The 140,305-nt window shown below is 54.2% G+C and overlaps 3 protein-coding genes across 14 annotated transcripts; all 3 read right to left on the reverse strand.

Annotated features, from left to right (window-relative positions):
- Nucleotides 1–4,642: 4,642 nt before the first annotated feature.
- On the reverse strand, nucleotides 4,643–7,156 carry LOC118618413 (extensin-like). The gene is made up of 3 exons (XM_036244660.1): nucleotides 7,124–7,156; nucleotides 5,008–5,596; nucleotides 4,643–4,902 (listed from the first exon to the last, which is right to left on the reverse strand). Exons 1-3 carry the CDS (start codon nucleotides 7,154–7,156, stop codon nucleotides 4,643–4,645), a joined length of 882 nt encoding a protein of 293 aa, XP_036100553.1.
- A 27,108-nt stretch (nucleotides 7,157–34,264) lies between these two features.
- On the reverse strand, nucleotides 34,265–92,620 carry GNAS (GNAS complex locus). 12 transcript variants are annotated; one of them, XM_036244488.1, is made up of 14 exons: nucleotides 77,848–79,806; nucleotides 77,516–77,630; nucleotides 46,243–46,315; nucleotides 43,315–43,359; nucleotides 39,463–39,517; nucleotides 39,254–39,373; nucleotides 38,473–38,570; nucleotides 36,277–36,331; nucleotides 36,098–36,171; nucleotides 35,920–35,978; nucleotides 35,691–35,811; nucleotides 35,374–35,504; nucleotides 35,023–35,090; nucleotides 34,265–34,785 (listed from the first exon to the last, which is right to left on the reverse strand). In XM_036244488.1, the coding sequence occupies exons 1-14, from the start codon at nucleotides 79,804–79,806 to the stop codon at nucleotides 34,639–34,641; spliced, it is 3,120 nt and encodes a 1,039-aa protein (XP_036100381.1). In that variant the 3' UTR covers nucleotides 34,265–34,638. The 12 variants fall into 12 exon arrangements, with proteins under 12 accessions (XP_036100381.1, XP_036100382.1, XP_036100391.1 ...); XM_036244489.1 differs by lacking the exon at nucleotides 77,516–77,630 and having other exon boundaries at nucleotides 77,853–79,806; XM_036244498.1 differs by lacking the exons at nucleotides 77,516–77,630; nucleotides 77,848–79,806 and adding an exon at nucleotides 52,494–52,670.
- Nucleotides 91,502–92,637, reverse strand: LOC118618304 (neuroendocrine secretory protein 55-like). Its single transcript, XM_036244501.1, has one exon. It carries the CDS (start codon nucleotides 92,234–92,236, stop codon nucleotides 91,502–91,504), a length of 735 nt encoding a protein of 244 aa, XP_036100394.1. The 5' UTR covers nucleotides 92,237–92,637.
- Nucleotides 92,638–140,305: the final 47,668 nt, after the last annotated feature.

Raw genomic sequence — 140,305 nt, forward strand, 5'->3', positions numbered from 1 at the left:
TGTCTGATTAATCCTGCTGGGTGGGCTGCGGTCAAGTGGTTTCTCCTAAGGCAGGCCTCGTTGAGAGCACAGCACGTAGAAATGTGACTGCCTCTCCCCGGCTGGGTAGCCAGGGGCAACTTCTTGGGAAGACCTGGTAAAGCTCTTGGAGGCCAAACCACAAAAGTGTGGGGGTCTCCTACCACCGAGTCCCCCCGAGAGTTTGTAACTCTCAGACTTGTCTGCACTGAGCCTCCAGCCAGTTGGCAATTGGAGGCAGGTGTTTCTGCCCCGAGCGGGTTCCGGGGAGGTATCTGTGCCTGAGTTTGTGATTCTACCAAGCTGTGTGTCTCTCTAACGTGGGGGTCAGCGGTTTTCCCTGTGAGCTCACAGCTGTTGATATTTGAGTTTGTTCAGTTTTGTCCCTGTTTGGATGGAGTGGTGACTTTTTTTTTTTTTTTTTTTTTAATCCTCACCAGAGGACATTTTTCCATTTTTTGTTCAGGTAGAGTGGGAGGGAGAGAGAGGAACAGAGGAGAGAGAGAAACATCGACGTGAAAGGGACACATCGAGTGGTCACCACCCACACGACCCAATCAGGGCCGGGGACAAACTGCAACCGAGGTACATGCCCTTAGCAGGAACCGAACCTGGGTCTCTCAGGACCGCAGGCTGACACTCTAACCGCTGAGCCAAACCGGCCAGGGCGGAGTGGTGACTTTTAAGATCCTTCCATGCTAGACTGGACCGCGGGAGACCCGTTTTTTCTTTTAAACAGTATTTTCTGCTTAGAGGTGGTGGTGGTGGTTTTTTGCCTTTTCGTATGAATGTTAGAATCAGCTTGTACACTCCTATAAAAACTTTTCCAGGATTTTGGTGGGTGTTTTACTGAATTTATAGTTCAATCTCGGCGGAATTTACATCTGAATAATATTGAGTGTCCCAACCCATGAAGGCAGGCTCCACTTCCTCAGGCCTTGTGCGGCTCTTCTCATTGCCGTTTGCGATTTGCGGCTGGTTCTGCGCGTGTTTTGTTGGACCAGGGCCCAGCAGTGTGCCGGTTTCTAGGGCCCTTGACTACCGTCCTTTAAAACGGTTCCTTCTGTAGCTGTTCATGGCTAATGGACAGAGATTCAATTGATCGGATTGACCTGGTGTGCCGTGACCTTGCTGAAGGCACGTATCAGTTTCAGAAGCCTTTGAAAGTGGAGTCTTTTGTATTTTCTTCATAGACAATCATATCACCCGTGAGTCAAGACTTATTGCTCACCCCTGAGCTGTATGATTTCCCCTGGTTCTCACACTGGCGAGGGAGGGTCTGGTCCACTAGAAGTGGCGAGAATGGGCCGCATTGTTCTTTTTGTTTTGTTTTTTCTGTATCATGAATGTGTTGATATTTTTAGAAAAATTCTATATTTACATTTGAAAGTAAACTTTTATCAAATGCTAAAAAATATATTTTTTTATTTCATTCTTGAGAAGAAAGCCTTGTTTTTCAGTTAAATATAGTGTTAGTTGTCAGTTTTTTGTTAATTGCCCTGATATTCCTAGTTTGTGGAAAGTTTTTTTTGTTTTATCATAAGTTAATGTTGAATTTTGTTGAATGCTTTTTAAATTTTTCTTTTTTGCTTGTATCGAGAGGTTCCTACTGGTTTTCTTCTTTGCTCTATGGAATTGTGTTCATTGATTCTTGGACTTTGGACCAATTTTGCATCCCTAGGTTAATCTCTGCTCTGTCGTGATGTCTTCTTTTCATGCTGAATTCAGTTTGCTGCTATTTTATTTTGTATCGTTTGTATCTGTGTTCATGAGGAGCAAAGGTCTGAAGACCCTTTCTTCTTGTAATCTCTCTCTCAGGTTTTGGTATTGGGTGATGGCCTCAAAAACAAGTTAAGGCCCTGGTCGGTTTATCTCAGTGGTTAGAGTGTCGGCCTGCAGTCTGGAGAGACCCGGGTTCGGTTCCCGCTAAGGGCATGTACCTTGGTTGCAGTTTGTCCCCGGCCCTGATTGGGTCGTGTGGGTGGTGACCACTCGATGTGTCCCTTTCACATCGATGTTTCTCTCTCTCTCTCTCCCTCCCACTCTATCTGAATAAAATATCAAAAAATGTCCTCGGGTGAGGATAAAAAAAAAAAGTTAAGAAGCAATTTTTTCTCTTCCATTTTCTGGAAGAGTTTGTGAGAATTTGAATTATTTCTCCTTTCCGTGTTCACCCCTGCAGCATCTAGGCCTGGACTTCTGGGTTTTCTGTTTTGGTTCAGTGTGTTCCCTCCTGCCCCACCCACTGTGGTGGCATCGACTTGTGTGGTGGCACCGAATTGCATGGTGGCACCGACTTGCATGGTGGCACCGACTTCTGTGGTGGCACTGACTTGCGTGGTGGCACTGACTTGCGTGGTGGCACTGACTTGCGTGGTGGCACTGACTTGCGTGCTTGGTCAGCGATGGAGGGTTCCACCTGCTGATGAGAAGATCCAGCCCAACTGTTCACGCCTGAACAGAAAACAGCCTCAGGAAGGGCTTGCCACAGGTGCGCCGGATCGTGACGCCATCACTCCCTTTATCTCTGGATCCACCCTCCGCCATCCCAATATCACGTGATGGAGATGTCACGGTGCATAAGACCCCAGTGATGAGCGTGGACTTGGAGTGAACATCCCACAGACCGAAGATCTGTCCAGTCTCCAAAGTTTCTCTTTGGAAAATGTGAGGAAAGGACTTATCATCAGCCTGGTGCTTGGTCTCAGGGCTACCTGACGTCTATGTTAGTCCAGACTCGAGACTGAGTCAGTGGAGTGACCCACTGTTAAAAATTAGATGAAAGGCCTTGGCTTTCTGTGTCTTGACTTTGTTGGTTTTCCTGAAGTGTAGCTATTGCCATTAGACCTGGAATTATTTTATTTTTTAAAAAGGGGGTCATTCTCACTTTAATTCCAGAGAACTCTATAATTAATTAACCACAGCGCATGATCTCTGGGCATCACACAGCTTTGTGAAATTAAATGAACAGCTGCCCTGTTGCTTGATATGACAATTAGGTCCACTTCCCAGGTAACAGCAGCCACCTGGACCAAGCAACCAATGCCCCCCATCCCCACCCGATCACAGCTGATCAGTGGGGCCCGTTGCAGCCCCAACCGGCAGCACCCCCCGTCAGAGAGGACAGGCAGTAAAAGCCCCCCCCTTATTTTTGCCATTCTTCAGTCTTCATTTATTTATTTTATTTTATTTTTGTTACAGATGTCCCTCCTTTTTCCTCCCTACTCCCATCCCCCACCCCCAGCACTGTTGTCTGTGTCCACTGGTTGTGCATATATGCATGTAAGTTCCTTCCCACCCCCCATCCCTCTGAGGTTTGTCAGTCCGTTCCCTACTTTCATGTCTCTGGGTCTATTCTGTTCATCAGCTTATTTTGTTCCTTGTATTCCACAAATAATGAGATCATGTGGTACTTGTCTTTCTCTGACTGGCTTATTTTGCTTAGCATAATACTCTCCAGGTCCCTCCGTGTCGTCTCAAAGGGTCAGAGATCTTTCTTCCTTGCAGGTGCATAGTGTCCCATTGTGTATATGTACCACAGGTAATAAAAGCCCATTTTAAAAAATATTTTTTTTAATTGATTTTTTAGAGAGAGAGAGAAACATCCATCCGCTCCATCCTGCACGCCCCCTACTGGGGATCGAGCCCACAACCCGGAATCAACGCCTGTCTTTAAACAGTGACATCTTCCTCATCAACCCATCCTCAAGGCAAAGGTAAAGGCCGTCTTTCCAGGCCTAATGGAGACACAGTGGTAGGGTGCAGAGGTCCTGGGTGAGTGGGAGGCACAGCCAAATCCAGCTCAGCATCCTTGTCTCCTGAAGTCTTTGAATTTTTCTCTCCAGCGTCCCTGGCCTCTCGTATCGGCTACGACAGAGCTACGCTCAGAACATCTGCCAAGACAGCGAACCATGAGCAGCTGCCTGTCCTGGGAGAACCCACTCAGACGAGGAACTCCCTCCCAGTGGCAAAGGGAAGCTCACCCTACGTGCCCACCGACCCCCGGGCCCATGCTCACAGAGGGACCCAACACATAGCGGAGACACAGCGGCCAGGCCCGCTTCCCTTTCAAGGTGTCCGTTTCTGTCCTAGTTCTGGGGGTCACTCCCAGCCACATGGACTTGCTTCTGGTTACGTCTGCGGTGGGAGGGCACGAGAGACAGGGTCGCCTTCCCCAGGAGGGGACGATCTTCCTGAGGAGGAGAGGCAGAGGAAGGGGTGTTTCAGAACGGTGGAGTTGGGGCATCTTGGACTGTTTCTGGACATTTCTATTCCGTCTCCAGCTTGTCTGGCTTTCTTCTCGGCCGCAGCTGGGACTTTCGGTTAAGAGTACGGCCAAGCCCTGGCTGGTTTGCTCAGTGGTTAGAGCATCCGCCTGTGGTCGAGAGAGACCTGGGTTCGGTTCCCGCTAAGGGCACGTACCACGGTTGCAGTGTGTCCCCAGCCCTGGTTGGGTCGTGTGGGTGGCAGCCACCCGATGTGTCCCTTTCACGTCAATGTTTCTCTCTCTCTCTTCCTCTCTCTCCCTCTATCTGAACAAGAAATGGAAAAATGCCCTCGGGTGAGGATAAAAATTAATTAAAAAATAATATAAAGAGTACGTTTGACAGTGAACTCGCTGGTGCTAACTCAGCAAGCTGGAGGCCGGGATCGGGGGTTGGTCCAGCGGTCTCGGGGGTTTGGTCCAGCGGTCTCGGGGGTTGGTCCAGCGGTCTCGGGGGTTGGTCCAGAGGTCTCGGGGGTTGGTCCAGAGGTCTCGGGGGTTTGGTCCAGAGGTCTCGGGGGTTTGGTCCAGAGGTCTCGGGGTTTGGTCCAGAGGTCTCGGGGGTTTGGTCCAGCGGTCTCGGGGTTTGGTCCAGCGGTCTCGGGGTTTGGTCCAGCGGTCTCGGGGTTTGGTCCAGAGGTCTCAGGGGTTTGGTCCAGAGGTCTCGGGGGTTTGGTCCAGAGGTCTCGGGGTTTGGTCCAGCGGTCTCGGGGGTTTGGTCCAGCGGTCTCGGGGTTTGGTCCAGCGGTCTCGGGGGTTTGGTCCAGAGGTCTCGGGGGTTTGGTCCAGCGGTCTCGGGAGTTTGGTCCAGCGGTCTCGGGGGTTGGTCAGCGGTCTCGGGGGTTGGTCCAGAGGTCTCGGGGGTTTGGTCCAGCGGTCTCGGGGGTTTTGGTCCAGAGGTCTCGGGGGTTGGTCCAGCGGTCTCGGGGGTTGGTCCAGAGGTCTCGGGAGTTTGGTCCAGCGGTCTCGGGGGTTTGGTCCAGAGGTCTCGGGGGTTTGGTCCAGAGGTCTCGGGGGTTTGGTCCAGCGGTCTCGGGGGTTGGTCCAGCGGTCTCGGGGGTTGGTCCAGCGGTCTCGGGAGTTTGGTCCAGCGGTCTCGGGGGTTGGTCCAGCGGTCTCGGGGGTTGGTCCAGCGGTCTCGGGGGTTTGGTCCAGCGGTCTCGGGGGTTGGTCCAGCGGTCTCGGGGGTTGGTCCAGCGGTCTCGGGGATTGGTCCAGCGGTCTCGGGGGTTTGGTCCAGCGGTCTCGGGGGTTGGTCCAGCGGTCTCGGGGGTTGGTCCAGCGGTCTCGGGCCTCCTTGTGACCAGTTGGAGTCTTCGGTCACAGCGGTAGAGAGGCTCAGACTCCCTCCTGCCAGGTCAGCACTTGACCCGCGGGCCCCTGCGCTGTGGTCCAGTGAGCACCCTGGTAGGCAAGGTGTACGCGTAGTATACTACTTCTTACTGAGAAACAGTGCTCACACCACAGACTTCATCTTCTTCAAGTGTAAAACTCAGTGACTTTTTTAGTGTATTCACAAGGTTGTACAACCATCGCCACTATCCAGTTCTGTAACATTTCCATCACCAGCCCCCGAGAAAACCCTGTCCCCATGGGCAGTCAGTCACCTCCGTTCCTCGCTCCCCGCCCCTGGCAACCACGAGTTTACTTTCTGACTCGCCCCTGGACACGTCCTAGACGGGAGTCACTCGCGAGTGGCCTTCTGTGCGGCTCCCTTCGCTCAGCGGCGTGTTTTCAAGGCCCCCACGTTGCGGCAGGTCAGAGCCCCACTCCCCTGCTGATCAAAGGACACTCCGCGTGTGGCTGGACATCTCGTCTGCCGGGTCACTGGATGGACATCTGCGCTGTCTCCCCTTCGTGGCCGCGTTAACTAGCGCTCCGCCTCGAACGTCCGTGTGCAGGTGGTTGTGCGACTGTTCCTGGTTCCCACGGGCGCACACGCGTGGGAGGAAGCCGGCTGCCGGCCGCCGGCCGGAGCAGTCCGCGTTCACGGTCGGAGGACACCCACCTGTCTCCCCTCGAGGACGCCCACCTGTCTCCGCTCGAGGACGCCCACCTGTCTCCCCTCGAGGACGCCCACCTGTCTCCCCTCGGGGACGCCCACCTGTCTCCCCTCGGGGACGCCCACCTGTCTCCCTGCGCACGCGGCTGCTCCGGTTTGCAGCCCCGACAGCAGGTGAGGCTGCCCTCTGCCCCGTCCTTGCCAGCGCCCGTTACTGTCCCTCTGTGGGCAGAGCCCTGTCAGTGGGTCTGGCGCGGACTGCTGCCACCCTGAGGTAGCCAGGAAGAGAGAGGGAACGTGTGCTCGCTGGGACCGTACAGAACAGCCCTGGGACAGGACACCAGACACGGCTACACGCGCTGCCTCCAGGCAGGGCAGCTGGGAGCCCGTGCCGGCGTGGGAGGGAGGTTTCGCATGATCCCCACTTCTCCACATCATTCTATTTAGGATCACGTGGAAGCATGACCTAGAAAACTAACAAAGTTAGTTTGGACTTAAAACGAGAAGGAAAAATTACACCTATCGCCGGATAGCCAGAGTTGGTGCCCACGGCCGTGGACCGACTCTGACCTGCCACCCGTTTTGGTGTGGCCCCTGGGCTAGGCCGTGTTTGCATTTTTTTAACCACCTGAGAGTCAACAACAAAACGAGACGGTTTAGTAGCACGTGAAAATTATTCGAGATTCAAATTTCAGTTCCGCTAATAAACTTTCGTTGGGACTCAGGCGGACTCGTTGGTTGGCGTGATCTCCACGGCTGTTGTCCTGCTACTGTGGCGAAGCGAGCGAGTGCGACAGGGCTGTGTCCGGCCTGCTCGGGACAGCGGGAAGTGCACCTACGCAGGCGTCACGGGCGTTTCGAGTGTCACACATGTTGCCACACTGTGACTTTAAAAAAAGAAGATTCCAACCCTGGCCGGTGTCTCCATGGTTAGAGCGTCGGCCCGGGGACCGAAGCGTCTCCGGTTCAGTTCCGCTCAAGAGCACATACCTGGGTTGCCGGTTCGATCCCTGGCCATGATTGGAGTCGTGTGGGAGGCAACCGATCGATGTCTCTCTTTCTCTCCCCCTCCCTGCCACTCTCTCTAAAAATCAATGGAAAAACATCCTCTGGTGAGGATTAAAAAATAAATTAATAGCCCTGGCCCGTTTGGCTCAGCAGTTAGAGCGTTGGCCTGCGGTCCGGAGAGACCCGGGTTCAGTTCCCACTAAGGGCATGTACCTCGGTTGCAGTTTGTCCCCGGCCCTGGTTGGTCATGTGGGTGGCAGCCACTCGATGTGTCCCTTTCACGTCGATGTTTCTCTCTCTCTCTCTTCCTCTCTCTCCCTCCCACTCTACCTGTACAAAGATGGAAAAATTTCCTCGGGTGAGGATAAAATAAATAAATAAAATAAATTAATAAATAATAACTCCAGTGCGTGTCCTTGACATCAAACAAGGAAGGAAGACCCCAGGGGAGCGTGGCTGACCGGTCCCTGGCGCACAGTGCGTTCAGGGCCACGCGCGCCGCAGGACCACAGAGCTCTCACCAAACACCCCGCCCTTGTCACAGAAAGCGAGGGCCAGAGACATGAGCACATTTCAAATACTCTCTTAGGACGGGCGTTCTTCACACGAATAGAGAATGAGAAAGAATCGGCCACCAGGAAAAGTTATCAAGTGGCCCATTGCTTCGCCAAGCAAGCCGTTCGCAAGTGGCAGGTTGATGACATGGCGTTTGATTGCAACAGCTGAATACGTATGTCCAGGAAAATAAAAACATTTGTGTAAGAACATCAGCTTTGCCTTGAGAAGCATTGCTGGAAGAATTTGGGACGTTGGGAGCAACCACGATTTATAAACAGGGCGGATGTCACTGTTCAGTTGTTCGTTAGAGGGGACATATGTTAGCAGTGACCAAGAATTAACCTCTATGACCAGTCTGGTGAGACTGTTTCCAAAGTTGATATCTCCTTGCAGAATGAAGTCTTTCATTCCTTTGAAAAATGTTAACATAAAACTAAGTAGATTAGAATTGATGATGATGGTGATGGTGGTGGTGATGATGGTGGTGATGATGGTGGTGGTGATGATGATGATGGTGATGATGATTATGGTGATGATGATGATGGTGATGATGGTGATGGTGATGATGGTGATGGTGGTGATGATGATGGTGATGATGGTGATGGTGGTGATGGTGATGGTGGTGATGATGATGATGGTGATGATGATTATGGTGGTGGTGATGGTGGTGATGATGGTGCTGATGATGGTGATGATGGTGATGGTGGTGATGATGATGGTGATGATGGTGATGGTGGTGATGGTGATGGTGGTGATGGTGGTGATGATGATGATGATGATGATGGCAGAAACCTAGCTGGTCACAGTTGGAGGATACCTGAGGCTGCACCTGGTATTCTGAAAAGTAGTGAATAAAAAGAGAGGCGCAAGCACTGTCTCCTCCTGTGCTGGACGCTGTGTGTTTGGGTAGCAAATGGTGGCTGAGAGGATGTCTCCCTTTAAAGAAGCAGCCCAGGCCCGCGGTGTGGCTCAGTGGACTGAGAGGTCGTGGTTCAATTCCCGGCCAGGGCACATATCTGGGTTGTGGGCTCGATCCCCAGTGGGGGGCATGCAGGAGGCAGCCGATTGATGTTTCTCTCTCACATTGATGTTTCTATCTCTCTCTCCCTTCCTCTCTCTCAAAAAAAAAATCAATAAAATTATTAAAAAATAAGAATAAAGTAGCATTCCAGCTCATCTGAGCTGCTATTAGTTTCCGAGCAGTTTCACCCCTGCTGAGTTGATGAGCATAGACATTGGACTTCTCTCCTGCCTTGAACAGAGAGAGAAAACGAGACATCACGTTTTGCCCGATGGAAGTAAAAGAGCACCGCCTACGAAGTCATCTCCCGAACAGAATCAGCCCTGAGCCTGATGAGGCCTCTGGGGCCAAGAACACGTTCACAAGAAGCACGGAGGACGGAGGCGCCTGTTCGACGGCGCCTGAGGAATTCAGGCAGCAGAATCCAGATGGGGCGGAAATACACTTTCATGCAAGCAAAAAGGGAGATGGGGGGGGCCACAAACTCAACGGGACTTGAACATTCTGTCCAGGAACCTTATTTTTTGATTGATTGATGATTGACTTTTGTTACAGATGTTCCTTCATTTCCCCCATTGACAGCCTATTTTTTGGATCTTTGTTATTTTTTAAGGCAGTTTTAGGTTTACAGTAAAACTGAGTGGAGGGTACAGAGATTTCAAGTTAAACTCCCCGCCTCCCCCCCCCCCATGCACTGTCCCCAGAGTTAGCATCATCGCCCGCCGGACGGTAAGTTCCTTACAACGGACGAACCTGCACCGACTGGTCATTGTCACCCAGAGCCCGTGCTCCACAGCTCCCCTTGGCGGTGCAGGCGGTATGAGTTTGGACAGATGTGTGATCACAGGTATCCGTCCTTACAGCCTCCTACAGGGTCGTTCCACTGCCCTGGACACCCTCTGTGCCCCACAAATTGATCCCCCCAGCCCCAGTGCCTGGCAACCGCTGAGTTTCCATTGTCTCCGCAGTTCTGCCTTTTCCAGACCGCCACCGAGTTGGAATCACGCAGTGTGAGGCCTTTTTACTTCGTAATGTCCACTTAAGGTTCCTCCGGGTCTTCTCACGCCTTAATGGCTCTTCTTTTTTAATCCTCACCTGAGGATATTTTTTAAATTGATTTTAGAGAGAGGAAGGGAGAGAGAGAGAGAGAGAAAGAGAAACGTAGATGTGAGAGAAACAGCAGTCGGTCACCTCCCATACATGCACCACTGGGAATCGAACTCGCAACCTTTTGGTGCACGGGCCAACGCTCCAACCAACCGAGTGAGCCACCGGACCAGGACGATGGCTCGTTTCTTTCTAGCACTAAATCATATTCCACTGCCTGGATGGACCGTGAGTTATGTACAAGTTCGCCTGCTGAAGGACACCTTGGTCGCTTCCAACACTTGTGGATTAAGTACGGAGCTGCCATACACATCTGTGTGGTCCTGAGTTTTCGGCTCCTTCGGGCAAAGAGCAAGGACTGGCATTTACCACGGAGCGGTGGGCTGATAGGAAGAATATGTTTTGTTTGGGAAGAAACCCACACACCGTCTTCCCAAGGGTCCCTACCACGTGTTCCCACCGGCCGCGGATGCGCGCTCCGGCTGCTCGGGTCCTCGCGGGCGGTCCTGTCCGTTCCGGGTGCTCTCCGTTCTAACCGGTGTGCCCTGGCATCTTCTTGTTGCCATTCGCATTTCCCTGGGGACGTACGAGACCGGGTGTCTTTCCACCTGCTTATTTGCCATCTGTATATCTTCTTTGCTGAGTTCTCTGTTAAGGTCTTTTGGCCCATTTTTTAATCGTTTTGTTTGTTTGATTCCTTATTGTTAAGAGGGTTTTTTTGTGTTTTTTTTTTAAATATGTATTTTGGATAGCAGTCCATTAGCGGATGTGTTTTTTGAAAATACTTTATCAGCCGGTGTGGCTCAGTGGTTGAGCGTTGTCCCATGCACCAAGAGGTCACTGGTTCGATTCCCGGTCAGGACACATGCCCGGGTTGTGGGCCTGATCCCCAGTGGGGGGCGTGCAGGAGGCGGCCAGTTGATGTTCTCTCTCATCCATGTTTCTATCTCTCTCTCCCTCTCCCTTCCTCTCTCTCTAAAATCAATAAAGGAAAATAAATAAATAAAATGTAAAAGTGGCTTTCAAAAAAAGGAAGTATTTTCTCTCATTCTGTGCCTTGTCTTCTCATTCTGTTGACACTGCCTTATGCAGAACAGACATTTCTGTCTTAATGAAGTCCAGCTTATCCGTTATTTCCTTTATGGATCATGTCTTTGGTGTTTTTGTTTTTGTTTTTCTGAAAGGCCATCACCACACCCAAGGCCACCTTGTTTTCTCCTGTGTCATCTCCTAGGAGTTTTATAGTGGTGAGTATTACACTTCGATTTATGATCCCTTTTGGGCTCATTTTGGCGGAGGACTTAAGGTCTGTGTCCAGATGCATTTCTATGCGCGGGGACATCCAGGTGTTTCTGCAGCCTTTGTGGACGGGCTGTATTCCCTCCACTGGATTGCCCTTGCGCCTTGTCAGAGGTCCGTTGACCAGCTGCGTGTGGGCCTATTTCTGAGCGCTCTGCGTGGGTCCTGGGACCCAGGAGTCTGTCCTTGCCGGAAGCACCTGTCTGGACGACTGTAAGCTTATAGGAGTCTTGAGGGGAGCAGCCCCCCAACTGTGTTCTCCTTCGACACAGTGTCGGCTCTTCTGGCTGTTGCCTCTCCATCTGAACTTCAGAATTGGTTTGTTGATCTCAACAAGATCATTGCGGGGGCTTTGGTTGGAATTGCAACAAATCTATAGATCAGTTTGGGGGAAACTGACGACCTGACAATGCAGAGTCTTCCTATTCGTGAGCAGGGACGGACTCTCCATGTATTTCGTTCTTCTTGGGTCTCAGTCACCAGAGTTTTGTCCTTCCCTCAAATGGTTCTGTGTATTTTGTAGGATTTATAACTAAGTATGTCATTGTTGGGGTACTGTTGTAAACAGTATTGTGTGTGTGTGTGTGTGTTTAAAACCAGATTTCACTTGTCATAGCTGGTACACAGAAGAGCAATTTACTTTTGTATTTTACTTTTGTATTTTAAAATTTAGCTTGTAAACTTGCTGTAAATGCTTATTAGCTCTAGAAGTTTTTTGGGGGGTGTTTGTCAATTCTTTGTATTTCCTACATACATGATCATATCATCTACAAAGACAGATGTCGAGGAGCAGTGGTGAGAGGGACATCCTTCCCTCGTACCTGGTCTTCGTGGGAGAGCTTTGCGTTTCTTACCATCACGTCTGATGTCAGGCTGTGGGGTTTTTGTAGATAGTATTATTTTTTTAATTCTCACCCAAGGATATGTTTTACTGATTTGAGAAGGAAGTGGTGGGGGGGGGGGGAGAGAAAGAGAGAGAAACAGCAATCGGTTGCCTCCTGTACACTTCCCCACCAGGGATCAACCTGCAACCTAGGTATGTGCCCTGACTAGGAATCGAACCTGCAGCCTTCCAGCTCCAACCAGGGACAATGCTCCAACCAACTGAGACACTGGCCAGGGCTATAGATACCCTTTTTTTTTTCTTTTCTTTCTTTTATCTTTAGATAGAGTGAGAGGGAGAGAGGGAGGAAGAGAGAGAGAGAGACATTGGCTGGCTGCCACCACACAACCCCAACCAGGGCCAGGGACGAACTGCAACTGAGGTACGTGCTCTTAGAGGGAACTGAACCCGGGCCTCTCTGGTCCACAGGCCGACGCTCTAACTGCTGAGCCAAACAGGGCACGTACCTTGGTGGCAGCTTGTCCCCGCTCCAATTAGGGTGGTGTGGGTGGCAACCACTCGATGTGTCTCTCTCACATCGATGTTTCTCTCTCTCTTCCTTCCTTTCTCCTTCCCACTCTAGCTGAAGATAAATGCAAAAATGTCCTCGAGTGAGGATAAAAAACAAAAATGATGTACCAACCTCCCTTGCATACCTGGGATAAATACCACAGGGATGTGGTGTATAATTCTTTTTATACATCATTGAGTTCAATGTGCTAATTTTGTTGAAGATTTTTATATCTATGTCCATGAGAGATATTAATCTGTAGGGTGTTTTTGTTTGTTTTTGTAACATCTCTGATTTTGTTATTACAGTAACGTCGGCCTCACAGAATGAATTTGGAACTGTTTCCTCTGCATCTGTCCTTAAAACACTTCAGAGAATCAGTATAATGTCTTCCTTAACGGTTTAGTAGAATTTGCCAGTGAACCTCTCTCAGCTATTGCTTCTGATTTGGAAAGTTGTTAATTATTGATTCAATTTCTTTAGTAAATGTATGTAGGCCCATTCAGATTGTCTACTTCCTCTTGTGTGTGTTTTGGTAGATTATATCTTTCTGGGAACTGATCCATTTCACATAGGTTATCAAATTTCTGGGCATAGAGTTTGTACTATTCCTTCATTATCTTTTCAATGTCCATAGGTCCATAGTGATGGACCCTCTTTGATGTCTAATATCAGTAATCTGTGTCCTCTCTCTTTTTCTTAATTATCCTGGCCAAATAAAGGCTTATCAATTTTATTGATTTTTTCAAAAAATCAGCGTTGGTTTCATGATTTTCTCTACTGCTTTCTTTTCCTGTTTTCAATTTTATTGATATCTTTTCAAATTTTTATTATTTTCTTTGACTCACTTTTAATTTTTTTTTTCTTTTTTAATGTTTCTAATGTGGGAGCTAAGGTGATGGATTTTAGATCTGTCCTCTTTTCTAATGTATGCATCTGGGCTATAAATTTCCCTCTGAGCTCTGCTTTTGCTGCATCCCAGACATTTTTATAAGTTGTACTCATTTTCTTGTATTCAAAATAGTATACATTTTTCTTGAGATTTTTTTCTTAGACCCATGTGTCCTTTAGAAGTGTTTTGGTTAGGCCCTGGCCAGGTAGCTCAGTTGTTTAGAGCATCGTTCCAGTGCACCAAGGTTGTGGGTTTGATCCCCGGTCAGAATCAACCAATGACTGCATAAATAAATGGAACAACTCAATGTCTCTCCTTCTCTTTCTCTCAAAATCAATAAATCAAATTTATTTTTTAATAAGTGTGCTGTTTAATCTGTATGTATTTTGGGATTTTCCAGCTACCTTTCTGTTTTTGATTTGGAGTCTAATTCCACTGGGCTCTGAGAGAAGACATTGTGTGGTTTCTATTCTTTTACATTTGTGAAGGTGTATTTTATGGCCCAGAAAGTGGTTTATATTAGCGAATGTTTCCCGTGAACTTGGGAAGAATGTCTATTCCACTGTTGTTGGGTCATAGAGTCCATACATATCAACTGTATCCAGTTGACTGATGGTGTTAAGTTCAACTATGTCCTTTCTGATTTTCTGCCTGCTCATCTGTCCAGTCTGATACATGGGTGTTGAAGTCTCCAACTTTGACAGTAGATTCATCTGTTGCTCTCTGCATTTCTATCAGTGTTTGCCTCACATCATTTGACATTCTGTTTGGTGCCTGTACATTAAGATCATTATGTCTCCTTGGGTAACTGACCCCTTTGTCATTATGTAATGCCCTTCATTGTCCTTGGTAACTTTTCTTACTTTGAAGCCTGCTGTGTCTGAAATGAATATAGCTCCTCCTGCTTTGTTTTGACTAGTGTTAAGGTGGTATACTTTTTTCCGTCCATTTACTTGTAATCTATATTGTCTTTTTTTTTCTTTATTGACTTTAGAGAGGAAAGAAGGGAGAGGGAGAGAGAGATGGAAACATCAATGAGAGAGAAATCTATTGGCCGCCTCCTGCATGCCCCCCACTGGGAATTTGGCCCACAACCTGGGCATGTGCCCTGATTGGGAATCGAACCGGCAACCTCTTGGTGCATGGGTTGATGCTAACCATTGAGCGAAACTGGCTGGGTGATATATTTTCTTTATATTTAAAGTGGGTTTCTTGTAAATAATGTGTAGCTAGGTCTTTTTAATTCACTCTGACAACATCTGTTGTTTTCTATTTAATTGTTGCACTTAGACCACTGGCGTTCAAAGTACTTATTGATGTAGTTGGAATAATATTTACTGTATTTCTTACTTTTTAACTTATTGCCCTTGTTCTTTGTTCCTATGTTTGTCGTTTACTCTTTCTGCCCTTTATTGTTTTAATTGAGCATTTGATAGGATTCATTTTCTTTTTTCTTAGCATCATCGGTTGTTTTTTTTTATTTTTTACTGTTTTTAGTAGTTATCCTAGAGTTTGAAATACAGTTACGACTAACCCCAATCCACTTCCAAATAACGCGCACCACTTCCCAAGTAGTGCAATAGGAGACCGTTCCGAATTCCTCCCTCCCATCCCTTGTCAAATGTCATTCATTTGATTTACACATAAGCACATATAAGCCCATGTATGTACACAATCAAATACATTGTTGCTGTTTTGAACAGAACGTCCGTTAGATCTATTAAGAATATGAAAAATACAACTTGTATTCCATCTGCACTACCTCACATCGGTTCTTCCTTCGTGCAGGTCTGCGTTCCTAACCCGCATCATTTTCCTTCTCTGTCCAGAGCTGCTTGTAACATTCCTTGCGAGTCTCGTGGCAACACATTTCCTCAGTTTATACTTGTCCAAGAAGATCTTTATTTCTCTTTCACGTTTGAAAAATAACTTCACGGGTTCAGAATTATAGGTTGGTGGGGTTTTGTCTCTCAACACTTTAAATAATTCATTTCACTTTCTTCTTCTTTTTTTAAAAACTTATTTATTTTTAGAGAGAGAGGAAGGGAGAGGGAGAAACTTCCGCATGAGAAACACCCATCGGCTGCCTCCTGCACGCCCCCTGCGGGGGATTGAACCTGCGACCCGGGCCTGTGCCCCGACCAGGAACACAATGGGACGAGGCCCAGCCACCCGAGCCAGACAGGCCAGCGCTCACTCTCTTCTCGGCTGCGTGACTTCTGAGGAGAGTGGAGTGTAATCCTTACCTTTGTTCCTCTACAGGTAACATTTTTTTTTTCACTCTGGCTTTTTCCCCCCAGGATTTTTATTCGTCTTTGATTCTCCGCAGTTTGAAAACGATACGCCCGGGTGTAGCTTTTTATGTTTCTTTTTGTTTTGCATTCGTCCTCTGGGTGTTCTCCCAGCCTCTTCGATGTGTGGTTTTCCATCTGACACCAGCAGGGGAATTCTCAGTTGTTACTGTTTCCAGTGTGTCTTCTGTTCCCTTCTCTCTCCTTCTGGGTCCCCCTCGCACATATGTTACCCTTTGGGTAGTCCCACAGTCCTCGGATATTCCGGGGGGTTCCGTCTTTGTTCTCTTTGCTTTTCCGGTCTCAGGGATTCTGTTCACACCGCCTCTAGCTCAGAACTCCTTTCCTCAGTGAGGTCCCGTCTACAGATACGCCCATCAAAGGCGCCCGCCCTTCTGTTACCGTGTCGTGTTCTGTTTCGTTTGAATTTTCTTAGGGTTTCCGTCTGCTCACAGCCCCATCTGCTCCGCATGCTGTCTGCTCTCCCAGCAGGCCCCTCAGCACACTCTCCAGTTGGGTTAAATCCCTGGTCTGGCCGTTCCATCCAGCCTCCTGGCCACGTCTGGTTCTGCCGCTGGCTCTGTCTCTTCCCGTTGTTCGCTCTTCCTTTCGGCGTGTCTTGTATTTTTTTTCTTGGTAGCTAGACATGATGTACTGGGTAAAAGGCACTGCTGTAAATAGTCATTTAGTAACCTGGCGGTGAGGCGCGGGGAGGGGACGCATTCTGTGGCCCTGAGATCAGCTCAAAGGCTCTGTGAGCCTCAGGCTGTGACGCCACCAGGGCAGCCCAGCCTTTTCTCCCTCCGGGTGCACGGGATGGGAGAGGGGAGGGAGACAGGTCAGTGAGGCTCTGATAACCCAGCAGGCCAGGCTCTGGGGCACTGGTGGCCCCGGCACGCCTAGCTAAGAGCAGAGTGCTCTGGGGGGTTCAGACTGGCTCCTTTCTCCTTCTGCTGGAAGCCTGAGGGGAGTGACTCACGTGCACTGTGGAAACCTGCGGCGCTCCTGCGGGGCAATTCTCACACTATTGTGGGGGCCCTCTAGGCCTGGGCTTTTACCTCTCCCCATGGAGCTTCCTGCAATTGGCTACTGCAGCCCAGCTTTCCCCCCCACCCTGGTCTTTACTTCGACCCCCTCCACTGTTGTCACTGGAGTCTCTGCTCTAATGGTGGGTCCTTGCATTTGCTTGCTCGTCTCAGCTGTCTCTCTCTCTTTTTTAACTTAGTGTGTGTGTGTGTACACAGAGGCGATGGAATACTACTCAGCCATGAAAAAGATGAAATACTGCCATTTGCAATCACATGGATGGATCTGGAAGGTGTCAAGGTGACATAGGTCAGCCAGTCCCTCCAGTCCTGAGGCAGCAGTTTGCCTGTGTTCTCCTCTCTTCTCCGGCTCCAAAGAAGTTGCTGATTTCTCAGTCTGCTTAGCTTTCTACTTGCTGTTAAGATGGAGTGGCGACTTCTTACCTCCTTACAGCCGGAAGTCAGAATAGGTCCCCACAGCGCTCCTGCTCAGAGAGATTCTGAGAAGTAGAAACGCTGAGCCAAAACGTATGCATCAGCCCTGCCGGGTAGCTCAGCTGGTTGGAGCGTTGTCCTAACGCGCCAAGGTTGCCGGTTCGGTCCCCAGATGGGGCGTGTGCAAGAATCAACCAGTGAATGCGTAACCAAGTGGGACCACAAACCAATGTTTCTCTCTCAAAACTAAAATTATATTAAAAAAAGTTTTAAATAAAATAAATCTATGTATCAGTTCCCCCAACCACGAGCTCTCCCTCCTCCAGCATCACTTTCCTGGTCCACCAAGTAATCTCGTTCTCTCTAAAATGCCCGGCTCCTTTGCCCTGTTGCCCTGTCTTCACGCATGCGTGCAGAACCTCCATCCTGGCTGGATCTAAGTATGCGTCATGCCTGGGTGGCTCAGGCCTGCAGAGAGAAAAGCCACAACTGGGTCACCTAACTTCCTAGAAATTCCTGATCACCGCTATCAACTAAACCATCTGAGGGTCCTGCTGCTGCCTTCTAGGCAACACGATCTTCCTCTTTCTGCAAAGATCTCGAACTTGCTATTTCTCTCCCCAAGCCTCCCGTTTCACTGCCACCTCCACCCTAGTCACCTTCTACGGCGGGGAGAATACAGAGGCTGTCACCCAAGCGTCCACCCCTAAGGCGATGTCCTTGTGGACATCTGGTCCCCTGCCCGTGGCTTCTCCTTCCTGAACAGGGAAGGGACCCCTCCCCACACATGGGCCGGATTCCCACCTGTGCTTTGGATTCTCTCCACTCTGCCTCCTCGGATCCATGCTCTGTCACCTTATATTCAACACCTCCTTCTCCAATGGACATTCCTTCCTCCTCGTCGTTTAGACACACTCGGAGGGCTTCCGCCTTTAGCTGGGACGGCGAAGTGCCGACACGCGCGCTTGGCTGTCGGAGGTCACCCGAGGCAGCGGACTGGAGAGACGGAGGCACACGTGGAGGTCTGAGGACACCATCGGAGAGCCTGGACCCAGCTCTCCTACCCACTGGGCTTTTGAATTACTTGAACCAATACATTCCTTTTTAAAAAAAAAAAAAAAAATTAGTTTCAACGGAGTTTCTGCCACTCGCAATCAAATAACCCTGATGGAGACAGGACCTTATTTTTGGTGTCGGATGCTAAGCCAGACCCCATCTACTGCTTTGTCCAGAAAAAGGACATCCTCCCTCCCTGCAGTCTCCCCTTCCAGTCACCTGGGGAAGATTTCCTTCTGGCCCAGACTTGGGTTGTCAACAGCAGCTGTCGTCTGTGGGCCTCGCCTTCCCTGTCGCCGGCAGCTGGCCCAGCAACGGCTCCTGACTCGAGTCTGGCCTAGGATCCTGGTTTGAGATGTTTGCCCCCCAAAGAACTAGGAAAGGAGATAGAATCCATTCAAATAATGTATTACTTTCTTATTTTTGTTTTTATCCTCACCGGAGGACATTGTTTTGTTTTTTGTTCAGAGAGAGAGAGAGAGAGAGAAACATCGACGTGAAAGGGACACATCGAGTGGCTGCCACCCGCACGACCCAACCAGGGCCGGGGACAAACTACAACCGAGGTACGTGCCCTTAGCGGGAACCGAACCCGGGTCTCTCTGGACCGCAGGCTGATGCTCTAACCGCTGAGCCAAGCCGGCCAGGGCTAAATAACATATTACTTTCAGAGAGAACAGGAACACATTCATATTGTTTCACATACTGTGAAAATCTCTTCAAGGAACGCTTGAAATTCAACAGGAATATTATAGGAATTCTAGTAGAAAAACTAAGAGAAAGAGGCGAACAGCTCTCCAGAGGAACACGGGAAAGTCAACAAGCATGTGAAGAGATCCCTAAATGTATGAGAAACCAGAGAACGACGATTTAGAACAATAAAACTATCATCTTACACCTACTTGATGGGCAAAATTTAAAAAGCTGGTTATCACCAAGCGTTGGCAAGATGTGGGGGTGGGCACAGCTTCCTGCCTGCTCGTGGCGGGGACCGGCGCAGCCGTGCGGGAGGGGAGGGGACCCGCCTGGAATCCCCCTCCTGGAATCCCCCTCCTGGGGGTGTGTCCAAAGCCGTGGCCACACGGGCCTGTAAAGATCACGTGCCAGTGTGCCCCTCACACCACCACGCGGGGTCGCAGGGAGTCGAAGGCAACCTGGGGGGCAGTGGTAGCCGTTAAGTCTGCCCACATATATTCCAGCTCTTTCTCTTTCCACAGTCACACGGTAGCCCTGAATTTCCCTGCCATTGAAAGTTAGGTGGAGTCCGGCCGGTGTGGCTCAGTGGCTGAGCGTCGACCCTGCACCAAGAGGTCGCCAGTTCGATTCCTGGTCAGGGCACATGCCCAGGTTGTGGGCCTGATCCCTAGTGGGGGGCGTGCAGGGGGCAGCCAATCGATGTTCTCTCTCATCGATGTTTCCATCTCTCTCTTCTTCTCCCTTCCTCTCTTTCTAAAATCAATAAAAGGGAAAAAATTTTGTTTTAATAATAAAAAAAATAATAAAGTTAGGTAGAACCATGTGACGCACTTTGGCCATCACAGGTTTCAAACCATCATAACTTGGGCCATGTTTGTTACTGCAGCATAACCCACTCTCCCTGACGGATACGGCGGCCACATGTAGACACGGAGCAATGAACTAGGCATGTACACAACCTTGTGACTGGGTCTTGAAAACAGTGCTGGGTGGCGGAAGAACCGATTGAGGTCTCGAGTATAATACCATCTATGTCCATCTAAAGTCATGTGCCCCATACTTGTCCACATTTTTCCAAGTTCACATCACACAAACAAAGATACGTGTCAAGCGTATGGGAACTGCTGCCAGTGGTGGAAATGGAAATACAGTAAAAAGGGATAAGTAAATCAATAAAACAAGAGGCACCTTGCACAGACCAGCGATAGTCTGGCGGAGAACTGAAGAACATAATTAACTCTCTTCTCCTGAGGTCCAAGGAGGGGAAAAAGATTCCCCCCTTAAATGTCCTCCTTGGAGACATCCAATAATACCTGTTCACTGTGTATCCTGCTAGGGGAGTTAAGCATATGTAAACAAACATATATGCCCTCCCCACATACACACAGCCTTTAATACAGGTGGAAGCACACCAAAGGGTACACTCTTTGTTGCTTGTTTCTCAGGCTGTTTGTTGTTGTTGTTGTTTGTTTGTTTTCTTCTTTCTTCAGATAGAGTGGAGGGAGGGAGAGAGAGAGAAACATCAATGTGAGAGGGACACATTGACTGGTTGCACAACCCCGACCAGGGCTGGGGACGAACCACAACTGAGGTACGTGTCCCTGACCAGAATCAAACCCTCAACTCATTGGTCCCAGGGCAGCTCTAACCACTGAGCAAACCGGCCAGGGCCTTAGGCAGTTTCTGATGGTGAAGTATAAGGAGATTCAATACAGCTTCCCATTATCTTCCCCATTTTCTTACGATATTTTACATTGAGTTTCAATTACACGTAACCAAATGAATTCTGACCAGTGTATTCAAATGCCACTTTGTTTATTACATTTCCATGTACTTGGGCCTGTTTCTGGACTCCCTGTTTTGTTTCAGCGCTCTGTCTATATTAGAGTCCGTTTCATTTTTCATGTTCAGAATTTCATTCGCTGATCTTTTATATGGCGGTTTCTTCCTTTGGGTGACGTATGACATAATCTTGCCACATTAAAAAAAATCAGGGTGGTCTGAGGTTGCATCAAGTTTAGAGGTTAGAGAGGGTCAGCCTCTTTAATGCGGGGCCCTCCTAACCAGAATTTCATCATTTTTTAAATCGTGGGTTCGCATCACAATTCCAAATAGGTCTATATTTTGAAGGATGCGATCAGAAACATCTAACATGCTCCGAGGACAAACACCCAGTTCCTTCAGCAGCTGAGCCGTAAGGGAGATTTCTGAAACACAGACGGGGAGAAGCATACCAGTTAAACACGAACGAGAGACACAGAAACCAGCGGCGACAAGTGGGCCCCCTCCAGCTCGTGTCTCCGAGGTTTTCTTCCAAAAGCCTTGTCTGCCTCTCACAGGCGATCGACTCCCCCCGTCTTCATTGAGGTATGATTGGCCACTTACAAAATGAATATATTTAAGTCGTGCAACTCGATGCTTTGATATATGTATCCACTGTGAAACAATGAGCAGAGCCGGGCTAATGATCACACTCCATCAACCTCACATGGTTGCGATACTTTTTGCTTGTTTTTTTCCTTGCTGTCTGGCAAGAACACTTTAAGGTCTACTCTTAGCAGGTTTCAGGTGTATGCTATAGGAACTGTGGCCACGTAGCTGTACGCTAGGTCTCCAGGACTTACGCGTTTGCATGACTGAAACTTCACCTCTTGAATGACATCTCCCCTCCCCCCTACCCCCAGCCCCTGGCAACCACCACGGTGACATTGCTTCTATGGGGTCACCTGGCTCAGAGTCCACACATACAAAAGCTCAGGCAGTATTTGTTTTTCTCTGTCTGGCTTATTTCATTTAGCACAGTGTCATCATGCTCATACATATTATCATACACAGCAGGATTTCCTACTTTTTAAGCAATATCCCATTGTATGTATGTGCAGCATTCTAAACCTCCATTGCTTCATGGACAGACTGAGGTTGTTTGCATAGCTTAGCTATTGTGAATAAGATGCAATGAACATATGAGTGCAGATGTCTCTACAAAATACTGATTACAGCCTGGCCTGTGTGCCTCAGTGGATTAAGCATCGTCCTATGGACTAAGAGGTCCCGGTTCGATTCCCGGTCATGGCACATGCTGGGGGTGGGGGGGTTGAGGGCTGGATCCCCAGTAAGGGCATGCAAGAGGCAGCCGATCGATGTCTCTTTCTCATATGGTTGTTTCTCTCTCTCTCTAAAAAAAAAGGAATAAAAAATATTTTTAAAAATACTGATTATATTTCCTTTTTTTTTTTTATCCTCACCCGAGGACATTTTTTTTCCATTTTTTGTTCAGATAGGATGGGAGGGGGAGAGAGAGAGAGAAACTTCGATGTAAAAGGGACACATCGAGTGGCTGCCACCCGCACGACCCAATCAGGGCCAGCGACAAACTGCAATCGAGGTACGTGCCTTAGCAGGTCTCCCTGGACCGCAGGCCGACGCTCTAACCGCTGAGCCCGACCGGCCAGGGCCTGATTACATTGCCTTTGGACACCTAACCAGAAGTGGGACTGCCGGATCACGTGGCACTTTGATCCTTGATTTTTCGAGGAACCTCCGCACTGCTTTCCATAGAGACGGCACCGGTTTACATTCCCGCTGACCACGTACAAGGGTTTCCTGCTCTCTGCATCCTTACCGTTTGGATGACAGCCGTTCTGACAGGTGTGAGGTGCTGTCTCACTGTGGGTTTGATTTGCATTTCCCTGGTGATTAAGTGATGTTGAGCATCTTTTCATGTACCTGTTGACCTTTTGTATGTCTTCTCATCTTCACCCAAGGATATATTTTTATTTATTTTTTTAGAGAGAGAGAGAGAGAGAGACATCAATTGGTTGCCTCCTGTGCACACCCCCACCAGGGATTGAACCAAAACCTAGGTATGTGACCTGACCGGGAATCGAACCGTCAACCTTTTTGGTGTGGAGGATGACACTCCAACCAACTGAGCCACCCAGCCAGGACCTGTATGTCTTTTTTTGAGAAATACCTATCCAGGTCCTTTGCACATTTTACAATCAGGTTATTTAGTTTGGGCTGTTAAGTTGTGTGTATTCCTTCTATAGGCTTCTATCGTTTATTGTGCTTTGCTTCATTGTGCTTCACAGATATCGTGCTTTTTGCAAACTGGAGGTTTGTGCCACCTCTGCGTCGAGCGAGTCTATGGGCGCCATTTTCCCAGCAGCACTTGCTCAGTTTGTGTCTTTCTGTCACATTGTGGTCATTGTCACGGGTAACTTTTCATTATCATTATAGTTGTTCCAGTGACCCGTGATCAGCGATCTCTTCTGAAACATCATTCGTGAAAGCGAGAATCAGTGGACGTGGCAAACTTCATTCTTGTCCTATTTGAAGAAACTGCCCCAGCCACCCCATTAGTCAGCCGCCATCGACATCGAGGCAAGACCCCCCACCAGCATGAAGATACAACTTGCTCAAGTCTCAGATGATGGTTTGCATTTTTAGCAATAAAGCATTTTAAAATTAAGGTATGCAGCCCAGTTGGTGTGGCTCAGTGGATTGAGCGTAGTCCCATGGACTGAGAGGTCCTGGTTCGATTCCCGGTCAGGGCACATGCCCAGTTGTGGGCTTGATCCCCAGTAGGGGGCACTGTAGGAGGCAGCCGATCGATACTTCTCTCCCTCTCTCTCTCTGAAATCAATAAGAACATTTTTGAAAAATTGAGGTATGTATATTGTTTTATTTTAGATGTAATGCTATTGAACATTTAATAGACTATAGTGTAGTATAACGTAACTTTTATATGCACAGGGACCTCCAAAATTTGTGTGACTTGCTTTATTGCTGACCACTTTATTTACTTATTTATTTATTTATTTTTGGTACGTGCCCCTAGCGGGAACCGAACCCAGGACTCTCTGGTCTGCAGGCCGACGCTCCAACCACTGAGACAAACCAGCCAGGGCTGCTGATCACTTCATTGCAATGGCCTGGAACCAATCCTAGAATAGCTCTAAGGTCTGCCTGTATTTTTTTTTTTTTTTCCTTTTTTTTTTTGTACAGATAGAGTGGGAGGGAGAGAGAGGGAGAGAGAAACATCGACGTGAAGGGACACATCGAGTGGCTGCCACCCGCACGACCAACCAGGGCCGGGGACAAACTGCAACCGAAGTACATGCCCTTAGCGGGAACCGAACCCGGGTCTCTCCGGACTGCAGGCCGACGCTCTAACCGCTGAGCCAAACCGGCCAGGGTCTGCCTGTATATTTTGAATAATAACCCTTTATCAGATGTATAATTTGCACATACATTCTCCCATTCCACAGTCTACCGTTTCGCTCTGTTGATGGCTTCTGCTCTGCAGAAGCTTCCTCTTGCATGCAATCTCACTTGTCAATTTTTGTCAGTATTATACTCTTTTGATTATTGTAACTTTGTAATATATTTTTAAATCAAAATGTGTGATGCCTCCAGCTTTGTTCTTCTTGTTCAAGATTGCTTTGGCTATTTGGAGTCTTTTGTCATTCCATATTAAGTTTAGGATTTTTTTTTCTGTAAACTTTGGGATTTTTATAGAGGTTGCATTGAATCTATAGATTGTGTTGGGTAGACTTCACATTTTTTAAACAATATAAATTATTCCAATTTCTTGAACATGGGATGTCTTTCCATTTCTCAGAGTCATCTTTAACTTCCTTCATCAGTGTTCAATAATTTTCAGTGTGCCAGTTTTGCACCTCTTTGGTTTAGTTTATTTCAAAGCATTTTATACTTTTTGTTGCTATATGAATGGGATTATTTTTTTAAATTTCTTTTTGGATAGTTTGTTGTTTGTGTATAGAAATGTGACTGACGGCCTGCGGTCCGGAGAGACCCGGGTTTGGTTCCCGCTAAGGGCACGTACTTCGGTTGCAGTTTGTCCCCGGCCCTGGTTGGTCGTGCGGGTGGCAGCCACTCGATGTGTCCCTTCACGTCGATGTTTCTCTCTCTCTCTCTCTCTGTCTCTCCCCCGCTCTATCTGAACAAAAAATGGGAAAATGTCCTCGGGCGAGGATAAAAAAAAAAAAAAGAAAAGAAATGTGACTGATTTTTGTATATTGATTTTTTTTTATCCTGCAACTTTATTGAATTCATTTATTAGTTCTAACAATGTTTTTGTTGTTGATTCTTTAAAGCTTTCTACATATATGATGTCATGTGCAAATAGAGGTTATTTTAGTTATTCCATTCTAATTTGAATACCTTGTATTTCTTTTTCTTGTCTAATTGCTCTGGCTACAACTTGCAGTAAAACAAAAGTGGCAAGAGTGAGTATGTTTGCCTTGTACCAGATCTTAGAGGAAAAACTTTTAGTTTCATCCCAATTGGTTATGGTGTTAGCTTTGCCTTTTCATATATGGCCTTTTTTGTGTGTTGAGGTAACTTCCTTCTATACCTATTTTGTTGAGAGTTCTTTTCTATCATGAGTGGCTATTATACTTTGTCAAATGCTTTTCTGCATCAGGTGAGATAATCATAAGATTTTTATCTTTCATTCTGTTAATGAGGTATATCACATTGACTCATTTACATATGTTGAACTATGCCTGCATTCCAGAGATAAATCTCAGTGGGTCACGGTGTAAGGTCCTTTTAATGTGCTATAAAATTTGGTTTGTTGGTATTTTATTGAGAAGTTTTGCATCTATGTTCATCAGGAATATTGGCCTATACTTCTCTTTTTTTATGGTATCTTTGTCTGGTTTTAGAATCAGAGTTATGCTGGCCTCGTACAATAAGTTTGGAATTGTTCCCTCTTCTATTATTTTGGAAGATTCATTTATCTTTGAATGTTTGTTATATTTGACCCATGAAGACATCTGGTCCTAAACTTTTCTTTGTTGGGGAGATTTTGGTTACTAGTTTAATCTGCTTATTTGTCATTGGTCAGTTTAGGCTTTCTATTTCTTCTTCATCTTTTTTCTTTAAATCTTCACTTGAGGATATTTTTTAATTTATCTTCAGATAGAGTGGGAGTGGGGGGAGCGAGAGAGAGAGAAAGAGAGACATCGATGTGCGAGAGAAACATCAGTTGGTTGCCTTCCATAAGCTCCCTGACCAGGGATTAAACCTGCAACCTTTGTATGAGCCCTGACTGGGAATTGAACCCTCATCCTTTTGGTGTATGGGACAACATGCCAACCAACTGAACCACCTGGCCACGGCTCTATTTCTTCTTGATTCAGTTTTGGTAGGTTGTATGTTAATAGGAATTTAACTATTTCTTCCAGGCTGTCCCATTTGTTGGCATATAATTGTTCATAATAATCTCTTGTGATCCTTTTTTTTTCTGAGTCATCTATTGTAAGGTCTCCTCTTTCATTTCTGATATTTGAAATTTGAGCATTCCTTTTTTTCTTAGGCTAGCTAAGGTTTGTTGATATTGTTTATCTTTTTCGAAAAATCAACTCCTGCTTTTTCCCTATTGTTTTTCTTTTCTCTATTTGATTTATTTCTACTCTATCTTTATTATTTTTTTTCCTTTTGCTGACTTTAGGCTTGGTTTGTTCTTTTCCTAGGTTTTTGAGGTGTAAAGTTAGGTTGTTTATTTGCGATCTTTCCTCTTGTGTAATGAGGGTGTTTATCACTAGAAGCTAATCTCTCAGTATTGCTTTTGCTGCATCCTGTAAGTTTTGGTATATTGTATTGAATTTTTGTTTATCGTAAGATATATTTTAAAATTTCCTTTTAATTTCCTCTTTGACCAAATAGTTATTCAAGAATGTGTTGTTGAGTTTCCACGTGTTCCTGAATGATCTCATTTTCTTACTGTTATTGATTTCTAGTTTCATTCCATTTTGGATGGGAAAGATACTTGAAATGATTTTGGTCTTCTTAAATGTGTTAAGACTTGTTTTGTGATCTAACATGTGATTTATCCTGGAGAGTGTTTCCTGTGCACCTGACAAGCTTGTCTGTTCTACTACTGGGTAGAAAGTTCTGTATATCTGTTAGGTCTATTTGCTCTGTAGTGTTGTTCAAGTCAGATGTTTATTGATTTTCTTTCTGAATGTTCTATCCATTATTGAAAGGCTATTGATTTTTTTCTCCTTTATTGATTTTAGAGAGAGAGGAAGTGAGAGGGAGAAAGAGATAGAAACATTGATGAGAGAGAACATCAATTGGCCGCCTCCTGCATGCCTCCTACTAGGGATCAGGCCCACAACCTGGGCATGTGCCCTGACCGGGAATCAAACCAGCGACCTCTTGGTGCAGGGGTCAATGCTCAACCACTGAGCCACACCAGCCAAATGAAAGGCTATTGATTTTAGTATGTTGATCTTATAAACCTGTTCTTTACTAAATTCTCATATTTTAGTAGTTATTTTTCTGTGAATATTTTGGGGAAGATATGATATTTCATTATATTATTTGCAGTAAAGGATAGTTCTACTTCTTCCTTTCCAATTCTCAGTCCACTAATTGCTTTCTTTTGTCTAACTGAATATGTTTAATACAATGATAAATAGTATGGTGATATGAGGCATCTTTGTCTTCTTTGTTTCTTATTTCTAACCTTAGTGGAAAAGGTTTTAGCCCGGCCAGTGTGGCTCAGTGGATTGAGCCTATGGACTGAGAGGTCCTGGTTCAATTTCTGGTCAGGGCATATGCCTGGGTTTTGTGTTTGATTCTCAGTAGGGGGCATGCAGGAGGCAGTGGATTAATGTTTCTCTCTAACATTGATGTTTCTCTCTCTCCCTCCCTCTCTCTAAAAAAATCAATAAAAACTTTTTATATTTTTATCCTCACCCGAGGACATTTTTCCATTTATCTTGAGATAGAGCAGGAGGGAGAGAGGGAAGACAGAGAGAGAAACATCGAGAAACATCGATGTGAGAGACACACATCGAGTGGTTGCCACCCACACGACCCCAACTGGGGCCGGGGACAAACTGCAACCGAGATAGTGCCCTTAGCGGGAACCAAACCCGGGCCTCTCTGGTCCATGGACTGATGCTCTAACCACTGAGCAACCTGGCCAGGGCAATAAAAATACATTTTTTAAAAAAGAAAAGCTTGGCCCGGCTGGTGTGGCTCAATGGTTGAGTGTCCACCCATGCACTCAGAAGTCGCCGGTTTGATTCCTGGTCGAGTCACATGCCCAGGTTATGGGCCTGATCCCCAGTGGGGGAGCATGCAGGAGGCGGCCAGTTGATGTTCTCTCTCATTGATGTTTCTATCTCTCTCTCCCTCTCCCTTCCTCTCTCTCTAAAATCAATAAAGAAAAAATTTTTTTATAAAAAAGGTTTTAGAGGTTCCTCATTAAGTAAAATTTTTTGGTCATTGGAGAAAAAGATATATTTTGTGTACATGCATTATATATGTATATGCTTTGTACTAGACAAATTATATATAGATGTATGTTATATGTAGTATACATGTGTGTTATGTAGTCATTATATTAAAGTTTCATTATTATTTTATTGATTTCTTAAAATATAAATAGATATTAAATTTTTGCAAAATTTAATTTTGCTAATATTGAACCAAACTTGAATTCATATAATAACTTCATCTAGGCATGCTATATTATTTCTTAAATCTAATATTATATTCTGCTTGGTTATATTTTAAGATTTTCATAAGTGAGGTTGGTCTATAATTTTACTTTTAGATGTAACCTTTGACATGCTTGAGAATCAATGTTATACTTGCTTCATTAAAATAATTTTAAAGTTTTCCTTTGGTTCTACTCTGGAATAATTTAAGTAGTATTGGAATTATTTGATCTTTAATGATTTAGTAGAATCCCCTGTAAAACTATGTGGGCCTGGTGCCTTTTTCCTTTTTCTCATTGAAAAAAAAATTAAATATAATATACATATTGAAAACCGCACAAATCAGTCCAGCCGGTGTGGCTCAGTGGTTGAGCATCAACCCATGCACCAAGAGGTCACCGGTTCGATTCCTGGTCAAGACACATGCCCACACTGTGGGCCTGATCCTCAGTCGGGGACATGCAGGAGGCAGCGAGTTGATGTTCTCTCTCATCAATGTTTCTATCTCTCTCTCTCCTTTCCTCTGTCTCTAAAATCAATAAAGAAAAAACAATTAAAAAAAAGAAAGAAAGAAAACAAAACTGCACAAATCGTAGGTGTGTTCTCCAATGGAATACATTAATCTCATAATCTGAATGCTGGTTACAGACACAGCACCCCAGGAGCCCCCTCATGCTTCTTTGCAGCTCCCCACTTCAAAACAGCCACTTGACCTCGCTGCTCTCCAACTCAGCTCTGTACTGTTTTCTACAGTGACTGGTCTGCTTAGATTGTTTTTGTCTCCACTGAAATCAAATTTTTTTTTTTTAAATCCTCATCCGAGGATTATTTTTTTCCATTTTTATTCGGATAGAGTGGGAGGGAGGGAGACAGACAGACAGACAGACATTGACGTGAGAGAGACACATTACTGGCTGCCTCTTGCATGACCTCCACCAGGGCTAGGAACCGAACCGCAACCGAGGTACGTGCCCTTGACCGGAATCTAACCTGTGCCTCTTTTGTCCGCAGGCCCAGGCTCTAACCACTGGGCAAAGCGGCCAAGGCGCCACTGGATTCAATTTTGATAAACTATTTCTCTGGACAATGATCTATTTTCATCTAGGCTTTCAAACTGATTTACATAGAAGTACACAAATCAATTTCTTATTATTTGAAAGGTGTTTTTTTTTTTTACCTGTTATCTTCCCTGATCCTTACAAACTACAGGCACTGCACATATCTTTATAGATGTTCTTTCAAGAGCCAAATTATGGCCCTGGCTGGTTTTGCTCAGTGGTTAGAGCATCGGCCCGGGGACCAAGGAGTCGCGGGTTCGATTCCCATCAAGGGCACCCACCTCAGCTGCAGTTCGTCCTCCTCCCTGGCTGGGGACGTGTGGGAGGCAGCCACTCAATGTGTCCCTTTCACGTCAATGTTTCTCTCTCTCTCTCTCTTCCTCTCTCTCCCTCCCGCTCTGTCTGAACAAGAAATGGAAAAGTGTCCTCAGGTGAGGATACAAATAATAATAATAAAGATCCAAATTATGAATCCCTGTGTGTGTCATCGTGCTATGGAACAGACGTGTTTCTGTCTGTCTAGCTAGCTGTGCATCTGCCCATCTGCCCAGTTCTCTCCATCCAGGTGTGTATTCCTCGGGGGGAGGGCAGGGACAGCTGACATCGCGTTCCTGATACAGGAGAGAGTTGGCCGGGCTGTCCAGCTCCTTATCTTCTGCCTTGGGCTAGCAGCATGATACCATCTTACAGCCTGCAGAGAGGCGCCAGAGACTCCAGGAGACGTGGGTCCTCCTGCCATTGGCAGCGGCAGAGTCACACCAGGAGCCGCCCACCCGCGGAATGCTCCTTACGTGAGGCAGCAGCCTGTTCGCGGCGAGGCGCCAAGTCGAGGTTGTGTTACTGCAGCTGACCACATTCCTAGCTGACAGGGAAAAGAGGCAAAACCCGAAAAGTGTCCTTGTTCCTCGTATATGAATGTCTAAACCCAGGGACATTATGGTGGAGCCACCAAACTACCCAACTCCAGAACAGGAGCCTGGGGAGCAATTACTCAGGTGAAGTGCTTATGGCAACGGCCTTTCAGTGTGGCCATTGTGAAAAGAGTAATTTGCCTGAACGATTCACAGGGTTGCCGATGTAATTTACCTTTTTCGTTGCTGTAGGTGGGATACAGGTTGAATACATCTTGCACAGATAATATGGTACATCCTCATAGGGTTTCAAAATGATTCAATGAGTCTGGCTGGTGTGGCTCAGTGGTTGAGCATCGACCCACGCACCAAGAGGTGGCCGGTTCGATTCCTAGTCAGGGCACGGGCCCTGGTTGTGGGCCAAATCCCCAGTGGGGGGCGTGCAGGAGGCAGCCAATCGATATCCGCTCTCATTGATGTTTCTCTCTCCCTAAAAAATCAACAAAAAAAATTTTTTTAATATAGAAAATAATTTAAAAAATGATAAAATAAGACAGTCCATATCAAGGGCCTAGGACAGTTCTTGGCACATCGCAAAGTGCCATGTTAACTACAGTTAATAATAATATGTTATAATAATAATATATATATATAATTATACATAATAATAAATGTTAACTACAGTATAATGCTTTAATAATTGATATTAGTTGGAAATAGTGCCAGCTAACTGTACTTGGACAGCTAGCCCTTTCTCATCTTTGGACTCCCATAAGAAAAGTCACCTCCTCCCAGAGGCCCTCCTGGCTACTCTATCTCAAGTGGCATCCCTCCCCAGGTATCTCCCATTCCCCACGATCCCCATCTCATTTATGAGCTTGGGCACCGTGTCACCATCTGTAGTTCTTTGGATTATTTATGTGGTTAAAACATGTCTCCCTCAACAGTATAAACGCCACGAAAGCAGAACTCCCAGTGGGTCCCTCTTCTCTCTACATTTGTTGAATTATAAGATAACCAAAAGTGCAAAAACATACACATTATGGTAAAACAATGTTACTTCACATAGAAGCGGCATTTTTAAATGTAATTTTGCTCATATTTAAATAAAACCGAAGGTGGTTAAAATTCTGCCCAATTCTAGGCCCTCATCACGTCAGGCCTCATCGGGGAACTTAGTGGTTTACTACTACTATTATTATTATTACTATTATTATTATTTCTCTAAAAGGTCAATGAATAGTTATTTATCATAGTTGGCCTGCACACCTTTATAAACTGTGGCAAGCATTGTTACCTTTAGAAAAATATGTTGTTTTGCATTTGGAAAAAGATAAAAAATTCTGCTAAAAACCATGGAAACCAATGTCTGCTTGCAGTCAAAGATTTAGATGTAATTCTAAATCATTTTTTGACTTTCTGAAGATCCTAAAATGTGAATTTGAACGTAGCCCTATGAAAGTTTGGTCTACATAAAAATAAATAAATAAATAAAGAGAGGATAGAAGATAGGAAAAAAAAAGGAAGGGGAAATGAACATGGCAATGTTTTAGAGAGAAGGGATGGATGTAAGGAACGGAAGGGACCCTCAGTCACCCCTGAGGGGCTGGAGGTGGCCCCTTGGCAGCCCTCTGATTGGCCGGAAGGCAGGGGTAGCTCCAAGGCCAAGCTCTGGGAGAAGGGGGCCGCTCCCCCCTCTGACACCTACCCACCTACCCCATCATCGCCTCGGAATATGGAACCCGAGGAGCCCTGTGGGACTGCCGCTTGGGGTCACAGGTCATGACTGCTAACAACGGGCCTCCCGGCGGGAACACCAGGAGCCTTTTCCTCCTCTCTTCTGTCTCTGCTAAAACGAGTTTGCAGGCCATGTCCCTGCTCACCAGCCACGTCTCCGGGAGCAAGTTCCTCGGGTCTCGCTCGGCCCCCCCTTCCTCGTCGGGGAAGTGGCAGTCACAGCTGAAGCCACGCCGCTGGCCGCTGGGCCCCTAGTGGGTGACTTTATTCTCTCCTAGAATTTCTCACAAAGTTTTGACTAGTGCTGGGGGTGGGGAGGAGGTTCTGGGGTGTCATTTTCTTGTTACAACTGCCTGGGACTTTGTTTTCTGATTGTGGTGGATATGTGGTAGTGCTGTGGAAATCTTATGTAGATTATGCAGAGAAGGTTCCAGAATTTCTCTGTAGAAGTGGTACAGGCGGCCATATTGAAAGGGGCTAGACGGTGTGGAGCCTGTTTTGGGGTAGCACAGCCCTCCCTCGGGTGGGGGTTTGTAGGGGGGGGCCGGTTACACTTCATAGCCTGTCCCAGGTGTTAATGAACTCTGTTTATTTGGAGTACTTTATGGGACTGCGGGAATTCATGGGCTGGCTTCTGGCTATATTTGCATAGTAAGCACTTATGCGGACTATGTGTTAATTTGAGGGAGATTTTGAGGGTTGTTTCGTAACTAGGTCTCTCCAGTGAGCACATAATTTTTATGTGGACTGACTGTTACATAGGAAGCTTTGGGGAGGTTTATGGAGATGGTGTATTTAGTACTTTTTCTGCCTTCCGTGGGGCTCATTTCACTCTATGTTTAAGTTAGCTGGGATCCGTTTGATTTGGAAAACAGGAAGTGGATTTTTGGCCTGAGTTATAGAATCAACTGGGTCAACATTCCATCAGGCGGGTTTCAGAGGTGCACTGGTGGACGCTGGGGGGTTTCAGAAGGTGCAGTGGTTGATGCTGTGGCTCCCATCCGTCCGGGAAGCCATGCCATGGGTGACCACGTGCTGAAGGGATGACCCTGGGGATGAAGGACCAGGGAGCCCAAGTGGACCTCAGGTCCAAGCAGCAACCCATCACGGCTTCACAGGGCCCATGCGTGCTGACATCCACCCCCTCCCAACAATGGCATGTTCTATTTGTATTTTATTTGTGACTGGGGTCCCATGTTTCCCCCAATGTTACTTGTTTTTATTTATTTATTCTTTAGGTACATGCCCCTAGCGGGAACCAAACCCGAGACTCTCCGGTCCGCAGGCCAACGCTCCAACCGCTGAGCCGAAATGGCCAGGGCTGTTACTTTTTTTAAAAAGTAAATTGCTTGTTCATGTACTCTGCCCATTTTTGCGATGGGTTTGCTTATTAATTCTTAAGAGCTTCTTGCTTATTCGAGAAATTACCCCTTTGTTACAGATCTTTACCCAGTCCCCAGCCCCATTCCTATTTTGTTTTGTGTGATTTTAATTTTTGTATGGTCTTCCCAACCTCCCCCCTTAGGGCTTTTGGATCTTGGGTCTCCTTAAGAGTCATAATCTTTAAACCAAGGTTTTAATTGTAAAAATAGTCATTTTTGAAGGACCTTTTTCTATTTAAACCTGTGACTGGTTCACGTGTGTATGGATCAGGTGGGAACCCACCTTAAAAATGTCCCCCAATAGCTAGCTAGTTGTTTCAACGCCACTCCGGTTTATTGGCTAGCTCTTGGTACTCTGCCTGTTTGGGGGAGACTCTGGGTCAACGGAGACACTGGAGTGTAAGCTGGTACACTCTTTGGATAGGGCAGCCAAGATGAAGTGTAGAATTCTTGAGGGGCCCCCTGGTTTTTGTGGGGCGTGGATTTTGAGGAGGATGGGGTGGGTCTTGTCTGCAAACTGCCTTCAGAAACGCAAAATTAGGTCAAGAAAGTGGCGAGGTTTTTATACCCACTTATATAACCGTGGGGTCTTGTCACCTGAACTCGGACCCTCCCAACTCTTCACGCCCTCGCCGCCGTGAGCCGCGGTGTTGGCTCGAGACCGCAAGCAAGCCAAAGGAGTTGAAAACTTTGCTCACATTTAATTTTTATTGATTTTTTTAAATGCTGCACAAGACAATATTGAATTCATTTAATTCATTTAATTCTTTTATTTCTTTATTTCTGTTTGCTGCTGTTATTTTAATTACTGAAAGAGAGAGGGAACCATTTTGGCCTTTTTTCTTTATCTTTATCTGTATCTGAAGGCCGCCTTAAGCTTTCTAAATTTGGAATATTTAAGCAAGCTGAGAGGGAAGAGGGGTTTCGCAAAATCACTCAAAGGGGAAGGATAGGTTGCCTTGTCAATCATGCCCTATGGTGGGTGATTAACTGCGTGTACAATTACATTTTGCTTTTAATTAATTGTGCTTAAGGCTTTAATTAAATTTGGGGGTTCCCTTCTTAGAGCAGCTCATACTGACGGAGGTGCATGCGCTGGATGATGTCGCGGCAGTCATTGAACACGCGGCGGATGTTCTCGGTGTCCACGGCGCAGGTGAAGTGGGGGTAGCAGTAGTGACGCCCATCTCCACTGGCAGTGCTGATTCTCTGCACAGACAGAGAAACGAGGTCAGTGCCTCCTCTCTGGAAACTTCCCCCCGAGGACCCTTGACCAGCTACGGATGTTACGTCAGAACCGAACTTAAAGGGGCACAAAAGCTAACATCCCCACGGGTGACCCATGAAACGAAACTGAAATACTGGCTCGTTTAATCCCCAAATACAGAATTCGGTCAATTTCCATCCCTGAAAATAAAAGCAATCATAGAGAGAGTCTTTCCTCACCAGAAACTCGTCGCGGATGAAGTACTTGGCCCGAGTCACGCGTGGGTCCTCTCCAGGCTCGGGAGTAGCTGAGGAGAATAGGAATTACTTGGTTACTTAAGGTAACTGAAAGAATAGAACTTACATTGCTGCCCCCTAACCTCTGGGGTTTCTCCAAATGCAAATGACTGCAAATAAGAATTTCTTGCTTCCCCAACAGATCCTTTATAGTGGGGGGTGGGGGGGCAAGTTTTGCTCTTAGAAGTTGTTCATGTAGGTGATTTTTAAAATTTAGAAATTCACATATTTGCGACTGTATATATAGAACTAACGAGCTGGAATGTGTGCCAATTAACTGCAGGTCATACATACCATCCTCAGGAGTAGTGTAGCGAGCAAATTCTGGAAAGTAGTCCTCAATTTTCGATTTTCCAGCAAGGACTTTCTCAGCGAGCAGGTCTTGCTTGTTGAGGAACAGAATCACAGAGATGGTGCGCAGCCATCTAACAAAGAGGGAAGCAGAGTTAAAGGCCAAGAAAAGAGTATTTCTTCTGCAGGGGGCTTGAGATGCTTGCACAAGGACTTGGATAAGATTCTGTTCTATAACAGGGCAAATACAGAGGCTGGACATTATTCCTAGGCCTCCTGGGCCAGTGGCCTGGAGAGAACCTGAGGGTCACTCCACCAACCTGTTGTTCCAGATGCTCTTGAAGAGGTTCAGGGCCTCCTGCAGACGGTTGGTCTGGTTGTCCTCCCGAATGACCATGTTGTAGCTGCTGCTGGCAACCACGAAGATGATGGCAGTCACATCTTCAGCACAAGAAAGCAAAGGCAACGTGTGTTAGAAACAAAAACGATCTTTCACAGTTAAAAAAGCACAATGTCCTAAAGCAAGAGAGACGCCCACGGCTTCCATACCATTGAAGCATTGGATCCATTTGCGGCGTTCGTCGCGCTGGCCACCAACATCAAACATGCTGCGGGAGAAAGGACACCTGGTCACTCCAAAGGGCGACCACGGATCCACCACGCTAATTGCCAGAGGGAACATCAAGATACCATTATCTGTGTTTCAGAAAGGGAACCATTCACTTACTGGAAGTTGACTTTGTCCACCTGGAACTTGGTCTCAAAGATTCCAGAAGTCAGGACGCGGCAGCGAAGCAGGTCCTAAAACAAAACCAAGGTCAGTGGATGTTCACCGAAACCAACCGAAATATGAGCAACCGCCCATCTAGGGCAAACGTCTCGACAAGCCCGAGAGCTTCTGCGTACCTGATCGCTGGGGACGTAGTCGGCCTGCTTGATGACGTCAATCTTGTCCAGAAAGCTGGGAGGGAATGAAAGACACACGGGGGTGTTCAGTATCGTGCCCGTTTGCCCAATACTCCCGCCCTTCTACCAAGTCCAGTGAATGGAAAGGGTCACGCCACAGGAGCAACGAGAATTCCGCTCGTGTTGGTTACCCCTGTGACTTGAAGCTTGTGCCTCAGAGCGTTTAGGCCCCACAGAATTTAAGATAAATATACGTGACCTACAGTAGATCTAGGAACCAGGACTGGGCTCCCAGGACCCCTGGCCAACAGGTACCATCCGAAGTCGGGCCTATCAGATTTAGTGCCATCGATAATGACTAAGGAAAACATTTTAAATGTGAAATCTATGGCTTCTACTGAAATGGCGGGCAGTCTGCGAACTGTATGCTTTGAGTCTCTGCGTTTGGATTTCCCCCGCGAGGGACGAACAGAAGGAGGTGTCTGAGCGAGGTAGAGGGATTCCTTCCTTCTGCCTTTGAAGAATCTCCCTCATCAAAGAGAACGAGAGCCCGGCCCTCAGGGGCCCCCTGTGCCCTGAGCACCCGAACAGGAAGCACACGCAGCGTTCCCTTCCTGCCTGTTGGGTCCATGAAACAGAACAGCCCAGATACGAAATGTGTCATTTCAAAAACACCTCGGGGCCGCCCAGGTTGCGGGTGCTGACATGGAACAGGCCCGGGGGGCTGGGGTCTCGGGGACTCCCACTGATGGCCCCAAGGCCTGACCCGGAAAACTCCTACCTCCTCTCTTCCGGGTTGAACTTTTGTGTTGCTCGACTAGACACACCATCAGGAGGAGTAACTTTTGGGAGACAGGGGTAAGTTAACATAGGAAATCAACGTGGAACCCAGCTTTGGGGGCGGGGAGGGGCGGGGAGGGGCGGGTGGAAGGCTTTGAGTGGGCAATCAGAAAATACTAAAAGAAGTTCTGTAAGTTTCCCCCTTCCTTGTCACCAGTTCGAGTGAGTCTGGCTGGGAGGATACACTAACTTGCCCAATCAGTCTTACATTACAGCACCAGTCCAGAAATAGCTCCCCAGCCGCCCTGGCCTCCAGCGCGTTGCCATGGCAACAGAACCACAGTGCTATAAATAGCTCATCAGCACCAAATCTTGTGAGAGAGACAGCTGGAGCCAGGCCAGCCAAACCCCAGCTCAACAAATAAAAATAGGCAGCTTAAGAAATGGGCAAGGTACCAATATCTCAACTTTAACATAAAGGCAGTGAAGCCAGAGAGAGGCTGGGCAGTGCCAAGGCAGGGCTGGGATCCTCTGGCCGGGAAGACATTTTACAAGCCCGGTCCTCTTTTTCCTGAGTTTCTTAAAAGTTTCCATAAACTGTGGGGATGGTGCCACTTCCAGATGAAGTTGGAGTAATTTAATGTTGCATTAAAAAAAGAAAAACTTTCAGATGGCGGAAGATTAAAACACACACACACACACACATAAAAAAAACAAAACACCAAACCAGCCCCAACTGCTATTAATGAAACTGCCCCGCCCTCACCCTCTGGAGCCTCCAAATCCTGTACCTGTCCCCTGACTTGGATCCAGGACACAAACGCAAACAATTCCAGGATTTCCATTTGTTTTGCCTTACTATAATTAGCACTTCCAGCTTTTAGTTCGGACTTTTGAGAAAATCAGGGACTTTGTTGAAGAAGGGGTGGAGGTGGGGGGTCGCAGGGACCGGCCAAGATGGGGCTGTTTTTCTGTCCCTTGTGAAAATATACAAACTTGCTGGTCTCTTAAACACTCTGCACCAGCAAAGCAAGGACCGGTACCCAGGAGGGGCGAGGCATCTGTCATGCTTTCAAATGAGAGCAATGAAATAAAATAGTTTTACATTATCCGAAGTGTGAGAGCTGCCCTGTCTCCCTAAATGCCCGGAGGTCAGGTCCCTTCATTACCTCCAGCGAATCAAGCATGAATACCACCTCATGGCCAGGAGTGATGTTCTGGCCACCAGGCATGAACTGTTTCTATGAAATAATGTCACCCACTGCCAAGTGCAGGAGGCTCTAAGGCAAGGGCTGCGGGCAGGCGGGGCAGCTGGCTGGCCCTGGACAAGGAGGCCTAGGCACGTGACTTGGTCCGGGCTGTGAACGTTTCCTCCCTGCGTGCCCGTGCGGTGTGCTGAGGTGGCAGGTCACTTACTACTGGGCACAGTCGATCAGCTGGTACTCGTTGGAGCGCTCGTAGCAGGCGCGGACTCCCTCGTCCTCCCACAGAGCCTTGGCGTGCTCGTAGAACTCCTGCGGGGCACGAGAAAGCCGTCAGTCGGGGGGCCCTGCGCCCCGCGGCGCCCCGGGGTCTTGGGGGCCCACTGTTCAGCGTGAGTGAGGGTGTCACCCGGGCACAAGGCTCCGAGCCTGCACTACTGCCGGAACCCCGGGAGCATGGGCGTTGGTCGCCAGGTGGGTACGAGAGAAGGATTAAGGGGACCACAACTCGCGACTTGCCACCCCCCCCCCCGTGGAAATGTAGTCTATCCAGTGAGAGGTGTGGTGTTCCAGTGTGACATGCCCCTGGGATGGGGGGGGTGGTCCAGTGTGACATGCCCCTGGGATGGGGGGGGTGTTCCAGTGTGACATGCCCCTGGGATGGGGGGGTGGTCCAGTGTGACATGCCTCTGGTTTGGGGGGTGGTGTTCCAGTGTGACATGCCCCTGGGATGGGGGGTGGTGTTCCAGTGTGACATGCCCCTGGGATGGGGGGTGGTGGTCCAGTGTGACATGCTCCTGGGATGGGGGCCAAGAGTGACAAGGGCAGGCGACGCTCAGCCACCTTGGGCCCTAATGATGATCGGTCGGGTGTGAACTCTCCGGAGAGCCACCGCGGTGCCCCTGCCCCCCAGGTGAGCCTGTGGACGCCCCCGCCTAGCTGGGGGCGGGGGGCGGGGCGGGGGGCACGCTGGGGGCGGGGCGGGCGAAGCTTACGGGAGGGAAATCGAAGTCGGGCACGTTCATCACGCTCAGAATGTAGTCCACGCGGAACTGGTTCTCGGGGTTGGCCAGCTCCACGGGTGGCACCAGGTTGCTCATGGCGGCCACGATGGTCTGAAAGGGAGTCAGCAAGCGGTCAGGGGGGGCACTGCCTGCGGGGGGGGGGGGGCTAACAGACCGACAGAAAGAACCCGAGCACGTACTTCAATGGCCTCCTTCAGGTTGTTTTTGATGTCCTGCACTTTGGTGGCCTTCTCACTACAGTGGAATGGAAAAGAAAACACAATCATATTGCATCCCGCGGACGGGCAGGGCCACTCGAGTCCAGAACTTCCGAGTAAGCATAGTATTCTGTTCCCGGGGTGCCGAAATAAAGGCGGGCTCAAGCGACCACCGCCCAGCTGCGCCCCGAGGACGCGCGCCATGGGCTGACCAGCAAACGGGCATCTCGACAGTGACAGGCCTACTGTACCAGAGGTTGGGCTCTGCCCGGCGCCCCCGCGGCCGTGGGCTCCTCCGCCAGGCCCTCGCTGCACACTAACGCTTCCTGAGAGGGGGGGAGAAAGCGGCGTGGTTCCGCTTGGGGGCTTCCTGGGTCGCTGGATTGGTGGGCTGAATGGGGTGGTGTGTCCATTAGATCTCAGGGCTTTGTGGCCCTGGCTGTCCACCTATCTAATCATTGTGTGTTTGTCGCCGCGGCCAGCAGCGATGATTGACATGTCTAGTGGTGATGGCAGCGGACACGGACCCCCCAGGGTGGACAGGGAGAGTTAAGATTCTACCCCCAGAAGTCTTTTACGACCTGGGACTTTTGCATTGAGGGGGAGGGAAGGGCAGTGTCCCCCTCTTTAAGCAGAGGTTAAAGGTCTTTAAAATTCTGATTTTAACTTGCACCTATAGAATGGCCTATGTGGGGTGACCCATATCAGTCACTGGTAAAGGCCACCCCCTCCCCGCCACCCCCTGCATAATGTCTGTGTGTCTTTCTAAAACCGTCCTTCATTGTTGGCAGGGCCAGGGCAGATTCTTGAGTCTGTGAATTTTAGGGAAAAGGACCTCTAGCTTGGGGCACACATCATGCCATGCCCACTGCCCAGCCCCGCCCCCGGGGCTTTGTGGGGGCGGTGCTATAAAACCAACACCTGTGGACTAGGCCCTGGGACATGTCCAAGGGGGAAACTGAGGCTGGCAGAGCTTATCTTTCTCTTGCTGGAATTTTTTTTTTTTTTAAATCTCAAGATCCCCCATTTAAAGGCTTCACCTAGTCAGAGTGGTGACCCCTCGGGAGAAGGTGACAGAACATTAACACAGAGGAAACGCAAGGGGTTAAGAACAGCCAGTCTACCTGGGTATTAGTGCAGGTGGGGAAGGAACTGGGGTCAGAGGGCTGGGGCGGGGACACGTGCTCACCTGCCCACAGCCTGCCCCCCAAGAACCTGGTCTTCACGGTTTTAAATCATATTCCCTGGACATGTGCATATTTGAGGGGTGGGCCCTCCTATTCTTAATGAGCTCATATCTCCCCCTTTCAGAACTGACCCTCCTTCCTGTCCAGCTGGCCTTGGAGACCCTGCTTTTATCAGAAGGAACTTGCTCTCATCAGTGGTGGGGTAGCATTTGGGAGTAGGGCAGGACAGATGGGACCAGGAGCCCCCCATAGCTACTTAAGACTGCTGCCCTCTGGGGATCCTGAGCTGTGTCAGTGAGGGGCGGGCTGCACCCCAGGGGGAGTGCCCAGCCTGAGCTGAAGTCTGCTGCTCGCCCCCAGACTCCTAAGGACCCCCTGCGCTGAAGGGACCGGGGTCCTGAGCCACGTGTGCCTCTCCTGCATTGTGGTGTCACTTAAAGCCCCTTCTTGAAATCAGGGTGCCCAGACTCAGGCTCTGCTCTGACGTCATTATGCAGACATCAACATTTTAACAGGCAGTGCTTGATCGCCCCTCATGTTGACTTAGGGATTCAAGCTCGCCTGAGACCCCCATGGGACAAACCCACTCCTGTTCATTAAAAAGAGGCTCCATTTCCAGTCACGAGAGCCGGGAACCTTCCTTTGGTTTTTAGGTCCCACGACAATTACGAGCCACGTCTGGGTACTGAGTTCCCGAATGTACACACAACTGGAGAGAATGATCTCTGGAGACAGGTTCCCTCATTCAGCTCGATTTGGGCCCCAAGTAGTAGTATGATAATTGGAAAAGTTCCCGTCTTAGATATTTTGAGAACGTGTTCAGCACTCATCTACGTATGTGAGTAGATGTGGGAGTGTATCAAGTATAAAACCACCAAAATAGGAACCCGAAATCTAATTCGGGTGTGTAATACTCCAACATAAAATCCTGCCATTGAAGCAATTACTATGCAGATGGAGATTACCCTGGGGGCTGGCAGGTTTAGCATCACCCTCACTATCACTTAATGAACTGAAGGCTGATCATAAAACTCTTAAATTCCTCAGCTGTCTCTAAGGCCAAACTAGGTATCAGATTGTGATGGACTCAAAAATGGGGGCTGGAAGATCTTTGGGATGTTACAGCTCTCCCTCCCCCTAAGCGCCGCTCCCACCCCCCTCGGGAGGGAAGGCTGTGTACTAGGTTTCATTCAGGAATCCATCCCTGTGCTCTTATGGGGACAGACAGACAAAAGAAGAAAGACAGAAGACAGACAGGGACTGCTGAGACATGCAGAGTAGTTTTATTTATCACACGTTAATGCTTGTATTACTGCGGTCAGAGGAGCAGGCAGGTATTAGTAGGGGAGGGGGTCAGACTAGCATCTCACACACAGTTGTTCAGTGAGGACTGGTCACTACTCAATGCCAACTTTTGGTACAGTACACAGACAGTCACTTGTTACACAGATGCCTATTTGGGATGTCACACTACATTTCGAACAATTAAGGATTTTATTTCATTTGTGGTTTAGGGGGATTTTTTTTTTTTTTTGGTTTTGTTGTTTTTAATTTTTTTTGTTGTTTTTTGTTTTTTTTTTTCAGTTATCTTTAGGTTAGGTGGTAGGGCCCCTCCCCCCTCCCCCTCCCCCCCAACAGAATAGTATTCTTATTAGAAGTTCCCAAGAAGGGCAATCCCAGCATGCAAAGGGTGACGGGACATGGCCAGGAAGGAGAGAAACGGGAAGAGAACGGGAACCATCATCTAGGGATAATATACTCTAAAAAAAAAAGATGAACAAACATGTGTCAGTCACTCTGTCCCAACCCCAATCTCCTTTGCCCCTCCCCTCCCAGCCACAGAAGCGATTTCTTGCCCTCGGCTTGGTCAATGGCCCCGCACGGTCTCATGAGAAACTGCCACCCGGTGATGGCTCGCTGAGTGTGTGGGCACAGCGCGAGCGGGTTACCTGGCATGCATGCATGTGTGTTGGCGTGTGATGGGTAGTGGGGATGCAGGAAGCGAAGGAAAAAAACTGATAATGTGTGGAAAAAGATGGATGCCATCGCTCACTTCCTGTCCTGTCCACCAGCTGACACACAGAGCCTCGGATCAAAGTTCCTTCGACAACTTTTAAAAGACCAGAGGCTTTTAGAGATCATTGCTGACAATGCCCCCCCATCAGGTGCTGAGCACTTCCCCCCCAAATTAAAGACTGTGCGGCACCACATATTCTAATGGAGGAACTTTTTCCCAGGGAGGTCTGAAATTTTAAAATCAGACCAACAAGTGGGTGCTGGAATTTAGTCATTTTAAAAACAAGGAGCAGATTCAAATGGGAGGGGTGGGGGGTTTGGGGAACCAAAAGGGAAAACAGCAATTCTCGAAACCCGATCGTCTAACGCTGGGATCTATAGCTTTTCCCCAGCTGGATCTAATTATACTTTAAGGATGGCCAAAAAAATGAAAAAAGAGAAAGGGCTCGCGTCCCCTCCCCGTGCTGTGAGAGGTAATGAAGTGGTTCGTGTGCTGTTGGCAGATGTAAACCGAGATGGATGATGGCCCTTCAATGATTTTTGCTTTCTTCCCGGGGCTCTGCCCTCAGTTTCCCAGTATGATCTTCATGTTTGTGTGTGGAAAAGTTTTTCTGTTTTTGAATGTGCCTACCCATCGCTGTTGCTCCTGGCAGCCTGCGGGTCCTCTTCGCCGCCCCTTTTAAAGAGAGATTGAAAGCTCACCTAATCTGCAAGGCACCGCGTTCCACCGAATCCCCCCCAGCCTGTCTACATCGCTCACAAAGGGCCGTCCCGTGGGCTCTGAGGTCGCCGTTTTGGCTAACTTGGAACCTCTCCTGGGGCTTGGGCCGTGGAGGGGAGAATTCCACACCTTAGCTGCCGCATTAGCAGAGCCCTCTGGAGACGCTGGTCGGGGACAGAAGGGACTGGTAATTATTTTCTTGTGCCTTCACTAAGTGCACCAGGGAGCGGGAGCAGCGCGTGGTCGCGGTTCTTCTGAGAACACGCAGCACCCACGGAGGCTCCTGCTCCCAGACCCACGCCCCAGGGCCGTGTCTGAGCAGGGACACCGCCGGCTTCTGCTCTAACAGTGAGACCTCCCTTCCTGCAGCCCGGCAACTACCTAGACAGCGTTTTTATTTATGAACAGTTGTTCCCCATAAATTGTCATCAATTAAAACCATACCTGGACTTCGAAAACAAAAAAATAAATAAAAATAAAAACATCTCTCAAAAAACTCAGTCTTCACCGCCGGTGGGCACCCCACCCTGAAGGTCGGAGGGGCAGCTCGGCTAAGCGTCTCTGGTTTTGTCATCAATTAGCTCATTAGCTCAGCCAGTGTTAATGGTGCTGTGGTTTCTGGCACCCAATGTAAGGAAGAGTTAGCTAGGCGTTAGGAAAATCCAAATTTGACCTCTATTTCTGAAAGTCAGATGAGAATTACAAGTTACTCTACACAGGGAACCGCCACACAGCAGTGAAGCTGAGCTCAGCCCGGCACTAACAAAGCGCACACTTAGGGGAGGAGGGGGAGACCCCATGCCCCACGCCCCAGTTTCACAGGGAATTCCTGGCCAGGGAGGAAACCGTTTTTGTTGCAATACCACAGTGAGGAGAAAGAAAAAGGAGGCTCCTTGGACAAGATAAAAATAAGGTTTCTAGACTCACACTAAGAATTCCCTGTGTGTCACTTTTGCTAAATTTACCATCCTTGGAGATTACCTAGGGCTTCCTCCACAAAACAGGCACACTGGGCACCTCGCTTCTACTTTTTTTAAAAAAGAAAACAGAAAAGAGCAATTCTGCTTTAAATGCCTGGCCTGCATTATAGACGGGCTCTTTTAGGGAGGAGAAGCCTTTCCCCCAAAATTAAAAAAAAAAATTAGGGCTATCAGCAGAATTAATAAAACTTCGAAGTGAATGATTTCAAGGATGTCCTATATTCTGTCGGACTCGAATTAAGGTAAACATTTTAAAAATGCTAGCCATGTCCAGTTTCAATCAAAATATTTATCTAGGGTCCACGGTCGGGTTCGTTTTGGTTAACTGGCCTTGTGAAGAAGGTCTCCGTTCGGTTGCAGGGGGGACATTATGCAAGAGGTTTTCTTTAAGTGACAAATGTACAGAGCTGGACGGCTGGCTCCGGTTCCTGTTTATTGACTGATGGCCATCTCTGGTGGTGGGACTTTACTGAAGGGTGTAAGGAATTAAGAACTTCGGAACCGGTTTTTGCCACGAGAAGGCGACTTGTTTGATTAACGGCATGTATGGGGCGTATGGACAACTCAGCGGGTGTCAGCCATAAAGCTGGCAGAATAGCCCACCTTTCTGAATTCACGGTTCGAGCCTAAAAATCACTCTAAACTAAAATGTCCATTTGTATGATGCCCCCCTCCACTGTTTGATCTAAGAAATTCTAGAATTTTCCATAAAGAGCTACAGGTCTTTAACCTCTGAAAGGTGATAAAATTCACCTTTGTTTCCCTGATACTGGGAGCGTGGTGCGGGGGGATAGTAGGGCTTTTTTACTGAATTGTGTGTGTGTGTGTAACAATGAATCTACACCACCTTGACTCGGTCTCCCCTTCCAAAACTAACGGGAATGTAACTGAGGGATAATTTTCTCTAGAATCCAGCTTTAGGAAGGGGATGAAATCACTAACCAGCTAGTAATGGCAAACCAGTGCCCTCATACCAGGAAGACAAAGGCTGGTCAACTTAGCTGGGGTCTGGGGGGTGGGAGGGGGTGGCAAATCCCCAACTGGAGGGAGGACTGGCCGGCTGAGTCCCATGTGGAAGGCTGGACCCTAGGTTTATCTCTCCATCCCTAACAGATTCTCTTTTCCTCTTTATTCTCACTGCGGTATCGTCACAATATACCAAGACGCCTGGAAGGACGTTTCAAAGGCAAAAGTGCCCCCTCGATCTGGCCAAAAGCACCTCATTCCCAGCCTTTCCATCATGTGAATGTCTCTTTTCCGTTTCTTCAGGCAAGACTATTGATTTTTTAAAAGGGAAACAATGATTTGCCCGTAATATTAATTCCGGGGGGGGGGTAGGGGGGAGATGAGTAATTATTAACAAGGGCTGCCTCTTCCAACTTTGTGTTGTGAGACGGTGATTGAAACACTGTTTCCCTAATAGTTTAAAACATCCTGCCGGGTGCACTGCACTGCGCTGAAATCTGCTGGGGGGGCTCCCTGCAGTGGTCAAGTGTCGCCTGACTCCGGGGGTGGCTTCAACCCGTGTCAGCCATGTTGGGGACCCACTGCACCAAAGCCCGCAGCAGACCTGTCCTGGGACCAGCCAGGCACTATGTCCCCCCGGGGGGAGGGGAGATGTTTTCTTTACAAGAAGACTGGTGCTTTCCTGTTATGACTTATTATTTGTTGCTGCACCAAATATTAAAAGGAGGGTGAAAAAAAAAATCCCTCAAGAGCTCTCCCCAGAGTTTGCTCATCTGTAGGCTGAAAAATGAAGTGAAAATTGGCTGCCCCGTGCCCCAAACTACCTAAACTTCCTAAAGGTTAGTAGCAAGTGCGCTCCTGTCCCTGGGCCTGGCCCGGCTTTGACACTTACTCTCCATTAAACCCATTAACATGCAGGATCCTCATCTGCTTCACAATGGTGCTTTTACCAGACTCTCCAGCGCCTAGAAAATGAAAGCAAGTCTCAGGTTATGAAGGAGGCATTTTGCACACTTTGGGCAGCGGGAGGGCTGCTGTGTTTTCCACAGAAGCAACACGCAAGGGAAACACACAAACAAAGAACAGACTTGCAATTTTCCTTGACATGTCGACGCATCAAAAACGAAAGACATGTCCCACACGGTGTCCCCGCAGTATTTCACCATTAGAATAACAAACAAGAATTAAAGGTTTTTGCTGTGTTCAGGTTTTGTTTTGTCTTTAGGCGGTTTTAACATGTGAGGGGTGGGGAAGCAAAGAGGGGGGGGAGAAGAAATGATGCGATTTTGTCATGGGGGGGGGGTGTTGAAGTTCCAACTGTGAAACTGAAGCCCTGAAACCTGGGGATTGCCTGGTAAATTACACGTGAATGCATGGGGCCACGAAATTCATTGTTTGTCAGCTGTTTCATGGTTAAAATACCCAGGATCCACCAACAATGCCCCACACTGCAGCCTGCAGACCACGTTCTGACGCAGCGCTCACCTCCCAAACACTTTCTGGGCAGGTTTCTCTCCCCTCGGGCTACTGCAAAGTCAGCCCCTCAAACTGCAACATGGCATTTTACCCAATCACCCACCCTCCTGCCCCTGCAAATTCTCTCTGGATTCAACAACCGGGTTATGGGGGTGGAGGAGAGGACCACCAATTTTGTCATCTTCTGGAAAAACGTATTTGAATTATCAAATCTAGTGCTTGAGAACAACCTCATTAACATGCAGCAACTGGAAGAGTTAAAAAGGACCAGACTTTAATCATAAGGAAAAATATTCCTGGAAACCACTGTATTTTCAAAGATGTCAAGCCCTCCCCAACTACAAGAAAGGGGCATATGCCTCCATTTTAAATCACCTTACATTTGTAAAAACATTTCCAAGCTAGGAGGAGGATTGCTGTTTTTTTACTTTATTTTTGGAAATGCATGTTCTCCCACAAATAATGCTTGTGGGAACTATTTTTTGCCCTCCTCTCATACAAACTTGTTTGGTTTTTTTGTTTGTTTGTTTTTTTTTTACCCCCGCCCCACTTTTAATTTTCTTAATTGTTTTGTTTTACTTCCCAGAGAGCAAAGCTTTTCCTCCTTCTCTTGCCTTTTCACAAGGCTGTAATCAATACCTGCAAAAGTTAAAATTGGTTTCCACAGAAACATTGATTTCAAAGCAAACACTCTATCTTCATGAGCCAAACTCTCATAAATTAAAATATGAAAGGCAGTATTAGGAGATTCCATGAGGAGAAAACATATTAATCAGAATCTCTAATAGGCTTATTTCAGGGGTCAGGGGGTGCAATACTTCCTTTCAGAGGCAAACAGATCTGTGCCTCAGTTTCCACATACATGAAAATCGGAGAACTGGGCTGAAAAATTGCTGCCAAGATATTTTGTGGCACTGTAATCTGCTCAATTTTTATGCATTAAATTAGGGTGGATTGAAAAGAACCTGGGGCATCATTTTTCCTTTCTTTGGGGGGGGGTGCAGCATTATTTGGCAAGAGTCACCATTTAAAAATGGAAATGTATTACACTGGTTTGGGCTGCACACACCTGTGCCAGAGGCTATCCATAAATTGTGATAAAATGTAGCCATCTAGACTGGGACACCTGGGGAAGGTTAGCCCAGAGTGATGCAAGGTGTGCTCAGAGTAACAGTCTCAAATTAGTGGAGACTGTGATTACTGCACAAAGGTGTTTGAAATTTAAGGTACCATTAGCATCACCCTTGTTTTAAATTAGTATTCCGCTAACAAGATAGCATTCCAAGGAAAAGATTCTAGACTTTTCCAGGCTCATACTTTGAAATCAAATTATATGCATATTATTATTCATATAATACAATTCCACCTTTAGACGTTTTAGATAAGACCTCCACGTATATATCGTTTAATTACTGAAATTGGAAATGAATAAATACCAAAGAGACTTATTTTCACTTAGTAATTTTCTGCTTTTACATAAACCTGGACCCAGAAGAACAAAGACATACCCCATCCAAACAAGCAAAGCAAACGCCACAAAGAAAAGCATCCTTTACACTTTATTCTTTATAACTAAGCCGTTTTGTTGAAGTGTGACCACAAACTAGGTCTTAACCTAGCAAATTCACCAATTAACTCAGACAGCCAAATGACTGAGGAAGTGGAAGACTTCCATACTAATTAATGCTTGTATAATTCTTCTGGTCATTTCAATAATTTCTTTTATGCTTTTGTTTTATTTTACTTTTTCTCCCCCAAAGCAGCACCTTTAAGAAAAAGGGAGGAAAGGTCATCCTCTTGTAGTTAATCACGCCCCCCCCCCCTTTTTGGCCAAAGTAAAAACCGCAATCAAAAGAGAAAACCCAGACCCAAACAACTAAATGTCACTTGACAAACAACTAATTAACGTCTTTTCATCTCCTTCCACCTGGAAAAAAGGGCTTCTCCTTAGAGCGCATTCGATCCCCCATCCCACCTTGAAAAGGACAAAAAACGCCATTTCCAGACCAAGAAGCCATTTACAGACAAATGTCATTTTCCAGTTCTGATTTGTGAATGTCTTTTTTTCCCCCCATTTTTTTTCACAAAGCGCTCTCAATGTGGCCGACTAACAGGAAAATGTGTGTGTTAAATGGTTTATTGGGAGGGGGGCGCTGCTGCGGGGTGGGGGGTGAGGGCAGCTGCTACAATTAATTCTCTTCTTTGCTTTTCAAAAAGCCTGCATGTCTGGAAGGGGAAAAAAAGGTCATACTGTAAAAATGACGTGTCATTTGGCTTCACTGGGCACTTAGCGTACTAACTCCATTTTTTTTTTTTTTTTTTTTGCTCTTATTTTATTTGATTCTCCTTCCCTTCCACCGCCGGCCCGGCCCGGGACACGTCTGTTCCGCGCACACAGTGTGTCCTGCCCGAAACGCACTAAGTCGCGCCCAGCGGCCGCCGCGCTCCCTCCTCCCCCACCCCCTACTCCGGCGCCACGACTCGCCCGCGCCCCCTCCCCCTCACTGCACCACCTTTGCCACTCCGATCCCTTCCGAGGGGCTGATGTCACCCGCCCCCCCCCTCGGCCACTTCCCCCGCCAAAGTCTCTCCTAGGCGAAGGCCCCTCAGCCACCGCGGCGCCCCCCCGACCCCCTCCCCTTCTGGCCCCTCTTTTTTCTCCCCTTCCCTCTCTGAACAAATCACACACCCCACGGAGGCGGGTCCCCTCCCTCTGCCCGCCACCCCATTTCCTGTCCCCGAAACCCTCTTTTTGTCGCAGTCTCCCGAGCCCGATGGGGCTCCCCTTCCCCCTCCCCAACAAGCACCCAAGCCCCTGGCGTCGTGTAGGCCTCGCGGAAAAACAGAGAGGCGAGAGCGAGGGGGAAGGGCAGAGAAAGAGAGAGGGAGAGCGCCGGCCAAGGGAGGAGGACCCGCGCCCACGTCGCCACGGCCCCCTGCCCCATTTTGAGTCCCCGCCCGGTCGAATCTGCGCCCTGGGGTCCCCCTTCCGGCCTCGCCCCCCAGAGACAGAGCCCGCGAGCGGGCAGCGGGCTCGGGAGCGCGCGCCCGGGGCGGGGGGCGGGCTCGGCGCGCGCGGCCTGCGGGGCGCCCCGAGGGGCCCCGAGCCGGGCCGGGGCCGGCGCCCCCCGCCCCGCCCTTACCCAGCAGCAGCAGGCGGTGCGTGGCCCGGTAGACCTGCTTGTCCTTCTGCAGCTGCTTCTCGATCTTTTTGTTGGCCTCGCGCTGCGCCTTCTCCTCGTTGCGCTGGTCCTCGGTCTTACTGTTTCCGAGACAGCCCATGGCGGCGGCGGCGGGGCACGGGGCGCGGCCGGGCTGCGGCGGCGGCGGGTCGGGCGCGGGCGGCCTCAAACGGGCCGGGAGGGCCGGGGCAGCGCCGGGCGGGCGGGCCGGGCGCGGGCTCGGCTCCTCGGGGAGGAGCGCGCGGGGCGGACTGCGAGCCGCACGGGGAGGGTGGTGTCGGTCGGACCGAGGGGAGCGCGCCGTTCCCCGCCCCTTGAGCCGGAGCCGAAGGGGCTGATGGCCGCTCCGGGCCGAGGCGACCAGAGCAGGAGCTGCGGGAGCTGCTGCCGCCGCTGCCGCCGCTGCCGCTCTTATTGCCTCGGCCCGGGCCCGCCGCCCCTACCCAAAAGGGCCCCGGCGGGCGGGGGGAGGCGGGGGGGAGGAGGAGGCGGCGGCGGCGAGGGGGGTGGAAGAAGGAGGAGGAGGGATGAGGAGCAGCCGCGGCAGCGGCCGCGGCGGCGGGGAGGGCGGGAGCTGGCGGAGGGAGGCGCCCCCCGGGTGCCCGGGAAGGGGGGTCCCTCCGCCGGCGCCCGGCCCGGAACGGGACAGGGACAGGCCGGGGAGCCGCCCCCTCGCCCCCCCTGGCTCGGGCCCCAGCCGGGCCGGCTGCGGGGGGAGAGGGGGCGGCTCCGAGCCAGTGACGACCCCTCGCACGACGCCAACGCTCCACCCCCCAGGCCGCCGCCCCCCTCCTCCCGCGGGCGCCGCCGAGGGGCCGGGGTGGGCGGAAGGGGAGGGAGCGCGAGCCCGAGCCCGGACTTCGGAAAATTTTCGAAAAGAAGAGAGAGTCACAGAGAGAGCCAGAGAGCAGGGAGTGTGGAAAAAGCGAGGCTAGCACGAACCAAAGGACAGAGCAACCGAAAAGGAAAATGTGTCCACATACACACACAAAGACTTAATAAAACTCCACACTACACAGCGATGGTGGTGTCTGGTGGTGGTGGGGGGCTGGGGGGCAAGGGGGGCGGACTAGATGAGCCTCTCATCGCGCCCCCGGCGTCGGGCGCCATGGCCCGAGCCGAAGGCCCCCGAGGCCCCAGAGCGCCCGCGGCCTCTGCGCTTGGCGCGGCCGCCCCAGTAGGAGAAGAAGGCGCAGCCCAGGAACATTCTGAAGCAGCAGGTCGCCCCGAACACGAAGCCACAGCCACGGCCCTGCTCCGTGCGCTTCTGCAGCAGGAAGTTGAGCACCCACGAGGGGCTGCGCACCGAGAACACCAGGAAGACCACGAGGGGCAGGTGGGCGCTTAGCGCGCCTGCCTTCAGTGGCCCTGGCCGCCACACGACGCCCCCCACGCGGGGCACTGTGTAGTAGGCGTCGTCCTCGTCCCCCCAGTCTGAATCCCACTCGGCCCTGGCCCTACTCGTGCCCCCGACGCCGGCGCCCGCGGCGCCCTCGCCGGCGCCCTCCGCGGCGCCCTCTTCGGCGGCGGCGGCGGCGGCAGCGTCGGCGGCCTCCGGGTCGCGGGCCGCCTCCTGGGCCGCCACCTGGGCTTCTGGCCCCTTCTTCTTCTTCTTCTTCTTCTTCTTCGTCTTCTGTATCTTCTCCAACTTCTTCCTCTCCTTCTCCTTCTTCTTCTCCTCCTTTCGCTTCTGCTCCAGCAGCTTCTTCTCGAGCTTTTTCCGCTCCTTCTCGGTCAGGAACTTCTCCGGGGGCAACTCGCGCGGCAGGTTCTTGGGGTTCTTCGAGGTTTTCTTGGGGTCCCAGCTCTTCCGCGGGGCGGGCGGCTCTCTCGGCTCGACCAGCGCTGCAGCCGCCGCCGCAGCTTCGGCAGCCACTTCGGCTGCAGCCGCCGCTGTCTTCTTCTCGCTGTCCAATGCCCTGGCTTTGATCTTCATGGCCATCTTCAGCATGGTTGCTCGGCCACCTCAGGGTGCCCGGCTCCCGCCTGGCCCGGGCGCCTTCCTTGCCCCTGGCCTCGGCCTTACCGAACCCCGTGCGCCCCGTGTCGGGGGTCTCCGCTGCAATGCCCGATGCACTGTCCCGGGGCCGCGGAGCGCGGCTGCCCGGCTTCGGGCTGCTGGGTTGGTTGCCTAAGAGTTAGCGCCAAAAAGAATGAGCGAACGAAAAAGCGGTGAGAACACACCAAAAAGCACCCAACAACAGTGAAAAACCAAAAAGCACCAAGAAATGTCAAACAACTCAAAAAAGAAACGTGCAAGGCGCAATGGCACGAGTTTGCTGTTACCCTTAGGCACTCCTTGGCTTGGCTCTTGGGCGCGCCAATGGAGAGAAGAAAAGAGAAAAGAGAGAATTTGGGGGTGCCCGGGAGGCGCGGGTCAGGGCGGCAGCGCTGGGGCGCCCCTGCCCTGTCCCGGTCCCGGTGGCTCTTGCCCGCGCCGGGCCACCCGCACTTCGCGGGAAGCCACGGGGGCACCCGGACTTACATGTGAGTGAGGTGCACTCACACGCAAGGCAGTGCCTGCCGGCTGCCCGCCGCCGCCCCGCGCCGGGACAGGGGTTCGCTCCAGCCGCGGCGCCGCAGCCCGGAGCCAGAGAGCCGGCGAGCCAGCAAGCACCGCGAAGGGCCAGCCACCTGACGCAGCCCGCTCCGCGGTGCCGACGCGACTGAGTGTCCCAGCCGAAGACCAGTGCTCCTAACCAGCCCGATGACGCCCCAGCCTCTTCAGAGGACGGACCCACAGCGGCGGCCCCTATAAACCGAAGGGGAAGCCGAAAAATCGGCCCAGCGAGGACGTACCCAAATGGGCCGCCACGCACCCTGGGGGTGCAGGCCGGTGTGGGGACGTCTCAGGAGTGGGCAGGGGGCACGGGGGGCGCAGCAGTGGGGGGCGCGGGGGCGCCCAAGTTGGTGGGCGCCGGACCCCGCCTCCCAGACCTGCCTCCCAATTTTCGGTGAGTGGTGTAGCCCTGGGCGGCGTGCAAAGTGTGCGACGGCGGCGCTTACCCCTGCTGCGCGCCTCCTTACCTCTAGCTTCCCGGTTAGCGCACGCAGGACCGCCACCCACCCCGCCCTCCCGGCGGCGCGCGCCCGCGGAGGTAGGTGTCGGCAGCCTAACTACTTGCGACGCCTAGGAAGGGTTTCGGGTCTGACGAGAGGTGCTACGTGAGCGCAAAACTAGCAGCGCTAGAAGCAGCAGGCTGTAGGCAGCGGCCGGTGACGCGCGAGCCCAGCAGTGCCGGCCGAGGAGGCTGCAGAGTCGGTGCACCCGGCGTCTTCGCGGGCGGGAGCGTGGTGGACCAGGGCGTCCCGGTTCTCCGAGGCTGGCTCGGGCGCCGCTCTGGAACAGACGGAAAAGTAGTTTATTAAACACGAAATTGTTTGCAGATTGTTTAAAATTGTTTAAACACTAAAGTGCCCCCACCCCCTCTTGCCCCCACACTCGCACGAGGCAGGGAGCACTGGGTTAGGGGCAGTGCCACCAAGTTTTCAAGCGCTGGGCCGCGCCTCACTCGCCCTGAAACCGTAGTTGAGTCCCTCGCTGTTGCTCTGGGGTCTGCGGAGGTACAATTCATTCATTCATTCAATAACGCTGGGTCCATGTGGCCCACCTTGTGGGCCGGAGTTGCCAGGTGCTCAGACCAAGACATGGCGATAGCCTCTGCAGCCCAGCGGGCCCACCTGCCAATAAACTCCCATGGACAAAGTAACAGTAAACTTTCTCCCACCTCTAAACTTTTTTTTTTGACTTCTAAAGAGTCAGTAAAACTTCAGATGTTTGGGGAAAAAGAAAGGACAGAAGCCTACCTGTAACGGTAAACACACCAAACACACCTAACACACCTAGGGGCCTGGGGCGATTGTTTGACACTTCCAGAGGTCTTGGGACACACTGTCGTGAATAGTTTTAACTTTTCTTTGAAAATAGAAAGACACTATTAACGTTCAACAGGACTATTGAAATTACCCCCTTGCCCCTGTCTGCTCAAACCAAAGTAAGAAAAGGGATGACAGCAAGATGTCACATAGTATTTTGTTTGGCTCCTTCAGGCAGACCTCCACGCCATTCTACAAGGCCTCTTTTTTTTGTCTTTTTCTTTGCCTGGATCCGAACAGACAACAAAGAACAATTCAAAGTCACCAAAGAACACTTGGGATCCCAAACAGGCCAGACCCCATCACCCCCCCAGGCTGCCTCTGACTTTTCCAACTCAGCTGCAAGGCGGTGCTTGCCCTCCCCCCAAATCCAAATTGAACTAAGCGGGACTTTATCACACTTTGGATTTTGGCCTCTCTTCCACACAAAAATATACCTTCTTGAGAAAAAAGCTCAAAGGCACGACTGTTCTGGGCGACTGGGGGGTGCTTTAAACGTAAACAACATCAGAGAAAAATACCGAGCCTGGCTTTGCTGGGAAGCCAAGACACAGCGGGGCCTCCCAATCAGTGATTACAGGACTCTGAGGTCAAGACTCACAATCACCCATCAGCCAGCTCAGAAACCACTGAAAACTGCACTTGTGTTTTACATCTTTATCTACTACATAAAAACTTCTTGATTGAATTTCATTAATTGATTGGGTTTTTTGTTTTTTTCAATTGGTCAAGACCTATTAGGAGGAGGAAGAGATCAGAATTTCTTGTTATGCTCCATTTGTTCAAAAGCATCTTCCTGCTTCTAATGTGTCAAAGCACAAATACATTGTATGTAAGAGGGACAAGGTAAATAGTAACCAATACAACCCTGATATTTCTGCCAGTGGCTACACATTACTACAAGGAATGTAATGGACAGTCTCCTTATTTGGAAATCCCTGAGCGGGTCACTGCTCCCCAGCTCCCCTTTTAGAGGAAAATCATACCTAAACTTTGAAGGGAGTGAATCTGTGCCATGTCACATACTGACACATATTCCAGGCAAAGCACATTCAGGACGGGACTATTGTCCTAGAAATGTATAAAGCAAGGTCAGACTTTAGTCATTTCAACTTCTAACCTAGCAGGCCATCCTTGAAAAAAATTTTTTTTTCTTTTTAAATGTAGGTTTCACCTATATTTTATTATGACCAACAACTGATGGACAAATAAAGCATTTACTTTGTAAATCAATGACAGCAGGTGGGATCCAGGGTTTAGAGGTAAGCAAACGATACTAAGAACTCAGGAACACAAGCCCATTTGTGGTCTGCTCGGCTTTCTGTTTTCACCCCACACAAAGGGAAAGATGAGATTGTACTTCATTGGCGTGGTGAGCTGGGACTGCTACAGTTTTCAATCTTGCATTTGACCTACCCAGGCTTTAAAAGTTTTAATTTTTTTTTAAGTCTTTCCAATTTGAAGGCCACCATGTGTGACCTTTTCATATGAATTAGTAATTTATTTTACTAGGCCATTACCATTTTAAGTACCTGGTTTATGCTTTAAGAGTAGAACAATGCATTAGCATAATTCTTGGAACAGTCCAGGCTAGAGACTTTTGCAATGGAAGGGGCCTCTCATTTGGCTCGGGGGAGATGGGAGTGGTGGAAATTTCAGGCTCCAGAGAGGGGCAAAGGGCCAGAATGTTCTGGGTATGAAATGGCAGGGAGGGCACAGGTCCCTGGCTCAGGTGACTTGCTTCATGCCAAAGCCAGTAAGTTGGGATAATAACACACCCCAACCTAAAACACTGGGTCACTCAGTGATACAACCTGGTCAAACAGATGGTGTCACATGCCACACAGAAGGACAGCCTAGCAGTTATACTTTCCAACACCGCATGCTTTACAGCAGAGGATGAATTCACATGTCAGAGTTTGAGTTCTAAGGTCCCAGAAGCTTCATGTTTATAGGTGGATGTGTTCATGGGCTCTTTTGCATCTTCCTGTCTGGGAGGAATGCCTTGACTGCTTTTAGAAGCAACAGACTTGCCACGGCTTAGAATCTTGAAAATGTTATTACAGTTGATGAAATTCAATTTTTGGACAAGAGCGTCCTTGGCCTTCTATTAGTTTGGATTTTTTTAAGAGCCCAGAGAGAATATAACCATGGTAGTATTTTAATAGCATAGGAAATAATAGGTTTCTGCTTCTTACTTAGCTGTAAGGTTTTCATAGTGTTTAGTGCTTCCACTGTGCTTTTTGTCTTTAAAGCACTTTCTGCACTTTTATTTAACTAGAATGACTGCAAGTGGGGTTTGCAAATGACTGTGACTTGAAACCTGTGCTGTATAGATCATAAGAGCAAGCACTGTAAACAACAACAAAACTTCTTCCTAGGCCCATGCAAGTTCTTCAAACGTGAAGGTAGTGACTACCTAGAGCTCTTATTTTCTTGTAATATTCACTAGGCAAGTAACTCCAACCACAAGTACCCTGAACTAAACACAATAAGTTAGCCAACACTTCATTTCAGAAGACTTAAAATCAAGGTATTAACTACATGGCCATATGAAACTTCCTTATTTAATATAGATCAACTACTGTTAAGATGATTTTTTAAAAAAATTTAGAATGTAGTCTCATGCAAACCAAGTGTAGAGGCACATTGCCCAATGTATTTGAACCTGATTTCTGGAGCCAGTAGCTTTGAGATACTGCAGAAGCATCTACTTAAAACCATGGCGTCGCTGATGTTTATGCACCTTTCCCGACCGTGAAAGGTGGGCCCCCTCTATAAGAGGAGCTTATATGGCCAGTTTCCAAGGCCATTAGCGCCTTTTCTACAACATTCCCAGGAGCCAGCCCTAGAGTGAGTGAGAATAACTCTGAACAAAGCCAAGCTCTACCTTAAAAGGGGGAAACAATAAAAAAGGGACCTAGTACACTACTCTGTTCCTTTTAAGAATTGAACCGAAATGCTATGAAGCCTAGATGGACAATTTGGATTTGAGGCATAATGACACCAACCATAGACCAATGGACCCACTTACTAGAGATCTTAATTGGACAAAAAGAAGGAGAAGGAGAAGAAGAAAGTATCACTGATCTATAGCAGGAAAGTCAATTTTCCTAAAGTAAAATATTTTTAACTTTCCTTGGGCGAAGTTTTTCTCATGAGGATGAAAGAATGGGAAACCTGTGCTTAGAACACATAGCTTGGCCTTGAAGATGGGGAATGTTCAGGGAGGACCAGTTAAAAATAGGTAGAGGCCAGCTAACTTCTGCTTTTATTTACAGGTGCCTTATTTATATCACATTTTGATCTAACATCCTACCAGACAAGTAACAACAGAAAGCTAGCGGCCACCATCCACAGAAGGCCAAAATCCTGCCAGATCTCCCCAGTTCAAAGAAGCCCTTTCATTGCTGTTATTTTAAAGACTTTGGTTGTTTCTTTGTATCTAATTCTTCAAATTTAGCCCCACAAGAGGGAAGAGTTGAGAGAGTTAAACACTGTAGCTCAATCAGGTAATAAATGTCCTGTCCTTAGAGCTGCTCTGTGTATACATATATACAAATGAAACAGTGACTACATACAAATTTTACTTCTTGGGTTTTTACTTTATTTACCTACCAACCAGAGTGGTTGATCATTTTCAAACAGCCTGGCAATTAGTTACAGCCTCGGTTCGGGACAACAGGGACCGGGACGAGGTTGTGGTGCCATTTGCCTTGGTAACTGAAAACCCCTCTCCTTCTGCTGTTGGTAAACCCTGAATTAAGCAATTAATGTGACAATTAGTCACACGTTTAATTCATCTACAAACGTAGGTACCTTTTCATCTTTGTGTTTTGCCCACACACATTTAAATGGAAATAGAAAATGTGTCACTGAAGTTTGGCCTCGCCTACTTTCCTGGGTTTTATTTTGGAGGGAATAGCCCGGGGCACAGAGGCCAGGCTCCCAGATGAGGGGCACGGCCTCCTTCGAAGGTGTCAAGCCCCATCTCTCCTCCCATGTGGCCTGTTTGGTCACAGTGCCGTGTTTGCTGGGGAGCCCAGAGGCTGCGCCCCCCGCCCCCACTGCGCACTTCTCGAGGGCTTGGCAGCGCTCACAGCGTGCCCCTGGCCTGTTAGCAGCCCACACGGCACTGTGACCTTCTAGTCTTTGCTGACCTCTGAAGTCAGGAGGAGGGCAAAGTTATCAGCCGAAGCATCAAGCATTTGCAGCCAGTCTGGGGAGCAGATGAAAAGGAGATGTTTTTATGAGCTGCGGGCTTCAGCCCTACCCACAGCCGCCCGGCTCCCTGCACCCGCCCAGGGCTGGGAAAGCTGCCTCTGCCCACTTTCCTGAACATTCCTGTCTTTCGGTGGCTTTAGTCTCTGCTACCTTCTCAGATTACGGCTCCTTTTGTGCTAATTACACCAAAAAAATGGAAAGAATGTCACTGACTTTACAAAGAGCACCAAGTAGGCTTGCTTTAACACTAAACATAGCCTGTTTCTTTCAGAAGAGAGACAGCTGGGCCTTCCGACCCCGTGCCGGTGGCCGAGTCCCTCGTTCAGACCCAGGCGACCCAGGGCTCAGCTCCTGGGAGGGCAAATTAGAAAGGTGTGTTGCTTTAGTAAATTAAGAGTCTCCAACAAACACAACAAAACAGAAAACACAACAACTGCAAAGTCTTGCCGACGACGGCAGGCTATTCCCACCGCGTGAACACGGGAAAGAAACAGAAGCGGGACCAGGAGCAGTCGGAACGGGGTGCAGGTGGAGATGCACACGCCCCAACGAGAAGGGCTGCCGTCCACCCCCAGGCTGCTCTCCACCAGGTGAGAAACAGTCCCCCAAAACACTGACCCGGCCCATAGGGCCACCCTCCCGCCTTCCGGGAGACCCTCAGGGTTAACAGGTGAACAGCAGCAGCTTGGAATGACCGCCTTTCCTAAGGAACTAGAAACACTGAGTTGTTCGAGCTGAAATAATGCTACAGCTGTGACCGTCAGAGCTGAATTTGGGACACCTGCTCAAGTGACAGGTGTGCCTGATGGATGCCCAGCTTGGCTGAAATGGCCAAGGATAAGTCAAGTTTTCCCTCCCGACCAATTGGTAGGGACGCTGGAGCCAGCCAGGGAAGGGCCTTTGCCACACAGAAGGACCATGTGTGCTCAGCCGTCAACAGCACACGGCAGCCCTGGGGGGAAGGGAGCCTCAGATCCTGAACAGAAACCCAGAAAATCCAGACCGACCGGGAGGGCAGGGGCGAGGGAGAGCGCGAGCCACGGCAGCTGAGCGGGACCCGGCCCTTCTAGGTCTGGAAGCAAACAGGTCTATTCCGTAATCGGCTTTTGGAGGATTTGAGCAATCCAAGCAAGTCCGGGATTCTAGGAAATGTGTCACCAAAATTGGTCTTATTAGAGGAAGTGGTACACAGCGAGAAACGAAGAGTCTGATCCGTAACGTACTAATTACACCTATTTTTATCCGGGGTTGCAGGGACCTAACACTGGGAACTGAGACCTCTGGAAAATGAGTCCTCCACAGAATCAAGAAGGAGCATCTGGGGACCGGGCCCCGGGGCAATGGTGGCGCTGAGTTCCCCGGGCCTGACCACGTGCGAGAAGCCAGGTGCTATCTGAGGGGCTTAGGCAGGCGCCAGAAGGCCAGAGGGCCCGAGAGCAAAGCTCGGAGTTCTGGTCTGAAAGGTCAAAGGCCAGCCTGAGCAAACTGCCCAGGGCCCACAGGGGGTCCTGGCCTGCAGAGGGGCCCAGAGGCTGGGCTGCTGGGTCGCGCCAAGATGGGTCCTAGAAGAAGATTTCCTGGTCTTTCCCATCGACCACGAAGGCCCTGGCTCCCTATCTTCGGGAATGATGGTGACAGATGGCTGATGGATAGAGAACCAGCCCCAGCGGCTGCCAAATGCCCTGCTTTGGAGACTGGTCCCAGGAAGATGATGGTGAAGGGATCACCAACTTCAAGCACCGCTGGGTTTCTGCTTCCGTATTCTGAGATCAACTCTGCCTTCTGAGTTCCAGGACTGTAATAACGGGACTCCCTCCACGGCTTCTGAAAGCCTAGCTGTGTAAGGAGGTGGATATAAAACATAGTTGGGACTCAAAGCGTCTAATCTGCAAGTTAAATGAGCACCACTGACCTGACCCACAACCATTAAAAGCATCCCGAGGTGGAGAAAATCCTGACCCCAAATTCCTATCATGATGTTGTTATTAACCCATGCCTCAGGGGGGCACCCCAGAGCAGGGGAACTTGAAGCCCTTCTCAGCTTTAAGAGTGAGTTTCTTAAATGATTTTCTTTTAATGAAATCAGTCATGATTCCGAACACATCATTTCACTGAGCTGCCATGAGGTAGCCGAATGCAAAATGTGAAAACCAAACCAAACCACAAACAAATGGTTGACTTGCGTGATCCCTGAGGATACTTCATGTTTTCATCTTAGAAAATGCCTGTGTATTTCATTACCCTGCCCACTTTAAAACGTGTTGAAGAAATGGGTTTCCCTCCACCTGGCATAACCACCTATCTGTTAGATGGACGGGGGGTGCAGAAGGCAGAGGGGTGAACTTGGTTAAAAAGAGAGGAGGAGGATGACTGGGACGGAAAACCAGAACTGCACGGCCACAGTTTCTAAAACAAGCCGAAGGTAGAAGGGATTTCGAGAGGAAGACACGTGTGTCGTTTCTAGAACGCGTCACGCGGCGCAGCCTGTCTACAGATGGAGGAGTGAAAAGCTACCCGCGCGCAAAGCCGGGGAGACCAAGTTCCCGCGTAGGCATCACACTGGCGCTCCGCCTCCCTCCCCAAGCCTGACCGATCTGGGATGTCACCCAGCTGTTGCTCTTCTAGAAAGGTGACATTGATGTGTCCAGCAAAGCCCTGCAATTAGAATTCCGGGGTCTGCTTAATGGGGCTACTAGTAAATCTAAGTCATCAATTTTTTACCTTTTCTTCCCCCTGAAGTTCTCAGTATGTAGTGAGCTGCTGGAAACACCTTGTCAAGGCTCTGTGGCCGCCAGGTGAAAACCAAGGGTCCAGGCTGGGCGGCTGGAGGTCCGCACACCTCTGGGCTCTGCCCTGCCTGCACCCCAGAGGGAGAGGAGTAAGATGGATTGAAGCGCACCATCAATGCTCTGCTGTGGGCCGACTTTGCGAACAGGAATGAACAAGGCGAGAGGGCAGTATGGCGGGGCGGGGCCTTCACCCCTTCTCCCACTTCTCTTTGAAGCCCCGTGCCCCCTATTATGAAAGACCAGGAGAGAGAAAAAGAGGGCGCTCTAGTCCCAGTGTGGGTGACTTGGAGATAAAAGGATGGCTGGGGGTAGGGGCGGTGTAGACTTTTTCAAGACGCTTTCCCTAGAACAACACTTCTTCCTCACTGGCTGGACTGAGCGGGTCGTAACCTTGGACCGAATGAAGATCAGTGGCCTTGGCTTCCTCTGAACTCTGAGATGGCTGCACACCCCGACACACCCGGACCCTGCTGCTGCCCAGGGCCCAGTGGGAGAGGGCTCCCGCCCCGCACCTGCCCACGGGAACAGCTGGCGGCTGCCTAGGATTCAGTGGCCACTGCAGAGCAAGCAAGGCCCAACCTCGGGTCCACGCCCTGCCTTCCTCGCCCCCCAGCACAGACCAGCTCCCGGGCCTGCAAACACGCTCATCTGGGCATCTGGGCTGCTGCTGGGGCAGGAATTCGGACAGGCTGACCTCTCACACACAGGCAAACTGGCCATCTGTAGGCAAAACAGCCCGGTGCTTTGCAAGAGTGAACTTTTGACTAAATCGATGGATGCTTTGGGTCAAGGAGACAAAAACTCAAGTCAAAAAGGTCCCTGGAACAGGAGATTCCGGGGCCCATCCAAAGCCCTGCAATAGGGGAAGCATTACATCTTCCCGGCAGCAGAGATCCGAGTTTCAGGTGCCCCCCCCCCCCCCCCCGTACGAACCCGCCCCAGTGAGGCCACAGCAGAAGGAATGGTTTGGTTTTTCCTAAGGTTCTATTTCTCCTATTGGATTCGTCTTCGCTGCTACCAGAAGCCCCCTTTCTAACTCGCCATAAAGCATGAACGGTCTAACTTGGGGAGCCGTCTGATCTCTACCCATCTCAGTCCTGATGTGAAAAATGAGGCCAGTTCTTCAGGCGGGATTATGATCGCCACCCCCCTGCCATTCACCAGTCACCTGCTGTGCTCCTCAGGGAACAGGACAGTGTCCCGTCCAAAGTGCCCCTCGCTCCCTAAGACGGGCAGAACCCCCACACTGCTCCCTGGGCCGACAGGACGAGTGTCCCAAAGTGGGTGTCTGGGACCCCACCCTCTTCCAGCTTTTGTCTGTTTTTCGCCCTCCAAACTAAAATCACCCTCACATAAAATATCTCAGCACCCCAGGGCCAGAAGCGGGGGTGCTGCCCCGGGGAAGCCTTCTGCCCGCCCCCAGCACTGCTTTCCAAGGCGGAAAAGGGGAAACCGGTTTAAGCCTAGATTCCGAGTGTTTTCCCTCCGCCGTCCCCTGGCCGCCTGGCCCGACCAGCGTCCTGCGCCCTGGCGGCGGTGGCTCGGGCGCCCTGCCAAGGGGAGCCCCCCAAGTGCAAGGGGGAGGGAAGCCAAGCCTGGACACTCTGTGCAACAAGCCAGTCCCGTCCCCTGGGAGCCCCTCCTCTTGTCCACCTATCACTGTGTGCACACGTTTCCAGGGAACTTTGTGAAGGCCGAGCGGCCAGGCTGAGCACCACAGGAGGCCGGAGAGGACGTGCCATTCCAAGGGTCAGGGACAGACAACTTGAAAGTATTTGTGAAAGGGGGGCTGGAGATTAAAGTGTTTTTCTTTCCACAGTGACCGGGAATTAACTGTGCTACCTGACCACGGAATCTCTATTTGCATGAGGGGTCAGGAAGAAGAAAGTCTAAGATGGGGGGCAGCCCAGGGGTCCGAGATGGAGACCCCAGGCTAAGAGGAAGGCACCCCACAGTGGATCCCCACCTCTGGCTCGACCTGACCTGCAGACGTTCTCATCCCGCCCCCTGCGCACAAACCCCAAGCCCTGAAGAAGGGGGCCGCGCCCCAGAGCGCTGTCACCCCCAGAAGATCCTGGAAGGCGTGTGCAGATAGAGCAACGAGAGGGGGCGGCGGGAGGTTCCCTTTGGGTGGCTGCCCTGGGTCACCCATCGGTAGCAGCACCCACACCTGCTCACCGCCAGGCCCAGCTGGGTGCAGGGACGGCCCCATGCCGCTGTCCTGTACAAAGTCCCGCCTCGCACGGACAAGGGACCCTCAGTTGTGCCTGTGCAGTGTCTACGCGGGGATCTTTCTACAGTGGAAGTCCCAGGGCTGACTGTCCTTTTCTGCTAGCACTGGCCTGGCGGCTCCCTGGCCGGGGACGTGCAGAATGCTGACGACCCGTGGACCCCCTCTCTGTCTTCACTGCACCCCACCACTCACCGCCTGGCTCCTTAGCTCGCAGGACCCCCAGGCTGCAGCGCTGTCCTAGCCGGCTGTCTCCCCCACGGGGAGGGCCCCCGTCGGGCGCTCCGCACATGCGTACTGAATGAACGAATGAATGAACGGATGGATGGAAAGGCCCCGGTGGAGGCAACCTCACCCGCCCCGGGCAGGAGGTCGTCCTTCTGATTGGCAGACACGGCGGCAGCTGCGCGCTAAGAGGGTCCTGGAAAGCCGGAGAGACCAGGCTACTTGTCGTCCGAGCCCTGAGAGAGAACTTACCCGTAAGGGAAATGGGTCTATGCACCCAGACCTGGGCAGCATTCCATGCTCTTGGCCAACATGGACCCCAATCCACATGAGGCGAACCTCAGATCTGCCAATAGTCAAACATTCGAAAAATTAATCCATGACGACTGTCTCACCGGGGGCACAGCCCCCTCAATTAGGCTGTTTTAGGCTAAATTCCCACGAAACCCGTCCCAACATCTTTCTCTGCTCTGCTCTGAAGAAACCACCCAGCCCCTCTCCCCCCAGCAACGCTGACATGTCCCAGGAGGCCCGTTTCGTAGACAGACGCGTAGGGAGTCCCTTTTCATGACTCGCAGGATGGCAGCCGCCCTCCCCACACCCCGCTGGCCTCTTCTTGGTCACTGTGCCAGTCCCAAAGCAACACACATGTAGCTCGAATCAATTAGCAACACATTTCTAACTCCGGGCGCTGGGGAGAGGGCCCTCTTTCTGGAGGAGACGCTAACCCTTGAGAACAAATGGAAGTGTGGCCACCCAGCCAGCCGCCCTGCCTCTGGGGGCCACGTTTCGTTCTGGGAGTTTCAAAAGGCGAACATTTGGGAGAAGGGGGTCGTACCCCGGCAAGTCAGGACAGGACTTGGACTTTCTTTTGTCCCTGGAGCTAATGAATCAACACAGGACACATGGGGCAGCTGATGGAACATTCTCCCCACTGACGCCAGGAAGCTGAAGGTCGGCCCCGTGTGACTGGAGTGTTTTCCAACCTGAGAGGTTTGCATCGGGGTGCGATGTGCTCTCAGGCCCCCGGCACGGGGCAATCCGTGCTGACCCAGAATCTCCCGCCCACGTCCCCTCCCTTCCTCGCTGAATAGAATTGTCTCCCCTCTCTAATGAACATACCCAGGAGAATAAAACTTGTTTTTCCAAAGTGGGGGGAAGGAAGAAAGGAAGGAAGGGAGGAAGGAAGGAAAGGAAAAAAAACAACAATGCCTATCTACTGGGCCCGGCTGGGGCCAAACGCTGGGGCCATCAACCTGTCACCCCCGAGACTTCCTCCGCACGGGAGAGGTGCTGGGGGGGTGCTCGGGGCTCGAGCCTTCGCTGCGTTTGGTTCGGAGTCATGATCGAATCAAAGAACCCATGAAAGACTGGACTTTTTCTTTTTAAGGACAAAATGTCCACCGTGTGCCAAAGTTCTTTACACCAAACCAAACCCCTGAGTGGGGTGAGGCATGTGAAAACACTTGGGAAATCAGGCTGTGCCGGAGGGGGGCTTAGTACTAATTTAAACAAAAAACAAAATGGACCGATCAGGTGAGGAACACTGGCGGAAACGGTGGGAGGGAGGGCAAGGGTCAGGGCTCAGCAAACAATGGTGCAGGGAGGCAGGGGCCTCTTCCCTGGCAAACACGCCCGCCTCCTCGTCCCTGTCCTACCCAGTGGGCTCCTGGAACCAACACGGGGCCTGGGGGGCCGTGGGCCGGGGGCGACACCCCCGGCCTGCACTCCTCCGGTCAAGCTCAGCCTGGCCCTCCGCTGTGCCAGCCATGCCAGCCGTGCCGCAGGGCACCGGCAGCCCCCAGCCCTGCCCCGCGCGTGTCCGCGACGTGCACCCGTCCTTCCGTCCAGACTAGAAGTTCCTAGAGGGCAGGAACCCCAGCTGGTGTTTACAGCTGAGTTTAGCAAAGATACTCATTCTCTCTCTTTCCTTCCTTCCAAAAAATGTAGCTTAGTTCTTTGTCCCTTAGAGAGAAATGCACCTCTTCTCTCTTGACAGTGAAGACCTGGCTAAGGGGAGTTGGTTTCTAACTTCTCAGCTGCTCACAAGGATGCTGGGATTTCAAATGTTCAGAGAAGGAAAAGGGAAAGGAAGGAATCGGGTTCTAGCCCTTTCCCGCCCGGGTCTGAGCAGGCGGGAGCGCGGGGAACGGAGAGCACGCGGACCGCGAGGAAATCGGTGTGGGGCCAGCCGCAGACACCTCCGCACGCCGCGGTCTGTGCCTTCTTAGAAACATCCACGCATCTGGGTGAGAGGAGGGGACCAGGAGAAAGACAGTCACGGAAGGACAGAGGTGGGGCAGGGGATGAACAGTATCATGTCCTTTAAACAATAAACACGACTTTGGAAGACAAAGGGACAGGGGCAGGAGAAGGGGACACAGACGCTCAGCCCCATGGCGAGCAAAAGGGGGCAGTTTGGCCCCAAGTGGAGACCCTGAGTTCTAAAGGGGTGTGGTTCCCTATAAAGAAAAGGGGGTGATTACTGGCAGAGAAACCCACCAAATGAACAGAACGAAAATCTCTGTCTGCCCCCAAAGCACAGAACAGCAGGACTGGTGTTCAATTAACCCCCCAAAGGCCCAGGACAGGATGAGACCCCAACCTAAGATGTAAGATACAACCCCCCCCCCCCAAAAAAAAACATGGGCCCTTTTTCCTTTTGGGCTTCCTACATTTCATCTAGAGAATTCTAAGTGAGCCCACTTCCTGTGAGCAGCTCAGCTCTCTGCTGACCTCTGGTGGGAAAGGTCTTCTGGCCCAGAAAAGGTGTTGGAAACAGGGGTGGCCCACCTGCCCTGCTTCCCCGGCGACCCCAAAAGCCAGAGGGGGTGCTGTGGTAACGGGCCTTGGCCAGGGTCAGGGCCACGGACGGGAGGGTGGAGAGGGAGAGGAGCGAGGGGGCACTGGGCTTGAGAAGGATGCTGGGAAGGAGTTGGTCAGCTAAAGAGAAGCGTTTCAGCAGCCAGGCTGGGGGAAGCTTTGGCCTGAAGTTAATGTTTATTCGGTTCCTCTGACCTTTCAGCTAGCAGGTGGGGAGAAGGTATCTGAGGATGCTGTGCAGATGGGAATACGCTACCGTCCCGGGGCTCGGAAGGCCCTTCTCAAAGAGACGATGTCACCCTCCACAGGGGCCGCAGAGGGGAGTGCAGGGGTAGAGACGGCGAGGGGCCTGTTCTGGCAGGAAGGACCCTGGCCCTGCCCTCAGATCCAACTCGCGCTAAAAGAGGCCTAAGCGACTGGCCCCAGGCTCGGGGTGGCCTGAGAGGGAGGGCAGGGTCCGTTCCTAGCCAGGGAAGACCCCTCCCTGGAAACACTGTAGGTTTGCAGCACTGAGAGGTGCAGAGATGCTGAGAAGAGAAAAATGAAAACGACCCTTGAATCTCAGAGACCCTGAAAAACTCAGCGATGCTCTCAGAAACGAGAGAACAGAAGGGTTCGTCCTCAGCCAGTACCTTCTCTGTGCGAAAAGCACCGAGAACCGCCCCCTCGCTTCCCTGCATCTTCCCATATTGTCTCAAATGCTGTCTCCTCCAGGAAGGTGCCTTGGGTTTCCCTGCCCACCTCTGAATCTCTTTCCCACCCCTCAACTGGGGTGGAAAGGGCACCGCTGACGTCTGCTTCCTGCCAAAATTTCCCCCGTGACGGGCACCCACAAATTATTAATCATTTACCAAAGGACAGAAGCTCAGCCTAAAATTGTCGTTTCTGAAAGGGTGGTTTAAACCAGGGCGGGGGCCAGCACACCTGTCCTCCGCTAACTTTTCACCCACAAACGAGAGCCGTTTTAAAGGGAGACGGCCATTGCTCTCATTTTCCGGACGAGGAAACCTGGGACCCAAGGATGAAGCCACTGCCCCAGGTCCCCGAGCCGGTTCCCAGCTGAAGCGGGGTCCCTGGGCTGGAATTTGGAGGTCACCGGCCACGTGTTGTCCTGCACTGGCTAAGGTCTACAGAGCCAATAAAGTGACAGGGATTTGCCCCAGAGATCAATTGCTCAGCTGAAAACCCCGTCAAACTCTCTCTGGGCCTGGGGAGGGGGTCTGTGTCCCCAGGGCGGGATTAGAGGAGGGGACGCTGCCGCAGGTGCCAGCCTGCAGTGGAACAGCCAGCTCTCAACAGTGAGAGCAGAGCGCCATCTGCCAGCCAACTCTGGGCAGCTTGCGTACTTCATTCTTTTCCTTCCCAGCCCTAAATAGTTCGTGTTCTCATCTCTTTCCCTAAAAAAAAGGGTATTTTCTGCTCAGAAACGACCCCCAAATAAGAATCTTATTATTATTTTTTAATCTCAAGAGAGAGAAAAAAGGGGGAAGCAAGAAAGAAATGAGGGAATTCCTTAGGAGGCTGGTTCTGCTCCTGAGCTGGGGGGCCCTCCAGGGAGGGCGGGCGCGGCCCCTCTTCTCCCTGACAGGGACCCAGATGGGTGGTCTTCCTCCTGACCCTTCTTCCTAGCAGAATGAAAGCGAGGCCCCCCATTGGAGCCTGTCTTAACACCTGAGGTCAGACCCCACCTCTGGGGAATCAAGGTTTTAGGGTGCGACAGGGCGGGGGCGGGAGGGCTCTGCCACCTAAGTGTTAGGATAAGATGCCTGGATGCGTCCCTGCCAATCACGGGTTCTCTATCTAGAATCCTCTTTTTCGAGCCTGGCCGCCTGCTCACCTGGGGTCATTACCTCTTTATGCAAAACGCTGAACACAAACCTAACGCATTTACGTCCCTGCACGGAGCATCGCAGAAGCACCACAAAACAGAGCTTCGTCAACACGTTTAGGAACCAACTGGTCTTTTCTGGATGTCACTTGGCAAATTCATGGAACCGAAGACAGGGCTAGCCTTGACCAGGGTCCCAGGGTCGCGGCTAAGCCAGTGCTCTCTTCCCACTAACCGAGGACCCTGCGGAACAGTTGGGGCTCCCCACCCCATCCCCCATCAGGACAACATGGAAGACATGGAGGAATAGTTGCCGTAAGCTTGCCCCAAGCCAAACAGCCCTGACAAGTGATTTCCTAAGACCGTGCCAGAACACCTGGGTCCCATCAGGAAAACCTCCCAAGGCTCCCATTTGGAAAGGGTACCCCTCTTTCAAGTGTCCATCTTAAAACCTGTCCTGGCCACTGGTATGCAAAGCAAAACTGGCCTAATAGGCTTCCCTCTTAGCAGCTGGAAAGGCAGAAATGAAGTCACATACGTGTTTGATGACAAAGCGATTCGTTTTCTGACAGTCCAACTTGAAAAATCTTCCCCTAATGTTTGGCATTTGTTTTTGGGGATCGGCCCGGAGCCTTCTAAACATTTCCTTGGAAGGATACTGCAAAATGTCGAAATTAACCTTCAGAAAACACGCCTTGGGCAATTTCGAGGATTCTGCAGTGAGTAGTCATTAGTTAGGGGAACTTCACTTAGCTGAACTTGGAACATTAAAAAAGTGATACTTTTGCCCTGGCCGGTTTGGCTCAGCGGTTAGAGCGTCGACCTGCAGACCAAAGGGTCTCAGGTTCGATTCCGGTCAAGGGCACCTACCTTGGTTGTGGTTTGGTCTCCGGGTTGGGGTTGTGCAGGAGGCAGCTAATCAATGTGTCTCTCTCACATCAATGTTTCTTTCTCTCTCTCTCTCTTTCTCTCCCTTCCTCTCACTCTATCTGAAGATAAGTGGAAAAATATCCTCGGGTGAGGATTAAAAAAAACAAAAGTGATACTTTTAATTTCACATGTCCAATACCTAACTTATCAAACTACCAAATGGTTTCTACTCCTTACCCTAAAGTAACCTCCATGCAGTGGGCTGGCTCCCTGAGGGCCTGGGACCACGGCGTCCCAGATGGCGGGCCCACACCCTTGTCCCTGGTGTGCACACACTGCCACTGCAAGGCCCTGTCAACATCTGTGGGACACTCTCCAGGTGCGGCCCCAGCCACGGGGAGCGGACTTATCACCAGCAGCCACCTCCCCATGCCTGCTCTGGGCACCCCCTCCACGATGCAGGGTGGATGAAGTCAGTGCACAGCGTGGGAACCCCTGTCTGCTACAGACAAGCTCTCTGAAGAAGCCTGAAATGGTCAATGTGATCACCTCCGAGCAAAAACCTATTTCGGCCCTGGTTTATCCCAGCCCGCTGATTAGCTCCGGGACGGACTCTCGTAGCTCACCAGAATCTTAGACCCGTTCTTTCCCTGGAATAATTTCCTTTTCTGTTCTATTTTAGCTGGGTCACCTCCTTTCTGAGATTTCTGGAAATTACTTCTACCCGGGAACACAGGATCACCGTCATTGGCATAAACACTTCACAGTGGTCATTGTAACCAACGTCAACAACCTTTCCTCTGAAGATGCCTTTCCTTTGTAAGGAGCTCAAGGTATGACATATATGACTTCTTCCTTCCCCAGAATTTGACATTGATAATGTTAGGGCGGTGGTTCTCAACTGCAGATGACTTTGACCCCCTGGGGACATTTCACAATGACTAGAGACAGTTTTATTGGTCACACTGTGCCTATGTGGTTTCACGTGTGTGTAACGGGTGTGCTGTGTGTACGGTGTTGCTTATGCGTACCATGTGGGCGTGTGTGCATGCATGTACCACGTGTGCACATCATGTGTGTGCATGTGCACTGTGTGCGGTGTGCCTGCATGTACCACGTGTGTGCATGCAAGTGTGCCGTGTGTGTGCATGTGCGCTGTGTGTGCAGTGTGCCTGCATGTGCCATGTGTGTGCATGCAAGTGTACCGTGTGTACCTGCATGTACCACGTGTGTGCATGCAAGTGTACCATGTGTGTGTGCCAGGTGTGTGTGCATGTGACTGGCATCTGGTGGGTGGAGGTCAGGGATGTTGCTACACATCCTACATGCACAGGTCGGCTCCCACGACCGACTCAGTACAGCCACGTGGAGGACCGCTCCACAATGCTCCTAAAATGCCAGCACGGAGCTGACGGGTGGAAATCACAGCTTAAGAAGTACAGGCTGGGTCTGACGAATGCTTTGGGGCTATGAAAGCCGGGGTGTCCCGGGTCGTGAGGGCGAAAGGAAGTGGGACCCTCCCTGCCTTGCTGGCCCTCGCCTTCCCTCTTATGCCTCCAGTGCACACGGCAGCTGTCTCTGCCTTATACTGCCCCACCATCTAGTGGCCACCTGCAACATCAACTCACCTTCCCCATCTCTGGGCCTTTCTAGAGCAGTCACTAAAACCCACCCAAGGGGGGCAGCGGCTGGAGGGCCCCTGGCTGCTGTGGATAATTCATAAATGAGCTCATTAATACCTATCCAGACAGCAGCTGCCAGGAATTAAGATGGACACTTTCTGTGACTCCGAAGCCCACGGAGGCCAAAAAGCTGAGGGTGCTGGCGACAAATGAACTATGACTTTTGGACCCCACGGGGCTTCTGCCTACGTCCTTCGGACACTCGGGAGCTAGCACCTAGAGCACAGGTAAGAAAATGGCATCCATTTAATAGCACGTGTTCAGGTGATGAAGTAATTTAAGTACCAGTATGCTTCCTAAGGAATTCTGTCTACTCTTGATAGATTGGTGGTTTTGGCTCTCTTGTTTTTAATTGGACCCATCAGCTACTTTTACAGCTAGAGAAGCCGAGCCCCAGGCATGTGGCCCCAGAGGGCAGGGCGCAGGGGTGCACACCAGCTCGGACGAGGTCGGCCCCGGTCCCTTCCTGTGGCAGAGCCCTGGCTAGCGGCCCTTCCTGGTCCCCGGCCGATCACCACTCCCGACTTCTGTTCCTGCTCATCAGTCCAGCCTCAGCCCCAGTCTTTTTGGAAACTGCCCAACTGCAGACTTACCTGAGCTGAGGTGCCCTGCAAAAAAAACCCTTCACAGTCGTTTTGCACACCAGAGTGAGTGTGATAACAAGCAGAAGTGTGCAGGTAGGACAGAGGAGAGAGGTGACACGGTCTTTCCACTCGGGGCAGAAGCAAGGGCTGGATGAACCACCGAGGCCCCTGCTGCCCAGGCCCGAACTCCCCGCTAAGGGTCCCGGCCAGCGCGCACCGGCCGCGAAGCCCGGCTGGCGCTCCGTAGGGGGCCAGACGTCTCCTTTCCGGTACCGACTCATTAAGGGGAGTTTAAGGTACCGACTCTGCCCCACACACGGATTGTGTGTGACAACGTCGGAAACGCTGACTGACTCATCACAAATTTGGGATCAGATGACAATGGTACCTTTTTAACCTCTCTCCTCGCCCCAACTTGAATCATTAGGAAACGTTTAGCGAGAGCTGATGCTCAAGGTCTGTGGGCAGAATTCCACGCGTGGAGACGCTCAGGAACTCCCCTGAGGTTTCACTAATTACCCTGCGATGCAATTTGGGATTTTCACTCCGAGTGAGTACAACAGAGCCACACTCCCTTGTCATTGCTGTCACGGATCGGTTACCTGACACCCCTTCCTTATTACAACCCCCAGTCGCTGCCTCTGCAAGATGGCTCCGACGGCTAACCTAGCCGGGAAGGCGCGCACCGCGGGGGCGGCCGGCCGTGGCGGGGACCAGAGCATCCTCTCTCGCTGAGCATGTGATGACCAACCGCACGTAAAGGGCCCATGGTGCGTTTTCATGTTGCTCCCTACCTTATGCTTGGAGGCTTCGTCTTCTGTTCCCACGGGCTGGCCACCAGCTGTCAGGAAGGAAACTGAAGACAATCTTTTTAATTTTTTTCCACATGTGTAGTCACCACGGAACCACCTGCCCTCGAGGTCCCTGGGCCTGACCCCAGGGTCGAGTCGCTTTACAGACAGGGTCTAATAAAGAGGTGGCGGGCGGCGGGGGGCAGGGGACACTTTCAGGACGAGTCCAGAAAGTTGTCTCGTCCTCTCTTGGCCAAGCCGCTCACCCGAGTGGCTCCGAGCAGTCATCAGTTTGGCCAGGTGTCCTCTGTCTGCTGCTGGGCTGACCTTTGTTTACAAAGGGTGTCCCAAGAGTGTGTTCTGAAACTGGGAGACAGAAAGAGTGGGTGCCTGGGGCTTTCAGACTGGGAAGCAGGCGCTCTCGTGGGGAATACAGAAGAGAAAAGGAGGAAGCAAGGAGCTGGCACTGCTCACCGCACCTGCGGTGCCAGGCCCAGGGGGCACCCTCTGGGGGTTCCTCACCCTCAGAGGGTAATTGCACTTTTAGTCTCCGGCCTTTACTTTAGAAGAAGGATGGGAAATAGCGTCTCCTCTTGATTCTTCTGGAAATCCCCCTCCCGTGTCCAGAGGCTGCCTGGCCCGTGGTAGCTGGGGCTTCTCCCTCCTCTTCCTGACTTTTCTAACAGCCCCTTAGGACTATGCATCTCCAACAGGACTCCCACAGAAAAGACCAAGATCTCGTGCCCAGGGTGCCCGCAGGCCAGAACAGGACTCTGGTAGGACAAAGCCCTTTAATCTAATGCAGTGAAATCCGTTCAGGTGGGTGTCAGCAGGGCCAGAGCCTCAGAGTCACTATGACCAGGGTCCCTGGGGCTGGAGAGGGTCACTGGGCTGACGAATGCATTCAGCTCCCTGCTCCTCTGCTCCCGTGGATGGTGGGGACCCTGTGTATCAACTGACCCTGTCCTGTGTTTTGCAAACTGCTGCTCCTCCTGAGAAATCTGATTTAAAAATGGACACCTCACATTCCACTGGGAACCCAGGAGCCACGGGGTGGGTTTGGGAAGAACCCCACTTTCACTGGCTGCTTCCAGGCCTCCTAAAGGTGACTTCAGGCGGTTTTTCTGGGGGTGAGGGGCCTGCTTTATCTGGTGGAGAAGCCAGCTCCAAAGAGAAGAGGCAAGGCTGGAGTGGGGAATTTCCAATCTGGCCAATCAGGTTCTCTTCCTGAAAAGAAATTCATTTTTTTTTTTTTTTTTTTTTTGCTTAGTACCAACCTTCCTGCAGTAAACTCAGAGGTGATTTCCAAGAGCAGGCTCTGATGCGCACTGAGCAGGAATTAGCCCGGACTGAAGGAAGAAATACTTTCCTAAAAAAGTCGCTCTGAAGGGTTCTGAGCAACGGTTATTTTAATAGGGTCATTAGCTCCAAGGCGGACCTGTAAATAGTCTATTACACCAGAACACTAAAAATGTAGGGAAGAATGCATAAAAACAACCGCATTTGAAAATTATTATTATTTTTAGTGGAAACCCGAGTCAGTAGGAAAGCTGTAGATCCTGAAAAAAACCCACAGGGGGATTTTAAAAAGACTCAACAGAAAACCTACATTTAAAAGCAAAGCAAAGAAAAAAAGCCCAATAACCAAGCTAAGACTGCAGTGTTGGCTGGTGAGCCAAAGCAAGCAGTGGGGACAATACGCAGGGGCAGGGGCCTCAGAAATGGCCAGTTCGCGTCTCGTGCGGCCTCGACGGACATTTATGACCCAACCAGCCAGGAGGTGACTGTAAATCTGAGAGCAGAAGATGACTGGTCACCTGTCGTCTGACAAGGGATTTTAAGAGCACACAGCAAACTCACAACAGTCATGCTTCACATTTAAAGGATGCAAGACAGCGTACTGTCGCGTTTCCGGGTGAGCGTGGGTTCCTTCACTTACCTTGCCGTCTTTGAGCGCAAGTCCCTGACATTTCGTCTCTGATTTGCCTATGAGATGGGGTCCTAGCGTGTTTTTATTGCCCAAGGCTGTTTCAAAGGACAAATGTGACTCCATGAAAGGCTTTTAAAAACACACTGAGGCCCTGGCCGGTTTGGCTCAGCGGTTGGAGCGTCGGCCTGCGGACCAGAGTCCCAGGTTCGGTTCCCACTAGGGGCGCTGTATCAAAAAAATAAAAAATAAAAAAAATAAATAAATAAAAACACACTAAGACTGTGTTACCATTATGTGGAATCATTACTGTGACTGGTTACTAGTAACGCAAGGGCCTTTGTATATGCCCTTCTTCCAGGTCAGGAGGTCATGTACAGAATGGCTCCATCTCAGTTTTCCATGGTATATATAATGTGGATAAATTATCAAATTTAATCTACCTGTATAGAAAAAAAAAATTTTTTTTTGAGAGAGAAATCTAAAGGAAATTGGATTTTAAAAGACAGAACTTGGGCCTTTGAGAAGCACAACATACTATAAGGTAGAGAGTGAAAGGAAATGATGAAAGTCTCTCTTAATTCTACAACTGCTGTGGCCTGGTCACCCTGCGCCAAACAGCTCAGCGGAAGCATTCTGAATGCGGGAAAATGGGTGTACTGGGGTGGGGGGAGGCATCCCTGCAAGATGTCTGCAGTGCAACACTGTTGCCCCTGGTGGCATAAATAAGTGCTGGCATGATTAATCGAGACACGCTGTATAAATACAGTGTCATGGCAGAACGGCCATTGCTACCCAGAGCGATTCTCTCCACAACAAATGCAGCAGCTACTAAGAAATTTGAATCTAGCGGCCCCTTTGCTTCTTAAGACTTGAGGGCCTTATACCCAAATTAGGTTTCTAAAAATGTTTAAGCCACCAAAGTTATCCAAAAGGGCAACAGAAACATGGGAAACAGTCTATTATTGGAGAGTGTTGAATGAGAAAAAGGTTTGAACTCTTTAGGTATTCTAGAATTCTAGTCATGTTATTGATTCTATCTATGTATCTATCTTTTCCCTTTTGAGATTCCCTGAATACAGCAGGGGTCACAGTAATACTACCATAATAACTTGGTATGATGACAGGTGGTTACTAGACTTGTGGTGGTCACTTCATAAGGATCATAGGTGTCTAATCACTATGTTGTATTCCTGGAACTAACATAATACTGTATGTCAACTGTAATTTTAAAACTCCCTGTAATGTTAACCTGTTTGAGCAATAAAAACAGAGACGGCATATATACACAAATGCACACATACATTTTTAAAGCCACAGATGAGTCTGCATGTCACAAATTCAGAGCACATCAAAGGATGGTCATTTGGCCTGCATTTTCAGTGGTAGGAAGATGGATGTCTTGTCTGCATGTTAGGACTAGAATGTTATAGTAAGGTTATTCTAAATAGAAGACCTCATCCTTCCTAATCTTCCCCTCCCCAGACCCAGATGGGGTACCTCTCTTGGCACCTGGGCAAAATGAAACCTGGTCAGAAATTGTAAGCCTGGCTATCTGAAGTCAGGTTCGTGGTACACGTGGCCTGACGTTTTGTCTCGTGGACCACTGCCCTGGGAGCAGAGCCAGGACAATGGCAAATTTTCTTTTATTAAGTTAACCGCTCCCCCAATACAAAACAAGGGGAGCTTCTAACATCCCTAAGACTCCCCCAGACACAGACAGTTTGCTGCAGGGCTGATGTTTGCATAGTTTATGGTGCAACCCTCCAGTGCTGGTTTGAGAGCTGAGCCCCCCCATCAATAGAGCACTCAAGACATGGGGCAAAGGGGACTTTGGGGGAGACCTGCTGGGAAGGCTTCACTTCACAAGTGAGGCAACTGAAGGGACACTGCCATTAGGGGCCATGCCCACACTGTCACTAGAGTCTTCACTTCACCAGTGTCCCCTCCCCCCTCCCCACCCCAGGGTTGCTTCCCACAGCCATGACTGGGAGACAGAACAGAGGCAGGAAAGCTTTGTCCTTGGAGGCTCTGTGGCTTCGGTGCAGTGGGGACCTCGAAAACTGAAACTATCTCCCTTCTGTATGTTTTTGGGAACATGATGATATCCTCATCTCCCTGCGTGGGCATAAATGACCATCACGTTTAAAACTGTGATTTGTGAGAGACACACATCACAACAGCATACGGTTCTGTCACGGACTGAAACCATCGCACAGTATGAAGCACAGAGCAAACATTTAGCAAAGCCTTAGACGTGATCTTCAAATCCCTTGAAAGGTCTTAGAGGATAAAATAAAGAAGTTAAGATTGTGGAGTTTCACTTGTGAAGTTTTCATTTAAGCCACACCTTCTGACCACTGCTAATTACAGCGCTGACGAACTGTGGCAGAAGAGTCAACACCCCAGATTTGAGCTAAGGAGTCTTGAGGAGGCAAAGGGGGTGGAGACTGGGAGGGGCCAGGGAAGCTCTCGAAAATAGGGGAGAGGTCTTGTTGGGGGCGGCTGCAAAGGGGAAGGGGCAGGCAGAGGGCCCCCAAAGGTACCTTTCTAATATGATTATTAACACAAGACCTTTTAAATTAATTTTTTTTTTTTTTACCCCCAGCCCATTTGCGGAGGATCTTACCTGTGAGCCCTTTTGCCCCCAGCTAAAGCTGCGTGAAAAGAGTCACAGGCAGACATTCACATATTTTACAAGTTAGAATCAGTTTGACCACATTTCGTGCACACTTAAAATACACTCGGAATATTTTTTTTAAGTTTTATTTTACTTGCATTTCAAACACAGGACGGCCGTCCACTCCCAATGCACAGCCCCCCCTTTTTAAACCAGGCCCCTCCTACCGCGCTAGTGTGAACGTGTGAATGATTGGCTTACCTCGGCGCGTCCCTAGGAAAAAAAATTATTTCATATTTTTAAAACACAGCCACGCCCACCCCCTCGGAACCAGCCCGGTGTGGTTTGGGTCCAGACTTGCCTAGAGCAGGTTTGCGTGGTTTTCCCTCCCGCATCCCGCCATCCCCGCCGCCAGGTGAGCCGAGTGTGTGCAGAATACCGAAGTCATGTGTGCAGCCCCTGACGCCCCAGATACCTGAGTGTCTGGTTTTTCAACCGTAAAGGCGGGAGGGTTTGGCGAACGAATGAGAAGTGAGGAAACGCTTAGCGCAAAGAGAAAAAAGAGAGAAAGACATACAGGGGAAAAAAAGGTTATGGAGGCCAACGGGAGACGGCCCCTCTCCCGCGAGCCAGGAGCCCAGCACATTACCCAAGATGTCCCACCACCTTGTCTCCGCATTGTCCGCGCCGCCCGCTGCAGAGCGCCAGCTCACAGGTACCACCAGTGTGTGCGAACACCGAAAGTTTTGGCCCGCCCCATGGCGCACAACACAAGACAGCCCATTCCCCGGTACAAGTACACAGTCGGCGGGTAATTTGGGGTGCCAGGGATGGAAACTGGGGGACACTTGAGCATATCATGCACAGGCGGACACAATATGGACACCAACACACACCAACGACAAGCTGTCTGAGTCCAAGCAGCCGTGCCAGGCGAGGCGGGGGGCGCACCTTCCCCCACGACCCCATCCCACCGTGGCCCCAACCAGCTCAGCTGGGGGGAACCCCGAGGCCCCTCCCCAGCAGTTCCTGGCTCACCTGAGGCCCCCGCCTTTCTTGCCGTCCCCCACCCCAGGACTCGGTGTCGTCCTACGGTCGCTGGCGCTGGTTTGTCCAGCTGGAAACGACCCTCAGTGTTGTAGCCACCACTTTTCTCCCTGGAGGGCATATACTCCGGCCACCCAAGCCCACCCGAGACCCCCTCCCACGCCCAGGGCAAAGTTAGGGCCCTCGCTGGAACTTCCTCGCAGGCTCCCCCGGCCTTTGCCCAGACACCCGCCTCCCGCCTCCAGCCCCGAGCCCCACAGGGCAGCCCTGCCTCCCCCTCCGGGTCCCCGGCGGCTCTGCTCCCCACGGGCAGAGTCCGCCGCATTACCTAGAAGCAGCAGGCGGTGTGTACACATGTAACCCATCTTCTCATCCTGTAGCTGCTTGTCGATGAGCTTGCTGCGTTTCTTCTGGGCGCGCTTCTGGGCGCGCAGCTCCAGGGCTTCCTTGCGCATCTGCCTGCGCTTCTCCGCCAGAGGAACCTTCTTGGCCTTGGGGCTGTGCGGGGCTCTGGGCTCGGCGCTCTCAGATCGGCCGAAGCAGCCCCCGAAGGCCTGCATGAGGAAGTTGCGGAGCAAGTTACGCTGCGGCTTTCGGCGGCGGCGACTGCGCCTGGGCTGCCAGCAGCTGGAGCACCCGGAGGTCCCATCGTCGGATTCGTCGCTGCTGCTGACCGATCCTTCGTCGTCGTCGCGGCCGCGCTCGAACCTGCCCCGCCAGGCATACGCGCGAGCAGGCGGCGGAGTAGGCGGATCGGCAGCCTGGATCTCGGGGCTGGGGGGTCTAAGGAGCCGGGGCTTGGGGCGGGCTCCAGTGGCTGAGGCTGCCCGGGCGGCAGGAGCGGCTCGGGCGGCAGGAGCGGCTCGGGCGGCAGGAGCGGCTCCGGCGGCAGGAGCGGCTCGGGCGGCTGGAGCGGCTCGGGCGGCTGGAACGGCTCGGGCGGCTGGAGCGGCAGGAGCGGCAGGGGCTGCCCCGGCAGCTGGAGTATCAGAGGCGGCTGGGGCTGCCCCGGCGGCTGGAGCGGCAGGGGCTGCTGGAGCGGCTGGAGCGGCTGGAGCGGCTGGAGCGGCAGTGGTTGCCCCGGTGTCTGGAGCATCGGGGGCGGCAGGAGCGGCCCCGGCGGCAGGATCTCCATCTCCTGGAGAGGGGACTTTGCCTCCCTCTGCGGCTGCGGCGGCTGAGCTTCCTTCCATCTCGGCTGCTTCGCCCTCAACTGGGGGTCTCTCTCCCTCTGCTCGCTCGCTCTTAACTGGGGCTCCGGAGACCTCGATGGGCGGGCTGTCAAGCGCGATTGGGGGACTGTCCATGTTGACGGGAGCGTCGTCGACCCCAACGGGGGCGCTGCCAATCTCGAGCGGGGGTCCGGAGATCTCCATCGGGGGGCTGTCGCCCACGAAGTGTGGAGGAGGTCTGACAGCCTCTCGGGATGAGCAGCCGATGGCGTCTGGGACCCAGAGGGGGGGCTCGCTCGCGGCGGGAGTGAGGAGGACCGCACTCGGCACCGTGACTGCCGTGAACTGGCTGCCGCCACCGTCGTCGATTTGTAGGTTCGCTCCGGGGAGACCAGGGGGTGGGCTGTTGTCCCCAAAGGCTGCTCCATCAAACTCAAATGGCATAGCCTCCTCAAGGGGAGGGCTGCAGCCTCCTCTGATGCCTGCGTTTGCAGGTCTGAGGGCTTGGGGCTCCACTGGGGGGGCGCTAAAGACCCCCACACCCAGGCCTCCTGGAGCGAGGTCTGAGACCTGCAAGAGAGGTTGGCTGCCGTCTCCCTGGGCAGGGTGCTCACACTCATAGGGCACAGCTTCTTCTGGTGGAGGGCTGTAGCTTCCCAAGCCTGCTTTGGCCTCACTGAGGGCTCCAGGCTCCATGAGCACTGGGCTGAAGGCCTCGAGGCCTGCATGGGCCCCACTGATGGCTCCAGGCTGCTCCAGGGTAGGCCAGAAGCCTCCCACGCTGGGCTGCTTGACCTCGAAGGGCATGGCTTCCTCAGGAGGTGGGCTGTAGCCTCCAAGGCCTTTGGCTTCGTGGACGGCCTCGCCTGGGCCCTGGTGCTTGGGCCTGGAGACCTCAGGGGGTCCACAGGTCTTGCCTTCAATCTTGATGGGGATGGGCTCGCTGTGAGGCGGTTGGGTCTCCATCTCTTTGGCTGTGCTAGGCCCAGCACTGGGGGCAGCTGCCCCTGGGGCCTCCAAAGATGGTGGCTCGGGCTGTTCCTCGACTTCAAGGGGGATATGGCGTTGTCCTGACATATTATTGCCGTGGAGGCAGTTGCGCAAGCCCATAACACGGTGGCGACTCTTAGAATAAACTTGGGGCCCCAAAAGATGGAGCACCCAACCAAACTAGGGCGAAAAATTCTTTTCCAAAAAAAAAAAAAATCGAAGTACCAGCTAGAAGGCTCTCCAACCTCACTTTCCAATCCTTGTGAGGTCTGGGGGTTATGGGCCTCAAATCCTAGACCATGGCAGAAGCAACTCAGTTGTTGCTGGTGTAGTCTTAGCTCCTTCCTGGCCACTTTTTATCCCCTCAGGCTGCACCTGTGCCCCTCTTAACCTGCCCTTGTCCCCTCATCTATCTCTGTCTCTGCCTCTGTCTCTCCTCCAGGCCAGCCCCGCCTGTTTGGATCTGAGGAGCGTGTCGATTCGGTCCGAAAATCGCTCGTAGTGCTCTCTCTTTGCCACCAGAGGACGCCGGCCCGGTGCCCAGGCGGCTGCAGGAGCTGGCTTCTGTCGCCAGGAGCCCTGGACTTTGGGTAAGGGGGCGATGAGCGCAGGCCTCGCAGGGACGTTTTGGCTCCTTCCTCTCCTCTCCCTGATTTGGAGTCTTTCTCCTCTCTTCTCCCCTGGCCAGAGAGAGAGAGCGCTCTCTTGCGTGTGGGACACGTGACGCAAGACGTGGGCCCTCGGCGGCTTGAGCGTAGGAACAGAAAGCCTCCCTCCCAGACACAACTGACTCTCCTTGGGGGAGGGGGGGCTGCATGAAGGTTTCGTCACCCCAAAATACCCCTGAACACAAGAGTCACAGCCCCCAGCTCTCAGCAGCCTTTGATCCCGAGCCCCAAGTCTGGAGCTTAAGGCTTTGGGCACATGGGAAGGGGGCGAAGGCACGCGCGAGGATGCGACAGGTGGTCATGAGCCCACCGTCAGAGGCGAGGGGCAAGGGATGCCGAGTTGACGCACGCAGTTTGTTTTTAAAATGCCTTGGGGTACTTTCCACGGCTGCTGCAGCGTTTGTTTGCTGGCTTGACGAAGCTAGCAAATCACTTCAATGTTCCCACCCCCACCACGTTCTGGGGGTCTCCACAGTAGCTGGGGGTGGCACGGGCCGGTTTCTTCCCCTTTTATGTGGACAAATGATTCAGGGAATAAGAGGGTCTCGGGCACCTACCACGGAGACCCTCTAAGCGGGAGCTGCGGCGGCACGGAACCGGGTTGGGGGGCGCAGGATGTGCAAGGGGACCCCACAGAGGGCAGGCCTCAGAGTTCCGGGGGTCCTACTACGATGAGGATGGGTTAGAGGGGATTTCAGTTGGGATTTACGGCCGATCTAGGTTGGTTTCCTAGACCGGTCAATCCTGCGCGCACCGAACCCAAAGGCACACAGCGTGCCGTGCCGTGCCGCGCCGAGCGGAGCTGGCAAACGGCTGCCGCGAGGGGCTGCTTCCAGCCTCGGGCACCGCTGCAGAGTGGTCCGTCAGCTCCTTCCTCTGGCTCCTCTCCTGCACCTTCCAGCCCCTCTCCTCTTGCTACGGGCATTTCCAGGTAGCCGCTTTACCTTCCAACTGCTAGCGCCCGCCGAGGCGGCATGAAGCCTGGTCACAGACCCAGCGGCTGCCGGCTGCGCTCTTGTCTGCGTGGCGCGTGGTGGGCTCCGAGGGGGAGGGGACAGATATCCATACTGCCTGGGTGGGCTCCGTGCGTGTGCGCGTACTGCTCTAACTCTGGGGTCTACAGTGGGATTTGAGCCCCCCGGAAAATTTTGCTGCTTGCGGATCACGTAAAACCCGGGACATGGTCATTAGGTCTGTCTTGCAGGCGGGTGACACGGGCTTGTGAGCCACTTTTAGGTGCAAGGAAGGGGACAGGTGGGTCACCTGGCCTGAAGACGGGGATGGAATGACGGATGGATGTAACACAGGGTGGGCTGCGGCAAGCGGGGCGCACCGCCTGGATCGCGGTATCGACGAGTTGCGGGCGGGCGAACCACTCCCAATCCGATTAAACCTAATGCTTCCCTTTTAGAACGAGAAGACCAGAGCCACAGTGCAGCATGGCCCCTGCGCCTGCCGTACGGCGTTGCCGCGCTGCGCGGAGGAACGCTGACAAAGGCCCACCCTGGGTAACGTCTGCGGCCCCCCAGAAGTGCATCACCTCGGATCTGTGAGTCTACACACTTCCAAATGTCAACACTGAACTTTGGCCCAAACTTTGGCCAACTACACCCATGCGCAACGGCTCCACCTTTTGAGCATCCACTCAATGTGCCACCTGGGTCCCAACAGTCAACTGGCTCCCCTCCGACCCCTGCGCTGGGTCAGCCATTGGGCTGGGGTCACGCCAATCAAGGCTGCCTGGCGAATGAGCAGGGGGCATCGGACCGGAAACCGGATATGAGTGGGAGGTCCAACAGGGGGCGCCGCGTTGGAACGCCCTAAGAGGTTGTGCTGCTGGGGTGTTTGGAAGCGGCCCGGTGGGCAGGCGTATGGCGGCCAGGCCCGCGACACCACGAGGTCAGCTGGCACCGTGGGGTCACTCTGCCTGACTCCAAAACTCACAAGGCTAGGAGGGGAGGTCAGGGGCCAACCCTTGGTCTCATTGATGGCTGTGGGCAACTCATCCAACAATGGGGACCACGGCTGGGGCGAGGACGAAGATTTCCGGGGCCTGGAGATAGAGGGCCAGGGCCCTAAGGAAAGAGAGGGCTGACTGCCCCCCGTGCAGATGAACAGCCCAGATGGATAAGGGGTTGAGGCCCCGGGGATGCTGAGTTCTGCCGAAGTGCAAGGTCAGTAGATGTTGGAGTTGAGCTCCAAGGAGGTTGCGCGATGGGGGCCCCAAAGGAACGGTTGCCCTCGCCAGGCCTCGCTCTTCCCCAAAGCAGCCTTCATCAAGGAACGAGTATGGGGTCCCTTTGTTCCCCACACCCCTGGGCCTGTGGGATCCCCTTTGTCCCACTCTTTCTGGGATCCTGGTTCTTTGGCAGAAGAGCACATGGCTTGAGGGGAAAAGGATTGGGCAGATAACCCACCCTCCATTCTAAAGAGTAAGCAAGCAGCATAGAAACTGAGAAAAGACCCTCAGTTGGGGGGTCCTGAAAGTCTGGGTGGAGATAATGGCATTTCAAATGGGCTTGCTTGACTATGAATAGAAGGTGGGGGATGGGAGGTGTTGGCTGACCAAGAACAAAGATGGCAGGAAGCACGGCTTAGGGCTGGGTGCAGGGTGGAGAGAGGAGGCGGCCCTGTGGATCTTGGGGGAGCAGTTGGAGAGAAGGCAGGAAAAGTTAAAAGAGGTCTCCAAGGAAACCATGGAGGTGTTGATGGTTTTGTTGTCCTGCGGGTGAGGATTTGAGGCTAGTTTTTTTTGGAAAGTTGGAGGCAGTGTGGGGGATGGTAGAGGATACAGGCCTGTCTGGTCATGACCTTTAGGGGAAGGAGACCCACACCTAGTGAAGGAAGCAGCAAGGCTGAAGGAAGGGGCCTGAGGGAGCCCAGAGGACCCTCCAGCAGCTATGTGCGACAATGGCACCAGTAGTGGCAGAGCCCATGTTTGGCACCTAGATGATGGGATGAGTGGAGAAGGGAAGTCAGGGAGGGCCTGGGAAGAGCTGGCACGGGGGCAGAGCCATTTGGCGTTGGACCAGGCAGAGGTGAGGGAAGGATGCACAGTCTGGATGGAGATTTTTACAGCTTATTTAGGAGGGTGGGGCTGAAGTTGAGAAGAAAGGGAATGACCCCAAATGCAAAGTGACAGTCATCCGTCTTAGAATATTAAGTCGCTGGATCAGATAATACCCTCAAAGGGAGAGATGTGTTTGGTGACAGCACAGGGCTCGGAAGGGACGGGGAGCGCACCCCAGAGGGAAGAGGAGGAGGTGGTCAGCTTATCTAATTTAGATGGCGTTTTCTTAGCCTCTGCCTGTTGACATTTGGGGCCGGATGCTTTGCTGTGGGGACTGTCCTGGGTACTGTAGGGTGCTCAGCAGCATCCTTGGCATCTACCCACTAGATGCCAGTAGCACCCCTTGGTCGCGACAACAAAAAATGTCTCCAGACGTATCCAAATGTCCTCTGGAGGACAAAATGGCCCCCTCCCCCACTGAAAGGACCCTTAGCCTTGAGTAGAAATCACCTTAATTTAAAGGTATATTAGGACCAGGAGGAAAAATATATATATTTGACTCTGATGTGTGTCTTTGCCTACTTTTATTTTTCTGTAGTGACTGGGCAGGAGACTCTGAAAACTCCCCGTCGCTTGGGTGAGTGGAGTTCGGAGCTGAGACTCCACCGCCGATCAGCCGCCGGACTCCAGAGACCCTGTGAGTGTGGCCAGGTGGTTGAGGAGCTGACCGACCCAAAGGCCATGGGAACCTAGGAACCTGGTCTGGCATGAGCTGGGGGGGATCAGCTGGTAGGTTGACTGAGGGGCCCTCTGATTGGTGGGACTGTCCGTGAGCCTGCTCAGGGCTGGCAGTCTTACTGGCTTAAGACAGAAATGGGAAGTTGCCTTGGATGGCGGTGGGCAGCCTCCACCAGGCCTGACCCCACTGGGGGCCTAGCTTTTAGGATCTGCCATAGCGATTTTATAATAGCAGAGTGTCAGGCATAGATTTCCGATTCCAGATGGTTCTCTATCAGGGAAAGGTCAACATTTCGTAGGAATGGGGACTGGGGAGGGAAAGTGAGGAGCTGGATGGGAGACAGGCTAGTCGGGGTTCCTGAAAGCAGGCTGAGCTGGGGCGAAGGACCAAAGCGGAGTGCCGGTGGGCCCTGCCCCTACGGGGAGTGTGACCGAAGGGCACAGTGAGACACTGTGTCCATCAGAGGAAAGAACTGGCTGTCAAAATCCAGGTGAGGGTTTCCTGAGCTCCAGCTGCTGGAAAGGTAGCAGTTTTCCACACTTGACGGACTGAGAACGGAGTGGGAACGCGCCACATTTCAGTGAAGCCTGCTCAGGCCACGCGGCCCAGGTGCCACAGGAGCAAACCCACTGCTTCTTGTGAATAACCGGCCCACATGCAAAGGTGTCCCTTCCCTGCTGGCTCCGAGCACACCACTGCCACCTGCAAGGATGTGGCCTCTTCCGTGGTGGCCCACGTGGCACCCTGGGCTTCCCAAACTCGTCTTACCTCTGTATTGACGCCTCCGCGCCAGCACGTGGAGTTGGCAAACAGCTGTTAACATACGTCGGGGTTCTTACCGCCAAATGCACGGGTACCTCCACATTTTCAGTAGCTGCCTGTCAACCTTCTGTCTTAGTTCATCCCTATATCCAAGAAAAGCCAGGACAAAGTAGAAGAGGGTCCTTCGATGGGAGTGGAGGGGGCAAGAAGGGAGGGAGTGAAAACGGGGAAACACCATCTTTGTTGGTGGCCGCATGTCTTCCTAGCTGTGGCTTTGGGGGGATCCCTGCAGAGAAGCGTTTGTAGCCCAGACGTGTCATTAATTTTCAGTGGGTTTCTTTCAAATGAGGCAAAGGAGACTCTCTTCACCAGTTGTGAGCAAATGGCAGAAGGAGAGAACATAGGAAAGTGGATTCAGACCACTAGGACGTTGCTCAGCCTCCCAGTGACAAATGTTTTCTGAGTGCTGACTGAGCAGCAATGAGACTCGAAGCCGTTCAATTAATTACTGCTGTTAGGATGCGCGGCAGCCCTCCTCCTGCCTCCCCGCGTCTCCTGCTAGCCTCGGCCGGTGGAGGCAGCAGCGACTGCTGTCTGTGCAGAAGGGGCTGCGTGACCAGGCTGTTTCCAGGCAGAAGCCAAGGGAAGGGGAAAGGCCTCGCGTGGATGAGGCTTAGGAGCGCAGGTGCCGCACTGATATTCCAGACAGTGGGACCCAGAATCGGGAGGAGACTTGATCTGCTCAGACCCTAAAGCCCCATGCTGGAGTCGGACGCTGGGAGCCCCCCACCATGAATTCAGAGCCTTTCCTCTGCTCCCTCCGTTGTGGAGGGGCTCCCCGGTTCTGCAGCAGGGCTGGAGGCTGCCATCTGACCACTGTTCTCGTGCAGTGGGTCCAGACAGTTCCAGTGTGGACTCCCCTCCAGGCTCCTGGGGTGCAGCAGAGAATTTCCAGGGGAGTTGTGGCCATTCCAGAGAAGATGGACAGCGCCACAAGAAGGGGGGGCAGAGTGGGGGCTGGGATGGTGAGAGGGAATCCCGGAAGATAAATTTGGCTTTCGTGGAAGCTCTGTTTAAAATTTCGGTAATTCATGGTGGAAATTGCAGGCACCCCAGGGGCTTCTGGGCAGCGTAATTTGCATGTCAGGGGAATGGTATATTTCACCTTCCCCCAGAACCCCAATTACCCAGAACAAATTTTCCTAATGAAATCTAATTGAGGCAGTGACATAAGCCAGGCACTCAGAAAGCAGTTCTGGGGGGAGGACAGCCGCCGTCAGCTGGCTGCGGTCCTTGGTCCTTGGCCCTGCGCCCCTCACAGGCCTCAGGTTGGAGAGGCGGGGACTCCCCCTGAACGAAATCCAAAATTTCAGATCTGAACCATAAAGTAAGACTTCCTTTAAATCTTCCTGTTTGGTGGGAGCAATTGAGCTACATGTATGGAAACCCCAAGAAATGGAAATTTCTGGGGCAGGTCTATCAGCCACTGGGGTGGGGATCAAGGTCAAGGGTCGCGCATCTGAGCTCTCCCCACCAGTGGCCCTCTGCCCTCCTGGGCGGCCAGGAATGCTGAGCTGGCGTCGCCCCTGTGGACTGCCAGTGTCCCCGAAGCCTTTTCTCCCACACCCGGACCGCTCTGCGGCCCTGACGCTGCAGGCTGACGCCATCTCCCCATCTCCTGTTCCTTCCCCGGCTCGTCTCCCTGCACCTCCAGTGTTGTCTGTAACATGCCAACCTCACACCTTTTCCTTTTGCCACCTTCGAATCTACCCCCATACTACAGCCACCATCTACCCTCGCTGTCCACACAGCCCGGTCTCTCTTACTCCGGCCTTTCTGCGAGGCCCACCTGTCCACTTGTAACGTGCTCACCCTGAAACAATCCCGTAGGGCTGGCTGGTCCACACACAGCCAGGAAGGCAGCCCCCCTTTCTAGTGACAGGAAGCTGGTGGGCTGGCGGGGGCGCTGTGACCCCCCCGCTGTGAGCTCTTGGCCCTGGGAGAACTGAGCCACCAGGCTGTTTGCCCGGCTCCTCTGCCTTGTGAATTAACTAGGTGATAGTGCCAGCATCTGTACCAAGAGCTTTGGGGGAAAAAACAAACACAAAAACAGGTTGAAAAAGGAAAAGTAAGCATCAGTAAAATTCGCCTTGTAATATGTGGCAAAAAAGACGTTAAACATCAAACATAAATGAGATGTTAAGACACTTAATTGGACACGAAGCAGTTTTGTTTCTAAGACATTCGCGTGGCTTGTCAGGTGCGTTTGCAGCAGAGGCAGGATGGGTCGGGGGAGGTGCCTCCGGGTCAGCCCCAGGCCCTGCAGTGCAGAGACCGCGCACCCCACGCGTGGATCTGTGACTCACGTTTCGTGGGAGAGGCACACTCCAGAAAAAATGTCTGAAAAAGCTCCTGAAGGGGGGAGTGATAATGAAAAAGAGAAAGGTTGAGAAAATTGATTCACCCTAACTAGCTGCAGCTTCTGAGCTGGGTTTTCAGGCCCGGCCTCACCAGGACACCTAGAGGTGTTACCCAGAACATGCCCAGCACCTGTGGTCCTTCCGGCTGTGGCCCGGCCCCATCCCACTCGGAACAGCTTGCTCCCAGACACCGAGAGCAGGGAAGCAGGTGGGGAGACGAGCACGCAGCAGGTCAGCACTGACCCTGCCCATTTTTCTCACAGTGAGTCAGGGGCACCTGGAACCCTGTATTCTCAAACTTGCCTCCTTAAATCATTTTGCCCCCAGTTCAGAAACACTTTGGCAAATTCGGATTAGACCAACACAAAACAGATTTCTTCACAACTGGTGCTTCTGATTTGAACAAATGTTGAAAAATTTTGGTTCCATTAGTGTTAAAATTATTGAGATAGAGTCAAACTAGGCAATACTGGGCTTCTTCAATGAACCAACCTGCAGACAGGTGGAGCTAAAAGGGATGCGGGGAAACATCTCCTTCATTTTCTGTGTGAAGAAACTGAGGCAGAGGGGTGTTGGGTCTGAGCCCAGGTCCCCGGGCAGACTGGGACTAGAATGCCCTTAGACCTTAGACCCTACTGCCTATCTCTGGGCACCAAGATTCAGAGCAGAGGCATCCAGCCAGACCCGGTGGAGGAGGACTAGGAATCCCACCCTCATCCTGGAACACGAGGATTGAAGATGTAATTCGAGACTCGTCCCCTTTGCTGGGCTATGACATCACTGGCCTCTGGAAGCTTCCTTTGATTTTAGTGATTTGTTTTCTGTTGAGACACACTGGCCACCACCATGCTTTCTGCTCAGTTTCCTCTCAATAGCTTCGCTCTTTGTGAAGAGCGGTGATAATGAAAATACATTAAGTAAAAAAATCCATGCAGATCCTTTAACAAAAGACCTCATTCTTACCAACCCCGAAGTTGCAGCTTTCTCCATTAAACCTCGATCACAGCTGCTGGGGGCTAAAGCGAAAGGGCTGAAGGCACTGGCGGGGGGCGGGGGTTGGGGGGGCTTCTAGTTCACTAAAGAAACATTATCTTAGTCCCAAATTTCAGAATTCCCAATTCTTAAATTCTGATTAAACATTGATTAAAATTTTTCCAAACTTTAGAAGTAAACCCATGACAGATTGTTGATACCACACAATATTTGACTCTGAACACTGCTACGTGATTTTCCAACTTGGAAAGTTCGGTTATAAGCGCAGCTTTGTCCAAGAAAAAGTAAATTTCCATTAAGCAAATGATTACTGTAGTAAAGGAAAAACCTGACATTTTGGAGCATACCATCACATTGAACCAACTTTGTTCCCCTCTCTGTTTCCCTTCGAAATGCTGTGGCTGGTGGTTCACTATGTGGTCAACTGGAAGGTCTTGCTCTGTTTGGAGAATTCTCACCAGACAGAGCCCACCTAAGGGGAAAGGGCAAGAGAGCCCATTCAAATGCTAACTGCAGTTTGCAGGGGAGAAAGGGCCTGCTGGGGCCGGTGGGCTGGGAATGCTGGGAGAACTTGCCAGAAACGTCCCTGGAAAGGAAAGGCAGCTGGACCCAACTGACTCCCGTAGAAAAGGGTTTGAGTGTCTGTGTAGCAAAAGCCCCTCTGCTGGGGGGGGGGGGGGTCCTGGGTGCTGTCCTAGGGGTTTGGCATATTCCTTAGTTGTTTTGTATGGTCCCTAATGGCCTTTGCACCCTGGATCCAGGGTAGGAGGAAGTTGGGGGAGGGGAGATGAGTGGAGGAGGGGTGGGGTGGGTGACAAGTTCTCACAATCAGTTTGTGGAAAGGAGTGTCTGAAAGATGGCAAACTGTGTTCCTAGATGGGGACCCCCCAATAACCTGTATATTGCTACAGTTAAGAAAGTCAGCCTCCCTATATGCAGGTTTGTTTCAAAAAAAGACCAAGACTAGAAAGAGGTTTGGGCTAGGCACTGAGAACTTTTTAAAAACGTGTTCATTCACTGCGCAACAAGGCAACATGCTAATTTCTCTGAAGACCCAGCCCGGCGGAAGAACCCGGTCCCCCGAGGCGCCAGCCTGTGCGAGTAGCTTCCACGCCGAAAAGCACGCCACAGAGCGGACCGGCGGACCCGCGCCCCGGCTGCTTCTGCCTAGTCACCAGAGACCTTTTCCCGGTGAACTCGGGCTAAGTCAGTACCAGCGGAAAAACAGAACACTTAATGCCACAGAGAGGACCCAGCATCTCACTGTAAGCAGGAATGTCAACTTTGGGGGAGCTTCCGCTCACTCGGGCAATCCCACACTTTCAAGTCCCCCGCAGGGCAGGGCACGCCTGGCCCTCCCGCAAGTCCAGGCAGCCTCTAGGCTTCAGACACCTCCACGCTGCCAGGGGAAGCCCCTTGCTAACAGATTGTCCGCCTGGTATTTACCAGTGAAAACCACAACCGCACCCAAGCAGCCGGCAGTCATTAGCCCGCGCCCGCAGCCGCCGCGCCGCGCCGCGCCGCATAGCTAAGTCCCGGGTGCCGTGCCGTCTTTCCTGGGGAAGAGACCTGGAAGGAAGACCATTTGAAATGTGTTCCTTCTGGCCGCATCCTTTTCTTGGGAGTCTAAGAACCCGACCGTCTTTTCAACCTGAAAACGCTTCACCTTTTCCCCAGATCATTCTCATCATTCTAGTTCAAACCGGCGCAAAAAAACAAAACAACAAAAACAAAAACCCGAGGAGCGCACCCAAAGAAAAGATCAGTTTTCTAAATCTGGAAAGGTTTGGTAAATACATTTTACTTATCGGTCTCTCCCCCCAGGATTGGAGAGGAAGGCACACTTTCCGCACGGAAGATGCGCTGCCGGACTGCGGCGGGGTTTGTGCTCCCCACCAGCGCAGTTCCCTGCCCAGGCTCCAGACTCCAGACCTGGCTCCACCGAGCTGAAAATGGCCGGTCCGCGCCGCCTCCCGCCCCAAAGCCGCCAGCCCCGCCGGCCCCTGCCCCCTCTCGACCGATCGCCCAAAGACTTGAGTCAGATCCAAAACCTTTCCCCAGCTAGGCGGGTGCCGCGCTCTTTGGGGATGCTTTATGGGGTGTCCAGATGATTAACGTGACCCCTTCTCCAGCCGGCTCTTTGTTCCGCTTTACCTTTCCGCAGACGAACACCTCGCGGGTCTCTCAGCCCTCTCTTCCACCCTCAGAGCCGTGCGCAACAGCCCGGGACCTCTCCAGCCAGGCTGCACCCAGCTCCACCGCCAGAACAGCTGCACCAAAAGGTTGGCGGTACCCCGACGTGACCAAGCCCGCGCCACCAACCCTGGTAGCCGGTAGAGGCATCTTCCGAGACTCCTATACCTCCTCTGCCTGCCCTCCAAGTACCGGTAATCACGGGGGAACCGCCTGCCGCTCTGAGAGGTCGGCGCTAGGGCGCGCGGGCAGGTGCGCGCTCTCTTGGCGGCGGTCTCCGGCGCTCGCGGCGCCGGGAGATGGGCTAGTGGAGGCCAGGACTGGCGCACAGCCTCGCAGAGCACTGGCACCGAGGATCCCGAGGCTCCAAATTGGCAGCGCCGGGACTTGGGCTCCAGGCTCTGAGTGTCTCAAGCGCGGTGCGCGACTTTCCCGGAGCCGCTGTCTCCGGAGTTCTCACCCAATCCCGGCCTGGTTACTTTTCGCACATTGCAACAGTGTCGCTACAGCTGCTGCTCTAGCTTTGTGAAAGTTGGCGCGCGCGCCGCGGAACCACATATCCCTACATATCCGGCGCCCGCTAAAGCAAACTGGTTTGAAATTAGTCTCTCTAGGAGGAAAAAAAGCACAGAAAACAAAGTCACTTACCCGTGCGTTTCGGCTGTAGTACAGTTAGAAATCTGGAGCGCGCCCGGGATTCAGTCGTGCGTACTGGGCAGCCAGCTTGGAGACCTCCGGCTGTCTCCAACAGGGTGCGAGGAGCGCCCCGCCGTCTAACAAGCCTTTGGCTGTCCGGGCGCCCTCCGGCGCCCTGGGGAGGTTTGGGGAGCCCTTCTTAGCTATCCCTGGCCTCCCACTTCCCAGGCTGGCTAGCTGAGCCCTCTCTTCCCGCCTTCCTCCTAACCTGCCTTTCCTCCTTCCTCCTTCCTTCCCTCCCGCTGCTCCCACACCGACCCCAGGCTCCCCAGTTCCGCGGTGGGCAACCAACCTGAATCAAAGAAAACAAGGAGAATCTGGACGGTGTCCTCCATCAGTGACGCCGGATGGGGATGGGTCCCCTTTTGGAAGGGGACTCCGGGGATGGGTCGCGGCGGGTGGGCTTCCTGGGCTTGCAGCGGCGCTGCTGCTGCTTCTCCTTCTTGGGCTCCTCAGACTCTTCGGGGTCCCTTGGATCCTTGTCTTCGGGCTCAGGCTCCTCCCCCTCTCTGGGACTCGGGGGCTCCTGAGTGCTGGACTGCGCACGAGTCGGGGAGGCGTCGGGGCCCCGCAGCCTCAGAGCTTGGAGCCGCTCGGTGAGAGATTGGCCGAGGGCGCTCTGCTTGGGCACCACGGGACCGCGCTCGTCCTCGGGCTCGGTCTCGGGCTCGGTGGTGGGGGCGGTCTCCGGCTCGGTGTCGAAGTCGGTGTCTGACTCAATATCAGACTCGGTCTCGGTCTCGGATTCGTAGTCGAACTCTTCCTCGTACTCTGGGCACTCGGGGAGGGACCGCTGTTGGCCTGCCTCCTCCTGCTCGTTGTCAGACTCCGGGGGCTCGGGGAACACCTGGGCAGCGGAGCGGTGGTGGGCGTTAAGAAAGCTCCGACGCTGCTGGGCAGCCGCGCGCTGCTGGGCGCGGGCGTTGGAGGCGGCCAGGGCGCGGAGGAGCGCGATGGAGCAGGAGAGCCAGAGGAGCGCGGTGGCTGCCCGGCGGCCAATGGGTGGGCACAGATCGTTGTAATTGTGGCGAGCTCGGCGCCACTGATGAGCCCGGGACCTGCGATCCATTCTAGGCGCACGCCGAGAAGCTGACCCGCCCTCTGGCTCTGCAGAGCGCGGCTCCGGTGCGCATTGGCTGCAAGAGCCGAAAAAGGTGCACCTTACGAGGTGAGAAGCTGGGTCCAGAGGTCCCAGCCCCACCTCGGTGTAAGGGCAAAAAGGGAAGCACCTACCGTTCTGACCACTCAACTTTCTAAAGCTCCGCGCCTCTGCTTGCCTCTGAGCAAAAGGAAGGAATGGGGAGAAGGGAGGGAAGATCGGTCTCCTCTCCGGCTCCTCTCTCGAAGTCTCAGACTCTGCAGTCTAAGACTCGGGAGAGGTGCCTCCGCTGGTCCTCTCGCCTGGGAGAGGAGAGAGGAGACTGAGGCGAGGAGAGGCGGGTGGAGAGGTTCTGCAAAGTTGCGCGCCCGGACTTCTGCCGGGCATGTGCAGTAGGGAGGTGGGGGCGCCTCCCCGCGAGCTGCGCGCGGCGGCTTGGAGTCCGTGGCGCAGACCCTAGTGGGCCGGCAGGTGGCAGGAGGGAACCTTGTTTGAACCGATTTGGGCGAAGCGAGGGGTGGGGGGTGCCTGGCGGGTGCCGAGGAGCCAGCGATGTAGCCACAGGTCAGCAGCTGGGCATGGGTTCTCCATGGGGTTCGTACCCCCTCCCCAACTTCTTAAAACCAACAAACCCGGAAGCAGCTCAAACCGAACCGCAGAATTGCAGACATTCGGGGGAAATGAGGGTCTGTCTGTACACGAGTATTAATGATCCAGCCTGGGGCATTTTCCAAGGGCTTAATAGTTTGAGGATGGTAACCTCAGGCACTCATTAATCATGAGATTACCTTTGGTATATCTGTTATAGTGACTGTAGTTTGAGAAATTTCCAACCTCCCTTCCCCCAGTGCAGTCTCAGTCCGCTAATAACCTCGTGGACAAATAAGCATCTCCCCTAGGAAGGGTCCCCACAGACTGGCGGTGGCTCCCAGGTCTGCAAGCCCAAGGCGCAGCCCAGGAGCTCTAACGGAGTAGGTGCTGGAGAGACTCGAATCAGCTGGAGCACCAGTTGCGGCAGCCTTGTCTGCACCTACCAGCAGTGAGTACAGCCAGCTCCCCGTGGCTGGGGGAGGGGAGCGTTTCAGGGTGGTCAGCCAGCAAGGAAACCTCACTGGGTACCCCTTAAAGCTCTCTCTCATAGTTTTTCAACAGACTTAATTCATTCAACAAATATGTATTGAATGCTAAGCTCTGTTCTAGGTGCTGAAGGTAAAGTAAAAAAGGAAAAAGTCTTAGATTAGGAAAAGAATGTGTAATGTGTAGGATTAATTTGCTGTGAACCAGAGTATTAAACGACTCAGAATATTTCCTTACCCGCCAACCGTGTTTACTCCAGTTTGAATTCTACGTGACAACATGATCAGATCAACTGGAGCATTAGATTTCAGGGACAGCTAAATGCCCCTGGAGCATGTTGTTGAACCCCAAAGGCGAAAAGGTTGGAGGAAGTTAGCCGGGCTCTTTCTCAGCCCTGGAAAGCAGATGCGCTCCAGACTCTGGAGAGGAGGCTGGAGTGGTCCTTGCCCGGGCTCTGGAGCTTGCTCTCCACCTGCTTCTCTTGGCTGCACGGTGCTGAGCTCAAGGCAGAACATGTCCTTGAGACCACGGAAGTGTCAACAAGGCTGCTCCACTTGGGACATGTGCCTTCCTTGTGTTTGAGTCAACATGGGGGACACTTGAAGAGGCCCAACCTCCTAGAATTCTGGTCTCTCTGTGGCCAACTTGGCAGCCCTCCCGGTGCTCCTTCCTGGTGGCTTAAGTCATGCCTCCCAGCGGGTATATGGTGGGACTGTCCCTCATACCTTCCACACCATGTCCCCATCAGGACCAGCAAACCCAGAGTGAAGACCTTAGTAAAATTCTTGCACTGCTGTGGGTGTGTTGAGGTCTTGTTTGTGCAGCTGGGATGTGGGCATTCTGAACGCTTCTGGCCTAGCTTCTTGGGGGTGTCTCTTACATCTTGTATTCTTTGAGGTAGTCTGTAGCATTAAAACACTGATTGGTCTAATAGAGTGGGGTTGATTTGGCAAACCCCATAAAGGCTAATGCCTGTGTTCCGGTTGTGCTCTACAGAGACACTGAAAGGCTGTTACTGTCACAGGTGTCAGGAGGCTCAGTCACCATGTGGACATTATTGTGGGACACTGGACGGGGGCATCTGGATCTCTGCATCTCAAATCCTGTCCACTCTGCTGCGAGGGGCCATTTTAAGGGTGACCCACCTGCTCACAGTGACCCACCTGCTTTATTTCTCTGTTAGCACAGCCCCGATGGACAGTGTGTGAAACATGAAGACAGTGTCCAGGGGGGCTTCAGGGCACACTGGGGAAAGAATCAGGAACACGTGGGTCCTGGTGGATGCCCTTTGAATGGACATGAACACCAGCTGTCGGCGACGAGGTGGGTTGTGGTTCTTAGTGCACACAGGAAGCGCTTCTGCCTTCAGGAGTGCTTGTGCCTATGAGGGAGATGCCGCCCAGGGCAGGTCCACTCGCAGACACAGACTGCCTGCATTTTTAAAAAATGTGCGTTACATAATACATTTTTTTGGACTCGATTTTGCATTAGTGATGCACGTTCTTTGCAAGATGCATTTCAATCGGCAAACGGCCATTGAGCAAGACCCTGCGATCTCCAGCCCTGGTGCTGCACATTCGCAGCTGCGCCCGGCGGCTGGACGCCGGGCTCCGGGCGGAGCAGAGCCGCACCGAGACGCTGCTCCGTCGCGCTGGGCGCCGCGGTCGAGCAAACAGATCTGTGCAGAATGCTCTTTAAAATGCATTACGTGCGTGACTTTAAAAAGTGCTGGCTGCAGAGTGAATATCCAAAGAAGCACGCGGGTGATGAGCGACCCCGGTGGTTCGCGGCCGAGGCACGAGGGCTGTGTCGGCCGCGGCAAATACCGCGTGGACGACCTCACCGGCAGGGCTGCGCGGGAGGGCAAGCCTGCTGGACGGAAGGCGGCTTCCCGCCGCCAGTGTCCCGTCGGTGCAGTGCCCTGCGGTAGGGGCTTGTTTGGGTGAATCAGAATGTCGTCTTCAGCCCTTCAAGGACTGTCCTGTGGAAGGGGCATCAGGATGTGCTTTGTGTGACTCCAGACGCAGAATTGGAACTGATGGGTGGCAGTCACCACAGGCATGTTCGAGCTGAGCTGAGGAAGAATCCTCGAACAGTTAGGGCTCTGCAGCGGGGTGGCTGTCAGGAGGCAGCTGGCTCTTTGTCAGACGCGGTCTTAAATCAAAGGACAGATGACCGCATGTTGGAGATGTTTTCCGTGGGACTCATGAGCGGGGAGAGTGGAACCCGATGCAGCACAGGTTCTCATTCCATGAAAGGCTGCGGAGGCCCCAGGAGAGGGGCCGGGGGCTCTCGGCTCCGCTTCTATTTTGGAAGCGTTGGAAAGCGCAGTGGCAGGGGACGGGAAGGAATGCGCGGGTGGCGTTTCAGGACAAGCAGACAGGTGTGGGCTGTGGAATTTCGTAGCCGGGGAGGGCGCCGAGGCCCTTTGCGCCAGAACCCACTTGTGGAAGCAGGCGGGTCAGGTGTGTCCGCTCGCTGTGTCGGTCAGCTTTGTAGAAACGAAGCCGGTGTTGGCTCTTAGCGGTCAACTCGTTTCTGTGACCGGGACACTGTCCCAGACATTGCGGGGAGTTGAGGTAATGGAGACTGAACGGCTGCCACCCAGCACCGTAACGTGGCATCAGTGTGAGATGCCCGGTCCTCCACAGTGGACCCCCAGCAGTGTCCGAGTACATCCTGCGCCTGGTGCACAGGCCCGGGAGGGAGCGGGGGACCGAGGCTGGGTCAGAGGGCAGCTCGTTGGGTGGGTTCCGAAAGGTGTGGGTTTCTACCTGGTCTGACTTGGAGATTTGCTTTTCTTTTAAAAGTCGATGGGAGGGTTGCTTTCCATCCACCGTTCCCAGGGGGCTGCACTGTACAAAGCCCCACGCTGGTCCCTCTGGGGAAGACCGAGGAGTCACATGAGTTCTCGAAGGCTTGCTGGGCCATTGCCATGGTCCCCTCGACACCAATGCATTTCCCAAGATGAGATACGAGATAAAGGGTGGGCTCTGCTCTGCCAGGCGGGTGGGTCTATCGCTCTGGAGCACAGCTTTTGGGCATCATTGGAAAGGACCGTTTGGAGATGGGGAGTTTTCCAAAGTCCTCTGGGCAGGAACGAGTTTGGGAGGTGGGGTGCCCCCACCCTGACTGGCAATCAGCCAGAAAGGCCTCGTCAGGGGGACTGCCTGTGCCCCTCCTGCCGCCCCAGAGGTCTGGGGACACGGCAGACACGTTTGGCTTGAGGCTCGGGTCGCACTGATACCGACAGGCTCACCAGAAGAAACGGTGACAACCCCGAGCTCCTGGTGTTGTGACTCGGGACTGCCGTCCGGAGCCAAAGGCAAACAACAGGGAAGCCGCGTCCTGCCGACGTGACGGGTTGTCTTGGCGTCGTGGGCTGACCGCTCTCTCTGCGCCTGTCCTTTCGGAAGGGAGCTGGCGTCCCACGTGGAGCAGACTCCTGTGTGCACAACTGTTGGCGGTCTCTCCGGGGGTGGCCTGCCCCCCCCCCCCAGTGCTCCATCGAGGTTCTCCCAGCACTGCGCCCCTGCCTCCCCTCTGCCGGGGGAGCCCAGTGCTCCATCGAGGTTCTCCCAGCACTGCGCCCCTGCCTCCCTCTGCCGGGGGAGGAGCAGTTTCTAGGCTCTTGATCCCTCAGGAAGCTTCTGGAACTCCCTCCCTCGGGCAGGCATGCACCTGGGCATGGTGCTCCCGCTCTCTGCTTCAGCTCTCACTCAGCATTCATGTAGCCTCTGGCTTACCCTGGGGTCTCTGGCTTTGTCCTGTCCGGGAGTGGGGACTGGGTTCTGTCTGCCTGCCCAGCCCCAACTTACACCTCAGTTTTTCTGGCCCCATGGCCAGCTGGGACACCAGTGTCCAGCGACCCCCACCGTCTGAGTGATTCTCTTCTCCAATGTCCCCCTGTGCCCTGCACGCCAGCATCCTCCGGGAGCTGGGGGCTGCGGGCGAAAACACGGCTGATTGGAAGGATGACTCAACCCGAGTCCTCTGGCTCACGGGGGTAGCTTTTGTCCAGTCTCCCGATCATCCCACCTTCTCCTCCAGACACGAGCGCTGACAGAGGGCCTCCAAGTTGTTTTTCTCTCATCTGCTGAGGCTCTGACTCACCCTTCAGACCTGGCGGGGGAGTGAGCAGGGGGGGGGGGTCTCTGGGGTGTCACGGCTCCGGCTCTCGTTCGGAGAACCCCTTCCAGCTCCAGCCCCAGCATATGATTAGACCAGTCGTTCACGTCTTGTCACGAGGCTCCGGCGCAGGGGGCTGTTTCTATATGTGCAAAGTGAAGTGGAGAACTGAGGCCATTACCTTCAGGCAGATGACTCTGGGCTCTGTAATCGGTCCACCCTGATAGCCACGGAGGGAAGTCAGCCCCATTCATTCACCGCAGCAGTGCTTTGAGTTAAGGAGAATTCAAAGGTATTTGTTTGTTGTTTGCACTTGCTTTGTTTTCCCAAAGGGCAGGTGGTGTTAGGGTGTGTGGCTCCCTCAGGTTGCAGGACACTGGCGACCTGACAGGTATGTGGGAATCGACCTGCATCCTGGCCCCCACCCCCTGTATTCAAGGGGAGATGGGCTTCCCTCCCGTCTCCTTCCCTCCTCCCCCTACACCCACGGGCTCCTGAGATGTGGGCCCAGACGATCGGCAAGGTCACCTCCAGGGCCCACATAATACAGATCCAGCAAGGTCCACAGCTCGACGCGCCCGCCACACACATGCAAGAAACCCTCAGACTGGGAGGGTGGAGACCAGGTGTTCTCAGAATCGGACTGAGATCGCATGGCTGGTGATGGCTTCCGGGCCTTCCCTCCTCCGGCCATTGTTTTGGCTCAGACTCTTTGTGAATTAGGAGTTTTCCCTTTGCTGATTTAGAAATTCCCTCATAAAACAGCCATTACTTCCTCCCAGCTCCTCACTTGGGAGGGATAAGGAAGAGAAGCCCATTGTCTCTCCAGACCCTAATTGTCTTTTAGGACAGTCGGGGAGCTAGGAAGCCAAGGATGGCAGAGGCGAGTGTGGGGCCCTGGCCAGGGAGCCCAGGCAGGACCCCCCCCCCCCAGTACAGAACAAGAGGGATCTAGTACGTTCCACATGTGCTTTAGACTACATGCTCCCTAGAGAAATACAGGAATTACAGAATTGGGGGTTTTCTCAAGACTGTCAGGAAATCTTCATCTTTGTCACTTGGAAATTTTCTGATGTTGCCTAATTCAGTAAAAAAAAAAAACACCCCACACTCCCTGTCCACAGTTGAGATGAGAGTTTTAAACACCTCTGTCCCCAGACCATTGAGGCTCAGTGCAGCTCCCAGGGTTTACTGATGGCTGGTTGGCTCCGCCCCGCTTGGCCACGGCACCGTCTCCCCGCGTGCCGGGATGGGGCAGCCTCAGACACCGTTGCTCGCACTGTTTCAAGATCCTTGGGGGGATGCCGGCTGCTGCCTGTCGTCTGGGTCCTGAGACTTCTGCCCATTTATTTTCTGTACAACTTAAGAACCATGTTTATCAAGTTCTGTAATGAGCTCGCTGATGTTTTGCCTGGAATTGCATTCGGTCTGTGAATTAAGTTGGGAAATATCATAGTCTTTTCTGCTTTTAGCCTTAAGCCAGAAGTATGAAATATCATAGTCTTTTCTGCTTTTAGCCTTAAGCCAGAAGTATGATCTCCCTCTTCATTTTCTGGTTCTCCCGTGAAGGATTTGTGTCTCTGGCCTATAATTCTAACATGTCCCACGTGGAGTTTGCTGTGTGACTATGTGTCCTCGTCCCCAGGTCCTTGATGCTTCTGTCGTTGTGAACGGGCTGTTTCCATTGTGCTTTCGGACGGCGTGTTGTGTGTTTATAAGCAGGGTATTGATTCTTGTGCGTGCTACAGCCTGCCACCTTGAGGATCGGAGCGGGCGAGGGGCCCAGAGGCCTGCTCGGCAGCCGGCCGTGTGACCGTGTGAGGCTAGCAGGGACCCCTGGCCGAGGGGCGGCCAGTCCGCAGGGCAACAGGAAGCCGAAGGTGAGAGTGGACATCCAGCAGGACGCTTCGGCCTCCTGGTGTCCACTGTCATTAATGTCGTTTGTTTTCATCCTCACCTGAGGACACTTTGCATTCATCTTCAGAGCAGGAGGAAGAGAGAGAGAGAAACATCCGTGTGAGAGAGACACACATCGAATAGTCGCCACCCACACGACCCCAACCGGGGCCAGGGGCAAACTGCAACCGAGGTACATGCCCTTAGTGGGAATCGAACCCAGGACTCTGGTCCATGGGCCGATGGTCTAACCGCTGAGCCCAACCAGCCAGGGCGTTAATTTTTTTGAATGATAATAGATAGTAATTTGGGTTTTTTGTTTTGTTTTAAGGTTTTAGAGAGTTTTTAAAAGGCTTTTATTTTTTATTTTTATTTTTAAAATGACTTTACTTAGCGTATTTTTTAAAAAAAGAAAGCAAGCAAAGAACGTCAGTTGGCAAACCCAGGTCCGCACCCCGTCCTCTGGAGTGCTAGCGCCGCCTGAAGCCAGGGTCAGGAGCCCTCCCTGGTGCCCTCTTGGACTTGACAGTTTTGTGATACTTGGTAATTCAGGACTTCTTTTTTACTTTGAAATAATTTTTGGTTTATTCTTTTGTATTCTAGCTAATCACGTCGTGTAGTTTTTATTTCTTGCTTTATCTCTATCTTTTCTGGTTTCTCCAGCCTTCCTTTGCCATGTGCACGTGGGGGAGGGAGAAGCCCTTCACTCCTGTACTTGATGAGAGGGATGGAATGGGGCCCTCATCGGGTTTCTTTCTTTCTTTTTTCAGAATCCTCACTCAAGGATACGTTTTTATTGATTTAAGAGAGAGTGGGAGGGAGAGGGGGAGAGAGAGAGAGAGAAACATCAATAGTTGCCTCCCGCACACACCCCCACCACCAAGGACTGAGCCCACAACCTTCTGATGTACAGGATGGTGCTCCATCCACCTGAGCCACCGTCCAGGGCTGGAAGGGATTTCTTTTAATGTCTTCTCTCTGATGGTATCTAGGGGGGTTGACAGAACAAACGAGGGTGCCCGTGAGAGAGGTTCTACAGAAAGGCTGGGTGGTGAGAGGTGAGGAGCCTGGACGTACACCTTGCCTCCTGCTTCACATCTGACCACTGGCATTCTCTCTAGGCTTCTGTCTCCTGAGCTGCAAAATAAGATTTTTCTAGGGTCCAAAAATGCTGCCTTCCAGGGTTGTGGAGATGATCAAATGAAAATAAATAAAAAGTGCCTAGCAACAGTCAACAACAAACACTGAACTGGGAGCTCAGATGTCTCTGTAGTTGTCTGTGATGATGGTGATGGTTTCGGTGACGATGGCAATATTGTCGGTGGTAGTGATGGTTACAGTGATGGAGGTGGAAGTGGTGGTGGTGGTGGATAGTAGTGACTGATGGTGGTGGTGGTGATGGTTGTCATGGAGGTGATGGTGATGGTGGTGGTGGATGGCAGTTGTGGTATTGATGGTTATGGTGATGGTAGTGGAGGTGGTGATGATTGTAGTGATGATGGTGGTGGTGGTGGTTGTAGTGGTGATGAAGGTGGTGATGGCTGTGGTGGTGGTGGTGGTTGTAGTGGTGGTGATGGTTGTAGTGATGGTGGTGGTGGTGGTGGTTGTGCTGGTGGTGGTGATGGTTGTAGTGATGATGGTGGCGGTGGTGGTGGTGGTTGTGCTGGTGGTGGTGGTGGTTGTAGTGATGGCGGTGGTGGTGGTTGTAGTGATGGCGGTAGTGGTGGTGGTTGTAGTGATGGTGGTGGTGGTGGTGGTTGTGCTGGTGGTGGTGATGGTTGTAGTGATGATGGTGGCGGTGGTGGTGGTGGTTGTGCTGGTGGTGGTGGTGGTTGTAGTGATGATGGTGGTGGTGGTGGTGGTTGTGGTGGAGGTGGTTGAGGTGATGATGGTGGCGGCAGTGGTGGTGGTTGTAGTGATGATGGTGGTGGTGGTGGTTGTAGTGATGGCGGTGGTGGTGGTTGTAGTGATGGCGGTAGTGGTGGTGGTTGTAGTGATGGTGGTGGTGGTGGTTGTAGTGATGGTGGTGGTGGTGGTGGTGGTGGTGGTGGTGGTTGTAGTGATGGTGGTGGTGGTGGTGGTGGTGGTTGTAGTGGTGGTGGTGGTGGTGGTGGTGGTGGTGGTGGTGGTTGTAGTGATGATGGTGGTGGTGGTGGTAAAGGTCAAGAGGCAGGAGAGTGATGGTGAGGACTGGGGGGAGCCCATTAGGCAGAAAGCACCTAATGGAATGTTGAAAAGGCTGGTCAAGTTGGGTTCCGTCTATATGAATTTTCAATTTTCAGTGGACTGTTTTTATTGATTTTAGAGAGAGAGAGAAAGAGAAAAAACATCGAAGTGTGAGAGCAACATTGATTGGCTGCCTCCTGCAGACCCCCACTGGGCATCGAGCCCTGACCAGGAATCGAACTGGCAACCTCTTGGTGCTTGGGATGACACCCAGCCAACTGAGCCACACTGGCCAGGGCTCCCAGTGACCTCCTGATGGAAGGTCTCAGAAGCCATAGTTTGATCTACAAATCTTTGCTGCACCCCCACTCGGCCGCTCCTGCCGGCACCAGGAATATGGGTGAGCTGTCAGGCTCCATCTCCCCGCTCAGTGCAGTTAGTGGGGGTCTGGAAGTCACGAGGCGTCATACTGGGGAGTCTCGTTACAACCTGAGTCAGGGCCTGGAAGGGAAGCACGCTGCTCTGAGCGCTTGGGCGTGTCAGGAACATCCCTGGACGGTGACCTGCGCACCTTGTGCTGTGACCTGACGGAGGAGGCTGCGGTGGGGGTGAGTTCCAGGGGCGGAGTCGGGCTCGCTGGCCTTCTGCTGGCAGGGAGTGACCGTGTTGGGACAGCCGGCGGTGGTCCGCAGAACTGGGGCACGAGTGACGGGAGCCGCGGGGTGGCTGGTCCGCCTTTGGAGGCAGGACCGTCCTTGGCGTGGTAGAAGCCTGGGGCTGCTGGCCAGAAGGCGCTGCTGTCAGGTTGTCTGCTTCAGAAGCTTCTCTGACCACAGGGTAGGGGTGGAGTTTGCGAGGAGGTTAGAGAGGATGGCAGCTGGGTCCAGGGAGGTAGATGGTTCTAGAAACAGATTAAGAACAGGTGGTGAGAACGGCCTTGAGAGTCATTTAGGATTAGGAGGTCACCTAGCAAGGCGTGGTGACACGCAGGTGTGGGGAGTGGCTGTGTGAAGGATGGTGCCCAGGTGGGACTAGGGGAGGAGGTGGACAGAGGCCGCCGTGAGTCCTGTTTTTGACTTGAGTTGGCAGTGCCTTTGGACCACGCGCGAGGAGAAGTCCACAGGCAGAAAGATGTCCTGCCTCTGGGGGGTCAGCGATGGACTGAAGTGGAAGCAGGAAAAGCTACTGGTGAGGGCACAGTGAGGGACACCCCAGGCCGAGTCGCATCCACAGTTGTGGGGAGACGTTGTCCCAGAGCCGGAGGGCCTGGGAAATGGGTCCACCCTCCACCTCACGAGGCTCGGAGTGTTGGCACATCTCCCGGGCCGAGTTGTCGGTAGCCCTAGCTCAGTCCCTCTTCCCTGGGTGCCGAGGGACACTCCCTGAGGAGCGGGTGCGTGGGCCAAGGGCTCCGATGTCACCCCTGACAGCAGAGCTGTTTATTGTCGGCATTTAAACGGACCGTTCACGCTCCCCATTGACCACTGTGGCGCCCACCCTGCCAGCGCCCGGCCAGAGTGGTCTGGGGCTGGAAACCGAGCCAACCTTGCCCGTAGCCTCCGAGCGGGGCGCAGGCCCCGTGCCCGTGGAGGGCTGGGCCAGGTCAAGGCTGGGGTCATGCGGTGACCCTCTTCCGCTGGCTATCCCCAAGGCCAGCCGGCTCCGGAAGCTCCCGTTATTCCGCAAAGCTGGTCCCCCAAATGTGGGGGTTGGGCCCCAGAAAGGGAAGCCAGTGTTTGTCCAGCTCTTCGTCAGGATGTCTCCTCTGAGACCGCGGACACAGCAGCTGCCGTCACCGTTCAGAATTCGACGTTCAGTCCCACGCGGAATATATGAGCGACATGCAGCAGAAGTTAGAGCGCGCACCAGAGCCGAGACCGAATCTGCTTCGATGCGCCTGCACCGCCAGGCTTCACTCCCGCCTCACACCGTCCCGGGCCGCCAGCCTCGCCTGCGGCGCCCGTTCCCACAGAAATGCCTGTTTTCAAGCCCAGGTCGTCTGGGTTGCGCTGCGGCCCGTCCCGCAGGCGTGGTGGAGACCCGCCCTGTTTGAGTGGCCACTCGCCGTGGGCCCCTCGGCCCTTCCTGGTCCAGTCCTCCACGCCTCACGGGGGTTCTCTGGGGCTCCTGCCCCGTCTGGCCACACCCTCTACACCACCCCGTGCCTCTGGCCAAGGGGCAGGCGCACTGCCGGGGCGCCCAGACCCCACGCACTGGCGCCGTTTGCCTGAGGGGCCATGGCCTTGGCTTCCTCGTTCTTGTTTCTAGGCAGGAACAGAAGTGGGACTTTACTGGAGACCTTTCAGAGGTGCAGGGAGCACCCCACTGAAAGACGCTGGGAACGAGGCCGGGTGCACTGGGCGTGTCCAGAGCCTCTGCGAAGGGCCATCTGAGCGCCCTGGGCTCCGTTCTGTGACCGCGCCCTCGCTGGGTGCTGGGACCTGCATGCAGACCGCGGTCCCAGACCAGATGGCTGCCGTCGGGAATGCCACAATGTAAAGAATGTTCCCCAGCCTTTGAAAGTGAGGTCCCTGTCCTCCCTGCTGCTCCCCGCCCTGCGCACTGCAGGCACAGACCAGTTAGTCACGGTGAGAGACGAGGGCCACAGTGTCATCTGTCAGCTGAGCGGACGTTTTTGGGACTGAAAGGCAGCGCTAGCTGGAGGGGACGCTGTGACAAGTAGACCAGGGTTTTCCTGGCAAACTGGTTTCCTTAAGAGGATACTACTACTACTACTATAGCATTATTACTTCTTCTTAATCCTCACCCGGGGATTTGTTTTTATTGATTTGAGAGAAAGGAAGAGAGAGGAACATTGACCAGTTGCCTCCTGTGTGCACCTCGGCGGGGGATCGAACCCGCAACCTCTTGGTGTACGGGCTGATTCACCCCCACGGAGCAACCCAGCCAAGGTGGGGCAGTACTATCACTAATAATATGGTCACAGCACTATAATGTATACATGAAAAATATAATTAATATTACTCGTGTTTTTAGCACATTTAAAAGAGCGACTTTTCCAACTAGTTTCCCAACAGCACCGCGGGGCGAGGAGGGCTCGGGCGCGGCCGGCCTCTGTCTGGAGCCAACGTGGACGCAGGAGAAGAGCAGACCTGGGAGGAGGCAAATGGGGAGACGCTCAGAGGCCTTTGTTGGCGGTTCTGGCCAACCCCTGAGGTCAGCGACCAAGGGACGCGAAGCCATTGCCACTCCTGCAGCTGGGCCTGGAGCAGAGAGGGCCCCGTCCGGTCGGGGGGCTTGCTTGGGGCTGGAATGGCCATTTGGAGGCAGAGAAGGTAGTCAAAATGCTGTGAGCTCAAAAGTACCTTAGAAATTAGGAAACGTTTTCCAGTCCCTTAGAAACACAGGTCATCTTTGCTCAGACTTCAGGGATCCCCTGGCTGCCTCCAGTTTTTGCCATGTCCCCACACTGTCCCCACACTTAACAGTTTCTGTACATCAGCTTGCTGCCTTAGGACCCAGCAATTCCTCTTCTGGAAATTATCCGAAGAAACCGGAAACACCACTCAGAACACATGCACCCATGTTCATAGCAGGGTGAGTTACAGCAGCCAAGATCTGGAAGCAGCCACGTGCCATCAGTAGAGGAGCGGATAGGAAAGCTGTGGTACGTGTACACAATGGAGTACTACTCAGTGGTAAAAAAGAGTTCCTTCTTTTTTGGCTGGCGTTGCTCAGTGGTTGAGTGTCGACTCATGCACCAAGTCGCTGGTTCAGTTCCTGGGCAGGGCACATGCCTGGGCTGTGGGCCTCACCCCCAGTGGGGGGCGTGCAGGAGGCGGCCACTCAGTGTTCTCTCTCATTGATGTTTCTACTCTCTGTGTTTCTCTTTCTAAAATCAATAAAGAAAATACATTTTTGTTTTTTAAAAAAGTAGCAACTCTCTTACCCTTTGCGAAAGCACGGAGGGCTCTGGAGAGCATTGTGCTAAGTGAAATGAGCCCGTCAGAGAAAGACAGGTGCCCTGTGATTTCATTCATATGTGGAAGCTGATGAACGAGGTGGAAACAGACTGACAGCTGTCAGAGGGGAGGGGTGTGGGGGGTTCAGGGGAAAAGGTGAAGGGATTAAGCAAAAAAACAAAACTCTCATAGACACAGACAGCTGTGGTGATTACCAGCGGGAAGTGGGTGTGGGGATAAATGGTGATGGAAGGAGACTTGACTTGGGGTGGTGAACACAATTCAATATACAGATGATGTGTGATAGAGTTATGCACCTGAAATCTATGTAATTTTATTAACCCATGTCACCCCAATCAATTAAATAAAATTTCAAAAAAATAAATCAACTCGCTTTCTGTACGGAAATGAATTTCGTTTTGAAGGACAGTTTGACCAGTGTCAGTTGCTTCCAGCTAAGTATCTGTGAACACGGACGCTGGACATGCAGCTCTTTACCTGGCTGGTGCCGGCCCTCGTGCCCTAGAACTCATCTGACCACCGCCTCGGTCCAGTCCAGCCCTCTCTCCTCCCCAGCCCTGGGCAGGACCCCAGAACCGGGGTCCCTGTCGTGCAGCAGCCTCTCGTCTGCTCTGCCCAGACACCTGCCACCCGCAGACTCGCCGACCCCCTGCCTGAGCCGGAGCTGGGGAGCAGCGGGCGGGCGGGCTCTGGTTCCAGCCGCGGAGCCTGTTGACGGTCAGCAGGACTGAATGACTCGGGGCAGGTTTTCTTTCCATGACATTTGCCTTCTAGTAGTGAGTTGACAGATGTGGGCGTCTCCACCTGCCTTTACCACGACATTTGCCATCACTGCACATGTCTGTGCCGCCGCGGCCTCGGCGGGCTGTCCCGACCTCAGGCAGGAGCTGGGCACGTGCCCCTGCTGGTGCTCCTGGCGGCCCCCCCTTCCTAGCTGAGGCCTTTCCTGCACTGGGAGGGGGGTGGGCGAGGGGTCTTCTCCTCCATCCTGTTCTCTTGTTTGGGTGGCAGGAAAGAGCCTGGGCCTGAAAACACCTTCAGACGTGGTAGGGCAGGCGTTGCGTAGAGCCCAGAGCGAGGAGACGGCCATGGAGACGTGGTCAGACCAGAACACGCACAAGCACCACGAGCCTAGGTACACGTCCTCGGGGGCGGGCGCTCGGAGCTGGTGACAGACTGGGCTGGCTGGGGGGATACAAGGGCTGGTTGCATTTTTAAATACTAAGATTTAAAAGTATGTGTTCAGACTGTCCGTGGGTCAAGGACCTGGGACAGTTGAAAGGGGCCAGGACTTGGGGAGCAGGCCCACCTCCAGGCCAGTGTTGCTACGCAGTGCGCCCGGCCTCTGCTCGCCCTCCCTCCCCCGACAGGCCCAGAAGCGCCAGGGGCCCTCCGAGCACGCTAGGCCCGCTTCAAACATTTGTTGGAATTTTTTTCATGTGTGTATTTTTAAACTTGTTATGGAAGTTTCCCAGCACACTGCGTGGCCATGAGGCCCAGGGCCCCAGCACAGCTGCGGAGCCGCCTGCCCCTCGCTCCCGCTGCGGCCCCACCTCCTCTGAGTGTTTTCGAGCAGACCCCAGGAATCGCACCCTTCTGCCCGCCCTGTGCCTCGGTGGGCCCTCGAATGTCCTCTTCCCGGCAGGGCCCCTGCTCTGCTCTCCTCCCACGGATCACTGCACAGGTCGGCGCACCCGGGAGCCCCTCTCCCAAAGCCTCCGCCCGTCTTCGAGGCCCCCTGTTAGGGGCCCCCCCGTTGATCGCTGGAAGTTTCCCCAGACCTCAAAGCAAAGCACACACACTTCGGTGGTCTGGCACGTTCGGCGGTGCTTGCTGAAAGAACACACGTTTGGAACATGCAGAGCCCAAACCATGATGTCAGTTGTCACCGTCCCTGTGGAAAGGTTGTGCCTGGGCCAGCTGCCGGGCCCCTCTGGGCTCTATTAACAGCAGGGCCGTGGGGCCCGGGGGCTGGGGAGCCGGGGAGGCGAACAGCTGAGGCAGACCTCGCACCCTCCCGGCATGTGCTCCTGCACACCTGCCGCCAGCCCAGGCCGCCTGCCTTCTCCTTGTAGGGTCAGGAATGGGCCCCAGCTGACAGGACACTTGCCCAGGGCGCCAGATTGAGGTGGGCGTGGTGGGGCTGGAGGATCCCGGTGGCCCCGCGCTCCGGGTCAGCTTACGCTTTTACGGGAAGCTGGGCATGTGCGGGCGAACAGAGCAGCGCTCCGTCAACAGCTGGGGGATTGGGTTCTGCGTGCCCCGGCTGGACAGCCGGTTTTAAATGTCACAGGCCGAATGGAAGCTCAGTTGGCAGCAGGGGAGAGGGGAGGGGGCTGGGGGCACGGCCTTGTTGAGGCCTAATTTGGTCAGGCTGCAGGGTAGGGTGAGCTCCTGGGAGCAGCCGAGCTCGGAGGTCCCATGAAGAGGCAGGAGGGTCACCTCGTGAGCGGAGCAGGAGGGCAGGGGCTGTGGGCCCGTGTGGCAATGCCAAGGACAGGTCTCGGTGAGAGGTCAGCCGGGCCCAGCCCCCAAGCCCAGAGGAACCGGCTGAGAGCTAATGCCTGTGGTTAAGGTCCCCGGTTTTGGTGTCAAACAGAACTGAGCACCATCCGCAGCCCCCACTGTCCACCCCGCACCCTGGGGCAGCTCCCTGATCTGCTGAGCCTCAAGGACCAGACACTAGCACCTGATGCCCGGAAAGGAGCCCCTCAAGGTGGCCGCTGTTATTAATAGCGAACTGCATAGGGAGGGAGTGGGGATGCCCCAGGCCCAGGCCCAGCCGGAGGCGCCTGTGTCCACAGCGCACGGCCGTCTAGGGGCCTGGGTGGTCATGCCGCCAGCGTTCAGATGTGAGGACATTTCCCCAGGGGCTCTGGAGGTTGGACTTGTGGCCCCCAGCAACCCTAGTGGCCTGGGGCCTGCCATCTGCCCGTCCACAGAGCTGTTGCCCAGAGGCGGCTGCCCCCTGTCGGCGAGCCGCAAACCCAGGGCTGCGGGGCCCGCGCCCACCTGGCCTGTCACTCTGCCCTGAGCGGGCAGGGCCCCGGGAGGCCTTTGCCCTGCTCCTCTGCCGTCCAGGGGAGCTATTATTATCTCGGAAGGAACGAGGGCCATCAGAATTAGCACCGAGGGGCTGGCCGGGCCTCCTTGACTTTGCCGTGACATTGGCCTGGGAGACCTGGGCCCAGGGGCTCTCGGGCTCCTAGTACTGGGGGCCTGGCCTCGGGAAGAGGAAGCAGAGGAGGGGGCAACACGCTTTCAGGGGGCCTCGGCCAGGCCCCTTCTCCTCCCTTTGTCCCCTTAGTAGCCTGAGCAGAAACACAACGGTGTCAGCTGGTTGCCGTGGCGATGCCTATCTGTCAGGCCTGGAGGGGCTTTGGAAGGCCCCAGGGGCCGGTGGTCTGGGAGCTGGGCGTGGCTTCTCCGCAGGCGGAAGGAAGGGAGGAGCCCGGGGGTTCTGGGCCGCTGGAGGCAGGCAGCCTGGAGTAAGGCCTGCAGGGCGGACGCAGGTCAGACTTCTGTCCTGCTTGTCCAGGCCTCGGGGAAGACACCCTGGCGGCAGTGACTGTGGCTGGGCCCCAGGGCACCCCAGGAAGGCTGAGGGGATCCCGTGGGAGAACGGCTAGGGCTGGCGATGCAGGCGCAGCCTGTCCCTCACTAGGTCTCGGTCCAGAGCGCCCTCCCCCTCTCTGATCCTCCTCCTCTATTTGAGGTGTCCTAGGCCTTGGGGGAACACGCGATCCATTTCCTCTTCACCTTCCAGGGGACCCGAGGCTCAGTGCTCACATGACTGGACCAAGGCCACACAGCTAGAAAGGGTTAGGGTCTGGATTTGAACCCTCCTTCCAGACCACTGCCCTTGAGTGCTGCTTGGGAGATGAGGGGCTCCAGGGAGGGCCCCAGATGGTGCTCTGATGCTCGGGCTGAGTCCGGCGCCCGCCTGAGGACCCTGGCCAGGCCCCAGGGACGGTGGGAGGCCAGCCCGGCGGCAGGAGGGGGGGGGGGGGACGGGCAGTGGGTGCGGAGGGCAGTGGCGGCACCAAGAGCTCCAAGCTGTGGTCTGAGTCGTATTCTCTAGAATCTTCTCTGCTCCTGTGTGGAGGAGGGACTGTCAGAGGCAGAGCAGCCGCGGGAGACCAGCTGGCCCAGACGAGCCTGGTGACAGTATATTCGAGACGTTCCTGGGGCTCCCTGCACTTCCAGGGATGTGTTAGAGGGGGTCTGGGGGGGGTGCCTGGGGGTCTGCTGAGTGGTCTAATCTGGGGGCTTTCCTTCTGAGGTCTTTCTTGACCATGCAGAGGTGAGTCCCTGGCACTTCTGGAGTCTCCCTCGGCCCCTGGGGTCCAAGCGGGCCCCTCTCAGCCTGGGGCGCACAGACGCCACTGTGTGTGGTGGGTGCCCCCCGGCACTGGGCCGGGAGTGGTCATCTTCACCCGCTCAGCAAGGTGGAGGGATTCAGGTGTGTGTGTCTGACAGGTGAGGACAGTGAACCTGGAGGGAGTTGGTTCCACTTCTCCAGTGAGGGGCATCGGACAGGTCGGTGGGTGGCTGGGTGGCTGGGTGCCCGGTGCTCACTCTCCTGCCCCCGCCCTGCGGGGTCCTGCTCTCTGGGTGATCCAAGTGCCCCAGCCCCTCACCACCAGGTGGCGCCGCTGCGGTGACGATCCTGATGGGGCGTTCAAGGGCCCCTTTCTCAGGAGAATCCTTGGGGTGAGGGTTCCTGCTGCCCCCTTGGCCCTAGACACCAGTTGGCACTGCTCTGGGACTTGGCCTGGAATGCACTTGGGTCCAGAGCTGATGGGCCCCCCGCTGTCACTCCACCATGGATGAGGCCACACGTTCAGCGGCCCCCTTTCTCCTTCTGCCCCCACTGGCCGTCCAGGTCCCACAGGGCAACACCGCGCAGGAGCTCCGTCGCCCTCCTCCGGCCGCTGGAAGGACCTCAGAAAGCCCCTCCACTCTGGACTCCTGCACCCTGGCCCGGCTGGGGACCAGGAGAAGTTGGCTCTGGGCAGGTGGCTTGTCCGAGATCACGTAGGACGACCTTGGAGATGGCCACTCGGCCCTTTTCGCGAACAGCACCCTCCTGCAGCAGTGAAGGGGCCACATCTCCGAACCATGACTGCTTCTCTTAGATCAACGGCAGACAGCAGCCTCAGGACTGCTATCGTATAAGTCGCGCTGGTGGCGGTCTGGCCACTGGAGGAGAGAGGTCACGTGGAAGAGCACCTGAGGGTCGCTGTGTGGGGGGCTTTGTTTATCCTGTTAACCCCTTTTCCCTCTTTCCTCCCCCTCCCCCTCCGAGCCTTTCTGCTTGGCCACCTGCGTCTGCGGCCCGGGGTCCCCTTCACAGCTGTGGCACCGCTCTGTGGCACCTGAGACCGTCCACACAGCCTCTGCTCGATGGGAGCTCAGCCTCTGCTCCGGAGGAAAGATTTGCTCAGGAAAAGAGTTTCATGGACACGTTCTTGGGAGGGGAGGGCTGCTCTCCACCCTGCTGGAGCCCAGCGGGTCAGGAGGCCTCCCAGAGCACGTCGCCCGCCAATGCCAGTTACAGCTGCGCCGTGTCCGGCTGTGAACGAGGCCCACGAGGTGGCCTCTTCCGAACACCCGCCGAGTTTACTTTGAGTTTCCCACTGGGCGTCTGTGAGGTGGCCTGGTGTCTCCCCGGTCTTAGCGGCCTCATCTGCGAACAAGGGAGCTTGACAAGCTGCTGGCCAAGTCCCCTCCAGGCCTGGTCGCCCCCAGGCCGTATGGCTGTATGACCCTGGCCGCCAGTCGCCCAGCCCCCCGCCCCAGACTTAAGGCGGTCTGCTCCCCCTTTGGTGAAGCACGTAGGTGTCCTCAACCTCCGCCTGTGTCCACAGCCACCTGCGCCCTTTCTGCACGGGTGACTCAGAGAATTCATGCCCACTTGATTTTTGCTATAAATTGCGCCTCACATAACTTCTCCACTGGGGCGGAGGACGGCGCCTCGGGAGGGCTGGAGCGGGCCACTTGGTCCCTCCTGCTGGGGACGCGCTGAGTCATTGCTTCTCCCCCTCGCTGGCTGGTGGCCGAGGGGACCTGGCGGGTGGCGTAATGGATGCATCTCCCACTCCACTCGTGGGAGATGCTCGCCTCGGCCCAGGAGGGGCGTGGGGAGGCCGCAGAGAGCTTAGGTGTGTGTCCACTGGAACGTGGAAGGCGGGGATATTGAAGGTGAAAAGAAATCACGCTCGCCTCCTCCCCTCGCACTGTCCTCCCTTCAGCCATCTGTTGACTCTGCCCAGTGTCGGAGACATGCTGGTGACACAGCGGCGCAGTGTTAGACACGGCCCCAGCCCTCGGGGCTGCTCGCAGCCTGACAGGGACGCCGATTGGATCGTCACAGGAGCACATGTCAAACGGCTGAAAGGGGGGCGAGCTGGGCCCTTCCCCAGGAGGACAGGCCGAGTGCCCAGGAGGAGGCGGCATGACCAGGTGAAGGGGTGGACGTGACGGGCAAACACCCTATGGGAGAGAGCTGGGAGCAGGGGGACCCCGGAAGGCCAGGCCAGCCGAGGGCACAGGACAGGGCAGGACACTGAGCTGGTCATCCTGGGAGCTGGGGCGTCCCGCCGCCTTGAGGAGGGGCGGACAGGTCAGATCTGTGTGTCGAGGGGCTGTTTCACGGAGATGGGGCTCCGACAAGACCACTGGGGTTCCCGAAGGAGGGTCCCAGTGGGCTAGGAGGCCCGAGGTGGGGAGGAGTCCACGGAGGCAGGGCCCAAGTGGAGGTGGGGACACCAAGGAACAAGGGCCGCAGGCCTTCATGACCAGCACCGAAACCCCACACCTCTTGGTAACAGTCCGACAAGCCCATTGACTTATCCACCCCAATTCGCCCGGCAACTGAATAAACCAATTTGCTTAAACCTCCAACTGATCTTGTACATTTGTCTTTTCTTTTTTTTTTTTAATATCTCAAGCTCCAAAGAAACCAAAATTTACACAAAAAGAAAAAAAACCTAGACACTAGATTGAAGCAGACGTGTGCTTATCTGTTTCCCAGAAGAATTGAATGAAAAAGCAGCCCACAAACAGGGCCTCACGAAGCTGCTGCACAGCCCCCAGCTGCTCCTCCGGCCTGGGTGCCCGGGATCAGTCACCCTGAGCAGGGCCGGCCTCCTTCCTGTCCTGGGGGGGGGGGACTCCGCAGGGGGCGCAGGGCAAGGCCCACCAGCACGGCCTTCCGACCGGTCTTGCGGGGCCTCTCCTGGCACAGATGTCCCATCACTGCCCCAGTCTGCCGATGGGGAGACTGAGGCTCAGGAAAGTCAAGGAGTTCACCTCACGCTCTTACCTTGTCGATATCAGAGCTGGGCCTCGATCCCCAGCTCTGACGCTAAAAACCAAAGGACACAGGAGTCGGAAAGCTTACTCTTCTCTCTGAGCCTGCAGACGTTGGCCGTGTACAGACTGTAGGGGCGTGCTCAGTGGTCCCCCACTAGGGGCAGTTCTGCCCCCCCCGGGGATGTTTGGCACCACCTGGGGACACTTCCGGCTGTCTCAGCTTGGGGTGAGGAGATGCTATCAGCATTGAGCAGAAGCTGAGGGTGCAGCGGAATACCCTGTGGTGCCCGGATCCCCATGGCACAGGCATCTGGACCACGAAGTGCTGGGGCGCAAACCCCCGATCTGGGTAACCGGGGTGGAGAAGGGGCTGGACAGACAAGCACCAAAATGTCTACATTTGTGTATCTCTTGGGATTTGGGTAATTTCAAAAATGTTTCCTTCCCTATGTTTTTCTGCACCGTTTGAATTTTTTAAGGAACAATGTGCATGGATCATTTTTATAATCATTTTTAAAAAAAAAAAAAAAAGCTGTTTTCATTTTGTAAAAATAAAAAAAAAGGGCCCTGGCTGGTTTGGCTCAGCGGTTAGAGCATCGGCCTGCGGTCCAGAGAGACCCGGGTTCGGTTCCCGCTAAGGGCACGTACGTCGGTTGCAGTTTGTCCCCGGCCCTGGTCGGTCGTGCGGGAGGCAGCCACTCGATGTGTCCCTTTCACATCGATGTTTCTCTCTCTCTTCCTCTCTCTCCCTCCCACTCTATCTGAACAAAAAATGGAAAAATGTCCTCGGGTGAGGATAAAAAAAAAAAAGGGGGCTTGGGGGCTCAGTGACCCCGACCCGCTGGCCCTGGGCACAGCTCTCTGGGAAGCGTGTCCACCGGGGTGCGGAGCAGGGCAGTCCTCTCGCCTCGTGCCGTGGGGACGTGCAGTGACCTCGTCCCGGGACAGCTCTGGGAGCTCGGAGGGGAAAATGGCGGAGAAGTGCCCCCCGTGGTCCCCTCTGAGATCACGTCCACTTGTGCAGCACAGAAATGCAGGAGACGGGGGCCCATGAGGGTCCTCTGAGTGCCAGACTGGGGAATAGCTGGGCCCAGCATGCCTCCTCCCGTAGGGGGGCAGCCTGGGCAGCACCCCCAAAGCAGCATTGCGTCCCCTAGACCATTTTTATTCCCTCTCAAGGCTGGGCTACGGCGGCTCTCTCGACCACGGCATCGGTGACGTTCGGGGTGGGATGATTTTCTGCTCGTTTGGCGGCGGTGGTGGTGGGGGCATCCTGGCATTGTCGGTGTTCAGCAGCATCCCTGGCCTCCGCCCATCCCCTCCCACATTGTGACAACCCCAGTGTCTCTAATCCAGGCCAAATGTCAAGGCCACGGCTGGTGTGGAATCATGGGACGGGCGCGCGTAGAGTTTTAACAAGAGGACCTCATGGATGTGGTACCAGACCCCGAATCGGGGCACTCGAGCAGCTGCTACAGTTCCCAGTCCCGGCGTCTTCACAAGCCTTCCCTTGTGGCTGCCCCAAGAGAGAGCCCCCGAGGGGGTCCTTTACCCCGTGTCCCTTAGACACCTCCCACGAGGGCTTCCAATGAATAAGGACAGGCGGGCAGAAGGCGCCCACCTCTCCTGGGCGCACGCGCCCGTGGGCTCCGCGGCCGGTCGGAGAGGTGCTGATGCAGCCACTTTGCACACCAGCGCCTGCGTCAGACTCAGGACATGAGCTCGAAATTGAGTCAGATCAAATGAAACCAGCCTGGAAATCCCATCTCTCACATCCCTTCCCGTCTTTTTAAAAATCCATAATTCATAGATAACCCAGTCAGGGGGCGTGCGGCCCAGAAGGAATCATCCTTCTTTCTAAAGACGCGGGCTGGGGAGGCCTTTTCTTGAAATGCAGGTAGTGAAAGGCAACTTGTGGGGCTCATGTCGCCTGCTCTTGACCTCCTTGGCCCGGACCTCCACCCCACGGGGACGGGAACATGACAGACACGCCCGAAACAACATTCCAAACACGAGCTAATTGCGCAGCTCACGAGCCCGTAATGAGGGACACGCAGGTTTATGCATTGTGGCAGCTGGTAACGGCGTCAGGCTGGGAATGACGTAGCTACCTGCCATCAAGAACCGGTCAAATAAACCCAGTTCCCCATGCAATGGAATGCCATGTAACACTAAAAACAGAACCGGGAGGCCATTGTCTGGCGAGGAGATGCGTCACCGCATTGTTGGAGCGCGGCGGAGAACGGTGTTTATACTGGGCTACCATCTGTGTTTATGAAAAAAGGAAAAAATACATACGTCTGTACCGGCTTGTATACACCCGGTGTGTTCCCAGGCCGGCCGCCTCCCGGGAGGACAACGGGCGGCCACAGGACCCCTCCCCAAACACCCTTTTGTCTGTTTTTATTTTTGAACCAGAAATACGTGCTCAGAAATAAACATATAAAATTAAATGTCCTTTAGGAGAAAACCCCACGCACAGTGCTAATTTGTTATGAGAAACGCATCATGGGGAAGGGATGATGAGCTCCAGGAAACAAACCCCAAGGGTGTTGCCTTGGGGAGAGGCGGCCCCTCTCTGGGCCTTGAAATGTTCCATTTGCCGGTTCTTCTCTAAGATTCGTTGCGGGGCTGATATTCTGTGATTGGTGTCTTCCAGATTACAGTGTGGCCCTCGACACCCTCTAGCTGTGGCCCCTCAGCACCCATGTCCCCCAACAAGGTGGTCTGGTTACTCGCTGAGAAGCAAGGTCTTGTTTTTTTCGGGTATTTCCATCTGCGGCAAGGGATGTAGATTTTTCCATCCACAGCGGCGGTGTAAAAGTTCCTTTTCAAATCATTTATTTAAGTAATGCAGGAGCAAGACAATGTTAAATAAATGACAGCGCAGCTAAGCCTGCAGATGTGCCAAGACCACGTCGCTGGGAGCTGGGGGCTGGAATCTGGGACACACAGCTCTGCACAGCATCACCCCTCGTCCCAGCAAATCTACTTTGCTCTCAGTCACCTGGCCTCCTGGGCAACCTGACTCAATATGATCACGAAAAGAGAAAAAAACAGGCATTTGCAGGGAGCCTTCCATGACTGCCAAGCAGCAAACCCCGGTGGGCGGGGCATGGCTCCCAGCTCTTCTGCTGGGTCTACCCACCTGGGTACAGAAACGGCCCTCGCTTTCTCTTCCCTTTCAGAAGGTGTTGTCCATGATCCGATGTCAATCACACTTTAAGTGCCACACATCCTAAGCCGATCCGGGAGGCCAAATGAGCATCAGCGTTTGGCTGGATCAACACTTGCCTGCAGCCTGCTCTCAGAGATACTGCAGACAGGTGGTGCCTGAGATGGGGCCTGGGATAAAACACCCCACAGAAGATCTGAACACTGGTGAACGGGTGGGACGGCCATACTGCTTTATGGGGAACTTATTTCAATGCAAGTGAACCCCGGATGACGCTGTGGGGACATGTGGGATGGGTCCCAGTGGAGAGGGGCGTGCCATTTTGTCTTCGTTGGGTCAGAGAGCATTCCAGAAGAGCAGACTGAGGGCCGCCTGCGTGGTCATGACTGCAGAGGCAGCATCGCCCCGAACCCCGGCTCTCCCGTTTGCCTTCCAAATGCCCAAAGTGCCTGCTCTGGGCACAGGAGCTCCGGACACCGGTTTCCCAGCTGTGTGCGCCCAGGACGCCTAGCTAACCCTTCCGTCCAACCTTGATTCAGGAAACTAGAGTTTCTGGCTGGCCTGTGGAGATAGATGTCTCTGAGGCTTTGAGACAACCCTGGAAATGGCACTGGAGGCTGCTAGGCCTGGGACAGAAGCGAGGAGACAGCTGCAAGGGACCACCGCAGCTCACTCTGGAGGAGGACACAGCCCGGACACACCTCAGGGCCACGCACGGACTGTTGGCCCCACCCGATCTGACCTAGCGAGGGGAGTGCTGGTGTGATCTCCACTCACAGGGGACACGGGTAGAGAGTGTTGGAGGCTGAACTCAGTCCAGGTCTGGCTGAGCGGCGTGATAAGGCAGAGGGGCCACACCATCCTGGGTGCTCCCCAAATGGGTGCCTGCGGATGGGCCAGGCCGGGCAACCCTCAGTGCTGGACTCCGAGGTCAAAGCCAAACATGGGCGACTGCACACGTTGTCACGCAGTGAGCCCTACGGGGACGGGCTTCCCTTGGTTCCTGCTGAGGACCGGGACGGAGACGCGCCTGCCACAGAGCGGACGTCTCAACGCTGCGGAGTGAGCGGAGACGCGGCCACTTGGGGCTGCAGATGCCAAAGCCCGGGACGTTGGATCCAGGGACTGACCGATTCTGCGCTGATGGACGCAGAGTGGAAAGGCCTCTGGCTGCCCCACAGGGTTGTGGGAGCAGCCCCTCCCCCGTTGCTGTGTGGTCCCCCCATGCATGTTCCCTGTACAGAAAGGCAATTCTCAACTCGATAAACGCCGGCTAATGGGGACTTGCAGGCAATGGAGGGGGCTCCCGAAGGGTGTAAGGACCCTTCCCCGGTGTCCTGTGGGGACTGCTTTGTCCAGATTCGCACAGACGCAGAACTGGTTGCCCACCCTCCGCGTCGTGGGAGTGGGAGTGGGTGGAAGGCGGGAGGCAGGCGCCCGCAGGCTGTGGACCCAGCTGGCGGGTCCGGAGATGACCATTTTATACACCAGTGTCTAATGAAGGTCGCAGGTAAATGTGAATGGAACTAATGAGGAAATAATTACCCGGCCGGGAAGTGCGGGGGCTCCGAGGCCGCGATCTGGGGGCCGTGATGGTGCTAGTGGCAACGTGCGACGGGGGCGGCCCCAAGAGGCGGCCGCTCGTACTTCTAGAACGAAACTTCAGGTTCTGGAAGGTTCTTGGGCCGGGCAGATGAGCGGCACGGGGAAGCCCACGTCGTACTGTCTCAGAACCAGGTGCCTCCTCCACTCCGCGGGGACCGTGGAAGCCCCGCTGTCGGCTCGGTGGGACGGGCCTGCTGTCGGCTCGGTGGGACGGGCCTGCTGCCCGGCTCAGGTGGGATGGCCCTCAGGTGGGATGGCCCTCAGGTGGGATGGCCCTCAGGTGGGATGGCCCTCAGGTGGGATGGCTCTCAGGTGGGATGGCTCTCAGGTGGGATGGCCCTCAGGTGGGATAGCCCTCAGGTGGGATGGCCCTCAGGTGGGATGGCTCTCAGGTGGGATGGCCCTCAGGTGGGATGGCCCTCAGGTGGGATGGCTCTCAGGTGGGATGGCCCTCAGGTGGGATGGCCCTCAGGTGGGATGGCTCTCAGGTGGGATGGCCTGACTGCTCCCGAGAGCAGGGACGGCCCACCAGCCCAGGTCTGCTGCCCGGACCTGCCCACAGCTCCGGTCCTCCCGGCGGCCCCACCTGTCGCCCCTGCCGCCTGGCGTCCGTTTGGATACAGCTGCAGGGGAGACGAGATGGACATGCCGCTCTGGGCCCTGAGCTGGAGGCCTGGTGTGGTCAGGGAGCTGGACTCAGGCCGGGCCAGCGCAGGTCCTGTCCGCCCCTCCTCCCTCGCACAGTCTGGGGGATCTCAGTTGCAATTGAGTTTGTTCTGTGGGAGAGGAAACCCATCTTCTCACGGTTCACCCCGAGCCAGCCTTCAGGGTCACCTGTGGGCACAGACCCCCTGGGAGCCTGCAGGCAAGGAGCTTGCCTGCGTGTGAGTGGGGGGAGGGGAGGGCGTGGCCACTCGACTACCTGGGCCTTTAAAAAGGCAGGTTCCCACGCCCTCAGACCTGCTGATTCTGTCTCTAGGATGGGGTCCAGGGTGTGTAGTCTCATTAAAGCCCCCCTCCCAAACCCGCTTTGGAGACAGGGGCCTAAGGCTAATTCCATTGTGGGTTCTTCTTTTGAAAGGGTTCAGGGGAGGGGGGGTTGCGTGGTGCGGGAAAGTGGGGGGCAGAGTTCTCCCCACCTTGGGACTGGCTGGCCAACAACCTGGCTGTAACCATACATGCGAGGTGAAGCTAACGTCTATCTCAGCAAGTACCCGGAGAATTTAAGTCCGCAGCAGCACGTTTGTCTGAAATACCTAGATAATTAAAGAAGAAAGTATATCCATTGCATAAACTGCTCGTTAATTCACTCCTCGGTGGGGGCACACGGCTTAAACGCAGGTGCCCCGATGCGCCCGAGCTCGTGAAACCCTCAGGCCGCGTGCGTCTCCCCTGTGCTGGGTCTCCGCATCCCCTTCCTCTGAAAAACCGAAAACAAAGTTGTCCCTTTGCAAAAGTGCTTCAGATCCGGTGCAGCAGAATGAGTCCTCTAGCTGGGAGAACCAATTTAGGTGCGCTTTCTCCTTTTTAAGCACACATTTTGAAATCAGATGCATTCTTTCCAGTTGACTGGAAATGCTAATTTCTCCCCCTTCACATTTCAAAGTTACATTGTGTGTGGCTGAGCCAGTAAGACCGACACAATAGCACTTCAGAGTGACTGGGGAGGACGTGATCCCAATCAGAGCGAGAGCAGGAGAAATGGTTAATTTCAAAGGCAGGCCACTGATTGGGAGAAGAATCTATAGAATTATTTATTTTCTTTAAAAAAAAACAACAAACCTTGAAAATTCAAAAACCACTTGGGAAGAACAAGCATCTAATCCCGACGGGTTGATTTTTCAAGACCCTCTTAATGAAATTTCAGCGGTCTGTCCCTCATGTTCTCCTATCCGGCTCCATTTCGACCTCGGGCCCCCTGGGGGCCCCAGCTGCTGCCCCTCCCCCCCAGATGCTTCATTCAGGTGCCCTGGGCTCTCTGCTCCTGGCCCTGTGCTTCCCCACACCTGGGGCCGAGTCCACAGGAGGCAGCTGACAACAGGTGCGGTGGGAAGGGGGCAAAGTCCACCGAGCCTGTCGACTTCACAGTCCAGCTTTATTGTTTTTGTTTTTATTTTTTTAATCCTCACCTGAGGACATTTTTGCATTTATCTTCAGATAGAGCGGGAGGGAGAGAGAGAGAGAAACATCACGTGAGAGAGACAGGTGGAGTGGTTGCCACCCACACAGCCCCAGCCAGGGCCGGGGACACCTGCAACCGAGGTCGGTCCGTGCCCTTAGCGGGAAGTGACCCCAGGTCTCTCGGGTCTGCAGGCCAAGGCTCTAACCGCTGAGCAAAACCGGCCAGGGCTTAGGGTCCGGCCTTTAAAAACTCGCCGTTTTCTGTCTGCTGGCTGGAGGCAGAGAGCTCGCTCAGGGGCTCGCTCAGGGTCGACATGGAGTACTTCGCACCGCCTGGTTTTACAAAGCGGGGGGACCGCAGACATCCTGGGTCAGGGACGGGGATAGTAGGAACTATTTTCAGGCGCGTAGGGACACTTCTTTCCAGGCGTTAACACACTGATCGGTTGTTTTTACTACTCGGGGAAGGACCTGACCCCAGACTGGGTTTTATAGACCAGGGAGAAGAATTGGCGGGGAAGGTGCCACTTTTTATTTTCCCGAGGAAGGGCATTCCAAAGCAAGGCCTTCAAAGGCCGCTTCTGGGAAAGGAAGAGGTCTGGGTGCCCCGAGGGCCCCGTGAGGAAGGGCTGTCTCAGGGCTGATTAGACAGTGACCCTTCCCCCGGTGACCACTGCCAGCCTCCTCCAGGGCTGCTGGCAGCCTGGGCCTGGGGGCAGACAGAGGGGCCCCGGTGCCCAGCAGATCTGCCCCTTGCCTTGGGTGCACCCAGAGGGTGCAGAGCTCGCTGCCTGCCCCTCGCATTCTTGCTCACCAGCACCTGGGAAGTCACACGTCCTCGGACTGTGGCGCTTCCTGCCACAAGCCCAGTGTGGCCCCAGGTCTGACGTGGCCACGCTGGTGGCTGGTGAGCGCGGCCGGTGAGCTCCTGGAAGGCCGAAGGCCGCAGGTGGGGCGAGGGAGGCGAGGGAGCGGGAACAGGCAGAAGAGGGGCTCACTTCGCTTCTCCTCATCACCCCGCGAGGCTGTCCTCAGTAGGGGACACACCCCAGGGGCCCACGAGTTTGGAGGACAAGGCCTAGCCTCAGAGAAGGAGCTGCCGGTGCCCCCCGCATGTGGACCCCTGCGCCCACCCGGAGGCACCCGCACTTCCCCGCCAAGCGGGGCAACAGCGTCCTCCTCCTCCCGCTGCCAGGGGCCCAGAGGTCAGGTTTCTCTGGGGGCCACCCAAGGCTAAAGGCCCCTCGACACCCCTCCCCAGCAGCCGGATGTGGGGAGCCCCGGAATGAGGGCCCGCTTGTGACTGCAGAAAGGCCGCCCCGGCAGCCCAACCCCTCCCATGACAGCGAGCGGTCTTCTTGAAAAGCAGCCCAGCAGCACCTGAGGCGCTCAGACCAGGCGCCGCCCCCCTGAAGGAGGCACCTCGGGTCAGGGAGCCAGCTGGGCATTCTGCTCGGCTCCCGACCGGCTGCCAGCAAAGAACAGTGTTTACATGTTAAAATGGTCGGATAAAAACATCAAAACAAGATTTTTCTTGACACACAGAAATTACTTATGGGGACCGAAATCTGCATTTCCTGCCATGTGGCTGGCACCCGGCCACACCCACCTGCGCGTTCGGGTACGGCTGAGCCCTGAGCCCCGGGCTAACCACCGGTGGGCTCTCAGAGGCCCCGACGCCTGGAACTGTTTGCAGTGTGGGCCGGGTCCTTTTCCAGAAGGGGGCCCACAGTTTTTCTCACTAAGCTCCCAAAAGGCCCAGGTCCCCAGAACACAGGGCTGCTAGAGGTACCAAGTCAAGACAAATTTCACATAACAAAAAATACTCTTTTAGCATAAGTCTGTCCCAAATATTTCACAGGACAGACTTGTACTAAAAGCCACCCATCGTGTATCTGAAATTCCAGTGTCATCGGCTGGCTGTAGTCTACCTGCAAGTGAGACAGACCAGCTCCCATGTGTCCCTTCACGACCACACCCTTCCTCCCCCCCCCCCCCCCCGGCTGACCCCTCTCAAGGGGGCGATGGGCCCTCCCCAGCCCTCCTCTGACTCCTGCAAGTCCCTCTCTCCAGTTTCTGAGCCATGTGGTAATCTAGTAAACGTCAAGTTACATTTATTTCCTCTAAATTGATTTATATATATACTTTTAGCATAAGCTCTGACGATGCAGAGAAATCCGCGCTTACTGCAAGAAGAGCAAACCCTGGATAACAGAGGGAAGTGCCCGCCATGCGCCGTGGGGTGCCACTGGCCTCCCTGGGCTGTGGGGCAGAGCTCCTGCGTTTCCCCGAGCCTGGGCCAAGGCGCGAGGCTGTCCCGGGGGCATCCCTGCTGTCTTCGCGGAGTCGATGCCTGCGGGCGTCTTCCCACCACCGCGCCTGGGTTCACCGCGTTCTTCTGCCAGCTGCGCGCGGTTCTGTAGCTGGCCGCGCATCACTTAGGTCACGACTGCAGGTGAGCCTGCCGCGCTCCGGTCCTGTGTTACGGCGTCTCACTCCCACTCTGACCGTAGGAATCGAGAAGCCTGGGCTTGCTCTGACTTTCTCTTTTTTTCTGGAAGTGGGGCATGCGCATCATTGACAAGACAGTTCTGAATGCTCGGGAGAAGAGACAAAGGTCCTCTGGGCTCCCACCCTGCCCCTTCGCCCGCCAGTCCGGGTCAGCGCCTTCCTGGGCCCAGGGCTCTATTTCAGAGTGGCCCAGTGAGCAGCGCCTTCGGGGACAGCAGAGGAGATGTCCTGTCAGCACCACCCAGGGCGGCAGCCACCATCCACAGGTGGCTTTTGAGCACTTGAAGTATGGCTCATGCCAACGAGAAACAGGTGTTTCATTTTACTGAATGATCAGAATCCAGGCCAAGTGCTTCCGATGAAGTTAGCGTTCGCCTGGCCATGCTGTGAGAGCAAAGCACACGCTGCATTTTGAAATTTCGCTGGGGCCCTAAGAGTATAAGGTAATAGCAATAGTTCTCACGTTGCTTGCCTGTTCAAACAGTCACGTTTAGTGATTGTAAATCCTCACTCATGGCTCAGGGTCCCACCCCTAAACAGACCGCAGCCCCTGCCCTGGAGGGCCGAGCAGAGCTGTGCCCTCGAGGAAGGGATTCCTGCTCAGTGGTCCGGAGATCCCAGAGGCAGGACCCCCTGGGGCAAGCAGCCTCAGTTGTGAGCTCTGCAGCCCGTGTCTCCTTCCATGCAGGGCTTCTTGGGTGCTGAGCAGTCTGGTAGGTGGGTTCGCAGGTGGCTGGGGCTCGGGGAGCCGTGTTTTTTCTGCAGAAACCAGAAGAGCCACAGGCTGGAGGTGATCCCCATGAGGTCAGCCAGCAAGAGGGAGGGCCTGGGGCTCCGCGCTGTGCTCTGGACCTCGGGCAGCGTGGAAGACCAAGTAAAACGGGGTGGGGTACGTGCCAAGCAACCACCCACTTTCTTATCGAAACGTCCTCATGATGATAGTAATTGCAACAGGAAGAATCAACTGCTTCACAGGGTCATCACCCTTGTTCTGCTGACAAGGAGCCTGGGCCAGAGGGGGTGCCACCCTCGGTCACAGCTGCACCGGTGGTACCCTGGAACTCCAACCCAGGCCGCGGCCCCAGGGCTGTCACACCGTGTTCTCTGCCGTTGCCTCCACAGGAGCACGTGGGAAAATGTGCCCGAACAGAGTTCAAACCCCTGGGAAGCCGCGCTCAGCACACCGATGGCGCCAGCGGGCAGCGCGCCCCTTGAGCTGCCCTGTGGCTGCCGCTCGGCCCTGCACAGCTCGGCAGGGCGCAGCGTTTCCTGCGGTGGAATAGCCGGGCGTGACCAGGGCTCACATGGCGGCCGGTGGGCAGGGGCTGCTCGTCTTCACAAGGCGGGGTTGGGGGCCCCAGAAGCAAAGAGCTTGCCCAAGGTCACAAACCCAGCTTCGCGAGGCCCGATGAGAAGCCGTCCGCCTTGGGAGAAGTCGCCTGGATGCATCGTTGCCCAGGCCACACGTTCCAGGGTGATCACGGCCGCTCACCTCGGCGGGACGGGCCATCCTTCGGTTTGTATCTGCTTCTGTGCATACCCTGGTGACAAGACCCGGGACCCAGGCCCAGGCCCCCAGCATGGATCTGTGGTACACGGAAGGGAAACCCGCCCACAGCCGACTCTGTTCCCTGAAGGGAGAGAGGCCGCGGGGGTGGCTGGCTCCACAAACACCCCACTGATCCAGCCCTGCTCGACCCCAGCGCCTCCCTGACCTCGTCTGGGAGTCCCCACTCGGGACGGAGCCATGCATGTCTCCCTGACAGCTTTGGGGCGCAGGTTGGCTCTGGGGCTCTCTGATCTCCCCCGGCAGCGCCCACCACAGTGCTCTGGACACTGGGCGTATGGATATTGGCTCGCCAAGAGCTCCTCCTGGCTTTCATTTCGGGGACAGCTCCCGGAGGAGAGGAAACAGGACGGCGTCAGTGCGACACTCGGCTCACTTCTGCCCCACTCAGGCAGGCCGGGAAAACCCCGCACCTGTCCCGTAGTGCCGCTTAGGACATCGGAATGCAAAACCAGAATCTGCTGCTTAGTTTAAAAAAAAAACCGAAACCAATCGCACCTGCCTGTCTATGCCTTGAGGTGGCCTAGACGTTCCTCTGTCGGTGAGAACCAGGGACCTGAGCCCTACCCGCTGATGGAATGGGACCCCTGGCCCCGGGACTCACATTCCAACCAAATAAGCACCTCACTGCCTTCCTGTCCAGCAGGTTGGCCCTCCCCGCGCGGCCCTGCAGGTGAGGTCGTCCACGCGGTATTTACCGCAGCAGACACAGCCCTCGTTCTAGGCCCACGAACAACCGGGGTGGGCGTCACCGGCGTGCTCCTCTTTGAAATTCGCTGAGCAGCGGGCTGGGTTCGCGCCTGCACGTGATGCGCGTTAATGCTCAACTGCTCTGCTTGACCTGGGCACCCAGGACCGGCGTGCCTCCACCTGTGCCTCTGTGCCTCCGCCTGTGCCTCTGTGCCTCCGCCTGTGCCTCTGTGCCTCCACCTGTGCCTCTGTGCCTCCGCCTCTGCCTCCGCAGCCTGTGCCTCCACCTGTGCCTCTGTGCCTCCACCTGTGCCTCTGTGCCTCCGCCTGTGCCTCTGTGCCTCCACCTGTGCCTCTGTGCCTCCGCCTGTGCCTCTGTGCCTCCGCCTGTGCCTCTGTGCCTCCACCTGTGCCTCTGTGCCTCCGCCTCTGCCTCCGCAGCCTGTGCCTCCACCTGTGCCTCTGTGCCTCCGCCTGTGCCTCTGTGCCTCCACCTGTGCCTCTGTGCCTCCACCTGTGCCTCTGTGCCTCCGCCTGTGCCTCTGCAGCCTGTGCCTCCACCTGTGCCTCTGTGCCTCCTCCTGTGCCTCTGTGCCTCCGCCTGTGCCTCTGCAGCCTGTGCCTCCACCTGTGCCTCTGCAGCCTGTGCCTCTGTGCCTCCACCTGTGCCTCCCTGCCTCCACCTGTGCCTCTGCAGCCTGTGCCTCTGTGCCTCCACCTGTGCCTCTGTGCCTCTGTGCCTCCGCCTGTGCTCCGCAGCCTGTCCCGAATGCCTGTGCGGAGCTGCTCTGGCTCTGGGCCACCGGGCTCCGAGGGGAGGCTGTCCTGAACACTTGGGCTGAGGGACAGCTCCAGCCGGACGAGGGATGCGAGGGATGCGGAGCTGTGGGGGTGGCTAAGCCCACAGGGCGGGGGTCTGTCCTCCAGGACTTAGCATCCGGGCAGGGCACTGGGGTGTGCGTGCGAATAAGTCAAGTGTAGGGTGAGGGGAAGCGGAGTTGGAGCCCCGTCTGGTGAGGGAGGTGCTTCTCGCTGGCTTTGGTCTTGGGCGATGGTAGCTGGGTGTGTCTGGGTCTCACTCCACGCCTCAGTGAGGGATGCGGGGAAAGCCAGTTCACCCGGCAAGACTTCCTGTAGGAAGAGAGAGCTCGAAGGACGCGTTGGGTTTCTACAGGGTGGAGGTGCGGCGAGTCCACTCCTGGCTGCAGACATATCTGGGCGAAGCACAGGTATCTGGTGTGAAATCTGCAGCTCTGGGCTGAGAAGGAGCGTCGGCTCCAGTGGGCCTGAAACTAGATGCCCCCAAGGCCCTCTGACCTCGATTGCCCCAGACCAGACTCATGTCTCATCCCCGCCCCCGGTCTGGTCTCCTTCCTGAATGTCCTGCCTCAGTGGATGGCATCTCTGTCCAGCCAAATGCTGCAGGTTCTGTCCCTCGCCCTCGCCCCGTATCTAACACACCCGGAGATGCTCTCGCGTGGTCCAGTCGCCCTCCTGACCGCCCGCTCCCCGGGGCCCCCGCGCTGCTCCCACTGGCCTGCCCGCGAGCCCGGGTCTTCCCTAGTCCCTTCGATCGGAGCGGCTACAGACATTCTTTTCAGAAACTAACCCCCATAAAGCCTTCAGCTGCTCCCCATTGCTCTTGGGATACAGAACAATGTGCTCCCCTCGGCCTGCAGGACCCTGCGGACCTCATTCCTCTTGGCTGCTGGGGCCTCAGCCTCCGTCCTGAACCCCCCTTCACAGAGGGTTGTTCGGGCTCATTTTTTGCTCCCCTCTTGACTCCGTGAGCCCTCACTGTGCCTCCCTTTGCTCAGTCCTCACCTCCTCCAGGCGCTGCCCTGGCCTCTGACCTCGAACCCGCCGTGGCTTCGTGTGTGGTTCGTGGTCCCTGCTGCCAGCCTGGTGCAGACGGAGTGTGGGAGCAGCTGGTCTTGGGTCACTGTTGTTTGCGTGGCACGTCCCGGAATCCTGGGTGGATGGACCGTGAGACCCTGAGGGGCCAGAGGGTCTAAGCGCCGCCGTAGAGACCGCAGAAGGGCCCGACGCGCAGTGTTGGTGTTGGCGGTGCTGGACTGCACGTGGCGGTGGGGCGGGCGCGGCACGTCTTCGGAAGCACCGCGAGGAGGGGGGGCAGCGGAGGGACCGCTGCGGCACGCGTGGTGAGACCAGGTCCACGACCGAGGCAGAGGCGCGCGGGGCCTGGGACAAGCCTTTTAGATCCCACGGCTCTGCCGGGGCAGGGCCCCCCGTCCCTTGGAGCTTCACCTGGCTTTTGCTCCAGTCGTCACCAGAAACCTCACCGGTAGCAGCCCTCCCTGACGGCGTCCTGGGAGTGCCACCGGGGTCGGCCCCCCAGCAGATGCCAGGCGCATGGGGTACGGGCCAGTGAGGGAGGCCTGGGGGGCCGGGGCTCCGGGGACCCTCTGTTCATCCTTCTTCCCTCTGGGCTTCAAATGCTCCCTCTGCAGGGTGGGGGCGGGGCGGCGCAGGCAGCCAGAGAGCCAGCACGTGGAGGACAGTCCAGGGCGGCTGCGGACGGAGCGGCTGCTCCCTCCGTTCTCTGCGCAAAGATATTTCATGCTCGTTGGTACCGTTCTGTATTCTGACGGAATCAAGACGCTGGCTGTGAAACTTGGCTTTTAAAAGTTTCCTAGGTTTTAGACTGAGTCACTCATGCATTAGAATATTCCACAGAATTCATATTGGTAAAGGTGGTGAGTTGCCCTGGCCGGTGTGCTCAGCAGTTAGAGCAGCAGCCCTCAGACCGAAGGGTCTCGGGCTCAAGTCCCAGTCAGAGGCACGTACCTGGGTTGCAGGTTCGCTCCGCCCCAGTCGGGTCGTGCGGGAGGCAACCAGTCGGTGTGTCTCTCTCACATCAATGTTTCTCTCTCTCTCCCTGCCTCCATCCACTCTATCTAAAAAAATCAATGGGAAAATATCTTCAGGTGAGGATTAACGACGACAACAACAACAAAATAACTAGTTAAATACAAGGTGGTCCGTTGCCAAACCGACTCATGTTCTTAGGACGGAAAAGGAAGTCTCCAGGCCCAAGTCCAGTTCCAGCTCAGGCCGAGCAGCCCTGCGGACGCTCGTGCAGAGAGGCGCGGCGACGCTGATTCTCCTGCTCCCGGGGATGTAGAAGACTCTTTATTGTCAACATATAGAGTTTGTTTTTGGCTTTTACTCGGCTTTGTTCGGGTCCACGGTGGAACTGAAAAGGCACAGAGAAGGGGCCTGTGAGCACATTGTCCCTCGGGGGCGGGGGCCACACCGGGGCCTGTGAGCGCAGTGTCCCTCGGGGGCGGGGGCCACACCGGGGCCTGTGAGCGCAGTGTCCCTCGGGGGCGGGGGCCACACCGGGGCCTGTGAGCGCAGTGTCCCTCGGGGGCCACACCGGGGCCTGTGAGCTCAGTGTCCCTCGGGGGCCACACCGGGGCCTGTGAGCGCAGTGTCCCTCGGGGGCCACACCGGGGCCTGTGAGCACAGTGTCCCTCGGGGGCCACACCGGGGCCTGTGAGCGCAGTGTCCCTCGGGGGCGGGGCCACACCGGGGCCTGTGAGCTCAGTGTCCCTCGGGGGTGGGGGGGCCACACCGGGGCCTGTGAGCGCAGTGTCCCTCGGGGGCGGGGGGCCACACCGGGGCCTGTGAGCGCAGTGCCCCTCGGGGGCGGGGGGCCACACCGGGGCCTGTGAGCGCAGTGTCCCTCGGGGGTGGGCGGGGCCACACCGGGGCCTGTGAGCGCAGTGCCCCTCGGGGGCGGGGGCCACACCGGGGCCTGTGAGCGCAGTGCCCCTCGGGGGCGGGGGCCACACCGGGGCCTGTGAGCGCAGTGCCCCTCGGGGGCGGGGGCCACACCGGGGCCTGTGAGCGCAGTGTCCCTCGGGGGGTGGGCGGGGCCACACCGGGGCCTGTGAGCGCAGTGTCCCTCGGGGGGGTGGGCGGGGCCCACACGGGGCCTGTGAGCGCAGTGTCCCTCGGGGGCGGGGGGGGCCACACCGGGGCCTGTGAGCACATTGTCCCTCGGGGGCGGGGGGGGCCGCACCGGGGCCTGTGAGCGCAGTGCCCCTCAGGACCTGGGGGGCCACACCGGGGCCTGTGAGCGCAGTGTCCCTCGGGGGCGGGGGGGGGGCCCGCACACGGGGCCTGTGAGAGCGCAGTGCCCCTCAGGACCTGGGGGGCCACACCGGGGGCCTGTGAAAGCGCAAGTGTCCTCGGGGGCGGGGGGTGGGGGCCGCACCGGGGCCTGTGAGCGCAGGTGCCCCTCAGGACCTGGGGGGCCACACCGGGGCCTGTGAGCGCAGTGTCCCTCGGGGGCGGGGGGGGCCACACCGGGGCCTGTGAGCGCAGTGTCCCTCGGGGGCGGGGGGGGGCCGCACCGGGGCCTGTGAGCGCAGTGTCCCTCGGGGGCGGGGTGGGCCACAGCCGGGGCCTGTGAGCGCAGTGTCCCCTCGGGGGCGGGGGGGGCCACACCGGGGCCTGTGAGCGCAGTGTCCCTCGGGGGCGGGGCCACACCGGGGCCTGTGAGCACATTGTCCCTCGGGGGCGGGGGCCACACCGGGGCCTGTGAGCACATTGTCCCTCGGGGGCGGGGGGGGGCCACACCGGGGCCTGTGAGCGCAGTGTCCCTCGGGGGGCGGGGGGGGCCACACCGGGGCCTGTGAGCGCAGTGTCCCTCGGGGGCGGGGGGGGCCGCACCGGGGCCTGTGAGCGCAGTGCCCCTCAGGACCTGGGGGGCCACACCGGGGCCTGTGAGCGCAGTGTCCCTCGGGGGCGGGGCCACACCGGGGCCTGTGAGCGCAGTGTCCCTCGGGGGCGGGGACCACACCGGGGCCTGTGAGCGCAGTGTCCCTCGGGGGCGGGGCCACACCGGGGCCTGTGAGCGCAGTGTCCCTCGGGGGCGGGGCCACACCGGGGCCTGTGAGCGCAGTGTCCCTCGGGGGCCACACCGGGGCCTGTGAGCGCAGTGTCCCTCGGGGGCGGGGACCACACCGGGGCCTGTGAGCGCAGTGTCCCTCGGGGGTGGGGACCACACCGGGGCCTGTGAGCTCAGTGTCCCTCGGGGGCGGGGGGCCGCACCGGGGCCTGTGAGCGCAGTGCCCCTCGGGGGCGGGGACCACACCGGGGCCTGTGAGCGCAGTGTCCCTCGGGGGCCACACCGGGGCCTGTGAGCGCAGTGCCCCTCGGGGGTGGGGGCCACACCGGGGCCTGTGAGCGCAGTGCCCCTCGGGGGCGGGGACCACACCGGGGCCTGTGAGCGCAGTGCCCCTCGGGGGCGGGGGCCACACCGGGGCCTGTGAGCGCAGGGACCATCCAGACTGACCGCATGCCTGCTGGAGCAGCAGGACAAGAGTTGGGGAGAAGCAGTCTCTTTTGAGGCCTCCTGGGCCCCAGTGGGTCAACCCATGGAGGGATGCGAAGGGGGAAGATCTGCAGAGACAGCTGACCATGTTTGGGGACTGGGTTGCCATGGCAACGTGACAGGAGCGCCGGCCCCCACTGTATTTCCAACGTAAGTGCTCTGTGATCTGTATCCCCAGCAACACGAAGGAAACTGACTCACATCTCCTAGCAGACCCGTGCGTCTCTCTTCTTTAAAATCCTTCGTGGGGGGCAGGGTTCTCTCCTGAGGGCCGTGCTCTGCATGGGGTTGCCAGTCAGGCCACCCCTCGCTCGGTCACCCTGGTCCTCACCCTGTTACCTGCAGAGGAGGGGTGCCCGGTGCTGGGCCTGGCTGAGCAGACGCCGTGTCTGGGCCGCGCCGTGCTCAGCGGGGCGAGGGAGGAGGCCACCCTGCAGACGGCACGGCGCAGGCCGAGTGAAGGCAGGGGGTCACAGCACTGCACACAGAGCGTGCTGCCCTTCCGCACGGGACACACACACGTGTTTACACACGCACAGCGTAGTGGCGGGAGAACGCAGGAGAGGCCTGGACTGGCGCTCGCCCTGGGGGGTGACGAGGTGAGAAGGGCCATCGCTCGTCACTGTGTGCTCTGGTACCTTTCGAATGACTTTCGACTGTGCACATCCACTGTCCAGTCCACAGAGCCAGCAAAGGCGCAATTAAAGTCTCCTGGAGCCCTGGCCGGTTTGGCTCAGCGGTTAGAGCATCGGCCTGCAGTCCAGAGAGACCCGGGTTCGGTCCCCACTAAGGGCACGTACCTCGGTTGCAGTTTGTCCCTGGCCCTGTTTGGGTTGTGCAGGTGGCAGCCACTCGATGTGTATCTCTCACATCGATGTTTCTCTCTCTCCCCCTCTCTCCCTCCTGCTCTGTCTGAATAAAAAATGGGAAAATGTCCTCAGATGAAAATAAAAAAAAGAAAAAGAAAAAATAAAGTCTCCTGGAAAGACATCCGACGGGAAAGGGACACTGTTATGAGCAGAGGAGACCCGCCCTCCCCCCTTTCAGGATTCACGCTTCACCCTGGGACCTCGGAAGAGCTGAGAATTTGTCGGGAAGGAAACGCCTGCTCCCAGCTCCGTTTCTGGAGCCAACTGTGCCCCGAGAGTACAGGGAGCAGAAGGTGGCTGAGCCCCCGGTGCACACACCAGGCCCGGCAGACCTCCTCCTCGTCACCGTCGAGGTTCTGTGTCTGCCTCTGACCATCCCCTGAGTTCTGCCCCAAGAGAAATCCGTTTTCATGTGTTTATCCACCCGTCCACCCTGTGTGCCCCGCGTGGAAACACAGCTCCCTCTCTGCCTGCGGCTCCGGGGTCCCACTCTGAGCAGAGTGAGGGGTTCGAGGAGGCATGGCATGCTTTGTGGTCTTTCAGGGTCCCCAGGGACTCCTGGAAGGCCACCCCGTGTTCTTGTCCGGCGCCCCTGCCCAGGAGATGGTGACAAGGCCGCTCCCACCGAGGGAGAGGGGGAGTCGGCCCGAACGCACCGCCTGCACAGTGGCTTCTGATGGTGTGGACGCTCGTGAGGTGACCTTGGGCGCCCAGCGCCACTGCAGGGGCGTCACCGCCGAGCTCCGTGACCTTTTCCTTGTCTTCACAGTTGGCTTCCTGCTTCTCCTCGCGGCCTCCCTGAATGGCGAGCGTCTGCGGCGGGGACCACGTGGAGCTCAGACACCGCTGAGCCGGACGCTGTCGCCCAGCGCAGCCCCGGGCCCGACTTCGGCCCGACTTCGTCTTCTTCAGGAAGAGCGAGACCTGGTTCTCGCACTGTGGGTGGGAGTCTTCAATCCCTCTCAGCAGTCACGCCCGATAATAGCTTCCTTTGAAGAAGAGATTACTGTGACTTCCTTTTTTTAACAAAAAAACATTGAGTTGGCAGATCATTTCCATACAGTGGGATGTGCGGATCTCAGTTATCACACTCAATCCGCCTGGGTGGGCGCACGCCCGTCATCGGAAACGCTCCCTGTCCTCTTCCCAGTCAGTTCTTCCCCCAGCGAGCTGATGGGAGGTCTGCATCGGAGCCCTGTCACCTGCTCCAGAGTCCATCCAAATGCACCGTGTGGTGTGCACTGCTCTGTGTCTGGTGTCCTTCGCTCGCCGTGGTACCTTCGCGGTCCGTCCGGTTTGCCGCGTGTTTCACTAGGCCGGTCCTTGTCGTTGCTATAGGAACAGCCCCCGTCTGCTATGACCACGAGCTGGTGAACATCGGGGCTGCTTGCAGCGAATGTGAATGAAGTTTCCATGCGCGGCTTTTGCACAGGGTTGATCTGGACGTGCGCTCTCGTCTGTCTGGACAAATGCCGAGGAGTGGGATTGTGAGGTCAGGGGTCAGTGAGCATCTAGTGTTCTAAGAAGCTGACAGCTGCCCAGCAGCCAGACCACCTTCGGTGACTTTCTCAAAGCCTCCCCCAGGTCATGGCCGTGTTCTGACCGGGTCCCTGCTGTGTGTGCCCTCTCATTCTTGCATCAGGAGGACTGAGCCTGGCCAGTGTGGCTCGGTGGTGAAGCATCGACCCTGCACCAAGAGGTTGCTGGTTCGATTTCTGGTCGGGGCCCATGCCCAGGTTGTTGGGCCAGGTCCCCAGTGGGGGGCATGCAGGAGGCGGCCAGTCGGTGTTCTCTCTCATCAATGGTTCTCTCTCTCCTCCCCCCAACCCCGTCTCTAAAATCAATAAAGAAAAAAATTTTAAGAACTATTTACCGGGCACCTGTTGTGCCAGACGCAGTTCAAGGCTCCAGGAAATCAACGGGAGAGAAGACCCGACCTGATTCGGTCGGCTCTTTGAAAAAGGAACTGATAAATGTATACAGACAAGCAAAAGACCGAGAACGCCCGAAACGATCTTGGAAAAATACGAACAGCGCGGAAGGGCTAATAGCAGCGGATTCCGAGATTCGCCGTGAGCACGGGGACTGTGCCCGGCGAAGGGCAGGCGCCGGGCCTGGGGCAGGCGCTTCGGGAAGGACGGGCTTTGGCTGTTGTCTGAGTTTGTTGGTTTGTTTTCTTTTGCTCGGTCTCTTCCCCGTTCTCACCCAGCCCCAACCCTGCTTCTGACAGCCGTCAGTCTGTTTCCTGCATCTCTGCGTCTGCTTCTAGTTTATTTTGTCCGTTAGATTCCACACGTAAGTGAGATCGGGTGGCACTTGTCTTTCTCTGGCTTATTTCACTCAGCAGAAAGAATAGTCTTTCCAACAAATGGTGCTGGGACATTTGTGGATATGTTCATATTTTTAAAAACAACAACAAAACCTTAAACTCTAAAGCACGAAAAAACCTTTCTTCATACTTCAGATCATATGCAAAAATGATTTTGAAATGGATTATAGACCTAAATGTCAAACCCCAAACTATTAAACTTCTATTAAAAAAAAAAAATAGGAGAAACTCTTTGTGACCTTGGGTTGGAAAAAGATTTCTTTTTTTTTTTTTTTAATTTTTAAAATTTTTTTATCCTCACCCTAGGACATTTTTCCATTTTTTTTGTTCAGATAGAGTGGGAGGGAGAGAGAGGAAGAGAGAGAAACATCAACGTGAAAGGGACACATCCAGTGGCTGCCACCCACATGACCAATCAGGGCCGGAGACAAACTGCAACCGAGTTACGTGCCCTTAGCAGGAACCAAACCCGGGTCTCTCTGGACCGCAGGCTGACGCTCTAACCGCTGAGCCAAACCAGCCAGGGTGGAAAAAGATTTCTTAAATAAGACACAGAAAGCATAAGCCATAATAAAAAAAAGTTGATAAATTAGATTTCATCAAAATATAAAAACTTCTGCTCCTCCAAAGGCATCATTAAGACCACGGACACATAAGCTCCCAACTGGATGGGCAGATTTGCAAACACATTTCTGCTAGAGGACTTGTCTCCACATAAAAAGCGTTCAGCGCCCAACAAGAAGAAAACAACACACATGTTTAAATGGGCAGAAGATTTGAACAGACACTTAATCAAAAAAGATAATAAGCATATTTTGAAAATATGCTCAACATTAGTCATTAGAGAAATTAAATTAAAACGAGATGCCATTATGCACTTAGTAGAATGACGAAGATGAAACAAAAACAAACAACACCACAAACCTGACGAGACCAAATGCTGGAAAGAACACACCGCAGGCGGGAATGCAAAATGGTGCGGACGTTTCGGAAGACGGTTTCTTATGATGTCCAAGGCCAAGCCAGCCCGTCCTAGGCGCTGACCTACGTGAAATCACAAAAGTTCTGTGCGTGGATGTTCACAGCATCTCATGGATAACCACGGAGCTGGAAGCCTAAACGTCCATTCACGGTGAGCGGGTACATTGTGGTACGTCCATACAACAGCGTCACTCACTGTGAGCTACCGGAGGGTGGGATAACATGGACCGCTCTCCAAAGCATTATACCAGGCGCAAAGGTGGCATGGTGTCTGCTGCCCTTTACATGTTTTGGCCCAGCTGTGGGGTCAGAAAACGTGGATGGCTCCCTGGAGGTGGGGGAGGGGACTGGCTGCAAATGACACAGGAAATGTGGAGGATGATGGGAAATGATCGAGCTTGACTGTGGTGGTGGCTAGGACTGTCTGCGTGTGTCCGAACTCAGAACTCCACACCCGACTTGACAGGAGACCCTGGCCCCGGAGCTTCCCATGTCCGGCACCGTCAGTCTCCAAGGGCCTCCCGCCCTCTGGGCTGCTCGCCCCTCCTCGGTTTTGTGTCCTATTTTAGGATGATCTGCAGGAGCCATGTTTGTGTCTGTCTGCCAAGTGGCATCATCTTTGCTTCTACGTGCCCCCTCCATCTTCCTGGCCCTATCCGGACAGGAGAAGACGGCTGTTTCCTGGTGTCATTTCCAGTGCGCGCTTTGCCTGGTGTTTCTGTGGGAACGACACAGTCAGTGTCCTGGGTGGTAGGCACCTGGCAGCCCTCAGATGCGTCATGCTGCACGGATGCCACCTCCGCCCGAGGCCCACCGTCTGGCCCCTCGGCCGCCTGGTCACCTGCTCAGGTGCGCGGTTGCTGGGGACGTTCCCGTCCGTCCTTTCCAGGCTGCTCTGGTCTCCTAGCTGGACCCCTCCCCCCGCGAGAGGCACTGCCCAAGCCGACAGCGTCGTGAGGGGCCTTTTCCGAGGCCGTGTTTACCGGAGGAAATACGGAGAGGGTCCTCACCGCTCGTGACGCTGCAGCTGTGCGTTCGGAGAGCTTCGGCTGTCGAAGCGCTGTGACCGGACAGGGAGTCCGGAGGCGGACGGAGGAAGAGCAGCTTGTGACCCGGCTAAGAACCTGGAGTCCGTTCTCGTCAGGATGTGCCCTGCGGGCCTGGTGCATTTCGAGTGTAGCTGCACTTGAGGGAACGCAGAGCAAAGTGAATCACCCAGCAGCCCGAAGGCCAGAGAAGTCACGGGTCGGAAAACTAGAAGGGGCCTCCCAAGACGATCTGGTGCGCTCCTGCCTGCCCCATCGCGGGACGGCGAGATGTAAGATTTCTTTCCACTTGAGAGCTGGAGACAGAGAGTAAGAGCCCAGCCCAGGACCAGCAGCTTGTCTAGGAAACACAGGACCCCCAACTCCAGACCCCAGTGCCGGCTCCTGGTCTGCCTGCCCTGTGCACACCTTCCAGTTCGGCCGCGCAGCGGGGCGCACCCAGCACCGGGAGTCCTTCTCGGGGGTCCCGAAGCCTCGGGCCCTCGCTGCCTAAAACTTCTCAGTGACTGCCTGTCAGATAAAGGGGCTTTTACTGGGGTGGTGACAGTCCTGTTGCCGACTACCTCACTGCGCCTGCGTGGGCGGGGACACGGTGCCTGTTGGTGTGATACCTCTCAGCCATTCGTCCTCCCAGTGGCCAGCAGGTCTTCTTTGATAAGTCAGACGGGGAGCCCGGGAGCAGTCTCCAGGGAGGACGCGGCGCAGCTGGGACACTGGGGTGCGAGCAGAGGAGGGCGATGCCCAGGCCTGGCCACCTGGCTGCTCATGGCGCCCCGCTCCTACGCCGTCCCTTATCCACACAGCAGCTTCTCCCGTGGCCCCACATTCACCCACTGTGTTCCGGGGGAGCATGAGCAGATCTCTTCCGTGGACCAGCCGATTGCCACTCTCCTGGGCGACTGTCGTGCTCAGTCACCACGAGACACTGGTTAGCAAGGCTAAGGGGACGGCACAGAGGGGCAGGAGGCTTTTCCCCTCCTCTCCCCTGGGGCGGTGTGTGCACCTGCGGGCATGCTCTTCCCCACTGCTGGCCGCTCCCCAGCTTTGGCATGCACTGCACAGTAAAAGGGGTACCCCTCATCCCTAGATTGACAGCTATGTTTTCGCCGTCTTCACTGTATCCACGTTTGTGTGTATGAGTGTGAAACCACTGGGAGATGCAGACACCGGGACCTCGCCTACATCAGCACGTTACCACAGCTCATCCTCTCTGACTCCCCCAAATCCTGCAGTCCTTGTCTTTGCCCAGAGCCCCCACGCGTGCCTCCAGGTAAAGCAGAGCTGTTGTCGTTACTACTTCTTGGGCGCAGGGTACAGCGGAAGTTCATGCACCGTGCTTGGTTGTCTTGCAGACTTCTCTTCGGAGGGACGTTGTGGAAACCCCAGGAGAGACAGGGTGACATCCGTTCTCTCTGAGGAAAACCCAGGACCAAGGAAAAGGAGAGAGGCGGAGACCTCAGAGGCCAATGCCTCAGGTTGAGGACACCCCCACTCTGTGCCGAGGCCTTCCACAGAGCTCTGGAAACTGCAGCCAGCCATCGCGACCTGCGCCTGTCAGGGAGGGGCCGGGCGTCCATCGCAACCCGCACCTGTCAGGGAGGGGCCGGGCGTCCATCGCAACCCGCACCTGTCAGGGAGGGGCCGGCGTCCATCGCGACCTGCGCCTGTCAGGGAGGGGCCGGGCATCCATCGCGACCCGCGCCTGTCAGGGAGGGGCCGGGCGTCCATCGCGACCCGCACCTGTCAGGGAGGAGCCGGGCGTCCATCGCGACCCGCGCCTGTCAGGGAGGGGCCGGGCGTCCATCGCGACCCGCACCTGTCAGGGAGGGGCCGGGCGTCCATCGCGACCTGCACCTGTCAGAGAGGGGCCGGGCATCCATCGCGACCTGCACCTGTCAGGGAGGGGCCAGGCGTCCATCGCGACCTGCACCTGTCAGGGAGGGCGGGCCCGGGTTCCACCGGACGGGAGCTGGCGCTGGCTTCCTTCTACGCGTGAGACAGGAGCAGTGTGTTTATTTTAATTCTCGCCTCTGACTGACAGCTGGGTTAGACTCTCACGCTCTCTCTGTTTGTCCAGAAAGTCTGGGAGGACACCTCTCCCCTTTCGCCGCCGAGCCGGATCCGGCTCAGAGCTGGGGCCCGCGGGGCAGGTCCCCCAGCGGAGCCGAGATGAAAGGCTCTGAGCCGGGATTACCTGTCCCGCCCCAGCCCTACTGTTTACCCCAAAGGGAAGGGAGGCTCCAGGGAGGGGCTGTGCAGCTGGAGGGCTGCCTCTCCTGCTCCCCTCGAACAGCGCCCTGTTGGCGGTTTGCCCGAGACCTGGGAACCTCTCTGGGCCTTAGACTTCGGACCTGGTTAAAAGTCTGCGTGCCCAGCGCGCCTGACAGCCCCCGAGTGACACATCCCTCACCTGGCACCCACCTGGCACCTGACAGCTCGGGCCGCGCCTGCGCCAACGGGAGGACGGGCCTGGTGCCAGGAAGCCCTTCAGAGCTGAGTCCCGGGGGCCAGCTGGGCCAGGTGGCCCTGAAATGGGCCCACTTAGGGAATGCCCATCATTTCCCACCAGGGCACGTGGCCAAGGAGGCAGGCAGAGGGCTGGCCAGAGCTGCCAGGCGAGCGCCCTGTGACAGTGGGGGAGCGGGTCCCCTCCATCCCTGGGGGGCAGCACGCTGGCATCCAGGGGCCACATGTGCACGCGACAGAGAACCTGCAGCTGGGAAGACAGGTCGGAAGTGCACGGCTAACAAGCTGGACCGAGCGCCAAGGGAACGGGGTCCACAGGGGTCCAGTGTGAAGAACCAGTACTAACACATCACTTAAATCCAGTCAGGGAGAAAGGTCAGCCTGTCTGACAGTGTTTATTTCTGCTGTAGAACGTGCCAGAAGGGGGGACCCTCACGCATAAAAGCACACGCCCGCCCCACTGGGTCATGGAGATGTCAAACGCACCTTGGACGGCGTCGCACTTGTCGTGAGGAGGTCCGCGGGCAAAGGGGCAGGAGGGCATGTGTCCCAGGCTCTTTCTGTGGGTGTGTTTCCAGGTGACCCAGGAGGGCGGCCACAGTCTGACGGCGAGGAGGAGGAGCCCGGAGAAGGAAGTGAGGCAGAAGTAACTGACCACCCCCAGAGCGCCGGAGAGCTTCCCGGGTGCCTTCGCTGCGGGCGCCGGTGCCATGCGGCAGGAGTGGACGGGCAGGGGGGATGCCCACCCCCCAGTGTCATGTGGCAGCGGTGGACGGGCAGGGGGGATGCCCACCCCCCAGTGTCATGCGGCAGCGGTGGACGGGCAGGGGGGATGCCCACCCTCCAGTGTCATGCGGCAGCGGTGGGCAGGCAGGGGGGATGGTCACCCTCCAGTGTCATGAGGCAGGAGTGGACGGGCCGGGGGGATGCCCACCCCCCAGTGTCATGCGGCAGCGGTGGGCGGGCAGGGGGGATGCCCAAAGGACACGCTCAGCGGCCGTGTGCCACGGGCGTGCCCTGGTCCGCACACAGGCCAGACTGCAGAACAAGGGCTCGGGACGGAGCTCTGGCCCCGGTTCATTGGGTTCCTCTGGGGAACTTCTAATTCTGAACAGCAGCTGTTGCTTTGCAGGCCTGCGGCCTGGTGCTCGGTGCCTGTGCCTGTGACGGGCGAGGGTGAGAACACCCTCTGGCCCTCGGAGCCAGGCGGGGGCCTGGGGGCACCAAAGCTGACCATGGCGTCTTCTTGGTACAAAGTCTCCCACCGCCGCGGGCGCCTGCAAAGCCCGGGAGAGAGCAGGGCGCTGCCCGTCAGCCTCTCGGGGGTAGCTCTGTGTCCCCGTGTGTGTCGCAGTCGCACAGGGTTTTCCCTAAGTGTGCATTCTGGTTGAAAGCAGTTGCCCGGAAGAATGCCGGAGGCAGGAAAAAGCAGCCCATCTGTCCCTTCCTCTGTGCTCAGATCTGCAGGGATCCATTTTCTGGCCCAGCCCCAGCTCCTACGGCAGACGCGAGGTCGCCACCCGCGTGGCCTCCGTGCCCAGCAGCGCCGCCTTTCCAGGGACAGGGAGCGAGGTCTCCGCCGAGGTTCGGTTTGGGGTTGACGCTGATGTTCCAGTGTCTAGATGCAACGTTAAACGTCTTTTAAACTCACACACCACTCCGAGGAGCCTCTCCTCCTCGAAAAGGAAATTACTTGGAACAAATATGACATCGATTCTCCATCTCTCTCGATTAGTCTCACTGGGTCTGAATTGTTTTATTTAAGGCTTCCCGAAAACGAGAGTATGCGGTTGGCAGTGGCTCTAACGCGACCTTTGCGGGAGAGAGTCCTGGGCCCGGCCATGCTGGAGCTGCCCGAGCAGAGCTGGGCCTGTGCCCGCATCCCTGCGGCTCGCAGAGGGCACCTGCGCCAGGGCACCCGTGTGCTCTCAGGACGCGGCGGCAGGAGGCGGAGCGGCAGGCAGAGCCCGTGGGGGGCAGAGGGGCCCCCGCGGGGCCCTGGAGGTGCTGTCCCAGCAAAGCCGGGCTGGTGTGGTGGCTTTGATGGTCAGCGAGGACACACTGGCGTCCAACGGCTCTGGCCTGTGACTGGGCCCATTGACGACAGGTGGGCTGTGCAGGGAAGGTGAGGTCCCGGCGCGTACAGGAAGCACAGGGGATCTTTTATGCGCGCCGATGACGGGGGGCCATTATGGAGGTGTCGACAAGGCTTGTCAATGGGATGTTTGCAGAAGGGCCATCTTGTTAGTCTGAGATATTGGGGGGATATGCCCTTCTCCCAGTCTTTTTTCCATAGTGGCTGTAGCTTTGGAACGCACTGACCAGACCCAGAGAGAGAAATACGTGGTCTGTCGAGTGTCCCGTCTTTCCTACCCGAGGCACCGCTGGAGCTAGGCCCCGAGCCGAACAAGTAGTATCCGGAGCCAATACAAACTTGAAAGCTTTCCTCTTAGACAGACCTGGTTTCCCTCGCGCCTGCAAAGATCAGGTGACCGACATTACTATCTGTAGTGTGCCAGCCACCCCAGAAAAGTGCCCACACCGTTATGTATGTTTAAGGTGGACCGTAATGTCCACGCCCCAGCAGCACGCCGGCCTCGGGCACACAGACCCCCTGCTGGGGAGTCATGAACACGCACTGCAGACCCACGGGACTTCCAGCGGCCGCCTGCTGTTCTCCTCTGGGGTGATTCAGGAGGTGCGAGAGGCTGACCGGAGGCCGGAGCAGAGGGCTCGGGTGCACCTGGCCGCCCCCCCCCCCGCCCCGTCCCCACACAGAAGAAACG

This window comes from Molossus molossus, unplaced genomic scaffold (genome assembly GCF_014108415.1).
Source record: "Molossus molossus isolate mMolMol1 unplaced genomic scaffold, mMolMol1.p scaffold_m16_p_6, whole genome shotgun sequence".
In the NCBI taxonomy this organism is placed as follows: domain Eukaryota; kingdom Metazoa; phylum Chordata; class Mammalia; order Chiroptera; family Molossidae; genus Molossus; species Molossus molossus.

Bases quoted from the DNA above. Each gene is read 5' to 3' on its own strand.
- LOC118618413 (XM_036244660.1), bottom strand. From the start codon at position 7,156: ATGTGTGACACTCGAAACGCCCGTGACGCCTGC. The intron at 5,597-7,123 runs GTAGGTGCACTT...CTGTGACCGAAG, and splicing joins GAAACGCCCGTGACGCCTGC to ACTCCAACTGGTCACAAGGA. The intron at 4,903-5,007 runs GCTGGACCAAAC...CCAAACCCCGAG, and splicing joins CTGGACCAAACCCCGAGACC to ACCGCTGGACCAAACCCCGA.
- GNAS (XM_036244488.1), bottom strand. From the start codon at position 79,806: ATGGGCTTGCGCAACTGCCTCCACGGCAATAATATGTCAGGACAACGC. The intron at 77,631-77,847 runs GCGGCGGACTCT...CCCTCCAGGGAG, and splicing joins GCCTGCTGCTTCTAGGTAAT to AAAAGTGGTGGCTACAACAC. The intron at 38,571-39,253 runs GTAAGCTTCGCC...CGTGCCCCGCAG, and splicing joins CCGACTTCGATTTCCCTCCC to GAGTTCTACGAGCACGCCAA.
- LOC118618304 (XM_036244501.1), bottom strand. From the start codon at position 92,236: ATGGATCGCAGGTCCCGGGCTCATCAGTGGCGCCGAGCTCGCCACAAT.